This window comes from Xenopus laevis, chromosome 5S (assembly GCF_017654675.1).
Source record: "Xenopus laevis strain J_2021 chromosome 5S, Xenopus_laevis_v10.1, whole genome shotgun sequence".
Lineage (NCBI taxonomy): Eukaryota > Metazoa > Chordata > Amphibia > Anura > Pipidae > Xenopus > Xenopus laevis.
In genome coordinates, this window is record NC_054380.1 from 143,050,869 (window position 1) to 143,174,353 (window position 123,485).

The window sequence follows — 123,485 nt, forward strand, 5'->3', positions numbered from 1 at the left end:
AAAATAGGATTTGGGAATATTTATTTTGGGTGATGGATCCCCTTTATGGGGTCGCCGACCACCCCCTCCCAGAGCTGCTTTAGAAGGTGAGAAATGAGACTTTACACTTCAATATTAGAAAAACTGGTCAGAAATAGAAAATCATTGGGAAAGTGTTTATTTCTGTGGAAGTGTCTGACACCAACTGAACTGAAACAACCCCTTTAATCCCACACAGGCTTTACTTAAAGGGCTGCTTCACATTTAACTTACATTTTAGTACAATATTAAATGGCCAATTCTAAGCAACTTTTCAATTGGTCTTCATTTTTTCTTTTTTAGTTTTATAATTATTTGCCACCTTTTTCTGACACTTTCCAGCTTTCAAAAGAGGGTCACTGACCCCGTCTAAAAACAAATGCTCTGTAAGGCTACAAATGTATTGTTATTGTTACTTTTTATTCCTCATCTTTCTATTCAGGCCTCTCCTATTCATATTCCAGTCTCTTATTCAAATCAGTGCATGGTTGCTAGGGGAATTTGGACCCTAGCAACCAGAGTGATGAAATGACAAACTGGAGAGATGCTGAATAAAAAGCTAAATAAGTCAAAAACCACAAATAATAAAAAATGAAGACCAATTGCAAATTGTCTCAGAATATCCCTCTCTACATCAGACTAACAGTTAACTCAAAGATCCACAGCCCCTTTAAGACTGTACTTAACTACAATTCTCTGCAAAGCCAAGAGCTGCTCTGAGAGTTACAGTTGCACAGCACACACAGTGACAGATGCAGCAGGAGCAGGTTGGAGTTGAGAGGCCGCTGCTGCTGCAAGTGCTACAGTAGAGCAGTATTAGAAAAGGGAGCAAGAATTGCATGCTGGGTATTGTAGTTTTACAGTGGCCTTAGCAGTAGGCTAAATGTTCTACAAAGACATCATTATCCATCATGCAGTGGGAGAGGCGGGACAGAGAGCGTCACTTTCTCCTGTCCACCAATCATCTGTTAGCTGATTCAGGCCCGCCCTTTCCGGCTCCCCGTGCATAGGAGGAAGGTACCGGTTCCATTGTTATTGTACAGGGAATGAGGGAAAGACTGGACGCTACTCGCTGAGGGAATAGTGAGAGGAATATGTATGTGCTGCTCCGCCCCTGTAGCAAGTCACTCACTTCCCATCATCCCCCTCTCTGACTCAATCACTCACACTCATGGCACATCCCCATAGCCCCACTGTCTCACTCACTCTCTCTTTATATATATATAATACACTCACTCTCTCTTTATATATATATATAATACACTCTCACTCTCTCTGTCTCTCAAATGGATGGAGCAGTTCATCACAAGCAGTAGAAACATCCCATGAGTGAGACAAAGTGGGGGAGTGTGAGGCTGTGACAGGAGTAGGACACCCCTCTATTACACTTGGTCTGATCCTTTTCTAACTGACAAACTCCTGTCCCTACTGTACATCTGTGTCTGGGGCTGATTCTGCTCTAGCATTTACCCTCCCTGCTATACCCTCCTCCCTACTACTATAGCCTCTACTATACCCCTCCCTACTACTATACCCTCCTCCCTACTACTATAGCCTCTACTATACCCCTCCCTACTACTATACCCCTCTACTATACCCTCCCTACTACTATACCCTCTACTATACCCTCCTCCCTACTACTATACCCTCCCTACTACTATACCCTCTACTATACCCTCCTCCCTACTACTATACCCCTCTACTATACCCTCCCTACTACTATACCCTCTACTATACCCTCCTCCCTACTACTATACCCTCCCTACTACTATACCCTCCTCCCTACTACTATACCCCTCTACTATACCCTCCCTACTACTATACCCTCTACTATACCCTCCTCCCTACTACTATACCCTCCCTACTACTATACCCCTCTCTACTACTATACCCCTCCCTACTACTATAGCCTCTACTATACCTTCCCTCCCTACTACTATACCCTCCCTACTACTATACCCCTCCCTATTATACCCTCCCTACTTCTATACCCCTCCCTACTACTATACCCCTCCCTACTACTATACCCTCTACTATACCTTCTCTCCCTGCTGTACCCCTCCTCCCTACTATACTCTCCCTACTATACCCTCCCTTACTGCTATACCCTCCTCCCTTCTATAGCTTCCCTCCCTGCTTTACCCTCCCTACTATACCCTCCCTGCCCTGCTGTACCCCTCCTCCCTGCTGTACCCTACTTCCCTGCTGTTCCCCGACTCCCTGCTATACCCTCCCTTCCTACTGTACCCTCCCTACTAAACTCTCCCTACTATACCCTCCCTCACTGTTGTACCCCTCCTCCCTACTATACCCTCCCTGCTATACCCCTCACTACTATACCCTCCTCCCTTCTATAGCTTCCCTCCCTGCTTTACCCTCCCTGCTATACCCTCCCTACTATACCCTCCCTGCCCTGCTGTACCCCTCCTCCCTGCTGTACCCCTCCCTGCTGTACCCCTCCTCCCTGCTGTACCCTCTTCCCTGCTGTACCCTCCTCCGTGCTGTACCCTCCTCCCTGCTGTACCCCTCTTCCCTGCTGTACCCCTCCTCCCTGCTGTACCCCTCCTCCCAGCTATACCCTCCTCCCTGCTGTACCCTCCTCCCTGCTATACCCTCCTCCCTGCTGTACCCTCTTCCCTGCTGTACCCTCCTCCGTGCTGTACCCTCCTCCCTGCTGTACCCCTCCTCCGTGCTGTACCCTCCTCCCTGCTGTACCCCTCTTCCCTGCTGTACCCCTCCTCCCTGCTGTACCCCTCCTCCCAGCTATACCCTCCTCCCTGCTGTACCCTCCTCCCTGCTATACCCTCCTCCCTGCTGTACCCTCTTCCCTGCTGTACCCTCCTCCGTGCTGTACCCTCCTCCCTGCTGTACCCCTCTTCCCTGCTGTACCCCTCCTCCCTGCTGTACCCCTCCTCCCAGCTATACCCTCCTCCCTGCTGTACCCTCCTCCCTGCTGTTCCCCGACTCCCTGCTGTACCCTCCCTGCTGTACCCCAACTCCCTGCTATACCCTCTTCTCTCTTAAACCTGCTGGGTACCTGTACCTTCTTCACTGCTGCCTCTTCCTGAACTTCTCTAGATCAGCTGGTTGCTATGGTCAGTAACTGTAGCAACCACCATTACACAACAGTAGTGTTATTTTCTTCATTAAGTGTTTATTCTGGCCCTGTCCCACACAGCACATAACACAAGTACTAGACTGGGGCATTGGGGAACATACAGTAATATAATAATAACACTTCTCCTTCCGTTCACCCTTTATTGTGGTTGTGCTACATTAATCATTCACTTTACATTGTGTAATAAACCAACATGAGAGCTGCGAATTCCCTGCCAGAGTCTCCATATCCGCACGTTAGGCTCCTGCATTAGGGTTGTGGACCTGCAGAATACCCACAGAATACCCGCAGAATACCCACAGAATACCCGCATAATACCCGCAGAATACCCACAGAATACCCACAGAATACCCGCAGAATACCCACAGAATACCCACAGAATACCCACATAATACCCGCAGAATACCCACAGAATACCCACATAATACCCACAGAATAACCACAGAATACCCACATAATACCCACATAATACCCACCTAATACCCACAGAATACCCACAGAATACCCACATAATACCCACAGAATACCCACATAATACCCACAGAATAACCACATAATACCCACATAATACCCGCAGAATACCCACATAATACCCGCAGAATACCCGCAGAATACCCACATAATACCCACAGAATAACCACATAATACCCACATAATACCCACAGAATAACCACATAATACCCGCAGAATACCCACATAATACCCGCAGAATACCCACATAATACCCACAGAATAACCACATAATACCCACATAATACCCACAGAATAACCACATAATACCCGCAGAATACCCACATAATACCCACAGAATAACCACATAATACCCGCAGAATACCCACATAATACCCACATAATACCCACAGAATACCCGCAGAATACCCACAGAATACCCACATAATACCCACAGAATACCCGCAGAATACCTACACAATACCCACATAATACCCACAGAATACCCGCAGAATACCCACAGAATACCCGCAGAATACCCACAGAATACCCGCATAATACCCGCAGAATACCCACAGAATACCCACAGAATACCCGCAGAATACCCACAGAATACCCACAGAATACCCACATAATACCCGCAGAATACCCACAGAATACCCACATAATACCCACAGAATAACCACAGAATACCCACATAATACCCACATAATACCCACAGAATACCCACAGAATACCCACAGAATACCCGCAGAATACCCACAGAATACCCGCATAATACCCGCAGAATACCCACAGAATACCCACAGAATACCCGCAGAATACCCACAGAATACCCACAGAATACCCACATAATACCCGCAGAATACCCACAGAATACCCACATAATACCCACAGAATAACCACAGAATACCCACATAATACCCACATAATACCCACCTAATACCCACAGAATACCCACAGAATACCCACATAATACCCACAGAATACCCACATAATACCCACAGAATAACCACATAATACCCACATAATACCCGCAGAATACCCACAGAATACCCACATAATACCCACAGAATAACCACAGAATACCCACATAATACCCACATAATACCCACATGGTGGTCGGGTTTGGGCAGGATCACATAGATGTGTGTTGGGCCAGTATGGGAGTAGACAGTTATAGGTCATGCTCAGGTCTCTACCCTGTGTTATTTCAGCTTTATGTATTTGTGCCCTGTAATATCACTGTCAGTAATTCCCTATAGAAATGTCTATTCACTGAATCTCTTCCTCCTTATTCACTTCCACAGGGACCAAATGGGAATCTCCCAGGAACCCACTGAGCCAGTGATGGGGAACCAGGATCCAGATCAGCTGCATGAGACAATCCTGACTCTCACACTGGAGATTATCTACCTGCTGACTGGAGAGGTGAGTGGGACAGTGAGACAGCCGAGTGGAGAGGTGAGTGGGGCAGTGAGACAGCGAGTGGAGAGGTGAGTGGGGCAGTGAGACAGCCGAGTGGAGAGGTGAGTGGGGCAGTGAGACAGCGAGTGGAGAGGTGAGTGGGGCAGTGAGACAGCCGAGTGGAGAGGTGAGTGGGGCAGTGAGACAGCCGAGTGGAGAGGTGAGTGGGGCAGTGAGACAGCCGAGTGGAGAGGTGAGTGGGGCAGTGAGACAGCCGAGTGGAGAGGTGAGTGGGGCAGTGAGACAGCCGAGTGGAGAGGTGATTGGGGCAGTGAGACAGCTGAGTGGAGAGGTGAGTGGGGCAGTGAGACAGTGGGGAGGGAGGGGTGACCAGTAGAGGGGTCCCTAATCATCTCCCCAATATACAGGGCTATATTGTTACAAAGAAGTCGGGTGATGACATGCCCCTCCCACAGAGCTGCACTGACTGTATGTTGGGAGGAGCCTGCAGGCACCATGTGACCAGCCCAACGGTGGCCCCTCCCCCTGGCTCCGTCATACAGAAGGAAAATGCCAAGAAGATCCTGGAACTGATGTCCAACATCATCCAGCTGCTGACTGGAGAGGTGGGTACAGCAGCCCCCCAATAATCCCTTGTTGCTTAGTAACAGTGTATGATAATCCCTTTCTCTGGCTGGGGGTGACTGTGCCATTGTGTGTGCCAGGTTGCCATAAGGTGTGAGGACGTCTCCCTCTATTTCTCCTTGGAGGAGTGGCAGTATTTAAAGGGGAACAAGAGCCGTTACAGGGAAGTGATAAGAGGAAGTGTGCAGCAGACAGGTGAGTACTGGTGGTTAGAGAGTTAATATAGTACAGGTCACTATAAAGGAAACTTGATTCTATTGGATTCAGCCATTGGTGATGGACAACCAGACAAAAAGCACCAAACTTCACCTCACTCAGCAGTGGCACCTTTTTATATGTCACATGATAAGTGATAAACCCATATACCATGCCCTTACTGTTACCCCAGCCAATAGGAACCTAAGTCTCATGTTGCCATGGAAACACTCATTTCCTTATTAGCTACAACTTTGCCAGCCCATGTAATAGTATTTTTGCACAAGTGTATTGGCTCAAGGGCTAAGGAATGGCACTGAAACATTACAACAATGTCGTGGGAAATAGGACTGAACATCTCTGTACAGACAAACTGACAGTCAATACACAGTAATAAAGACAAGGACACAGAACTGCTCAGACGTACAGGGTTCCCTTTTAACCCAACAGCACCTCGTACAGACTCATACAGACTGGTACAGACTCATACAGTCTCATACAGACTCATACAGACTCATACAGTCTCATACAGACTCATACAGTCTCATACAGACTCATACAGTCTCGTACAGACTCGTACAGTCTCATACAGACTGGTACAGACTCGTACAGACTCGTACAGACTCATACAGACTCATACAGTCTCATACAGACTCATACAGACTCATACAGACTCACACAGACTCACACAGACTCGTACAGACTCGTACAGACTCATACAGACTCACACAGACTCACACAGACTCGTACAGACTCGTACAGACTCGTACAGACTCGTACAGACTCATACAGACTCACACAGACTCACACAGACTCGTACAGACTCGTACAGACTCGTACAGACTCGTACAGTCACACAGACTCGTACAGTCTCGTACAGACTCGTACAGACTCGTACAGACTCGTACAGACTCATACAGACTCACACAGACTCACACAGACTCGTACAGACTCGTACAGACTCATACAGTCTCATACAGACTCGTACAGACTCACACAGACTCACACAGACTCGTACAGACTCGTACAGACTCACACAGACTCACACAGACTCGTACAGACTCGTACAGACTCGTACAGACTCATACAGACTCGTACAGTCTCACACAGACTCACACAGACTCACACAGACTCACACAGACTCATACAGACTCACACAGACTCATACAGACTCACACAGACTCACACAGACTCACACAGACTCGTACAGACTCGTACAGACTCGTACAGACTCACACAGACTCACACAGACTCGTACAGACTCGTACAGACTCATACAGACTCGTACAGACTCGTACAGACTCGTACAGACTCATACAGACTCGTACAGACTCATACAGTCTCGTACAGTCTCGTACAGACTCGTACAGACTCATACAGACTCACACAGACTCACACAGACTCACACAGACTCACACAGACTCGTACAGACTCATACAGACTCATACAGACTCGTACAGACTCGTACAGACTCATACAGACTCGTACAGACTCATACAGTCTCATACAGACTCATACAGTCTCATACAGTCTCATACAGACTCATACAGACTCCTGCCACTTGTTTCAGCACCAAAATCCATAGAAATGTCCAACTGTGGATGAATAGGAATGGGAAGAGGCTGATGTAACACTGCCAAAGATCTGGAACTTTATCAGGATCAGGGATTTAAGAACATAAAGAGTGACCATCAAGCCTGTTGCTAAATCATTTGTTTAGTTGAAGAGATGTAACCAAGTTCTGGAAGATCTGTGATGGGCTCAACAGACCCTCCAAAAGGTGGTGCCATGTTTAATTGGCTACAAATCTCTCTGCCTATGTCCGGTCAGAACTGAATGAGAAGTCAACTTCTTTGAGATGAGACAGATCAGCTCCTTCTCCAACATTAGTGTCCAGTGAGCCTTAAAGGAAAACTATACCCCCCAAACAATGTAGGTCTCTATTAAAAGATACTGAGTAAAACAGCTCATGTGTAAAACCCTGCTTCATGTAAATAAACCATTATCATAATAATATACTTTTCTAGTAGTATGTGCCATTGGGTAATCATAAATAGAAAATTGCCATTTTAAAAAATAAGGGCCGCCCCCTGGGATCGTAAGATTCACTGTGCACACATGTTAGGTCACATGAGCCAATTAACAGACAGAGTTCTGCCTTTTGCTTCCTCACTTCTTCCTGTTACAGTTAGAGCTGCAGTATTTCTGGTCAGGTGATCTCTTCCTGTTACAGTTAGAGCTGCAGTATTTCTGGTCAGGTGATCTCTTCCTGTTACAGTTAGAGCTGCAGTATTTCTGGTCAGGTGATCTCTTCCTGTTACAGTTAGAGCTGCAGTATTTCTGGTCAGGTGATCTCTTCCTGTTACAGTTAGAGCTGCAGTATTTCTGGTCAGGTGATCTCTTCCTGTTACAGTTAGAGCTGCAGTATTTCTGGTCAGGTGATCTCTTCCTGTTACAGTTAGAGCTGCAGTATTTCTGGTCAGGTGATCTCTTCCTCTTACAGTTAGTGTTGTAGTATTTCTGGTCAGGTGATCTCTGAGGCAGCACAGATAGAGTCACGAAATGGTGGTTCAAGGCAAGAGATGTAAAAGGGCAATATTTATGTAAATATATATTCCAGTTTGGTAAGATTCTTTAATATGTCAATAAATTTGATATAAACTATCTGTTGCTTAAGTATTCATTTTGGGGATATAGTTTTCCTTTAAGGCCCCTAAAAGTACTGTTTTTCATAGGGGCTATAATCTGGTAGAAACATGAATGTAATGAAACTTCTTTAGTAATTATCAGAGCCCACAAGGCTTTGGGCAGCTTTGTCCCAGAGGAGCAGGCCAGTCTAGAACGGCTGAAACCATGGCAGGATCCATATCATTTAAATAATCATTTAACTATGGAAGGAGATCTTGGACGGATGAACATAAAGGTGATTCTCCCTCAGGTTTTGGAGAACAAGCCTTCCATGATAGAGAAGGTAAGATAAGGTTTTGAAGGAAGCAGACTGGAACAAATCTCAGACAACATCATTAATGAAGTCTTGTAAGACAGCAGGTACATTACAGATAGGATAAACATATGTTTATAATGACAATTGGAGGTGGCCTTAAACTGATCCCTCCGGGCAAGTCTGTGGAGTGTCAGCCCTTCAGCGATCCAACTTAATTAAAATGTTTTGCCTCCTTAAAGGAGAAGGAAAGGCTAAAAGTAAGTAAGTTTTATCAGAAAGGTCTATATAAATACACCAGTAACCCCTCAAAGTAATGCTGCTCTGAGTCCTCTGTCAAACAGCACATTTCTTTCCTTCTATTGTGTACTCATGGGCTTCTGTATCAGACTTACTGTTTTCAGCTTAAACCTCCAGGGCTAGGGCTTGAGCATGCTCAATTTGTTCTTCTCTCCCCCTCCCTGCTGTAATCTGAGCCCAGAGCTATGAGTGAGCAGGGAGAGACTCGGTCAGGAAGTGATGTCACACCAAGCTAATATGGCAGCTGCTATCCTAAACAAACAGAGAGCTTCTAGAGCTGTTACTCAGGTATGGTAAAGCATTCTGCAGAATAAATATAGATTTATAGCTTGTACTATTGTGGCTAATCTATTGGCAATAAACTGCTGTGGTGGCTTTTCTTCTCCTTTAAGACAGAATAGTTCTTGATTGTATTTTTGTTCACATTTTTCTTTTGCATGGAGGAAAGTCCATCTCCAGCAGGAAGTCCTAAACTCCTCCCTGACAACATTTCATGGGGTTTTAGGATTCTTCTCAAGTAAAAGAGTTTACTCTGGTGGTGCACAGCAACTAAATGTGACTGTAGGGAAGGAGGTCTGCACCATAGGTTGTCTTGCATGTGAGAACTGGCACTTTTACTGTCTCATTTGTCCTGAGAATCTACAAAGTAACAACAATACCAGATATAATTGTACGTTTTTCTGGCAGATTGCTCAGAGGAAGACCAGAGAGATGTTCCAGCTGATGGAGAATCTCTATTATACTGTGACAGTAAATCCAGCAAGATTGTGGCTGAAGAACCATTTCTTCTGCAAAGACAAGCTCTCCCAAACATGCCTCCAGCCACTCCCCCACAGAGACCACCCAACTGTATCCCTCATGGGATTAAGGAGAAACTGGCTTCATGGGAAGGAGAAGAAGGTTCCCATCCATGGACAGTACAAGGCACAGACATATCTACTGACCCAAATAACACTTTCCTTTTCCATGAAATGAAAGAGGAGGAGGAGGAGGAGGATTCATGGGAAGAAGGGAAAGATTCCGAGTACAGCATAGTTACAGTCACGGAGCCGATGGAGGAAACGCTTGATATGGACTTTGACCCAAATAAGTCTTTCTCTTCAGTGACTATTTCTGAACTGGAAACCACTACACACATTGGAGATGAAAGCCAGAAGGTCCATATGATTGGTCACAAAGATCTTGTGAGGCACCACAGAACCCAGACGGGGCAGAACCTGTTTGCTTGTTCCGTATGTGGGAAATGTTTCACACAACGTGAAAAACTCATTGAGCATTTTAGGAATCACACGGGGGAGAAACCGTTCGCTTGTGACGAGTGTGGCAAACGATTCACTCATCGTGCAAAACTGATGGGCCATCAAAGGACTCACAAGGGGGAGAAACCATTCACCTGCTCACAATGTAAGAAATCCTTTGCCCGGCAGAACGAACTCAAGAGACACTTTAGGATCCACACGGGGGAGAAACCGTTCTCTTGCTCTGAATGTGGCAAGTGCTTTAAGCAGCGCTCGCACCTTGAGGTTCACTACAGGATCCACACGGGAGAGAAACCCATCTCTTGTTCTGAATGTGGCCAGTGCTTCGCCCGGCACACTGAACTCAACCGACACCTTATAACTCACACCGGCTATAAACCCTTCTCTTGTTCCATATGTGGCAAATGCTTTGGGCTTCGGAGCGGCCTCACAAGACACTTCAGAATTCACACTGGGGAGAATCAGAAATCTTGCTCAGTCTGTAACTGTCCAAACTCTGGGCCGGCTCTTATTAGCTGAGTGGCCCTTCTCCTTGTGGATCAACAGAAAAAGTTTTTTTTGCCGCACACCACTTACTTTCTTGCTGGGTGCATCCGTATCCCTGGCTGCTTCCACGCCAATTGTTACAGCGAATGTATGTCCAAAGTGGGAAGGAGCACACCAGAATAAGCAGGCAATGCCTTAAGTCATTTGCAGATTTATTGAGTACACAAGCTTTCGGGGACACAACCCCTTCCTCAGGTGCAATTGCACCTGAGGAAGGGGTTGTGTCCCCGAAAGCTTGTGTACTCAATAAATCTGCAAATGACTTAAGGCATTGCCTGCTTATTCTGGTGTGCTCCTTCCCACTTTGGACATACCTTCTCCTTGTGGAGCCACTGGATTGATAAATCTTATCCCACTCACATATATACTATATACAGTATATTCACCCTCTGCTACAGGCACTCATCAGGGGCCAATATAATTCTGCTCCACTAATCATCACTGATTGGTCATTGAGCTGTTTAGCTGTGACCCAGTCTGACCTAGTGGTCCTGTTTTGATCCGGAATTCCTACCTCTATCCCAATCTCCTGCTTATTCCATGATTCCTGCCTTGATCCAAATCTCAGGTAATTCTCTGGCCCAGTATTCTGTCCTGTGTGCTGGTTCAGCTCTCTGTTCTCACTGTTCTGACCCCTGTATTCTTTTCTCCTTGTCTCCATATTGGACTTATTTCTGCTCTAGCAACTCCCCGCTCCCTTGCAGTGGGGTGATTCAATTCATTACTGGTTCTGAGATGGATATTTCGTTGCTGCTTGTGTAAAGTGCATTTTCCCCATAGGGTGCAAATGTTAATGGAAAGTTGGGGGGGGGGGGGCTGTGCTAAAAGGCTGATAATGTGGCCTGTGCTGCCCAACCTACAGCAGGGATTTGGCTCAGTGTGAACTCCACTAAAGTAAAGACGAGGGCTAGAAATGCTGTGGTCTTTATAAGGACCACTATAAAGATCTGTGTCTCCAAAGATGCCCCAGTAGCTCCCCATCTTCTTTTCTGCTGATTCACTGATTCACATGCTCTGTGCTGCTGTCACTGATCCTTAATGATTCACTAAAGTAATTAATAATAATAATCAGCCCTGTAGCATCAGCTTCTATGACACATGTGACCTGCGTAATGCTTTGCATTTTCCCTACGTTTAGTTTCTCAGCAAAGCCCACTGAGCATGTGCAGAGCCACTGACTCACACAAGATGCCCTTATAGTATCCATGCTGGGGAGCTGCTGGGGACAACCCTGAAGTACAATGTTTACAATTGTGTTTATTGCTTTAAATTTTGTGACAAGAAAAACTGTAAGAAAAGAGGCGGAAGAGAGAAGTGAAACAGTAGAGTGAAATTGCAGTGGGGAGAGGTGGGCATTTGGGGCACCTAGACAGGAGCCCACCACAGAGACATTAACGAGTCATGGGGTTGGGGGGTATATAGTTGCAATGCATTAGTCTAGAATCAATAATAAAATTGCTGCAAATAATAAGGCCCAGTGTGGATGCTCATATGGCCAGTTGTACAGAGAAGGCACAGGCTGGAACAGAGGGTAAAGTGGTGGCCCAGAGGAGGTAAAGTGGTGGCCCAGAGGAGGTAAAGTGGTGGCCCAGAGGAGGTAAAGTGGTGGCCCAGAGGAGGTAAAGTGGTGGCCCAGAGGAGGTAAAGTGGTGGCCCAGAGGAGGTAAAGTGGTGGCCCAGAGGAGGTAAAGTGGTGGCCCAGAGGAGGTAAAGTGGCGGCCCAGAGGAGGTAAAGTGGTGGCCCAGAGGAGGTAAACGGGTGGCACAGAGGAGGGTAAAGTGGTGGCACAGAGGAGGTAAAGTGGTGGCCCAGAGGAAGTAAAGTGGTGGCCCAGAGGAGGTAAAGTGGTGGCCCAGAGGAGGTAAACGGGTGGCACAGAGGAGGTAAAGTGGTGGCCCAGAGGAGGTAAAGTGGTGGCCCAGAGGAGGGTAAAGTGGTGGCCCAGAGGAGGTAAAGTGGTGGGCCAGAGGAGGGTAAAGTGGTGGCCCAGAGGAGGGTAAAGTGGTGGCCCAGAGGAGGTAAAGTGGTGGGCCAGAGGAGGGTAAAGTGGCGGCCCAGAGGAGGGTAAGTGGTGGCCCAGAGGAGGGTAAAGTGGCGGCCCAGAGGAGGGTAAAGTGGCGGCCCAGAGGAGGGTAAAGTGGCGGCCCAGAGGAGGGTAAAGTGGCGGCCCAGAGGAGGGTAAAGTGGCGGCCCAGAGGAGGTAAAGTGGTGGGCCAGAGGAGGGTAAAGTGGCGGCCCAGAGGAGGGTAAAGTGGCGGCACAGAGGAGGGTAAAGTGGCGGCCCAGAGGGTGAAGTACCAGCACCACTGCAGCATTATTGTGCACTCCGGAATCACTGAAGAATCGCACGCTTCCAGGTAAAAAGTGGCAATCTTTATTTTAACATCTGATTCAAAATAGATAGTGTCTGAGACCTGGTGGACTGTCCTGACTCCTGAGGTCCAAACGAGGGCTCTGGGATGGGAGTCACCTGGACCAAGAGTATCTAATGGTGAGCAGCACACAGGCTTTAATGTTCCTGTGATACCAGGAGTAGCGCTGAATACACATATATATATACTATATATATACAGTATATATATATCTATATCTCATTGATAGTGCAGCATGGAGCCCCCTGCAGAAGACTTCAGTAGTGGGGTATCCCCGAGATACAGTGGGACCTGGTACATCTCAGGAAGCCAATGTGGGGTGAGATACTCCATTACAATATATATATTAGCAGGGGACAGTATATACCTATATATATATACACAGCTCTTCTCAGCAGCAGGTGAAATAGACGTAAGGCTGAAAATACATCCCACCTGTTCTTTCTCCTGAGTCCTAATTCAGGGTCTGGGGAAACCTGAGTAACAGTAGGTGGGATAACTGGATGTGAGTGATGGGAGATACTTTATATCAGGTGAGTCTCTCCTCGTGTCTCTGGGAAACCACCAATTATTTTATACTTCAGCCAAATGTCAGCGAATAGAGTAAAGGTCCATACGGGCTGCTCTCCAATCAAACCTCAGGGTTACTTGCTAATGGGTTACTTGCTTATGGGTTAGTTATTTATAGGTTAGTTGCTTATGGGTTACTTGTTTATATGGTAGTTGCTTATGGGTTACTTGTTTATAGGTTACTTGTTTATAGGTTACTTGTTTATAGGTTACTTGTTTATAGTTACTTGTTTATAGGTTACTTGTTTATAGTTAGTTGCTTATGGGTTAGTTGCTTATGGGCCACACAGCATCATTGTGGGCCATGCAATTGTCAGATTCCCCATTCTATAGCAATGTGCCAGTGCCACCCTGTGGGTACCGTGTCTGGGCCTGGGGTGCTGCCGGCTCTTCTCGGTGTAGGTGCCAAGCTTTGGGTGTGGGTGAGAGACCCAGAGTTCCTGGTGAGGAATATACACCTTGGGAATAGCACATCTCCTCCAATCACTGGGCTCAGCACAGAGACACACCCACAAACTTGTACCTTACTCTCCAAATAAACTGAGGAGTTACCCCAAATATTTGTTTGGGGGGCTGCCTATAGAAGGTGTCATACTGGAGAGTATGTATATAAAGGGCTGCCATTAGAAATCATGGGGTCCTGTAAAACATTTTTGGGGGCCCCTGGGCCAAGCCCCACCCCACAGTTAAAAGACCCCACAGACCAGCACTAAACATGGTAAACTCCCCCCACACGCGAGTTATAAAAAGCAATTGATGGGTTTGTATGGACACAGCACACTAGTCTGGCTAATGACAGTCACACACGGCTAATTGGCCCTTAGAGTGTGTGGCCCCCCCCGGGGAGGCTAATAGCCGGGCCCCTGACACTTACACACAAACCTTCAATTTGGGATTGAACTGGGACTGCTCATCACACAGCCACTAAATATCTATTGTGACAAGTTAATTACAGGCTCTGTCCCGTTACACTTAATAAAATACAACATCACACTAGGGCATGTGCAAGCTCAACCTACAGGGGTACATTGTGGCCCCCCATTACCCAGCACAGGGGTTCATGTAACCTCATCTGATTGGTCAATATCATCTGCGTCACTATCCTCTGGCTCCTCCTCCTCGTTCCCTCTCATGAGGATCAGATCCGAGGGACCGGCCACTGCTTCTTCCAATCCTGGAAAGGTCAGACGGAAGAGAGGCAGAAGGTTAGAGTGCAAGCTCTTTGTCACAAGAGATATCTGTACCAGGCTGCTACAGTACAACTCCCAGCACCCATACACACACACAAACATGCCGGTAACTGAGCCCATGTCCCTACGAAGTTGCTCCTCCTCCTGCACCCAGGAAATAATAATGTGGGTGGTGCACCCTCTGATCAGACTGATGCCTATTGTGATAGGGTGAAGTGGCATTTAGTGGGGGGCACATGGCAGGCAGGCGGGATGACTCACCTGCAGGGGGCAGCACACAGTTACTAATAAGTTACTAATAAGATAATGGTGCCACCCAACTGTCATGTCATTTACATACAGACTCTGGGCTAAGTGGCAGCACCTCCCTTCTGCTGTACATTACCCGCGGGGCAGTGTAGAACTCATGGATTGGGTCAGGTCACTGACGTACGACTTTTATTAGTCCTGCATCCATTGTACTGCAAAGCTGTGATCTATTATATGTGTCTGCAAGAGAGGAGGAGCTTAATCCTGCACCCATCCTGCTGCAAGGCTCTGATCATGTGTGTGATTATTACTGTCTGTTCAGTAGGAGCAGCTTAATCCTGCACCCAAAATACTGCTGCAAATCCCACAGGTTAGATTGGTTAATTAATTAGTAAACTGCCCCAACTGTATAGAACACTGTGCTGTGTGTGTGCTGCCAGGTTTACAGGGGGGTTAAACACCCTCAGCCCCGTATATTTGCCCCCCAATCACTTATCTTGTTCATGACAACAATAACTGGCAGTTTGGTTTTATACCTGAAAGGGAAAGAAACAGAAGATTAGTGTGAGTAGCTACTCCCCAGACTCAATGAGAAGAATGGGGGGCAGAGGCCAGTTATGTGCCCGGGAACTGACAGTTTGGGTGCCAGAGGCTGGGGGCACTTACCTGCAGGCATAGAGCATGTTAGACATGACAGGGTTGGTACTTCGGGACGTGTCCATCACATAAACCACCACTGAGGGGAAGGAGGAAGCCGGCACCAAAGACAAATGGCAATAAGCTCTTTATGTAGGAGCCATGGCTAGTGAATTGGCACCAACGCTGGCCACATATGCCAACACCCACCCACCAAATGAGCAGATCTTTTACTCAACTGGCTGCCCTGCAGGTTTCTTATGGGACTGTCAATGTCTTTGCCCCATACACTGACCAATAAGTGGCCACCTCTGTGTGTAACACTGTGTGTATGGGCGGCTTTATATACAGGCCCCGCCCCTTCCTATTCACCAACTCACCTGCGCTTCAGTCATTATTGTCCCAGAGGCCGACCAGGTGAAAACTTCAATGTGCCCCGGAGTGTCCATCACAACAAACCTGCAGCAGGAGAGGATCATGGGAATATTCTGCACTATTTACCCCATCATTGTACCCTCCCCCCATGGGTATTTCTATGTTACCTGCCCCAGTGCTACTTACCTGCACTTCTTCTGCCTCTTCTCTATCAATGTTATTTTCCTACTGCACACCTGTAGTTCACTCATTCCCCTCTCTTGGTAGGGAATCCAATAACCTGACTGTCCTTACAGTAAAGAACCCCTTCCTATGCTGATGATGAGATCTCCTTTCCTCCCCACCAATGAATCACTCATTCCCCTCTCTTGGTAGGGAATCCCATAACCTGACTGTCCTTACAGTAAAGAACCCCTTCCTATGCTGATGGTGAGATCTCCTTTCCTCCCCACCAATGAATCACTCATTCCCCTCTCTTGGTAGGGAATCCCATAACCTGACTGTCCTTACAGTAAAGAACCCCTTCCTATGCTGATGGTGAGATCTCCTTTCCTCCCCACCAATGAATCACTCATTCCCCCTCTCTTGGTAGGGAATCCCATAACCTGACTGCCCTTACAGTAAAGAACCCCTTCCTATGCTGATGGTGAGATCTCCTTTCCTCCCCACCAATGAATCACTCATTCCCCTCTCTTGGTAGGGAATCCCATAACCTGACTGTCCTTACAGTAAAGAACCCCTTCCTATGCTGATGGTGAGATCTCCTTTCCTCCCCACCAATGAATCACTCATTCCCCCTCTCTTGCTAGGGAATCCCATAACCTGACTGTCCTTACAGTAAAGAACCCCTTCCTATGCTGATGGTGAGATCTCCTTTCCTCCCCACCAATGAATCACTCATTCCCCCTCTCTTGGTAGGGAATCCCATAACCTGACTGTCCTTACAGTAAAGAACCCCTTCCTATGCTGATGGTGAGATCTCCTTTCCTCCCCACCCATGAATCACTCATTCCCCCTCTCTTGGTAGGGAATCCCATAACCTGACTGTCCTTACAGTAAAGAACCCCTTCCTATGCTGATGGTGAAATCTCCTTTCCTCCCCACCAATGAATCACTCATTCCCCCTCTCTTGGTAGGGAATCCCATAACCTGACTGTCCTTACAGTAAAGAACCCCTTCCTATGCTGATGGTGAGATCTCCTTTCCTCCCCACCCATGAATCACTCATTCCCCCTCTCTTGGTAGGGAATCCCATAACCTGACTGTCCTTACAGTAAAGAACCCCTTCCTATGCTGATGGTGAGATCTCCTTTCCTCCCCACCAATGAATCACTCATTGCCCCTCTCTTGGTAGGGAATCCCATAACCTGACTGTCCTTACAGTAAAGAACCCCTTCCTATGCTGATGGTGAGATCTCCTTTCCTCCCCACCAATGAATCACTCATTGCCCCTCTCTTGGTAGGGAATCCCATAACCTGACTGTCCTTACAGTAAAGAACCCCTTCCTATGCTGATGGTGAGATCTCCTCCCCACCAATGAATTACTCATTCTCCTCTCTTGGTAGTCCCAGTAACCATGTGCAATAACAGCAGCGGCAAGAACTACAACTCCCAGCATCCTCAGAGTAAGGAGGAATGCTGGCTGTATATCATTGGTGCATATGTGACATTTGAGGTCCTGCCCCTGTGTGCCAGCCAATAGAATTATAGAAGTTTGTTACTGATAAACCATTTAGAAGAGGCAACTGAGGATAAGTGAGACACAGGGGACACTGCTTCATGACTTGTAGTTAATGGTGTCCCTGATATCTGCAACAGAAAGGAAAGGGTTAATAATGCAGGCACAATTCCTACACTGAGTGACCACTCCCATAACTATGTCCCTCCTTCTACCTGCCAGGCCAACTGCCAGCAAGTACAATGGAGCCGGGAGGAGTAGAGAGACGGGAGGGGGCAGGGAGTAGAGAGGGGGTTACAGGGAGTAGTAGAGAGGGGTACAGGGAGTAGAGAGGGGGTTACAGGGAGTAGTAGAGAGGGGTACAGGGAGTAGAGAGGGGGTTACAGGGAGTAGTAGAGAGGGGTACAGGGAGTAGAGAGGGGGTTACAGGGAGTAGTAGAGAGGGGTACAGGGAGTAGAGAGGGGCAGGGAGTAGACAAGGGGTTGCAGGGAGTAGAGAGGTGCAGGGAGTAGAGAAGGGGTTACAGGAAGTAGAGAAGGGGTTACAGGGAGTAGAGAAGGGGTTACAGGGAGTAGAGAGGGAGGAGCGCACCTGTGTTGGCAGGGAAGGGGATCTGATACACAACAGGATCCAGGTTGGTGACATAAAGAGGAGAATTGTTGCCATGGAGATGAGGGGTCAGTGTCTGTGAGGGAAGAATCCCTTTTGCATAGGCCGTACTGTCAGGGGTTAATGTTCTCCCCTCTGGAGGCAGGACAAACAGAATGTTGTTTTTTCAGCTCCTCCTCTTCCTGCTCTCCACTTCCTCTCATCAGTTTGTTATAAAGTCTGCGAGTGCAGATTCTGATTAATCTCTAAAGCTGCCCATAGATGTAAAAGATCCGATCGTCATCGTGAGACCGAGATTATCTCAGAACGATCGTACGAATTGTCCATCAACTAAAACTTTTTAACTTCGCCGATCAATTTTCTGACAGATGTCGGTCAAAAAAATCATAAGATGTACGATCGTTCGAATCCCACTAACCGCACGATAATTTCGAAGGATTGGTCGGACTTCTCTAAAATCGGTCGTTCGGCAAGAAGAATCGTCGCGTCTATGGGGAGCTTAACGACGGTACAAAAACCCCGCAGCATCCGCACAAAACACGGAGGGACACTGCGCTGACATTACGGCCTACGCAGGAGACATTTACCTGTAAGAAAATCTCCTTTATCTCTCGGCCCTGTCACTGCAGGACGTATGGGGGTGTCCCAAAGCCGACCAAACAGGTGGGAGAAAACGTTGTACAAGTATTACTGCTTAATTATTGCTTAATTACTGCTTAATTATTGCTTAATTACTGCTTAATTATTGCTTAATTACTGCTTAATTACTGCTTAATTACTGCTTAATTATGGCTTAAACTGTTCTTTGCCAACATGTGAGTCACCTGTTTGCTGCAGGTTCAGTCTGTAAAATCTGGAAAAGTGTTCAGAGAAGTCCAAGTGGCTGATCTGCAAATATTCTCTGAGGGACGTTATTAAAGAAGGTCCAAGAAGTACCAATCTTTCTTGTGGAATGTGCTCGGGCCTTTATACTGGATCCTATACATCTAGTGCGATTGGATGTTCTTTGACCAATATTCTGCCGCTATGAAGGACAAAGAGAGCTTCTGATTTCCTCATCGATTTGGTTTTGAGAACGTAAGTTTGTAGCGCCCTGACTGGATCTATAGTCAGAAGGTTGGAGTCTTGTTCTAGTTTTCCTGGTTAAATGTCGGAATTACAATTTCTTGATTTATATGAATTGGTGAGACAACTTTGGGAAGGAAAGATGGTTCCATTCTAAGAACGGCCCTATCTGCATGGAAAACTAACCACGGAGAATTGCCACTATCTCTGACACCCTTTTTGCTGAGCAGATTGCCGACAGAAAAGCATTTTAAGACCAGATGAAGGTTGTGTGGGATCCATAACAGATGGTGCAGTCTGAGCATAGCCTGAAAGAAAAGCCTGAACTGCAGTAATATGTCCCACTGGTGATGGAATAGATCTGCTTATGTCGGGAGCTGCACCTTTAGTGAAGAAACACTGAGCTGTTTATCTGCCCCGTCTTGGAGAAAATGCAGGATCTGAGGTGAAGTACGTGACTTCCATTCAAGATTTCTTCTAGTGCACCATTGAAAGACAATGGACCAGACTCTATGGTAGGCCTTAATGGTTGTAGCCCTACAGGCCGCCATTAGTGTCCCTATGACTGACTGTGAAAACCCTTTCAGAAGCCAGGGTTGGGATTCAACAGCCATGCAGTGAGATGTCATTTGTGATTGTCCGGGAACCAAATTGGTCTTTGGATTAGCTGGTCTGGTCTGAGAGCCAATGTGAGTGGTTTGTCCACTGCCATGTTTATAATCTCTGCGAACCAACTTCGTCTCGGCCATGCCGGTGCCATGAGTATTGTGGGAACCTTTTCTGTGCGAATCTTTGATAGTAATATGGGAATCATTGGAATGGGTGGAAAAGCATAAGCTAGTCGGAAGGTCCAAGGTGTAGTCAATGCATTTACAGCCTCCGCTTGGGGATCCTGGACAATAGAGAAAAATAGTTGGCATTGTGTATTAAATCTGGATGCCATGATGTCTACACATGGGATCCCCCATCTGTTGACCAGCATTGAAATACTTCTTTGTGGAGCATCAATTCCTCCCGATCAATGGTGTTCTGATTGAGGTAATCCGCCTGCCAGTTCAGAATGCCTGGAATATAGACCGCCGAAATGTGAACCTGGTGTGCTCCCGCCCAGGATAGGATTTTTGATACTTCGGACATGGCTCTTTTGCGCTTTGTGGCCCCTTGTCTGTTGAGGTATGCCACTGCTGTTCCATTGTCCGCCTGTATACAGACATGAGAACTGTGGAGGAGATGCTGCCAAAATGTGAGGGCATTGAAAATTGCTCAGATTTCTAGAATGTTGATGTGTAGACGCCTCTCTTCTTTTGACCAGGTCCCTTGGCAAAATTGGGATTGCCAATGTGCCCCTCACCCCGACAGACTTGCATCTCTAGAAATGACCAACGGTTCTGGTGTCTGCCAGAGTTTTCATGTGGTGACATTGACGGGTTGTAACCACCAGAGAAGGCTGTGGTATGATCTGGGACAGGTCTTGGTGTTTCTTGCTCCAGTGTCTGAGGAAATGAATCTGAAGAAGGCATGTGTGAAGGCGTCCATATGGGACTGTGTCGATTCAAGACGACATGAGACCCAGAGTCTTTAAGATGCTGATGTTCTGGTTGTGGACAGTAGTTCTCGAATTGAGGCCGAAAGCCTGTGAAATTTGTTTTGATGTAAGCTTTTCTTGTGGTTCATTATCCAACCATGACTGGACAGAGTAAGAATGCAGTTCTGTGTTGTGATCTGTGTTGTTGTAGAGATGTTGCATAGATTAGTATGTCGTCTTGGTAAAGAAAAAATTTGACAACCTGTGTCTCTGATTTTGGCTATCAATGCTCCTAAAACTTTTGAGAATACTTGAGGTGCTGAAGTCAGGCCGAATGGCATTGCTTGATATTGATAATGTTGCTCTTGGATCATGAATCTTAAATACCTGTGCTGAGTTTGATGAATAGCAATATGGAGGTAAGTGTCCTGAAGATCTGTCTTGGACAAAAAGGTTCCTAGAGGGATAGAGGCTGTGATGGAGCGAATGGATTCCATTTTCAATCTTTGATATCTCACATGCCTGTTGAGAGGGTGCAGGTTGAGTACAGAATGGAAACCTCCATCTTTTTTTGAAACTAAAAAAAGATTGGAGTAGTAGCCTTGAAATTGCTGTTGATTTGGAACTGGGACTATTACTTGTTTTAATAGTAGATCTTGAATGATGTTGTGTAAGGCTGCTGCTTTGATTGGATCGGTTGACATTGAAGATGGTACGAAGCGATTTTGTGGAATTTTTGAAAAAGGGATTGTGTAGCCCGACGATATTATTTGAAGTACCCACTGATCTTGAGTTGATTGTTTCCATTTGTTCTGAAATTTTTGAAGATGACCTCCGACTGGGATGTCGTGACCGGAGTCAGGAATCGTGTGTTTTAGCTGGGCCAGACTGTTTGTTAGATCTGGGGTGAGATTTCCAAGGATTTGAATCTCTCGTTAGATGATTGAGATGTATTTGGACATTGTCGGAAGGATGATCTTTGAGAAGAATTCCAGGATCTGTGGTGGTAATTCCGCTTGTGACATTCCCATGTGTTTCTGTGGCCTTGAGATAGGAAAGCTCCTTTATCACCTGTCATTTCAGAAATAATTTTCTTGAGCTCTGAACCGAATAGGTAGGATCCTTCAAACTTCAGAGGAGCTCGCCTTGCTGTTATTGAAGAAGAAGCTTTAGCTGCGAGTTTTGCAATTTCCAGTGAAGCTTCACTAAGGAAAGAAAATGCTGTGCTGATCTTGTCCAAATCTACAGTATCTGCAGTTTTCTTTCTCAATTCTTGGTGTCACGTAAACGTGTGACGTATGACCAACTAGCACACACAGGGAAATACCACACCTTTAAGAGGGGTTTACACAGGAGTTTATTTCAGATATACAACAAGCAGTAGATCAGGAACACGGAATTAGCATGTGAACTCCCCCAAGTCCAAAACACTCCTGGTCCGAAACAAAGAGCCTCCCTTGGAGCGTCCACTCCAAGATGCACACGCCCTCCAGGCAAATCCAAACACAAAGTCAGGGAGTTCCTTTGGGCAATTTCAAAGGGGTAAGGAGCAAAGTGCCTTTGGGTGAATCCACAGAATAACCATACCTCAAGGGGATCCAGGTATAAACAGTCTTCTGGGAGGTAGGGAGATCCAAACTGTTGGAGGGAGTCTTCTTGCCTCAGCTAGGATAAACTCCAAGGAACCGCAGAGGAGGGTGACCTGCCGCAGCCAGGTTACACCCCAGACGAACAACAACAACAACTCTCTAGCCCTCCCCTCTGGTATACCTGGCCTTTTCCCCACCCCCTAGGGTTGATTGGCTGGGAGGCCGGCCTTGCTTCTGGTTAACCCCACCCAAGCAGGTCTGATTGGCAGGGGCCCTGCTGCATCATTAGGGGAGGGGGAAATGCCTTGGAGGGGTTTGTCCAGCTCTTCTGGAGGGCAATCCTGGGAGCTCCTTTGTTTAAAGCTTTTTGGCGGGAAAGTAGAACAAAGAAGCACCATCTTCGATTGTATGTGTACTAGTCAGTTAGCTATGGATAAAATGGGACCAGTAGAAGGGGATTTTGGTCACACTCAGTATTTGTCACACTTGGCACCAGTAATCAGCTTTTTTGGCCACGGAAAGTGCTGCTGACGCTGGACGCTGTAGTGTTGAGGAATCCATTTTCTTGTCCATGGGATCTTTATATGAACCAGCATCTTCAGTTGGTAATGTGGTATTTTTTGATAAACAAACAATCGTTGAGTCAACTTTGGGAGACTTGTCCAATACATTTTTGAGATCTTCAGCTACTGGAAATTTGTTAATTTTTTTTTAAGAAATAGATGCTCTTCTATCTTCAGCAATGGTTTGTGTGATACATTTGCTGGTGAGAAAAAAATCCCGATTTTTGGATTTGTTGCCCAGTACCTTATCTGCCTTGGAAATAGGAGTTTGTGTCTCCGCTATCTCTAAAGTATTACATAAGTTCTTTAGCAGGGATTTAACTTTCTCTGGTTGTTTATTTGCATCAGCCGTGCCGTTCTCTGAAGAGTAGGATTTTTTTCTTTGATTGAAAAAGGAGTGTTAGTTTGTGGTACTGAGCGAGTTTGAGCAGTCGTAGTGATAGTAGTAGTGACAGTAGTAGTGACAGTAGTAGTGAGAGTAGTAGTGATAGCAGTAGTGACAGTAGTAGTGAGAGTAGTAGTGACAGTAGTAGTGAGAGTAGTAGTGACAGTAGTAGTGACAGTAGTAGTGAGAGTAGTAGTGACAGTAGTAGTGACAGTAGTAGTGACAGTAGTAGTGACAGTAGTAGTGACAGTAGTAGTGAGAGTAGTAGTGAGAGTAGTAGTGACAGTAGTAGTGAGAGTAGTAGTGACAGTAGTAGTGACAGTAGTAGTGACAGTAGTAGTGACAGTAGTAGTGACAGTAGTAGTGACAGTAGTAGTGACAGTAGTAGGTATTGGATTAATGTCTTGGTCAGATTGCTGAATATCAGATTCAGAGTCTATGGCATGTAAATGGGATTTGATCTGGGGAAGCGGATCTTGAAAACTTTCTTTTCTTACCCCTTCTGGATTTGTGCCTTTTTTGAGTGTGCAGTAGCTCTTTCAGGTTCTAGCGTCGGTATGAGATCCCTTAAATCTTCTGGAGCTGCCATGCTGCTTAAACTGAAGATCACAACAAGTGCGCGCTGTTAGAGAAGGTGGCGGCGGAAGTGGCGTCACTTGTCTACTTCACACGTAGTGTCCCATTGGCTTATGGGAAATGAAGTCTGGAAGTAAAACGGCGCCAAGCTGTAAAGCTTCACATGCGTCTCACACCGGTAAGAAACATCTTTGGGTTCACCAGGGGGAGTGAAACGCCTGAGCCTGAAGGAAATAAGACCCTTGTTCAGATGGGACAGCTGGGCTCACGGATGGATTCGGGGGGCTACCGGAGGGACTAAAGTTGGAATAGCTGGGCTCACGTATTAGTAGAAAAACGGAGCACTCGGACTAACAGAGGGGCAAGTAGGCTACTGACCTTTACTGACAGGGCTTCAACCTGATGAATGTTCATTGTGGGCTCTACTGACACTATAGGGTCTCAACTGTGGAGCACTCTAGAGTCTATTTATTAATCTTTATTTGGTCTTCATCTGTCATTTGTGTGGAGAGGAGGAAAGTAAGTCTGCCCCTGAGCAGGACAAACAATAAACAGATCAGAGGAAGAGGAGGAGCTGAAAACAACATTCTGTTTGTCCTGCCTCCAGAGGGGAGAACATTAACCCCAGACATGCTGCACTGACAGGTAGGGCCGACCCTTCACAGCCGGCCTCCCCCAGTTGGGCAGAGAGCAGCACAGACAGGCCGGTCCTGTACAAATATAGACTTCCCGGAGGCCGCCATTGCCAGGAGACACAGGGTCCCGCTCTCCTCAGTCCTCGCCATGCCGCGCTGCTTCCGAAACGCTTCTCCTCCTGCTCAATCACCGCCGACTACAAACGAGACTAGACTAGGGAGACTAGACTCCCGAAATTAGCACAGAGATGGTTAAGCTTTCTGGAAACCGTGGCAACCAAGTACGCTCTGCGCTGGTCGGATGTTCGTTTTCCCGCCAACTGCATAAGTGACTGACACGTGACAACTCACCAAACATGTTGTATCTGTAGAACTTTACTATTCGTCTCCCCTCAGTCTCCTCACAGCCAATCACCTTACAGCTCTGTGTATGTTGCCTGTAGCCTTAACCCTGTGTGTGCTTCCCCAGCTCTGAAAGCTTAAACTTCATACGTGTATTTCTTATTAAACACCTCAACTATAATACAAACCCACTAATTATGTTACTGACAAGCTCTCTACTCCCTGCAACCCCCTCTCTACTCCCTATTCCCTCTCTACTCCCTGCAACCCCCTCTCTACTCCCTATTCCCTCTCTACTCCCTGCAACCCCCTCTCTACTCCCTGCACCCCCTCTCTACTCCCTGCAACCCCCTCTCTACTCTCTACCCCTCTCTACCCCTTGTCCCCTCTCTACTCCTGGACCCCACTCGACTCCCTATCCCCTCTCTACGCCCTGTCCCCTCTCTACTTCCTGCAACTCCCTCTCTACTCCCTGCAACTCCCTCTCTACTCCCTGCAACCCCCTCTCTACTCCCTGTCGCTCCAGAAAGAGCTCAAACACCGGTACAGAGCTAGACTTGGCCTAACGAACCCACGGGGAAGAGGAGGTCGTTGTGCAATGAGACCAGCTAACCAATCATACAAGTAGCGCGCAGACACTGCCTACTCATTGCACACAACTTGGAACTATGAGCAAGAGGGTGCGGATTCAAGAGCATCTACTGCACATGCACCAGAAAACGTTGCTGGATCCAATTGCTGCGGGCCAATTAAAAATGGATATTGGGCCACATTTGGCCGGCGAGCCGTACTTTGGACACCCCTGGTGTAGACAGACGAAAAATAACAGTTCAGAATCTCAGCTTTTTCTCTGTTCTCATCAACCAGCTGACCCTCCTCTGACATTAAGGGTCCCACCCTTCCTGCTTAATTTCCATATCAATTTTATCTTGCCTGCTTTTTTGCATGATTTGTTGGCCTCCTTGTACCTTATAAATGATTCGGCTGTACCAGCTAACTTGAAAGCCTTAAAAGCAGGTCTTTTCTTACCCACCTCAACACCAACGCTTCTATTGAACCAAAAAGGTTTTTCTTTTGTGGCGATGTTCTTTGCTTACATGGGGAATATACTGATTTATTATAAAGAAGAACCATTTTTGTTCTGTGTTTAACCCAGTGAAAATCCTTTCCCAGTTAATATGTGGGAAAATCATTCAGTAAATAGATCCCAATAGAAACATGTGACTCTATAATAACCAGTCATTCCCACTGCTGGAAAGTTCATGTAGGAGAGACTCATATCATTCAGTAAATAGATCCCAATAGAAACATGTGACTCTATAATAACCAGTCATTCCCACTGCTGGAAAGTTCATGTAGGAGACTCATATCATTCAGTAAATAGATCCCAATAGAAACATGTGACTCTATAATAACCAGTCATTCCCACTGCTGGAAAGTTCATGTAGGAGACTCATATCATTCAGTAAATAGATCCCAATAGAAACATGTGACTCTATAATAACCAGTCATTCCCACTGCTGGAAAGTTCATGTAGGAGAGACTCATATCATTCAGTAAATAGATCCCAATAGAAACATGTGACTCTATAATAACCAGTCATTCCCACTGCTGGAAAGTTCATGTAGGAGAGACTCATATCATTCAGTAAATAGATCCCAATAGAAACATGTGACTCTATAATAACCAGTCATTCCCACTGCTGGAAAGTTCATGTAGGAGAGACTCATATCATTCAGTAAATAGATCCCAATAGAAACATGTGACTCTACAACTGAGATCCCCAACCTTTTTCACCTGTGAGCCACATTGAAATGTAAGAAGGGTAGGGGAGTGACACAAGCATGAAAATAGTTCCTGAGGATGCCAACAAAGGGCTGTGATTGGCTATTTGGTAGCCCCATGTGGACTGGCAGCCTACAGGAGGCTCTGCTTGTCACTATACTTAGTTTTAATGCAATTAAAACTTGCTTCCAAGCCTGGAATTCAAAAATAATCACCTGCTTTGAGGCCACTGGGAGCAACATCCAAGTGGTTGGAGAGCAACATGTTACTCACGAGCTACTGGTTGGGGATCACTGATATACAGTCACATGTTTCTATTGGGATCTATTTACTGAATGATATGAGTCTCCTACATGAACTTTCCAGCAGTGGGAATGACTGGTTATTATAGAGTCACATGTTTCTATTGGGATCTATTTACTGAATGATATGAGTCTCCTACATGAACTTTCCAGCAGTGGGAATGACTGGTTATTATAGAGTCACATGTTTCTATTGGGATCTATTAACTGAATGATATGAGTCTCTCCTACATGAACTTTCCAGCAGTGGGAATGACTGGTTATTATAGAGTCACATGTTTCTATTGGGATCTATTTACTGAATGATATGAGTCTCTCCTACATGAACTTTCCAGCAGTGGGAATGACTGGTTATTATAGAGCAGGGGTCCCCAACCTTTTTACTTACTTGTGAGCCACATTTAAATGTAAAAAGACTTGGAGAGCAACACAAGCATGAAAAAGTCCATGGGGTGCCAACAAAGGGCTGCGATTGGCTGTTTAGAAGCCTCTATATGGACTGGCAGCTACAGGAGACTCTGTTTGGCAGTACAACTGGTGTTTATACAACTAAAACTTGTCTCCAAGTCTGGAATTGAAAAATAAGCTCCTGCTTTGAGACCACTGGGAACAACATCCAAGGGGTTGGGGAGCAACATGTTACTCACGAGCTACTGGTTGGGGATCACTGGTCTAGGGTATCAAACATGAAGTTGCCACTAAATTTATACTGCTATGTTTTATGGGGCTTTAAAAATGAAACTGGCACCTCATGTTTGCTGCTATGTGTTGTAGGGACATTAAACATGAAGTTGGCTCTGCACTTTTATGTTTCTATGGGGGAATGTAATAGGGGTCACTAGCACAAAAATCATTCGCAATTCATTCGCAATGTGAATAAATGTTCGCAAATTGAAAAATTTTGCCTTTGCGAACACTTTACCCCTTACATAACATGAAGATAGCAATTGCGAATTGTATCGTTTGCGACCATTCTCAGTGTATGTAATAAATATTTGCGTATTAAAGGTGTTAATGGTTCTCAATGAGCAATTAAGATTCACAATGTGATTAAAGCCTAATGAAGAATATTACACTGCGACAGGGAAATTTTGGCCCTGGCAAATTTTCGTTTGCAAAGTTTTGCTTTTTGTGAATTTTATTACATTTTTCCCAATGTGTTTTGGGCCTTTATACATGAAGTTTGTACCAAGTTATACAGCTATGTGTTCTGGGGCATTAAACATACATCAACTAAGTACATTTATAGATAATGGCCAGTGTTAGGCCTGTGCGCCTGCTAAGAGATCAGCTTAGCTCACCCTACGGCTGGAACAATAATTTAAATCTTTGTTTGGTTGCTATGGGTTAGTTTTAGCAAATCTTTCACCATGAGAAACCCTAAATTTATTGTATTCCAAGCATTTGTTATATAGAAACCCCCAGGTGCAGTGCAGCAGGATTGGGCAACTGGTCATTCCTATGAGCCATGAGGAAAGTCATTAGATTGGATAACGTAGAAAGTACAAGATGCACAAATACAAGTGCTCCCCCAGCTCTTTGGGAAATGGACTTATTCACTGCAATTTGGCTAGGCCCGGATTTGTGGCGAGGCCACATAGGCCCTGGCCTAGGGCGGCAAAAAATAGGGGCGGCATTCTGCCCAGCCACATTATGGGGACGTGTGCGAAGAATACCAGTCTTCCTATATATTTATCTTTATTCCCTATTAATAACATTGGGATCACTGGCCTTCCTATATATTTATCTTTATTCCCTATTAATAACATTGGGATCACTGACCTTCCTATATATTTATCTTTATTCCCTATTAATAACATTGGGATCACTGACCTTCCTATATTTTTATCTTTATTCCCTATTAATAACATTGGGATCACTGACCTTCCTATATATTTATATTTATTCCCTATTAATAACATTGGGATCACTGACCTTCCTATATATTTATCTTTATTCCCTATTAATAACATTGGGATCACTGACCTTCCTATATATTTATCTTTATTCCCTATTAATAACATTGGGATCAGGCCTCAGGCTCACACTGAACAACAAGAGCTTGCAATCTGCGGCACTGAGGCTCTGCTGGAATCAAATGTGAATGTATTGATGGAGGCACCAATCATTAACACTGAGTACATAGCGATTCTCAGGAGAGATGCAAATATGTTTTTCCTTTATCTAAATCCTCAAAGGAGCCTTTAATCTGCACACATTGTGCTGAACAAATTGCTGGGCAATTACAGGAGATAACTGGCAGGGCACAGAGGAATAGCAGTGGAATCATTCAATAGTGATGCTCCTATTGTCACATGGAAGACTCAAGGGTCCTCACAATTGGCCTCTGCGAAGGGGAAAGTAAATTGGCAACCGAAAGCTCTTTGTGCTGTGGAAGAATGAATTGGTCCTTGGGGGCATTGACATTGCAGAGAGGAATGTGACCCCCCAGCACAGAGCTGTTTATCAGGGACTCAGAGATGTCAGTGCAGGTCCCCACAGGGGAAACTCATAAAGAAGCAGCAGCCTCAGACCCCCATCCAACCACACCTGAAAGCCCCTCTGCCCAATCAGAGGCAAATAGGAGGGGCAAGAGGGGAGATAGGGATCCTTGTAGAGGAATGAAAGCCGGAGAGAGAGAGAGAGAGAGAGAAGCACTGCTACTGTTTTTCTACAAAGGGATAGTTTAGGGGAGCTGTCTGCATAACAGTCGGGGTGCTATTGGGGTAAGAAACAATATAGCAAAGATCAGTGAGATTGGGAAGGGACAGTGTCAATTGCAAGGAAGGCTGAGCTTCTGTCACTTAGTGAGGGATTTGGGGAGTGTGAGACAGTGTGTGAGACAGTTTGTGTGTGAGACAGTTTGTGTGTGAGACAGTTTGTGTGTGAGACAGTGTGTGAAATTGATAAAGGATGTAAGTATAACAGATTGAATCTCTGGGTGCACTTGGGGTGGCAGAATGATGTGCGTATTTGTATAAGGGGACAGTGACTGCTCAGCATGGCATTGTATGAGAAGGAGGCAGAGGAGGGAACAGCTTGACAGTTGGCAGAAGCTGTAAGTTTCTAGGGTGACATTGGTCCAAATGGTGAGTGTGGTTGACGTTCAATACTTTGTGTGTGTTAGTAGTTGGCATAGACAGTAAAGAGTTGATTATAGGGTGGTAGACAGCAGTGTGACAGTTGGTACAAAAGTGTATTAGAGGGTGGCATTGCTTGGCACGAGTAGCCCCGCATTAGAGGCTGCTAGAGAGTCTAAACAAAGCCGGTGGTATATAGTCAATTATAAGATAAGAAGGCTGTAAGGGTGGCACTGGTTGGCACAGTGTAACATTGGATAAGAGGACAGAAGTGGTTGGCACAGAGTAGCTGTTCTCGGGATAGAATGTCAGTGCAATAGAATGTGGCAGAGAGTGTAAGAGTGACAGTAGTTGGCACAGAGTAGCAGGGTAGGTGTAAGTTACAAGTGGTGGGAGCACATACTATCAGCAGCCAGTGTTCCTAAAATTGTCAGTATAAATAGTGTGAGATAGAGAAAAACAGTAAAAATGTTGGAGGAACCCTGGATCCGGACTATGCAGCGCCTCTTCTACCCCATCATGTCTGCCTTTGGCATGCCAGGTAAGTCTTTATACCAATCTGTCAGTTACAACATACCCAACTATGTGCCATTCTACTCACCTCTCAGTACAGAGCCATAGAGACCCTCACATATAGTATCTCATTAATCATGTCATGCTAATTATTTTCTGCTTGGTACCCAATGTCCTCAATTGAAAACGAAAGAAATGGAGGCCCCAAAACACAAAACATAGTGACTCACCAGGTGCTCAAGACCCTCAGCTTAGGGGAGCGTAGAAATATGAAAAGATGATCCACAAAAAACAGGCCATCAAAAAGAAGTGAAAAAGAAACCCTTTTATGTATAACATCAAAAGTATAGCCTTACACATTTCATGCCTGCACTTAATCATAGGCTAAATACATAACATTTAATAGAGTCTGGAGGAGAAAGCCAAGTGGAGATATGCCACTCAACACCATACTTGTATCTCTAAAAATATGGCCATTTTTGGTTACCAATTAGCAACCAGATTACCAGACAATATTTAGTTATGGAAAATATCAGAAGATATCTATTGATAATATGCTTAATGTGTGGAAATTGGGGGCTATATACAAGAACACAAAGAGGGGCTTCTCTAGATTTCCCAAATGGGACTGACATGAAGTAGTCATGGCTCTCTCAAGAGCTTTAGTAAGTGAGTGCATATTATAAATCCTTGCTAAATTTGTATCCCGAGGTTTGTACGACTCAAACATTTGAACACAGTCTCCTGAGATGTAGGAATTGGCCAATCAGGATGTTTCTAAGAAGATGTTTGGGATGGGAGCCTGTAGGATGGGGTTATTTCCATATAAAGAAGTCACACCTCTATGGCCACTGCCCACCAACTTAATAACCTAAAACATTAATACACGTGTGTTTTGTTTATGGTTTCACGAGTCTCTCAGAAATCATTTACACACCACTAAAGTATGTGAAGCTGAATTTATGGAGAAAAAGATACACATCACCTTCTTCTACAACCAAGACTGGGAGATCCCTAGTCAGTCGGCAGAGAAGCCTCAAACGTTGCACAAGGCCCTGGGCGGTACTCACCTTTACTCCACAGCCAACAAAATGGAGACCCCCAGTTTTATATACTCTAGTAAACAATGAGCTCATATCATTATCAATGCGCTTGGTCAACAAGAGATCATCACTGACCAACCTCCCAACAAGCACATCCAGAGCAAAGTCTTATCAGTTATTAGTATTTGAGTACATATTCTGCCCCCGGCTATAATAAAGGAAGTTCCCATGGGAACATGTTAGTAATAAATAGGATTCATAAACATATTAGCTCATTGACTAATTGAGTTCAATAGTTCTTTCCTTACAAAGCTTTCTTATACAAGATTTTTGGGTTACAAAGCTATCTTACATGAGATATTGGGTTCAACAGTTCTGTCTTATACAAGACATTTCTATCAAAGTATTACCCAATAACCGCTAGTTACCCAATATACTCACTCTCTCATATAGACTCATGGCAATAACTAGTAAGAGATTTTATTAGGCGAATAAATTCGCGAAATTGGCTCGAAAATTATCAGATGAATTTTCACCGGCATCAAAATTATTTTGACGCCGGTGACAATTAATAGGCTCCCATTGACTTTAATGCACGTCAGAATTGTTGCCAGCGTCAGAATTGTCGCCGGCATCAAAATTAATCGAATTTTCCAGCAAAGCGAAATTAGAGAAATTCGCCCATCACTGCCAATAACCACTAGGTGCTCAATATACTCATCCTACCATATCAACTCATACCAATAACCACTAGGTACTCAATATACTTACTTTACCAAATAGACTCATGCCAATAACCACTAGGTGCCCAATATACTCATCCTACCATATTGACTCATACCAATAACCACTAGGTGCCCAATATACTCATCCTACCATATTGACTCATACCAATAACCACTAGGTGCCCAATATACTCATCCTACCATATCAACTCATACCAATAACCACTAGGTGCCCAATATACTCATCCTACCATATCAACTCATACCAATAACCACTAGGTACTCAATATACTCATCCTACCATATCGACTCATACCAATAACCACTAGGTGCCCAATATACTCATCCTACCATACTGACTCATACCAATAACCACTAGGTGCCCAATATACTCATCCTACCATATTGACTCATACCAATAACCACTAGGTGCCCAATATACTCATCCTACCATATTGACTCATACCAATAACCACTAGGTGCCCAATATACTCATCCTACCATATCAACTCATACCAATAACCACCAGGTACTCAATATACTTACTTTACCAAATAGACTCATGCCAATAACCACTAGGTGCCCAATATACTCATCCTACCATATTGACTCATACCAATAACCACTAGGTGCCCAATATACTCATCCTACCATACTGACTCATACCAATAACCACTAGGTGCCCAATATACTCATCCTACCATATTGACTCATACCAATAACCACTAGGTGCCCAATATACTCATCCTACCATATTGACTCATACCAATAACCACTAGGTGCCCAATATACTCATCCTACCATATTGACTCATACCAATAACCACTAGGTGCCCAATATACTCATCCTACCATATCAACTCATACCAATAACCACTAGGTACTCAATATACTTACTTTACCAAATAGACTCATGCCAATAACCACTAGGTGCCCAATATACTCATCCTACCATATTGACTCATACCAATAACCACTAGGTGCCCAATATACTCATCCTACCATATTGACTCATACCAATAACCACTAGGTGCCCAATATACTCATCCTACCATATCAACTCATACCAATAACCACTAGGTACTCAATATACTCATCCTACCATATCAACTCATACCAATAACCACTAGGTGCCCAATATACTTACTTTACCATATAGACTCATGCCAATAACCACTAGTGTTTATATATTTTATATCTGGAATGGTCTATTTCCTATGACGGACGAATGGCTAGTGTCAGAGGGTCAATATCTATTACCCTCGCCCTCCATGACGCCATAACGCTATAGGGCCCAAGGCAGGATGGACTATAAGGGCTAATGGTCAACTGTGGACAATGGTCACTCATATAGCTTATACTAGGCCATACAAATAAATGATCTCCACTCTGTTATTTAGATTCCAGAGTGTCAGCAGAGTGTCAGCATGTCTCATGCCCTTTTGCAGAAGTGTTGCTCAATAGCTGTACCACAATGGCCATGTTTAGCCAACAGATGTCTACGAGGCTGTGGACAGTTGGAACCAGAAATCTCTTATGTTGCAAAACCGCACATCTTACAGGAATGTATAAATATATATGTCAGTAAGTCTCCTCACCAGACCATGTATGGTATTTCCGTGTACCCCTTGTCACAATTACTGTAAATGCCTTCTGAAAGCTATATAACGCCTGGACCAAGAGGTGGGTCTTTGGTGAGTCCTTGGGTGACATTCTGTGTGTTACTCCAACAGCTTACCCAGACAAAACTGTTATGTTGTATTATGTATAGATAAATTGCCTGACTATTACTAAAGGTTTTCCTTTACTGAGTTTTGTCTTACACGAGGTCAAAATGGTACTACAAAAAATACCATCACTAGGTGCCCAATATACTTACTCTAACATATCGACTCATACCAATAACCACTAGGTACCCAATATACTCACTCTCTCATATAGACTCATGGCAATAACTAGTGATGAGCAAATTTATTCGGCGAATAAATTCGCGAAATTGGCTCGAAAATTATCAGACGAATTTTCACCGGCGTCAAAATTATTTTGACGCCGGTGACAATTAATAGGCTCCCATTGACTTTAATGCACGTCAGAATTGTTGTCAGCGTTGGAATTGTCGCCGGCATCAAAATTCATGAATTTCGCTGGCAATTTCACTGCCAATAACCACTAGGTGCCCAATATACTTACTTTACCATATAGACTCATACCAATAACCACTAGGTGCCCAATATATTCACTCTCTCCTATAGACTCATGCCAGTTACCCGTGGTACTGAATATACTCACTAAACTATATAGAATCATGCTAATAACTACTATGTACCCAGTATACTCTATCACATAGACTTGTACCAGTTAACTGCTATGTACCCAATAAACTCCTGGAACAATGTTGTAAGCCAGATGATTAAAAAATCAGAACCAAAGAATAGACAGGGACGAGCAAACACTACTTTTAATAGCCTTTCATATATACCTTATTTAATGATTAAATGTTGGGAAGTGGCTCAGAATAACAATTTCTTTAATTATGGAAAAAAAACAGCTCAAGCATTTACTATGGAGGCACACATAGCTTTACTGTTGGCCTGTTGTCTGTCCTGGTGTCTGGTTGTTATATTAGCCTCAGGCAGGTGTCTTGTGAGTAGCTTCTCCCTAGAGCATGTCCTCATGTCACTTAGAGATTCTCTGACTGTTGTCTCTAAGCAATCGCTCAGATTTCTGAGTCCTGAATGAGAGATCTTGAGGGCAACTAAATAAAAAAAAATGCCACTAAATATTTCCCACTGAGTAGGTAGAGTTGATTCCAGGCATTAGCACTATCACCTCACTTGCATCCAAAATCTTAGTTCTGATTGGCTAGTTAGCAGTTATGTTGCTGATTGTGTTCTATTGAGTTATGGAGGCATGTATATCATCTGATACTTATTCACCATAGATATTTAATATGTGAATAGTGGCAATCTGTTATTGAAAGGTGTGACATTCACCCCTGTGGGTTCTGCTGATGGCTAAAGAAAAAAAGGGGGCTGTGGGAGACCCCCAAGACTAAGTAAGATATAGTACATAGGCCAAAGGAAAAGCAAAAAATCTGGCCAAATGAGCTAAAAAACATACAAAAGAGAGGGGAATGATCAATGCAATTCTTCTGATGGTTAACCACCTTCTCTCTTTTCTGTCAGCCAGCATTATCACCATCACCATCCTGTGGAAAGGCAACTTGGGGATGTCCAAGTCCATAATTTATTACTTAGTGGCCCTTGCTGTGGCCAACTTCCTCCTCATCCTAGTGGTGACCGTCTTCCGGGATATCTTCTACTTTTATGTGGATGTGACCTTGTGGTGGCCAGAGCCATCTTGTAGCATCAGCAACTGGATCTACTTCACTTGTGTTTATGCCCTCATCTGGCTTACTGTGGCTTTCACCTTTGATCGTTATGTCATAGTCTGTTGCATGAAACTGAAGCTGTGGTATTGCACCGCCAGGACAGCACAGATAGTAATAATTGCAATCTACGTGGCTGCTTTTGTGGTGGCCATGCCCACATATTGGATGTATGTTCCTGTCCGTACAACTCAGCCTGATGGGTCTTTGTTCCACATCTGCTCCTTGCACCGCAACCTAAGTATGATTCCATTCCTGTCTGCCTACGACCACATCCAGACAACCCTTTGGATTGTGGTTCCATTGGTCTCGCTGGTCCTGACAAATGGCCTGACTTTCTGGCACATCACGGTCACCACCAGGGTCAGACAAGGCCTGAAAAGTGTCCCATCTGGGAAAGAGTCTGAAGACCCAGAGGTGGCCCGAAGAAAGAAGTCTATGTCTCTCCTAGTGATGATCACCATTTCTTTCCTGGGTCATTGGCTTCCCAAAATGGTAATCAAAGTAGTGGAGAGACTTACCTACCCTCCTGTCAACCGCTATGATTTCTACCATGTTGTAAATGTGGTAAGGATGCTGTGTAACATGTTGATTGTCTTAAGCTCCTTCAGCAACATGTGCATCTACTCACTCACCATCAGCAAATTTCGGGGGGAGCTTTTCAGAGGAGCCAAGTATATGATCCGATTAATCTTCAGACACCCCTCTTCTTCCCTCCCACCTCCAAAGCAAGTCAAGGTATTCTCCATCTAAGGGCAGTATGTGAGGGTCAAGTGCTTGAGCTTCCAACCAACATCAATACCAAATTATTACAACTTTCCCAATGTATCTGTTCTCTACCTATCTCATACAACCAAGAAAGGGTAACAGTGATTATAAAGGTTTGTAGGGTACTGCCCCAAAGAGCCACAAGAATAAAAGATGAGATGCCCCAATATGAGCAGTATGTCATTAATATTATGTATTAGTAGTAGTGAGGGATTCCTTAAGTTTACACATGGACATTTTTATTTCCTTCAATGGACACTTTCACTTCATTCGGTGGACACTGTCACTTCCTTCAATGGACACCGTCACTACCTTCATTGGACACAGTTATGAAATTAACTGTTTCTGGCTGCCACGTCAGTTATGTAGTATGAGAGAATCACATAAATCCCATAAACATACCAAACTCTTTAAATACAAAATGTAGTCCATGTGTACCGGCCCCACAGACTTTGACACAGATGTCAGACTTACAGGCCTATAATTGCCAGGCTGAGATCATAATCCCTGCTTAAATATTATAATGATGTCATCTTTCCTCCAATCCATAGGTTCAAACCAGATAAAAGTGAGTCTGAGAAACTCAGGCCTAGCCAAAACTGAACTACTGTAAGATCTCTCAGTACCTAAAGGTGTACTCCATCTGGCCCTGATGCCTTGTTCACATTCATTTTGAGTAACCCTTATATGTACCATATCCTGAGTCAGCCACTGACTGAATGAGCTGAACCATCAGTGCCCCCATCAAGTGGGTCTTGAATCTCTGACTCCTCTAATTCATACACTGAAAGAAGGAACTAATTCAGCAGAGATACATTTCTGTCCATTTTGGAGCCATGCTCTCAACCTGAATCTTTGTACTATTAATATTCTGTTTTTATTGGAATTTTTCATGTCTTATATGAAAGGCATTCATGCAAATTCACCAAGTCTATGTGAAAGAACTACACCAATTTATCCAAAACAAAGCATTACATAGTAATTTATAGTTGACTCATGCCGACTAGGATTATCAACCTGGGATTAAAATTTGTGGTAGGTGTTTAGTAAATAGAATGCAGACTCCTGGTGGGATATCTGTTAGATGGTAATCTCTTTGGTGAATATCTTGATAATAATGTTGCGTTTCCACAAAAAATTGGGCTGTGTTTTAAAATTTACGTCATACTATAATTTTCTTAAACAAGTTTTTGGGGTTAGTCTTAGCCTCTGCCACAATCAGTTCCTCTTTTATTATCTTTGCCTCCTGAATTGCTGTTTTACACACACATACTTGTGTGATTATGATTTTATCTTCTTTCCTATTGACTTCTTTACTCCTGAACTGAGCCTACAGTGAGTCATTGACCCCTGACCAGTAGGAGAGCCCAGTTTCCTTATGGGTAAGACCACCATCAGGGGGTACAGGGAACTCTCCAGCCATGGGCCCTATGATAGAGGTGAGGCCCAAGAGAAGCAAAAGTCTGAGCTGAACTACACGGGAGCTGTAGGGGGTGTTAGATCAACAGTTCCTACAAGATGTGGTCTCATGGGTGAAAATATAACAGGATTTAAAAAATTTAATGTGTAATTGTCATGAAAGATTTGCTGTTCAGATGCACGTGGGCATCTTCATCCAACAAGATCCAATGTGATTGTCCAATCTGATCTGATCTTCATATTGGAATACATTGTACACCATCCGACTTTGTCTCATCATTTTGTAGCAGGTTTTGTAACATCCCACAAAGTTTTTGTGGATAAGATAAAGTCTGACCCATAAAATCTGCTTAAAATGTGTATTGTATCCCTAGTAAAAGTGGATACAGGTATAAGGTGGATACGGGTATAAGGTAAATACAGGTAAAAGATGGACACAGGTATAACGTGGATCATACAAGTATAAGGTGGACACAGTTATAAGATAAACACAGGTATAAAGTGGATATAGGTATAAGGTGAATACAGGGATATGGTGGATCATACAGGTCTAAAGTTGATGATACAGGTATAAGGTGGATCATACAGGTACAAGGTGGACACAGGTATATTCAGGCTCATTTGTCCCAACGCATTTCATACTTAACGGAAAAAACTGACATTGTAAACAGAAAGGACTGCGTATGTGCACAGATATAGTGAATAAAGTACCCCCTCTTGTAAAATATAAGGATATTATAAGTTACAGAGGAGTTTCATGATCATATAAAAGTACGAGGCTGAAGGCCGAGTTATACAGGTCATGGAACTCCGAGGTAACTTCTAGTATCCTCATATTTTACAACTGGGGGGACTTTATTTATTATAATACACAAGTTTTAATGAGTCATGTGACAGAAATGACATCAGAACTCACTGTTTATAACTGATGACATCAGAACTCACCATTTATAAGGATATAATTTACAAGATATTCATGGCTTTTGTGTATTATAATAAGTTATCAGCTCCTTCTCCCCTATAGGATCTGTGGCCACTGTAACAGAAATGGTCATTTGAAGGATTAACTCTTGCCAAAAAGCAAGGCTGGACTGCTGTGCTGTGAGAGAATGGAAGGAGCCTTTATGTGATTGCTCTAAATCCAAGGTTTCCATCACGAGTCCCATGGTTAGCAAACAAGTACTGGGTGGGTCCAACCAAAGGAAGGTGTCGGCCCTGTGATCAGGTCCCTTGCAGAACCAATGGGAAATGGAGCAGGACTAGTAGCCAATGGGACGTTTGCTCTGAAACAGGTCCCTGTATTGTTACCTGCTGATATTGCAGCTATGGGTGGGCTTTGTATATTGTCCCTTCATTGGCTTAAATATTGTATTTCCCTATAGACCTCCCCATGGGTGCCATTGGGATCATTTGATTGGATGCTGATATTAAAGCCACACAGAGGGGTAGAAAGCTACAGATACCCCCGGGGGGCAGTTGGGCTCATTGCACATTAGGATTTGGCTCCTCCAGGGCCCCGTGGCTTCAGAGAAATGGAGGAGCTTGTGTTAATGTCCATTGACCTGTACGTGACAGTTATTCATAAATGACAGTCACTCCACCACATCTTCACTGAATGTCAGCAGCTCCATGATGAGACGCTCCAGCTGAGCAAATGAGGGTCTCAAGGGAGACTCTCTCTTCCAACACATGTTCATAATGCAGGAGACATTCTCCGGAGAGTCTCTGGGGGGCTGCAGGGTCCCCCCACCCATTAGTTCCATGACGTACTGCTCATTGGTTTTCTCTGTGGGAAAGTAAAGGAAGAAATGAGAATTCCCAGCTACTGCATTGTCTCTGTGTGATCCCCTCTTTATTGTGTGGGTGGGGTTCAGCCCACAGTCAGGGAAATACAGAGGAAGGTGCAGGGAGTCGCTATCACTGTACATATAGTAAATATGACTTCCTCCCAAAGTATGTTCTGCACCTTCTACTCAAAAATATCCACATATTGTAGAGAAACAAATTACTAAGTAATAATAATGATTGGCCATCAGTGCTTCAGCCAATGAGCTCTCGGCACTAGCCCCAAATCACTTGTCACTGGCCCGGGGCTAGTGCCGAGAAGCAAATTGCTTTTCATTTCACTGTTCTGCACGTTCTATGCAAAACTTTATCTTATTGTTTTTATAGTTTTTAAATGATTTGCCTTTTTTCAACTTTTATATAGGGGGTCATTGACCTCAGCAGTGTAAGTTACCCTTTAGGGTCCCTGTCTGGTCTCCTTGTTGTTAATTACTCACCTGGAAAAGGCATCTTCCCATAGGTCACAATCTCCACCAGTAACACTCCGAACGACCACACATCCGATTTACTGGAATACTTCTGCTCTGAGAAAACTTCTGGTGCCATCCACTTAATAGGGATCTTAGCATCTGCCAATAGGAGCAGAGAAGGGGATGAGTGATTCATTGGTGGGGAGGAAAGGAGATCTCACCATCAGCATGGGAAGGGGTTCTTTACTGTAAGGACAGTCAGGTTATGGGATTCCCTACCAAGAGAGGGGAATGAGTGATTCATTGGTGGGGAGGAAAGGAGATCTCACCATCAGCATGGGAAGGGGTTCTTTACTGTAAGGGCAGTCAGGTTATGGGATTCCCTACCAAGAGAGGAGAATGAGTGATTCATTGGTGGGGAGGAAAGGAGATTTCACCATCAGCATAGGAAGGGGTTCTTTACTGTAAGGGCAGTCAGGTTATGGGATTCCCTACCAAGAGAGGGGAATGAGTGATTCATTGGTGGGGAGGAAAGGAGATCTCACCATCAGCATAGAAAGGGGTTCTTTACTGTAAGGGCAGTCAGGTTATGGGATTCCCTACCAAGAGAGGGGAATGAGTGATTCATTGGTGGGGAGGAAAGGAGATCTCACCATCAGCATAGGAAGGGGTTCTGTACTGTAAGGGCAGTAAGGTTATGGGATTCCCTACCAAGAGAGGGGGGAATCAGTGATTCATTGGTGGGGAGGAAAGGAGATCTCACCATCAGCATAGGAAGGGGTTCTTTACTGTAAGGACAGTCAGGTTATGGGATTCCCTACCAAGAGAGGGGGAATGATTGATTCATTGGTGGGGGGGAAAGGAGATCAAACCATCAGCATAGGAAGGGGTTCTTTACTGTAAGGACAGTCAGGTTATGGGATTCCCTACCAAGAGAGGGGGGAATGAGTGATTCATTGGTGGGGAGGAGATCTCACCATCAGCATAGGAAGGGGTTCTTTACTGTAAGGACAGTCAGGTTATGGGATTCCCTACCAAGAGAGGGGGAATGAGTGATTCATTGGTGGGGAGGAAAGGAGATCTCACCATCAGCATAGGAAGGGGTTCTTTACTGTAAGGACAGTCAGGTTATGGGATTCCCTACCAAGAGAGGGGGAATGAGTGATTCATTGGTGGGGAGGAAAGGAGATCTCACCATCAGCATAGGAAGGGGTTCTTTACTGTAAGGACAGTCAGGTTATGGGATTCCCTACCAAGAGAGGGGGAATGAGTGATTCATTGGTGGGGAGGAAAGATCTCACCATCAGCATAGGAAGGGGTTCTTTACTGTAAGGACAATCAGGTTATGGGATTCCCTACCAAGAGAGGGGGAATGAGTGATTCATTGGTGGGGAGGAAAGGAGATCTCACCATCAGTATAGGAAGGGGTTCTTTACTGTAAGGACAGTCAGGTTATGGGACTCCCTATAAAGAGAGGGGGAATGAGTGATTCATTGGTGGGGAGGAAAGGAGATCTCACCATCAGTATAGGAAGGGGTTCTTTACTGTAAGGACAGTCAGGTTATGGGATTCCCTACCAAGAGAGGGGAATGAGTGATTCATTGGTGGGGAGGAAAGGAGATCTCACCATCAGCATAGGAAGGGGTTCTTTACTGTAAGGACAGTCAGGTTATGGGATTCCCTACCAAGAGAGGGGGGAATGAGTGATTCATTGGTGGGGAGGAGATCTCACCATCAGCATAGGAAGGGGTTCTTTACTGTAAGGGCAGTCAGGTTATGGGATTCCCTACCAAGAGAGGGGGAATGAGTGATTCATTGGTGGGGAGGAAAGGAGATCTCACCATCAGTATAGGAAGGGGTTCTTTACTGTAAGGACAGTCAGGTTATGGGATTCCCTACCAAGAGAGGGGGAATGAGTGATTCATTGGTGGGGAGGAAAGGAGATCTCACCATCAGCATAGGAAGGGGTTCTTTACTGTAAGGACAGTCAGGTTATGGGATTCCCTACCAAGAGAGGGGGAATCAGTGATTCATTGGTGGGGAGGAAAGGAGATTTCACCATCAGCATAGGAAGGGGTTCTTTACTGTAAGGGCAGTCAGGTTATGGGATTCCCTAGCAAGAGAGGGGAATGAGTGATTCATTGGTGGGGAGGAAAGGAGATCTCACCATCAGCATAGGAAGGGGTTCTTTACTGTAAGGGCAGTCAGGTTATGGGATTCCCTACCAAGAGAGGGGGAATGAGTGATTCATTGGTGGGGAGGAAAGGAGATCTCACCATCAGCATAGGAAGGGGTTCTTTACAGTAAGGACAGTCAGGTTATGGGAATCCTAACCAAGAGAGGGGGAATGAGTGATTCATTGGTGGGGAGGAAAGGAGATCTCACCATCAGCATAGGAAGGGGTTCTTTACTGTAAGGGCAGTCAGGTTATGGGATTCCCTACCAAGAGAGGGGGAATGAGTGATTCATTGGTGGGGAGGAAAGGAGATCTCACCATGAGCATAGGAAGGGGTTCTTTACTGTAAGGACAGTCAGGTTATGGGATTCCCTACCAAGAGAGGGGAATGAGTGATTCATTGGTGGGGAGGAAAGGAGATCTCACCATCAGTATAGGAAGGGGTTCTTTACTGTAAGGACAGTCAGGTTATGGGATTCCCTACCAAGAGAGGGGGGAATGAGTGATTCATTGGTGGAGAGGAAAGGAGATCTCACCATCAGTATAGGAAGGGGTTCTTTACTGTAAGGACAGTCAGGTTATGGGATTCCCTACCAAGAGAGGGGGAATGAGTGATTCATTGGTGGGGAGGAAAGGAGATCTCACCATCAGCATAGGAAGGGGTTCTTTACTGTAAGGACAGTCAGGTTATGGGATTCCCTACCAAGAGAGGGGGGAATGAGTGATTCATTGGTGGGGAGGAGATCTCACCATCAGCATAGGAAGGGGTTCTTTACTGTAAGGGCAGTCAGGTTATGGGATTCCCTACCAAGAGAGGGGGAATGAGTGATTCATTGGTGGGGAGGAAAGGAGATCTCACCATCAGCATAGGAAGGGGGTTCTTTACTGTAAGGACAGTCAGGTTATGGGATTCCCTACCAAGAGAGGGGGAATGAGTGATTCATTGGTGGGGAGGAAAGGAGATCTCACCATCAGCATAGGAAGGGGTTCTTTACTGTAAGGGCAGTCAGGTTATGGGATTCCCTACCAAGAGAGGGGGAATGAGTGATTCATTGGTGGGGAGGAAAGGAGATCTCACCATCAGCATAGGAAGGGGTTCTTTACTGTAAGGACAGTCAGGTTATGGGAATCCTACCAAGAGAGGGGAATGAGAGATTCATTGGTGGGGAGGAAAGGAGATCTCACCATCAGCATAGGAAGGGGTTCTTTACTGTAAGGACAGTCAGGTTATGGGATTCCCTACCAAGAGAGGGGGAATGAGTGATTCATTGGTGGGGAGGAAAGGAGATCTCACCATCAGCATAGGAAGGGGTTCTTTACTGTAAGGACAGTCAGGTTATGGGATTCCCTACCAAGAGAGGGGGAATGAGTGATTCATTGGTGGGGAGGAAAGGAGATCTCACCATCAGCATAGGAAGGGGTTCTTTACTGTAAGGACAGTCAGGTTATGGGAATCCTAACCAAGAGAGGGGGAATGAGAGATTCATTGGTGGGGAGGAAAGGAGATCTCACCATCAGCATAGGAAGGGGTTCTTTACTGTAAGGGCAGTCAGGTTATGGGATTCCCTACCAAGAGAGGGGGAATGAGTGATTCATTGGTGGGGAGGAAAGGAGATCTCACCATCAGCATAGGAAGGGGTTCTTTACTGTAAGGACAGTCAGGTTATGGGATTCCCTACCAAGAGAGGGGGAATGAGTGATTCATTGGTGGGGAGGAAAGGAGATCTCACCATCAGCATAGGAAGGGGTTCTTTACTGTAAGGGCAGTCAGGTTATGGGATTCCCTACCAAGAGAGGGGGAATGAGTGATTCATTGGTGGGGAGGAAAGGAGATCTCACCATCAGCATAGGAAGGGGTTCTTTACTGTAAGGACAGTCAGGTTATGGGATTCCCTACCAAGAGAGGGGGAATGAGTGATTCATTGGTGGGGAGGAAAGGAGATCTCACCATCAGCATAGGAAGGGGTTCTTTACTGTAAGGGCAGTCAGGTTATGGGATTCCCTACCAAGAGAGGGGGAATGAGTGATTCATTGGTGGGGAGGAAAGGAGATCTCACCATCAGCATAGGAAGGGGTTCTTTACAGTAAGGACAGTCAGGTTATGGGAATCCCTACCAAGAGAGGGGAATGAGAGATTCATTGGTGGGGAGGAAAGGAGATCTCACCATCAGCATAGGAAGGGGTTCTTTACTGTAAGGACAGTCAGGTTATGGGATTCCCTACCAAGAGAGGGGAATGAGAGATTCATTGGTGGGGAGGAAAGGAGATCTCACCATCAGCATAGGAAGGGGTTCTTTACTGTAAGGACAGTCAGGTTATGGGATTCCCTACCAAGAGAGGGGAATGAGAGATTCATTGGTGGGGAGGAAAGGAGATCTCACCATCAGCATAGGAAGGGGTTCTTTACTGTAAGGGCAGTCAGGTTATGGGATTCCCTACCAAGAGAGGGGGAATGAGTGATTCATTGGTGGGGAGGAAAGGAGATCTCACCATCAGCATAGGAAGGGGTTCTTTACTGTAAGGACAGTCAGGTTATGGGATTCCCTACCAAGAGAGGGGAATGAGAGATTCATTGGTGGGGAGGAAAGGAGATCTCACCATCAGCATAGGAAGGGGTTCTTTACTGTAAGGGCAGTCAGGTTATGGGATTCCCTACCAAGAGAGGGGGAATGAGTGATTCATTGGTGGGGAGGAAAGGAGATCTCACCATCAGCATAGGAAGGGGTTCTTTACTGTAAGGACAGTCAGGTTATGGGATTCCCTACCAAGAGAGGGGGAATGAGTGATTCATTGGTGGGGAGGAAAGGAGATCTCACCATCAGCATAGGAAGGGGTTCTTTACTGTAAGGGCAGTCAGGTTATGGGATTCCCTACCAAGAGAGGGGGAATGAGTGATTCATTGGTGGGGAGGAAAGGAGATCTCACCATCAGCATAGGAAGGGGTTCTTTACTGTAAGGACAGTCAGGTTATGGGATTCCCTACCAAGAGAGGGGGAATGAGTGATTCATTGGTGGGGAGGAAAGGAGATCTCACCATCAGCATAGGAAGGGGTTCTTTACTGTAAGGACAGTCAGGTTATGGGAATCCTAACCAAGAGAGGGGGAATGAGAGATTCATTGGTGGGGAGGAAAGGAGATCTCACCATCAGCATAGGAAGGGGTTCTTTACTGTAAGGGCAGTCAGGTTATGGGATTCCCTACCAAGAGAGGGGGAATGAGTGATTCATTGGTGGGGAGGAAAAGAGATCTCACCATCAGCATAGGAAGGGGTTCTTTACTGTAAGGACAGTCAGGTTATGGGATTCCCTACCAAGAGAGGGGGAATGAGTGATTCATTGGTGGGGAGGAAAGGAGATCTCACCATCAGCATAGGAAGGGGTTCTTTACTGTAAGGGCAGTCAGGTTATGGGATTCCCTACCAAGAGAGGGGGAATGAGTGATTCATTGGTGGGGAGGAAAGGAGATCTCACCATCAGCATAGGAAGGGGTTCTTTACTGTAAGGACAGTCAGGTTATGGGATTCCCTACCAAGAGAGGGGGAATGAGTGATTCATTGGTGGGGAGGAAAGGAGATCTCACCATCAGCATAGGAAGGGGTTCTTTACTGTAAGGACAGTCAGGTTATGGGATTCCCTACCAAGAGAGGGGAATGAGAGATTCATTGGTGGGGAGGAAAGGAGATCTCACCATCAGCATAGGAAGGGGTTCTTTACTGTAAGGACAGTCAGGTTATGGGATTCCCTACCAAGAGAGGGGAATGAGAGATTCATTGGTGGGGAGGAAAGGAGATCTCACCATCAGCATAGGAAGGGGTTCTTTACTGTAAGGGCAGTCAGGTTATGGGATTCCCTACCAAGAGAGGGGGAATGAGTGATTCATTGGTGGGGAGGAAAGGAGATCTCACCATCAGCATAGGAAGGGGTTCTTTACTGTAAGGACAGTCAGGTTATGGGATTCCCTACCAAGAGAGGGGAATGAGAGATTCATTGGTGGGGAGGAAAGGAGATCTCACCATCAGCATAGGAAGGGGTTCTTTACTGTAAGGGCAGTCAGGTTATGGGATTCCCTACCAAGAGAGGGGGAATGAGTGATTCATTGGTGGGGAGGAAAGGAGATCTCACCATCAGCATAGGAAGGGGTTCTTTACTGTAAGGACAGTCAGGTTATGGGATTCCCTACCAAGAGAGGGGGAATGAGTGATTCATTGGTGGGGAGGAAAGGAGATCTCACCATCAGCATAGGAAGGGGTTCTTTACTGTAAGGGCAGTCAGGTTATGGGATTCCCTACCAAGAGAGGGGGAATGAGTGATTCATTGGTGGGGAGGAAAGGAGATCTCACCATCAGCATAGGAAGGGGTTATTTACTGTAAGGACAGTCAGGTTATGGGATTCCCTACCAAGAGAGGGGGAATGAGTGATTCATTGGTGGGGAGGAAAGGAGATCTCACCATCAGCATAGGAAGGGGTTCTTTACTGTAAGGACAGTCAGGTTATGGGATTCCCTACCAAGAGAGGGGGAATGAGTGATTCATTGGTGGGGAGGAAAGGAGATGTGAAGGGGCAGCAAACTGGAAAATGAGGTTCAATGTTGATAAATGCAGGTTATGCACTTTGGCAAAAATAATATAAATGCAAGTTATACACTAAATGGCAGTGTGTTGGGAGTTTCCTTAAATGAGAAGGATCTTGGGGTCTTTGTAGATAACACGTTGTCTAATTTTGGGCAGTGTCATTCTGTGGCTACTAAAGCAAATAAAGTTCTTGTATAAAAAAGGGCATTAACTCAAGGGATGAAACCTAATTGTGTCTCTTTATAGGTCCCTGGTGAGGCCTCATCTGGAGTATGGGGGCAGTTTTGGACTCCAGTCCTTAAGAGGGATATAAATGAGCTGGAGAGAGTGCAGAGACTAAGTGCAACTAAACTGGTTAGAGGGAGGGAAGAGTTAAATTATGAGGGGAGACTGACAAGGTTGGGGTTGTTTTCTCTGGGGGAAAAAAGGCGCTTGTGAGGGGACATGATTAGACTTTACAAGTACATTAGAGGACATTATAGACAAATAGCAGGGGACCTTTTTACCCATAAAGAGAATCACGTACCAGAGGCCTCCCCTTCAGACTAGAGGAAAAGAAGTTTCATTTAAAGGAACAGAGTAGGGGGTTCATCACAGTGAGGACAGTGAGGTTGGGGAATGCACTGCCGGGTGATGATTCAGTTAATGACTATAAGAGGGACTTGGATGATTTCTTGGACAGACATAATACAAAGGCTATTGTGATACTAAGCTCTATAGTTAGTATAGATATGGGGATATATCATTTATGTGAAAGTAGGGAGGGGTGTGTGTATGGGGCTGGGTTTTCATTTGGAGGGGTTGGACTTGATGGACTTTGTCTTTTTTCAGCCCAATTTAACTATGTAACTATGTAACTACATGTGTATCCGTGTGTGTATATATGTGTGTATATATGTGTGTATATATGTGTGTATATATGTGTATATATATGTGTGTATATATGTGTATATATGTGTATATATGTGTGTGTGTGGCGGAGGAAGTGGGGGTGAGCTGGGCAACTGGATTTTCTCGGGTGCCCGGCCTCTGGCTGGTTTGGGGCTCATTCCAGGGATGGAGATACAGTGGATATATAGGGAATATAGGGAATCACCTGCGGATATGGCAATAGATGAGCTGTTCATAAAACGAGCCAATCCAAAGTCTCCAATTTTACAGGACAACATGGCGGAAAGCAGAATATTCTCAGTTCTCAGGTCTCGGTGAACACAAAGATTCTTCTCCATGTAATCCATCCCCTGGCAAATCTGCACCCCAGAAATACAAGAAACTGCACTTATTAACTGTAACTGATGAACCAGCCACACCTTATTCTCACTGGTCATTTGTACCCCAAATTTATATGACTCTGAATAGGAACATCCTCTGTATATATACATTCCTGCAGTCTTGTGCCTTTATATGGTCACAGAACAACCCCTCAGTGACTTCTAATATCCTTATCATTTACAGTAGGGGGTACATTATCCCTTATAATACATGAGTGATACTCAGAGTTCCCTGTATAACTCAGCCTGCAGCCTTGTGTCTTTATATGGTCACAGAACAACCCCTCAGTGACTTCTAATATCCTTATCATTTACAGTAGGGGGTACATTATCCCTTATAATACATGAGTGATAGTCAGAGTTCCCTGTATAACTCAGCCTGCAGCCTTGTGCCTTTATATGGTCACAGAACAACCCCTCAGTGACCTCTAATATCCTTATCATTTACAGTAGGGGGTACATTATCCCTTATAATACATGAGTGATACTCAGAGTTCCCTGTATAACTCAGCCTGCAGCCTTGTGCCTTTATATGGTCACAGAAGCCCTCAGTGACTTCTAATATCCTTATCATTTACAGTAGGGGGTACATTATCCCTTATAATACATGAGTGATACTCAGAGTTCCCTGTATAACTCAGCCTGCAGCCTTGTGCCTTTATATGGTCACAGAACAACCCCTCAGTGACTTCTAATATCCTTATCATTTACAGTAGGGGGTACATTATCCCTTATAATACATGAGTGATACTCAGAGTTCCCTGTATAACTCAGCCTGCAGCCTTGTGCCTTTATATGGTCACAGAACAACCCCTCAGTGACTTCTAATATCCTTATCATTTACAGTAGGGGGTACATTATCCCTTATAATACATGAGTGATACTTAGAGTTCCCTGTATAACTCAGCCTGCAGCCTTGTGCCTTTATATGGTCACAGAACAACCCCTCAGTGACTTCTAATATCCTTATCAGTTACAGTAGGGGGTACATTATCCCTTATAATACATGAGTGATACTCAGAGTTCCCTGTATAACTCAGCCTGCAGCCTTGTGTCTTTATATGGTCACAGAACAACCCCTCAGTGACTTCTAATATCCTTATCATTTACAGTAGGGGGTACATTATCCCTTATAATACATGAGTGATACTCAGAGTTCCCTGTATAACTCAGCCTGCAGCCTTGTGCCTTTATATGGTCACAGAACAACCCCGCAGTGACTTCTAATATCCTTATCATTTACAGTAGGGGGTACATTATCCCTTATAATACATGAGTGATACTCAGAGTTCCCTGTATAACTCAGCCTGCAGCCTTGTGCCTTTATATGGTCACAGAACAACCCCTCAGTGACTTCTAATATCCTTATCATTTACAGTAGGGGGTACATTATCCCTTATAATACATGAGTGATACTTAGAGTTCCCTGTATAACTCAGCCTGCAGCCTTGTGCCTTTATATGGTCACAGAACAACCCCTCAGTGACTTCTAATATCCTTATCAGTTACAGTAGGGGGTACATTATCCCTTATAATACATGAGTGATACTCAGAGTTCCCTGTTTAACTCAGCCTGCAGCCTTGTGTCTTTATATGGTCACAGAACAACCCCTCAGTGACTTCTAATATCCTTATCATTTACAGTAGGGGTACATTATCCCTTATAATACATGAGTGATACTCATAGAAGCAGTAGAACCCAGTAGAACATGTAGAAGCAGTAGATTCAGTAGAAGCAGCAGAACCCAGTAGAAGTGGTAGATCCAGTAGAACCAGTACAAGCTGTAAAACCCAGTAGAAACAGTAGATCTAGTAGAAGTAGTAGCAGCAGTAGATCCAGTAGAATCAGTATATCCAGTAGAAGCAGTAGAACCAATAGAAGCAATAGATCCAGTAGAACCCAGTAGAAGCAGTAGACCCAGTTGCAACAGTAGATCCAGTAGATCCAGTAGAACCAGTAGAAACAGTAGATACAGTAGAACCAGTAGATCCAGTACAACCAGTAGAAACAGTAGATCCAGTAGAAGCAGTTAGTCCAGTAGAAGTAGTAGCCACATTAGAAACAGCAGAACCCAGTAGATCCAGTAGAAGCAGTAGATCCAGTAGAAGCAGTATAACGCAGTAGAAGCATTAGAAGCAGTAGAAGCATTAGAAGCAGTACAACCATTAGAAGCAGTACAACCATTAGAAGCAGTAGAACCCAGTAGAAACAGTACAACCCAGTAGAAGCAGTAGAAGCAGTAGATCCTGGAGAAGCAGTACACCACAGTAGAAGCAGTAGATCCATTAGAACTAGTAGAACCAGTAGAACCCAGTAGAAGCAGTACAACGCAGTAGAAGCAGTAGAGGCAGTAGGACCCAGAAGAAGCAGTAGAAGCAGTAGGACCCAGTAGAAGCAGTAGATCCAGTAGGACCCAGTAGAAGCAGTATAAATAGTAGCAGAAGTATAAGCAGTAGAATGGGGCAGGGACTGACCTGTACAGAGAAATCCATCAGCTGCTGCAGCTCCAGGTCCCGGTTCTGCTGATGAGCTGAGAGAGAACAGACTGTGTATGAAATGCCTGGGAAATAGGAATATTCCTGGGTTTGGTGCAATGACAGTGTCTGTGCTGGGTCAGAACTTTTATTCCTCAGCCTGGGACTCTTCTTTTTTGTCACTTGTTTCTTTAAAGGGGATGTTCAACCTTCACATTTTTTAATTTTTTTACAGTTGAATGTTGGTGTGAGTGTGAGTGTGAGTGGAGCAGCTGAGTGATCCAGGTGCAGATTCTGTTCCATTAGTTGCTCCATTTCTCAGTAGGATCTATGGGGAATGTAAGTGTAACTAATGTATCAAGTTGCCTGGAGTGTTGGAAGATGAACTTCCCCTTTAATATGCTCCCATGTTCAGATATACAGTATATACAGTATATATATATATGTAGACATAATGACATATGTGCTGACACTTGCTAATGACTAATAGAACACTGTGCTTGTACAACTATAGTACAATACAGGTTCCTATATGTACTGGAATCAAGCTGAATTGAATTGATTGTTACTTTATACACGTTGCTCTGCACTACTCTATAGTGTTGCTGTAATAAGTCTTGTATGTTGTGCAGCAGCTCCCGGGAGTTGTTGAAGTTGTGTCTCATTGGACAGTGAAATGCAACGTTGGGGCACAACTGACAGTTGCCATTAGGGGGCAGTAGACACCACAGGTCTCACCTCTGAGATATCGTTTCAGGGTCCCCTTCTCCATATACTCAGTGACAATAAACACGGGGTTAGTCTGGAGACACACGGCATATAACTTCAGTAGCCTCTCATGACTCAACTTCCACATTGTGTCTGCTTCTCCATATAGAGACTGTTGTAACGACTGTGCTGTGACTGCAACGGAATCAACACTGTCATGCACCCCAACTCTATTGTATATTTATATATAGTTACATAGTTACATAGTTATATAGTTACATAGTTAAATTGGGTTGAAAAAAGCCAAAGTCCATCAAGTCCAACCCCTCCAAATGAAAACCCAGCCCCATACACACACCCCTCCCTACTGTCACATAAATGATATATCCCCATATCTATACTAACTATAGAGTTTAGTATCACAATAGCCTTTGTATTCTGTCTGTCCAAGAAATCATCCAAGTCCCTCTTATAGTCATTAACTGAATCATCACCCGGCAGTGCATTCCCCAACCTCACTGTTCTCACCCTGATGAAGATTCCTGTGCGGAATTGAAACGTTGGTCCACCAATAAACCTTTCAAAGATTTAATGTGTTGCTCAGTTTGATTGATTATGGAGTGCTGTCTACGATGGAGATGTCTGTAAAAGTTTACGGCCTGGCACCCAGCATTTGGACTACTCTTTTTGTTGTGCGTTCCTAATTCAGTTGGATTCCCTTATATATTTATATCTAGTGATCATATCCCCTTATATATTTATATATAGTGATCATATCCCCTTATATATTTATATCTAGTGATCATATCCCCTTATATATTTATATATAGTGATCATATCCCCCTTATTATTATCTATGATCATATCCCCTTATATATTTATATATAGTGATCATATCCCCCTTATATATTTATATCTATATTTATATATAGTGATCATATCCCCTTATATATTTATATCTAGGATCATATCCCCTTATATATTTATATATAGTGATCATATCCCTTATATATTTATATATAGTGATCATATCCCCCTTATATAGTTATATATAGTGATCATATCCCCTTATATATTTATATATAGTGATCATATCCCCTTATATATTTATATATAGTGATCATATCCCCTTATATATTTATATATAGTGATCATATCCCCTTATATATTTATATATAGTGATCATATCCCCTTATATATTTATATATAGTGATCATATCCCCTTATATATTTATATTTAGTGATCATATCCCCTTATATATTTATATATAGTGATCATATCCAATTATATATTTATATATAGTGATCATATCCCCTTATATATTTATATATAGTGATCATATCCAATTATATATTTATATATAGTGATCATATCCCTTATATATTTATATATAGTGATCATATCCCCTTATATATTTATATATAGTGATCATATCCCCTTATATATTTATATATAGTGATCATATCCCCTTATATATTTATATATAGTGATCATATCCCCCTTATATATTTATATATAGTGATCATATCCCCCTTATATATTTATATATAGTGATCATATCCCCCTTATATATTTATATATAGTGATCATATCCCCCTTATATATTTATATATAGTGATCATATCCCTTATATATTTATATATAGTGATCATATCCCCTTATATATTTATATATAGTGATCATATCCCCTTATATATTTAATTATAGTGATCATATCCCCTTATATATTTATATATAGTGATCATATCCCCTTTTATATTTGTATATAGTGATCATATCCCCTTATATATTTATATATAGTGATCATATCCCCTTATATATTTATACATAGTGATCATATCCCCCTTATATATTTATATATAGTGATCATATCCCCTTATATATTTATATATAGTGATCATATCCCCTTATATATTTATATATAGTGATCATATCCCTTATATATTTATTATAGTGATCATATCCCCCTTATATATTTATATATAGTGATCATATCCCTTATATATTTATATATAGTGATCATGTCCCCTTATATATTTATATATAGTGATCATGTCCCCTTATATATTTATATATAGTGATCATATCCCCCTTATATATTTATATATAGTGATCATATCCCCTTATATATTTATATATAGTGATCATGTCCCCTTATATATTTATATATAGTGATCATATCCCCTTATATATTTATATATAGTGATCATATCCCCCTATATATTTATATATGGTGATCATATCCCCCTTATATATTTATATATAGTGATCATGTCCCCTTATATATTTATATATAGTGATCATATCCCCTTATATATTTATATATAGTGATCATATCCCCCTTATATATTTATATATAGTGATCATATCCCCTTATATATTTATATATAGTGATCATATCCCCTTATATATTTATATATAGTGATCATGTCCCCTTATATATTTATATATAGTGATCATATCCCCCTTATATATTTATATATAGTGATCATATCCCCTTATATATTTATATATAGTGATCATGTCCCCTTATATATTTATATATAGTGATCATATCCCCTTATATATTTATATATAGTGATCATATCCCCTTATATATTTATATATAGTGATCATATCCCCCTTATATATTTATATATAGTGATCATGTCCCCTTATATATTTATATATAGTGATCATATCCCCCTTATATATTTATATATAGTGATCATATCCCCTTATATATTTATACAGTATATAATAATAATTGGAGATGGTAGAAAGAAGGACAGATAAGGTAGTTAAGGGGAATCTCTGCACTGCCCTTTCTGTCCTTCTTTGTACAGACTCCAGTAATATCCCATTCCAGCACTGGGACCCACAACTCTATGACGTATTATAGATGGGGCATTACCAGTGCTGAGCAAAGTGGACGACTCTCTCTCCTGTGAATCTATAGAACTTCCAACAAAGAACAAGATGGGTTAAGTAATGGGGTACAGGTGTAAGTGGGGTTAAGTAATGGGGTACAGGGGTAAGTGGGGTTAAGTAATGGGGTACAGGAGTAAGTGGGGTTAAGTAATGGGGTACAGGGGTAACTGGGGTTAAGTAATGGGGTACAGGGGTAACTGGGGTTAAGTAATGGGGTACAGGGGTAAGTGGGGTTAAGTAATGGGGTACAGGGGTAAGTGTAGTTAAGTAATGGGGTACAGGAGTAAGTGGGGTTAAGTAATGGGGTACAGGGGTAACTGGGGTTAAGTAATGGGGTACAGGGGTAAATGGGGTTAAGTAATGGGGTACAGGGGTAACTGGGGTTAAGTAATGGTTTACAGGTGTAAGTGGGGTTAAGTAATGGGGTACAGGGGTAAGTGGGGTTAAGTAATGGGGTACAGGGGTAAGTGGGGTTAAGTAATGGGGTACAGGTGTAAGTGGGGTTAAGTAATGGGGTACAGGGGTAAGTGGGGTTAAGTAATGGGGATATAATTGGGATTACCTTGTAGTTCCTTAACTGCCACTTTGGTGGTGCCGTTCCATTTCCCAAGCCAAACGAGGCCGAAGCTTCCTCTGCCCAATTGTTTGATCCTCTCGATGGAGTTGGGGCTGATTTCCAGTTTATCGACAGTCGAGTGGGAGAGACTGGGCATACTGGGCTCGTCCAACTGCAGGAACAGAACACTCTCATTCTTATTGGATCTAGTGGGGGATTTGGACTTTTTTTGGTATTATTGTTCATCAAGTTACACAATGTACAAATATTACCTGATCACCCATTTGGTCTTCCAAGAATATATAATGGGGTGTCTGCCCCAAAGCTCACCCTAATGCCCTCTGTCTGGACCTCTGAACTCTCCATATAGGGCCAGTATTACAGCCAATGAGAAGCTCCTGCTGTGTTTGTGATGGGTGGCAAAATTAAATAGGAGGGAGGTGCCATACAGCAGATCCCACAGCATGGGGAGAAGCCTCAGTACAATGAGCTGCTCTTTATCTCACAGCCCAACAGGCTGCAGCTGGGGGAAGGGTAGGGATTATTTATACATAGGAGTGGACTTATTGATTTATTCGGATTGTGATCGTAAGAGGGGAGATACTGTCCCTTTAATGATCAGCACAAGTCTATTCAGTGGAAATGGCCATATGAGTTTTTCAGCCCCTCTGTTTCACAATCCTACCAGAACCCCCAAACCTAGACAGTATTTAACCCTTTCTTACCCGCACACAGGGTTTGTCCAGTCGAGTGCACAGCCCATCGCTCTGCTGCTGATAATAGTCCACCAGACTCCGCAGGGTCTGAAATGCCGCCCGGTCCACCAGGTAAAATGCCAACTTGGACTGAGAGATCCTGTAATGTCGCACTGTCACATCCACACGCACTGCAAACACAGGGTTAATGTCAGCAGCACTGCAAACACAGGGTTAATATCAGCAGCACTGCAAACACAGGGTTAATATCAGCGGCACTGCAAACAAAGGGTTAATATCAGCGGCACTGCAAACAAAGGGTTAATATCAGCGGCACTGCAGAATGGAACATTAAAGGTAAACTATACCCCCAAAATGAACACTTAAGCAACAGATAGTTCATATCATATTAAGTGGCATATTAAAGAATCTTACCAAACTGAAATATATATGTAAGTAAATATTGTCCTTTTACATCTCTTGTCTTGAGCCACCATTTTGTGATGGTCTGTGTGCTGCCTCAAAGATCACCTGACCAGAAATACTGCAGCTCTAACTGTAACAGAAAGAGATCACCTGACCAGAAATACTGCAGCTCTAACTGTAACAGGAAGAGATCACCTGACCAGAAATACTGCAGCTCTAACTGTAACAGGAAGAGATCACCTGACCAGAAATACTGCAGCTCTAACTGTAACAGGAAGAGATCACCTGACCAGAAATACTGCAGCTCTAACTGTAACAGGAAGAGATCACCTGACCAGAAATACTGCAGCTCTAAATGTAACAGGAAGAGATCACCTGACCAGAAATACTGCAGCTCTAAATGTAACAGGAAGAGATCACCTGACCAGAAATACTGCAGCTCTAACTGTAACAGGAAGAGATCACCTGACCAGAAATACTGCAGCTCTAACTGTAACAGGAAGAGGTCACCTGACCAGAAATACTGCAGCTCACTCTAACAGGAAGAGATCACCTGACCAGAAATACTGCAGCTCTCACTGTAACAGGAAGAGATCACCTGATCAGAAATACTGCAGCTCTCACTGTAACAGGAAGAGATCACCTGACCAGAAATACTGCAGCTCTCACTGTAACAGGAAGAGATCACCTGACCAGAAATACTGCAGCTCTCACTGTAACAGGAAGAGATCACCTGACCAGAAATACTGCAGCTCTCACTGTAACAGGAAGAGATCACCTGACCAGAAATACTGCAGCTCTAACTGTAACAGGAAGAGATCACCTGACCAGAAATACTGCAGCTCTCACTGTAACAGGAAGAGATCACCTGATCAGAAATACTGCAGCTCTAACTGTAACAGGAAGAGATCATCTGATCAGAAATACTGCAGCTCTAACTGTAACAGGAAGAGATCAGCTGACCAGAAATACTGCAGCTCTAACTGTAGCAGGAAGAGATCACCTGACCAGAAATACTGCAGCTCTAACTGTAACAGGAAGAGATCACCTGACCAGAAATACTGCAGCTCTAACTGTAACAGGAAGAGCTCACCTGACCAGAAATACTGCAGCTCTAACTGTAACAGGAAGAGATCACCTGACCAGAAATACTGCAGCTCTAACTGTAACAGGAAGAGATCACCTGACCAGAAATACTGCAGCTCTAACTGTAACAGGAAGAGATCACCTGACCAGAAATACTGCAGCTCTAACTGTAACAGGAAGAGATCACCTGACCAGAAATACTGCAGCTCTAAATGTAACAGGAAGAGATCACCTGACCAGAAATACTGCAGCTCTAACTGTAACAGGAAGAGATCACCTGACCAGAAATACTGCAGCTCTAACTGTAACAGGAAGAGGTCACCTGACCAGAAATACTGCAGCTCACTCTAACAGGAAGAGATCACCTGACTAGAAATACTGCAGCTCTCACTGTAACAGGAAGAGATCACCTGATCAGAAATACTGCAGCTCTCACTGTAACAGGAAGAGATCACCTGACCAGAAATACTGCAGCTCTCACTGTAACAGGAAGAGATCACCTGACCAGAAATACTGCAGCTCTCACTGTAACATACCTCCCAACATTTTGGAAGTAAAAAGAGGGACAAAAATGTTTTTTCCGCATGTAGCGCAGCAATTTTTTGACCACACCCCTTTCTGTGGCCACACCCCATAATTACCATGTTTGTTTTACAAAATTTGGCAGGTTATGAAAGTTTGAAAATATTTCTCCTTATCTAAAATGTTTTTGTGTCTCAAAATTGTTACAAAGTATCTTATTTGCACCTGTGGCTGTTCTGGGCTCTCTGCTAAAAGCCAATTAAGTGAGAAACATTGTTTCTTTTTCTGGCTGTTCAGTGCAGAGAAAAGAGGGACTTTCCAGTACAAATGAGGGACTGCGGGTTGAGCTATCAAAAGAGGGACTGTCCCTCCGAAAAAGGGACAGTTGGGAGGTATGCTGTAACAGGAAGAGATCACCTGACCAGAAATACTGCAGCTCTAACTGTAACAGGAAGAGATCACCTGACCAGAAATACTGCAGCTCTCACTGTAACAGGAAGAGATCACCTGACCAGAAATACCGCAGCTCTAACTGTAACAGGAAGAGATCATCTGATCAGAAATACTGCAGCTCTAACTGTAACAGGAAGAGGTCACCTGATCAGAAATACTGCAGCTCTAACTGTAACAGGAAGAGATCAGCTGACCAGAAATACTGCAGCTCTCCTGTAACAGGAAGCGATCACCTGACCAGAAATACTGCAGCTCTCACTGTAACGGGAAGAGATCACCTGACCAGAAATACTGCAGCTCTCACTGTAACAGGAAGAGATCACCTGACCAGAAATACTGCAGCTCTCACTGTAACAGGAAGAGATCACCTGACCAGAAATACCGCAGCTCTAACTGTAACAGGAAGAGATCACCTGACCAGAAATACTGCAGCTCTAACTGTAACAGGAAGAGATCAGCTGACCAGAAATACTGCAGCTCTCCTGTAACAGGAAGCGATCACCTGACCAGAAATACTGCAGCCCTCACTGTAACGGGAAGAGATCACCTGACCAGAAATACTGCAGCTCTCACTGTAACAGGAAGAGATCACCTGACCAGAAATACTGCAGCTCTCACTGTAACAGGAAGAGATCACCTGACCAGAAATACCGCAGCTCTAACTGTAACAGGAAGAGATCACCAGACCAGAAATACTGCAGGTCTAACTGTAACAGGAAGAGATCACCTGACCAGAAATACTGCAGCTCTAACTGTAACAGGAAGAGGTCACCTGACCAGAAATACTGCAACTCTAACTGTAACAGGAAGAGATCACCTGACCAGAAATACTGCAGCTCTAACTGTAACAGGAAGAGATCACCTGACCAGAAATACTACAGCTCTAACTGTAACAGGAAGAGATCACCTGACCAGAAATACTGCAGCTCTAACTGTAACAGGAAGAGATCACCTGACCAGAAATACTGCAGCTCTCACTGTAACAGGAAGAGATCACCTGACCAGAAATACTGCAGCTCTCACTGTAACAGGAAGAGATCACCTGACCAGAAATACTGCAGCTCTCACTGTAACAGGAAGAGATCACCTGACCAGAAATACCGCAGCTCTAACTGTAACAGGAAGAGATCACCAGACCAGAAATACTGCAGGTCTAACTGTAACAGGAAGAGATCACCTGACCAGAAATACTGCAGCTCTAACTGTAACAGGAAGAGGTCACCTGACCAGAAATACTGCAACTCTAACTGTAACAGGAAGAGATCACCTGACCAGAAATACTGCAGCTCTAACTGTAACAGGAAGAGATCACCTGACCAGAAATACTACAGCTCTAACTGTAACAGGAAGAGATCACCTGACCAGAAATACTGCAGCTCTAACTGTAACAGGAAGAGATCACCTGACCAGAAATACTGCAGCTCTCACTGTAACAGGAAGAGATCACCTGACCAGAAATACTGCAGCTCTCACTGTAACAGGAAGAGATCACCTGACCAGAAATACTGCAGCTCTCACTGTAACAGGAAGAGATCACCTGACCAGAAATACCGCAGCTCTAACTGTAACAGGAAGAGATCACCAGACCAGAAATACTGCAGGTCTAACTGTAACAGGAAGAGATCACCTGACCAGAAATACTGCAGCTCTAACTGTAACAGGAAGAGGTCACCTGACCAGAAATACTGCAACTCTAACTGTAACAGGAAGAGATCACCTGACCAGAAATACTGCAGCTCTAACTGTAACAGGAAGAGATCACCTGACCAGAAATACTACAGCTCTAACTGTAACAGGAAGAGATCACCTGACCAGAAATACTGCAGCTCTAACTGTAACAGGAAGAGATCACCTGACCAGAAATACTGCAGCTCTCACTGTAACAGGAAGAGATCACCTGACCAGAAATACTGCAGCTCTCACTGTAACAGGAAGAGATCACCTGACCAGAAATACTGCAGCTCTCACTGTAACAGGAAGAGATCACCTGACCAGAAATACCGCAGCTCTAACTGTAACAGGAAGAGATCACCAGACCAGAAATACTGCAGGTCTAACTGTAACAGGAAGAGATCACCTGACCAGAAATACTGCAGCTCTAACTGTAACAGGAAGAGGTCACCTGACCAGAAATACTGCAACTCTAACTGTAACAGGAAGAGATCACCTGACCAGAAATACTGCAGCTCTAACTGTAACAGGAAGAGATCACCTGACCAGAAATACTACAGCTCTAACTGTAACAGGAAGAGATCACCTGACCAGAAATACTGCAGCTCTAACTGTAACAGGAAGAGATCACCTGACCAGAAATACTGCAGCTCTCACTGTAACAGGAAGAGATCACCTGACCAGAAATACTGCAGCTCTCACTGTAACAGGAAGAGATCACCTGACCAGAAATACTGCAGCTCTCACTGTAACAGGAAGAAGTGTGGAATCAAAAGACATTGGCTCATGTGACCCAACGTGTTTGGTTTGTTTTTGTGCACAGTGAATCCTACGATCCCAGGGGGTGGCCCTTATTTTTTAAAATGGCACATACTAATAGACAAGTATATTATTATGAAAATGGTTTATTTACATGAAGCAGGGTTTTACACATGAGCTGTTTTATGCAATATCTTTTTATAGAGACCTACATTGTTTGGGGGTATAGTTTTCCTTTAAAGGGATACTGCCATTGGGAAAAATCTTTTTTTTTAAAACACAGGTGACCCTCAGGTGCCTCCAGTCATGTGACTTGTGCTCTGATAAACTTCAGTCTTTACTGCTGTACTGCAAGTTGGACCAATATCACCCCCAGCAGCCAAACAACAGAACAATGGGAAGGTAACCAGATAGCAGCTCCCTAACACAAGATAACAGCTGCCTGGTAGATCTAAGAACAACACTCAATAGTAAAATCTAGGTCCCACTGAGACACATTCAGTTACATTGAGTAGGAGAAACAACAGGCTGCCAGAAAGCAGTTCCATCCTAAAGTGCTGGCTCTTTCTGAAATCACATGACCAGGCAAAATGACCTGAGATGCACCTACACACCAATATTACAACTAAATACACTTGCTGCTTCAGGAATGACATTTTATATTGTACAGTCAATTATTTGCAGTGTAAACAGTGTCATTTAGAAATAAAAACTACACTATAGAATCATGATGAATCCCTTTAAAGAGAATATTGTAGCCAGTGAAATGAGAGTTAACTCTCCTGTGTCAGCAGTATGGCAGCTCCCACGTACCAGACAGATAATAACAGGCAGAGTCTTCATTGTTCCAGACCAGGAATGAGCCGGAGCTGTTTGGTTCCTGCAGGAGGTACCGCTTGGCATCCATTTTCTTTATGCACCCGAAGTACCAGCTGCAGATACCAGAGAATCACTCATTAACCCACTGCTCCCAACATAGACTGGCACAGACATCTCTTATACAATTCTACTGCCAGTCTGTCCTATTCCTACTGTCACCCTCTTCTCTCTCACTGCCAGTCTGTCTCATTCCTACTGTCACCTCCTTCTCTCTCACTGTCAGTCTGTCTCATTCCTACTGTCACCCCTTCTCTCTCACTGTCAGTCTCTCCTATTCCTACTGTCACCCCTTCTCTCTCACTGTCAGTCTGTCTCATTCCTACTGTCACCCCTTCTCTCTCACTGTCAGTCTGTCCTATTCCTACTGTCACCTCCTTCTCTCTCACTGTCAGTCTGTCTCATTCCTACTGTCACCCCTTCTCTCTCACTGCCAGTCTGTCTCATTCCTACTGTCACCTCCTTCTCTCTCACTGTCAGTCTGTCTCATTCCTACTGTCACCCCTTCTCTCTCACTGTCAGTCTCTCCTATTCCTACTGTCACCTCCTTCTCTCTCACTGTCAGTCTGTCTCATTCCTACTGTCACCCCTTCTCTCTCACTGCCAGTCTGTCTCATTCCTACTGTCACCTCCTTCTCTCTCACTGTCAGTCTGTCTCATTCCTACTGTCACCCCTTCTCTCTCACTGTCAGTCTGTCTCATTCCTACTGTCACCTCCTTCTCTCTCACTGTCAGTCTGTCTCATTCCTACTGTCACCCCTTCTCTCTCACTGTCAGTCTGTCTCATTCCTACTGTCACCTCCTTCTCTCTCACTGTCAGTCTGTCTCATTCCTACTGTCACCCCTTCTCTCTCACTGTCAGTCTGTCTCATTCCTACTGTCACCCCTTCTCTCTCACTGTCAGTCTCTCCTATTCCTACTGTCACCCCTTCTCTCTCACTGTCAGTCTGTCCTATTCCTACTGTCACCTCCTTCTCTCTCACTGTCAGTCTCTCCTATTCCTACTGTCACCTCCTTCTCTCTCACTGTCAGTCTGTCTCATTCCTACTGTCACCTCCTTCTCTCTCACTGTCAGTCTGTCTCATTCCTACTGTCACCCCTTCTCTCTCACTGTCAGTCTGTCCTATTCCTACTGTCACCTCCTTCTCTCTCACTGTCAGTCTGTCTCATTCCTACTGTCACCTCCTTCTCTCTCACTGCCAGTCTGTCTCATTCCTACTGTCACCCCTTCTCTCTCACTGTCAGTCTGTCCTATTCCTACTGTCACCTCCTTCTCTCTCACTGTCAGTCTGTCTCATTCCTACTGTCACCTCCTTCTCTCTCACTGCCAGTCTGTCTCATTCCTACTGTCACCCCTTCTCTCTCACTGTCAGTCTCTCCTATTCCTACTGTCACCCCTTCTCTCTCACTGTCAGTCTGTCCTATTCCTACTGTCACCTCCTTCTCTCTCACTGTCAGTCTGTCTCATTCCTACTGTCACCCCTTCTCTCTCACTGTCAGTCTCTCCTATTCCTACTGTCACCGCGTTCTCTCTCACTGTCAGTCTGTCCCATTCCTACTGTCACCCTGTTCTCTCTCACTGTCAGTCTGTCCCATTCCTACTGTCACCCCGTTCTCTCTCACTGCCAGTCTGTCCCATTCCTACTGTCACCCTCTGCTCTCTCGCTGCCAGTCTGTCCCATTCCTACTGTCACCCCGTTCTCTCTCACTGTCAGTCTGTCCCATTCCTACTGTCACCTCCTTCTCTCTCACTGTCAGTCTGTCCCATTCCTACTGTCACCTCCTTCTCTCTCACTGTCAGTCTATCCCATTCCTACTGTCACCCCCTTCTCTCTCACTGTCAGTTTGTCCCATTCGTACCCTGTATGTTCAGTTTCCATGGACCCCCCTGTAGTTTGGGGCAACTTACTCCTCAGCTTCCAGACTCCCTGTGTCGGCCAGGAAACTCTTGGGGATGTATCCAGTTTGGGTCAGGCCCCTCTCATTCATCCTCTGTACAAAGGCCCAGTCCCCCTTGGTGTGAATGACCTTGAGGTGGTCCCCTCTCTGCACCTTCATGTCCCCCACTGAGCTATTAGTGTAGCTGTAGATGGAGACCTTGTCGGCCCTACTCCACTGCAGGGATGGTGCTGCCATACTGGAATTGACTCTGCCCTGGGCACTTGGTTCCTCAGGAGATGGATTTTGGGGCACATGTATAATGTGGGGCTCAATCTTTATACCATTGTTTGTTGTGTCTTGGGGGTCAAAGCCTGCGTTATCCTTCCCTTGCCCCCTGTATGCCGAGTTGTGCCCCTCTGTGCCCCTATGATTCCTCCAGACCAGACGAGTCTCTGTTGTGCCTTTACCTGTCGCCTCCTTCCTCTGTGCCCCCTGCCCCTTCTCACCTGTGTCTGGCACTGGGGGTGGGAGATGCCCAGGGTGGCCCCGGTAGAACTTGGATGAGGGGCCCTGGGGCCGGGCTGCTGATTCAGACTCCTGACAGGGGGCGCAGGGGCAGCAGGGGCAGATTCTCTTGCAGATTTGTAGCCCCATAATGTCCCGGGCTGATGTGACACGAGGAAGTCCTGGGAAACTTCTCCCCAACAGGAGGGTGTGTCTGTGTCTCACCTTCATACCTGCATGGCCCCGCCCCCTCCTGGCACCTCCCACTCCTACTGGAGCTCTGATTTCCTCAGCTATTGGCCCCTGTGGCCCCTGGGAGCAGTAATAGCCAACACAAGCCCAGGAGGGGCCCCATGGTACTGCCAGTGTGTTCCTGCTTTATATACTCACAACTATACAGTATATAGAGAATAGGAATTGCTCCTCCCCCAACCCTTTCTGCTCTGTCTCTCTGGATAAGAGAATCCTGCAGGGGTCCCACAGTGAAATCATTCCAGGGCCCCAATCCCTCATCTATAAATCCTCTCTTGGATCAGTCAGGGCTTTACCCTTGTGGGGCTGAGGAATTTGGGGGCTCCTTTCAAAAGCTGGATCCCCTCCCCCAGACTGTTTTGTCTCTACATTGACCCAAAGTGGGTTCCCTCTGTCTCTATCTGAGAATCTTCCCCTGGCAGAACCTGCTGAACTGGATCTGTGACATGCGAGAGTTAACTTGCCCTTAACTGTCAAGTGCCTGGACCAGTGCCCTAGAAGAAAGGGAGTGGGCGTGGCCTTGATATTTAGGGGGCGGTAGAGCGAGACCGGGTTCTGACTGTCAGGCACATAAAGGGCAACTTAACCGATACAAAGCTGCATCAGAATAAGAGAAAATGTCAGTCTCAGGTGTGGCTGGAAACAATGAAACAATGTAGCAGAGATCAGTTCTCCTCCACGTAAGTTACTCGGCTGGCTTTGCAATGTTGTTTCAGGAGTCAGAAGCAGCAGTGCAGAGAAAGGGACAGACACAATGACAGTTACACAGAACTATAAACCCAGTGAGAATGAGGAATGAATGGATATTGGGAAGTTGTATCAGGAGTCAGAAGCAGCAGTGCAGAGAAGAGAAAGGGACAGACACAATGACAGTTACACAGAACTATAAACCCAGTGAGAATGAGGAATGAATGGATATTGGGAAGTTGTATCAGGAGTCAGAAGCAGCAGTGCAGAGAAAGGGACAGACACAATGACAGTTACACAGAACTATAAACCCAGTGAGAATGAGGAATGAATGGATATTGGGAAGTTGTATCAGGAGTCAGAAGCAGCAGTGCAGAGAAGAGAAAGGGACAGACACAATGACAGTTACACAGAACTATAAACCCAGTGAGAATGAGGAATGAATGGATATTGGGAAGTTGTATCAGGAGTCAGAGGCAGCAGTGCAGAGAAAGGGACAGACACAATGACAGTTACACAGAACTATAAACCAGTGAGAATGAGGAATGAATGGATATTGGGAAGTTGTATCAGGAGTCAGAAGCAGCAGTGCAGAGAAAGGGACAGACACAATGACAGTTACACAGAACTATAAACCCAGTGAGAATGAGGAATGAATGGATATTGGGAAGTTGTATCAGGAGTCAGAGGCAGCAGTGCAGAGAAAGGGACAGACACAATGACAGTTACACAGAACTATAAACCCAGTGAGAATGAGGAATGAATGGATATTGGGAAGTTGTATCAGGAGTGAGAAGCAGCAGTGCAGAGAAAGGGACAGACACAATGACAGTTACACAGAACTATAAACCCAGTGAGAATGAGGAATGAATGGATATTGGGAAGTTGTATCAGGAGTCAGAAGCAGCAGTGCAGAGAAGAGAAAGGGACAGACACAATGACAGTTACACAGAACTATAAACCCAGTGAGAATGAGGAATGAATGGATATTGGGAAGTTGTATCAGGAGTCAGGAAGCAGCAGTGCAGAGAAAGGGACAGACACAATGACAGTTACACAGAACTATAAACCCAGTGAGAATGAGGAATGAATGGATATTGGGAAGTTGTATCAGGAGTGAGAAGCAGCAGTGCAGAGAAAGGGACAGACACAATGACAGTTACACAGAACTATAAACCCAGTGAGAATGAGGAATGAATGGATATTGGGAAGTTGTATCAGGAGTCAGAGGCAGCAGTGCAGAGAAGAGAAAGGGGACAGACACAATGACAGTTACACAGAACTATAAACCCAGTGAGAATGAGGAATGAATGGATATTGGGAAGTTGTATCAGGAGTCAGAAGCAGCAGTGCAGAGAAGAGAAAGGGACAGACACAATGACAGTTACACAGAACTATAAACCCAGTGAGAATGAGGAATGAATGGATATTGGGGAAGTTGTATCAGGAGTCAGAAGCAGCAGTGCAGAGAAGAGAAAGGGACAGACACAATGACAGTTACACAGAACTATAAACCCAGTGAGAATGAGGAATGAATGGATATTGGGAAGTTGTATCAGGAGTCAGAAGCAGCAGTGGCAGAGAAGAGAAAGGGACAGACACAATGACAGTTACACAGAACTATAAACCCAGTGAGAATGAGGAATGAATGGATATTGGGAAGTTGTATCAGGAGTCAGAAGCAGCAGTGCAGAGAAGAGAATGAGGAATGAATGGATATTGGGAAGTTGTATCAGGAGTCAGAAGCAGCAGTGCAGAAGAAGAGAATGAGGAATGAATGGGATATTGGGGAAGTTGTATCAGGAGTCAGAAGCAGCAGTGCAGAGAAAGGGACAGACACAATGACAGTTACACAGAACTAAACCCAGTGAGAATGAGGAATGAATGGATATTGGAAGTTGTATCAGGAGTCAGAAGCAGCAGTGCAGAGAAAGGGACAGACACAATGACAGTTACACAGAACTATAAACCCAGTGAGAATGAGGAATGAATGGATATTGGGAAGTTGTATCAGGAGTCAGAGGCAGCAGTGCAGAGAAAGGGACAGACACAATGACAGTTACACAGAACTATAAACCCAGTGAGAATGAGGAAATGAATGGATATTGGGAAGTTGTATCAGGAGTCAGAAGCAGCAGTGCAGAGAAAGGGACAGACACAATGACAGTTACACAGAACTATAAACCCAGTGAGAATGAGGAATGAATGGATATTGGGAAGTTGTATCAGGAGTCAGAAGCAGCAGTGCAGAGAAGAGAAAGGGACAGACACAATGACAGTTACACAGAACTATAAACCCAGTGAGAATGAGGAATGAATGGATATTGGGAAGTTGTATCAGGAGTCAGAAGCAGCAGTGCAGAGAAGAGAAAGGGACAGACACAATGACAGTTACACAGAACTATAAACCCAGTGAGAATGAGGAATGAATGGATATTGGGAAGTTGTATCAGGAGTCAGAAGCAGCAGTGCAGAGAGAAAGGGACAGACACAATGACAGTTACACAGAACTATAAACCCAGTGAGAATGAGGAATGAATGGATATTGGGAAGTTGTATCAGGAGTCAGAGGCAGCAGTGCAGAGAAAGGACAGACACAATGACAGTTACACAGAACTATAAACCCAGTGAGAATGAGGAATGAATGGATATTGGGAAGTTGTATCAGGAGTCAGAAGCCAGCAGTGCAGGAGAAGAAGGGACAGACAACAGATGACAGTTTCACAGAACCTATAAACCCAGTGAGAATGAGGAACTGAATGGATATCTGGGAAGTTGTATCAGGAGTCAGAGCAGCAGTGCAGGAAGAGAAAGGACAGGGACACAATGACAGTTACACAGAACTTATAAACACCAGTGAGAAATGAGGAATGAATGAATGGGAAGTTGTCATTCAGGAGTCAGAAGCAGCAGTGCCAGAGAAAGGACAGACACAAATGACAGTTACACAGAACTATAAACCAGTGAGGAATGCAGGAAAGAATGACATATTGCGGAAGTTGTATCAGGAGTCAGAAGCAGCAGTGCAGAGAAGGAAGGGACAGACACAATGACAGTTACACAGAAACTATAAACCCAGTGAGAATGCAGGAATGAATGGATATTGGGATGTTGGTATCAGGAGTCAGAAGCAGCAGTGCAGAGAAGAGAAAGGGACAGACACAATGACAGTTACACAGAACTATAAACCCAGTGAGAATGAGGAATGAATGGATATTGGGAAGTTGTATCAGGAGTCAGAAGCAGCAGTGCAGAGAAGAGAATGAAATGAGGAATGAATGGATATTGGGAAGTTGTATCAGGAGTCAGAAGCAGCAGTGCAGAGAAAGGGACAGACACAATGACAGTTACACAGAACTATAAACCCAGTGAGAATGAGGAATGAATGGATATTGGGAAGTTGTATCAGGAGTCAGAAGCAGCAGTGCAGAGAAGGGACAGACACAATGACAGTTACACAGAACTATAAACCCAGTGAGAATGAGGAATGAATGGATATTGGGAAGTTGTATCAGGAGTCAGAAAGCAGCAGTGCAGAGAAGAGAAAGGGACAGACACAATGACAGTTACACAGAACTATAAACCCAGTGAGAATGAGGAATGAATGGATATTGGGAAGTTGTATCAGGAGTCAGAAGCAGCAGTGCAGGAGAAAGGGACAGACACAATGGACAGTTAACAGAACTATAAAACCCAGTGAGAATGAGGAATGAATCGGATATTGTGCGAAGTTGTTATCAGGAGTCAGAAGCAGGCAGTGCAGAGAAGAGAAAGGGACAGACACCAATGACAGTTACACAGAAACTATAGAACCCAGTGAGAAATGAGGAATGAATGGGATATTGGGGAAGTTGCTATCAGGAGTCAGAAGGCAGCAGCTGCAGAGAAAGGGACAGACACAATGACAGTTACACAGAACTATAAACCCAGTGAGAATGAGGAATGAATGGATATTGGGAAGTTGTATCAGGAGTCAGAGCAGCAGTGCAGAGAAGGGACAGACACAATGACAGTTACACAGAACTATAAACCCAGTGAGAATGAGGAATGAATGGATATTGGGAAGTTGTATCAGGAGTCAGAAGGCAGCAGTGCAGAAAGAAAGGGACAGACACAATGACAGTTACACAGAACTATAAACCCAGTGAGAATGAGGAATGAATGGATATTGGGAAGTTGTATCAGGAGTCAGAAGCAGCAGTGCAGAGAAAGGGACAGGACACAATGACAGTTACACAGAACTATAAAACCCAGTGAGAATGAGGAATGAATGGATATTGGGAAGTTGTATCAGGAGTCAGAAGCAGCAGTGCAGAGAAGAGAAAGGGACAGACACAATGACAGTTACACAGAACTATAAACCCAGTGAGAATGAGGAATGAATGGATATTGGGAAGTTGTATCAGGAGTCAGAGCAGCAGTGCAGAGAGAAAGGGACAGACACAATGACAGTTACACAGAACTATAAACCCAGTGAGAATGAGGAATGAATGGATATTGGGAAGTTGTATCAGGAGTCAGAAGCAGCAGTGCAGAAGAAAGGGACAGACACAATGACAGTTACACAGAACTATAAACCCAGTGAGAATGAGGAATGAATGGATATTGGGAAGTTGTATCAGGAGTCAGAAGCAGCAGTGCAGAGAGAGAAAGGGACAGACACAATGACAGTTACACAGAACTATAAACCCAGTGAGAATGAGGAATGAATGGATATTGGGAAGTTGTATCAGGAGTCAGAGCAGCAGTGCAGAAGAAAGGGACAGACACAATGACAGTTACACAGAACTATAAACCCAGTGAGAATGAGGAATGAATGGATATTGGGAAGTTGTATCAGGAGTCAGAAGCAGCAGTGCAGAAGAAAGGGACAGACACAATGACAGTTACACAGAACTATAAACCAGTGAGAATGAGGAATGAATGGATATTGGGAAGTTGTATCAGGAGTCAGAAGCAGCAGTGCAGAGAAGAGAAAGGGACAGACACAATGACAGTTACACAGAACTATAAACCCAGTGAGAATGAGGAATGAATGGATATTGGGGAAGTTGTATCAGGAGTCAGAAGCAGCAGTGCAGAGAAAGGGACAGACACAATGACAGTTACACAGAAACTATAAACCCAGTGAGAATGAGGAATGAATGGATATTGGGAAGTTGTATCAGGAGTCAGAAGCAGCAGTGCAGAGAAGAAAGGGACAGACACAATGACAGTTACACAGAACTATAAACCCAGTGAGAATGAGGAATGAATGCGATATTGGGAAGTTGTATCAGGAGTCAGAAGCAGCAGTGCAGAGAAAGGGACAGACACAATGACAGTTACACAGAACTATAAACCCAGTGAGAATGAGGAATGAATGGATATTGGGAAGTTGTATCAGGAGTCAGAAGCAGCAGTGCAGAGAAAGGGACAGACACAATGACAGTTACACAGAACTATAAACCCCAGTGAGAATGAGGACATGAATGGATATTGGGAAGTTGTATCAGGAGTCAGAAGGCAGCAGTGCAGAGAGAAAGGGACAGACACAATGACAGTTACACAGAACTATAACCAGTGAGAATGAGGAATGAATGGATATTGGGAAGTTGTATCAGGAGTCAGAGCAGCAGTGCAGAGAAAGGGAAGACACAATGACAGTTACACAGAACTATAAACCCAGTGAGAATGAGGAATGAATGGATATTGGGAAGTTGTATCAGGAGTCAGAAGCAGCAGTGCAGAGAAAGGGACAGACACAATGACAGTTACACAGAACTATAAACCCAGTGAGAATGAGGAATGAATGGATATTGGGAAGTTGTATCAGGAGTCAGAAGCAGCAGTGCAGAGAAGAGAAGGGACAGACACAATGACAGTTACACAGAACTATAAACCCAGTGAGAATGAGGAATGAATGGATATTGGGAAGTTGTATCAGGAGTCAGAAGCAGCAGTGCAGAGAAGAAAGGGACAGACACAATGACAGTTACACAGAACTATAAACCCAGTGAGAATGAGGAATGAATGGATATTGGGAAGTTGTATCAGGAGTCAGAGGCAGCAGTGCAGAGAAAGGGACAGACACAATGACAGTTACACAGAACTATAAACCCAGTGAGAATGAGGAATGAATGGATATTGGGAAGTTGTATCAGGAGTCAGAGGCAGCAGTGCAGAGAAGAGAAAGGACAGACACAATGACAGTTACACAGAACTATAAACCCAGTGAGAATGAGGAATGAATGGATATTGGGAAGTTGTATCAGGAGTCAGAAGCAGCAGTGCAGAGAAAGGGACAGACACAATGACAGTTACACAGAACTATAAACCCAGTGAGAATGAGGAATGAATGGATATTGGGAAGTTGTATCAGGAGTCAGAAGCAGCAGTGCAGAGAAAGGGACAGACACAATGACAGTTACACAGAACTATAAACCCAGTGAGAATGAGGAATGAATGGATATTGGGAAGTTGTATCAGGAGTCAGAAGCAGCAGTGCAGAGAAAGGGACAGACACAATGACAGTTACACAGAACTATAAACCCAGTGAGAATGAGGAATGAATGGATATTGGGAAGTTGTATCAGGAGTCAGAAGCAGCAGTGCAGAGAAGAAAGGGACAGACACAATGACAGTTACACAGAACTATAAACCCAGTGAGAATGAGGAATGAATGGATATTGGGAAGTTGTATCAGGAGTCAGAAGCAGCAGTGCAGAGAGAAAGGGACAGACACAATGACAGTTACACAGAACTATAAACCCAGTGAGAATGAGGAATGAATGGATATTGGGAAGTTGTATCAGGAGTCAGAAGCAGCAGTGCAGAGAAAGGGACAGACACAATGACAGTTACACAGAACTATAAACCCAGTGAGAATGAGGAATGAATGGATATTGGGAAGTTGTATCAGGAGTCAGAAGCAGCAGTGCAGAGAAAGGGACAGACACAATGACAGTTACACAGAACTATAAACCCAGTGAGAATGAGGAATGAATGGATATTGGGAAGTTGTATCAGGAGTCAGAAGCAGCAGTGCAGAGAAGAGAAAGGGACAGACACAATGACAGTTACACAGAACTATAAACCCAGTGAGAATGAGGAATGAATGGATATTGGGAAGTTGTATCAGGAGTCAGAAGCAGCAGTGCAGAGAAGAAAGGGACAGACACAATGACAGTTACACAGAACTATAAACCCAGTGAGAATGAGGAATGAATGGATATTGGGAAGTTGTATCAGGAGTCAGAGGCAGCAGTGCAGAGAAAGGGACAGACACAATGACAGTTACACAGAACTATAAACCCAGTGAGAATGAGGAATGAATGGATATTGGGAAGTTGTATCAGGAGTCAGAAGCAGCAGTGCAGAGAAAGGGACAGACACAATGACAGTTACACAGAACTATAAACCCAGTGAGAATGAGGAATGAATGGATATTGGGAAGTTGTATCAGGAGTCAGAGGCAGCAGTGCAGAGAAGAAAGGGACAGACACAATGACAGTTACACAGAACTATAAACCCAGTGAGAATGAGGAATGAATGGATATTGGGAAGTTGTATCAGGAGTCAGAAGCAGCAGTGCAGAGAAGAGAAAGGGACAGACACAATGACAGTTACACAGAACTATAAACCCAGTGAGAATGAGGAATGAATGGATATTGGGAAGTTGTATCAGGAGTCAGAAGCAGCAGTGCAGAGAGAGAAGGGACAGACACAATGACAGTTACACAGAACTATAAACCCAGTGAGAATGAGGAATGAATGGATATTGGGAAGTTGTATCAGGAGTCAGAAGCAGCAGTGCAGAGAAAGGGACAGACACAATGACAGTTACACAGAACTATAAACCCAGTGAGAATGAGGAATGAATGGATATTGGGAAGTTGTATCAGGAGTCAGAAGCAGCAGTGCAGAGAGAGAAAGGGACAGACACAATGACAGTTACACAGAACTATAAACCCAGTGAGAATGAGGAATGAATGGATATTGGGAAGTTGTATCAGGAGTCAGAAGCAGCAGTGCAGAGAAGAGAAAGGGACAGACACAATGACAGTTACACAGAACTATAAACCCAGTGAGAATGAGGAATGAATGGATATTGGGAAGTTGTATCAGGAGTCAGAAGCAGCAGTGCAGAGAAGAGAAAGGGACAGACACAATGACAGTTACACAGAACTATAAACCCAGTGAGAATGAGGAATGAATGGATATTGGGAAGTTGTATCAGGAGTCAGAAGCAGCAGTGCAGAGAGAGAAAGGGACAGACACAATGACAGTTACACAGAACTATAAACCCAGTGAGAATGAGGAATGAATGGATATTGGGAAGTTGTATCAGGAGTCAGAAGGCAGCAGTGCAGAGAAGAGAAAGGGACAGACACAATGACAGTTACACAGAACTATAAACCCAGTGAGAATGAGGAATGAATGGATATTGGGAAGTTGTATCAGGAGTCAGAGGCAGCAGTGCAGAGAAAGGGACAGACACAATGACAGTTACACAGAACTATAAACCCAGTGAGAATGAGGAATGAATGGATATTGGGAAGTTGTATCAGGAGTCAGAAGCAGCAGTGCAGAGAAAGGGACAGACACAATGACAGTTACACAGAACTATAAACCCAGTGAGAATGAGGAATGAATGGATATTGGGAAGTTGTATCAGGAGTCAGAAGCAGCAGTGCAGAGAAAGGGACAGACACAATGACAGTTACACAGAACTATAAACCCAGTGAGAATGAGGAATGAATGGATATTGGGAAGTTGTATCAGGAGTCAGAGGCAGCAGTGCAGAGAAGAGAAAGGGACAGACACAATGACAGTTACACAGAACTATAAACCCAGTGAGAATGAGGAATGAATGGATATTGGGAAGTTGTATCAGGAGTCAGAGGCAGCAGTGCAGAGAAAGGGACAGACACAATGACAGTTACACAGAACTATAAACCCAGTGAGAATGAGGAATGAATGGATATTGGGAAGTTGTATCAGGAGTCAGAAGCAGCAGTGCAGAGAAAGGGACAGACACAATGACAGTTACACAGAACTATAAACCCAGTGAGAATGAGGAATGAATGGATATTGGGAAGTTGTATCAGGAGTCAGAGGCAGCAGTGCAGAGAAGAGAAGGGACAGACACAATGACAGTTACACAGAACTATAAACCCAGTGAGAATGAGGAATGAATGGATATTTGGGAAGTTGTATCAGGAGTCAGAAGCAGCAGTGCAGAGAAAGGAAAGGACAGACAACAATGACAGTTACACAGAACTATAAACCCAGTGAGAATGAGGAATGAATGGATATTGGGAAGTTGTATCAGGAGTCAGAAGCAGCAGTGCAGAGAAGAGAAAGGGACAGACACAATGACAGTTACACAAGAACTATAAACCCAGTGAGAATGAGGAATGAATGGATATTGGGAAGTTGTATCAGGCAGTCAGAAGCAGCAGTGCAGAGAAGAGAAAGGGACAGACACAATGACAGTTACACAGAACTATAAACCCAGTGAGATGAGGAATGAATGGATATTGGGAAGTTGTATCAGGAGTCAGAGCAGCAGTGCAGAGAGAAAGGGACAGACACAATGACAGTTACACAGAACTATAAACCCAGTGAGAATGAGGAATGAATGGATATTGGAAGTTGTATCAGGAGTCAGAAGCAGCAGTGCAGAGAAAGGGACAGACACAATGACAGTTAACAGAACTATAAACCCAGTGAGAATGAGGAATGAATGGATATTGGGAAGTTGTATCAGGAGTCAGAAGCAGCAGTGCAGAGAAAGGACAGACACAATGACAGTTACACAGAACTATAACCCAGTGAGAATGAGGAATGAATGGATATTGGGAAGTTGTATCAGGAGTCAGAAGCAGCAGTGCAGAGAGAGAAAGGGACAGACACAATGACAGTTACACAGAACTATAAACCCAGTGAGAATGAGGAATGAATGGATATTGGGAAGTTGTATCAGGAGTCAGAGGCAGCAGTGCAGAGAAAGGGACAGACACAATGACAGTTACACAGAACTATAAACCCAGTGAGAATGAGGAATGAATGGATATTGGGAAGTTGTATCAGGAGTCAGAAGCAGCAGTGCAGAGAGAGAAAGGGACAGACACAATGACAGTTACACAGAACTATAAACCCAGTGAGAATGAGGAATGAATGGATATTGGGAAGTTGTATCAGGAGTCAGAGCAGCAGTGCAGAGAAGAAAGGGACAGACACAATGACAGTTACACAGAACTATAAACCCAGTGAGAATGAGGAATGAATGGATATTGGGAAGTTGTATCAGGAGTCAGAAGCAGCAGTGCAGAGAAGAGAAAGGGACAGACACAATGACAGTTACACAGAACTATAAACCCAGTGAGAATGAGGAATGAATGGATATTGGGAAGTTGTATCAGGAGTCAGAAGCAGCAGTGCAGAGAAGAGAAAGGGACAGACACAATGACAGTTACACAGAACTATAAACCCAGTGAGAATGAGGAATGAATGGATATTGGGAAGTTGAATCAGGAGTCAGAAGCAGCAGTGCAGAGAAAGGGACAGACACAATGACAGTTACACAGAACTATAAACCCAGTGAGAATGAGGAATGAATGGATATTGGGAAGTTGTATCAGGAGTTCAGAAGCAGCAGTGCAGAGAAAGGGACAGACACAATGACAGTTACACAGAACTATAAACCCAGTGAGAATGAGGAATGAATGGATATTGGGAAGTTGTATCAGGAGTCAGAAGCAGCAGTGCAGAGAAGAGAAAGGGACAGACACAATGACAGTTACACAGAACTATAAACCCAGTGAGAATGAGGAATGAATGGATATTGGGAAGTTGTATCAGGAGTCAGAAGCAGCAGTGCAGAGAAAGGGACAGACACAATGACAGAATTACTATCAGACAAGTTGGTACTATACAGACTATTTATTAACATTTTCTTTCACTTTAGGGAACTTTGGGTATTTTAGTTTGCCCAGGAAAATAATATTTAATAATTTTTTCAGGACAACCCAAACTTTCAAAACATGTTAGAATGTTGGTGTAATTAGACTTCTGTATAAAGAAATAGGCTTCTGTCCCATAATACAAACGCATCAGAAATGTATTTTATGTACAAGAAAAAAATCCGATTTGGAAAGTTTCCAGAACGCGCCAATTTCAAATCGATATCGTTTTATGGAGATTTCTCAATTACAGGACTAGCAAATTTCCAAAGCTCCGCTCCACAAAAGGGAATAATTCTGATTTCAAGGCCAAATATTCCACTAGCAGGAGGTTCACCCTGGAAAACTGCACATTATTGGGAAGAAAAGATTCTGATGAATCCAAAATGGGTAAATATATCTGTAAATAGCAAGTTGCAATTCTTTCCTAAAGTTCTAATTTGTTATAACAATTTGTGATTTTTATAAAAAAATGACCTCAAAGCTTCTAGTCTACAACATCACATCTGCCACATATTAGGTACCAACGTCAAACACCCGGAGTCCACTGAACAGTTTGATGCCCAATATGTATCAATTTACCTGAACATGTGGCCTATAGGGGACCACAATGGGACACCCCATTTAAACGATCAGTTCTGTAATTCCATATGCTGCAAAATCAACACATTCACAGCATTTTTTGAGGACAAAGCTGCAAAAAAATAAGTTCACCCCAGAAAACCAAATATGTTTTCAGAAAGTGCACATTCCCCTGAACCCTAATTGGGTATGGATTTATTTCTACTCCAAAGCACCAAGCTACAAACCTTTCCTAAATTTGGCAATTTTAGTGACAGTGACATTTTTGAAAATCACTTTAAAACTTCAACCTGGAAACATGTTATGTCCCAAATACTAATAAGTACCAAGATAAAACTAAATATAAAAGCCTGGGGTCCGCTCAACAGTTTGATGCCCAATGTGCATTGGTTTATTGAAGTATTTAGCATGTAAAGAGCCCAAAATCGACCTTGCGTTTACTTATTTCAAACACTGCCAGTTTTATGTGGGCTAAAAGCTACAAGAAATTATGGTGACCCCTGAAAAACATACATTTTTGGAAAGTGCACATTCTGATGATTCCAAAATGAGTAATTATGTCTTTCAAAACTACCCGACTACAGAGCTACGCTAAAGGCAGCGGTTCTTTTATTTTTGAAAATCGCCTAAAAATATTGCAATTTGCCCCATTTATCTCACCCAATTTCTTACATACAATGGTAAAACACCCTAAATATAAATTCCAAGGGTCAACTGAACAGTTTGATGCCCAATATGCACAGATTTACCAAAGTATGTGACGTGTATGGAGCCCAAATAAAAGACGTGCAGAGGAATTTTCTCTTCCGCCAATTCCGCTTTTGCAATCTGAGCCCCCTGACTGCGTATTATGTACTGTAAGACCCCCTAACTGTACCAAGACCCCCATAAACCCATATATATTTGGAAAGTACACACTCGACGACAAATTCAACAAGTGAAAAGACCAAAGTACCAAACTGCAAATTTATGCTAAAAAAACACATAAGGAACAATAATGGAGGGATAAAATTGCAATAAAACTACAAATAAAACTACAAATAAAACTACACAAAGTGCCCAAACCAATGAAACAACCACATAACTGAACCAACAACTTGATTAGTGGTGAAAAGAGCAGATCCAAAACAAACAGTTAGAGAGAGAGATGTGTGTGAATAAGTGTGTAAAAGGGAGCAGAGTGTGCAAAATAAAAAAATTAGAAATAAAAGATGGCAATCTTTAATAAAATATGTGTGTAAAACTGTATACAAGTGTATGTAAGTGTGCGCAAACATGGAATTACTGGTTTTTGCAGGATAGTTGTTGGATGGGATCTAGTGTTGCCACCCGGCCGGTATTTTACTGGCCTAGCCGGTAAAACACCGGCCAAGGCCGGGGCCGGTATTACAAATTTACCGGCAATGTAGCTGCTGGTAAATTTGTAATACACTTAAAAAAAGCCCGTGGCCTGCCCCCAGCCTGCTCCAAACTTACCTTTTTTCCTGGGCTTCTTGGCAAATTCAGGCGTTTGGCTCCGCCCCCTTTGACGTCACGATCCGGCCAGCCAATAGCGCGCCCTGTCCCCTTTATCATCACGGCCCGCCCCTATAACACCGCCCCTCCACCTGCCGGTAAAGGTTATTTTAAAGGGTGGCAACCCTAATGGGATCCTGGAGGTCCTGGGCTTCCCTTGGAGCAGAACATTGCGCAGCAGGAGGAGAAGGAAGTCAGGAGAACAGTGGACACACAATCCAATAGAGTCTGCTGCTTGGAGCTTGGCCCCCGATTACTTTGCAGGACCGACATGAGAGCCCCCCAGCCTTCTTGCCCCGGGGGGCTGTAATTCCTCCCGACTCTCTGTGGAGGAGGCAAAAGCCACCGATGCAGAGAGAACAGTTCAATTCCAGCAGAACTTACAATGTACATCCTTGGCAGATCATCATCATCATCAATTATTTATATAGCGCCGACAAGATACTCAGTGCTTTACCTTAGTTATAACAAACAGTGAATAACAAACAAGGGTTACAGATACAATAGGATTAGAGGGACCTACAAATTAGAGTTTACAAAGTAAAGGTTAGTGTACAATTGAGACATTAGGATTTTAGAAACAAATTTGTCAGTTTTGATACAGCAATGATTAATAAGGTACATTGAATAAGCCTCTTTATACAGGTGGGTCTTTAAGGAGCGCTTGAAAGTTTGGAAAGAAGGAGAAAGTCTGACAGCTTGTGGCAGAGAGTTCCAGAGAAAAGCAGAAGCCTGAGAGAAGTCTTGTAGATGAGAATGGGCAGAAGTGATGAGAGAGAAGTCTTGTAGGTGAGAATGGGCAGAAGTGATGAGAGAGAAGTCTTGTAGATGAGAATGGGCAGAAGTGATGAGAGAGAAGTCTTTTAGGTGAGAATGGGCAGAAGTGAAGAGAGAGAAGTCTTGTAGGTGACAATGGGCAGAAGTGATGAGAGAGAAGTATTGTAGACGAGAATGGGCAGAAGTGATGAGAGAGAAGTCTTGTAGGTGAGAATGGGCAGAAGTGATGAGAGAGAAGTCTTGTAGAGGAGAATGGGCAGAAGTGATGAGAGGAGAAGTCTTGTAGACGAGAATGGGCAGAAGTGATGAGAGAGAAGTCTTGTAGGTGAGAATGGGCAGAAGTGATGAGAGAGAAGTCTTGTAGGTGAGAATGGGCAGAAGTGATGAGAGAGAAGTCTTGTAGCTGAGAATGGGCAGAAGTGATGAGAGAGAAGTCTTGTAGGTGAGAATGGGCAGAAGTGATGAGAGAGAAGTCTTGTAGGTGAGAATGGGCAGAAGTGATGAGAGAGAAGTCTTGTAGGTGACAATGGGCAGAAGTGATGAGAGAGAAGTATTGTAGACGAGAATGGGCAGAAGTGATGAGAGAGAAGTCTTGTAGGTGAGAATGGGCAGAAGTGATGAGAGAGAAGTCTTGTAGATGAGAATGGGCAGAAGTGATGAGAGAGAAGTCTTGTAGGTGAGAATGGGCAGAAGTGATGAGAGAGAAGTCTTGTAGATGAGAATGGGCAGAAGTGATGAGAGAGAAGTCTTGTAGGTGAGAATGGGCAGAAGTGATGAGAGGAGAAGTCTTGTAGATGAGAATGGGCAGAAGTGATGAGAGAGAAGTCTTGTAGGTGAGAATGGGCAGAAGTGATGAGAGAGAAGTCTTGTAGATGAGAATGGGCAGAAGTGATGAGAGAGAAGTCTTGTAGATGAGAATGGGCAGAAGTGATGAGAGGAGAAGTCTTGTAGATGAGAATGGGCAGAAGTGATGAGAGAGAAGTCTTGTAGATGAGAATGGGCAGAAGTGATGAGAGAGAAGTCTTGTAGGTGAGAATGGGCAGAAGTGATGAGAGAGAAGTCTTGTAGAGGAGAATGGGTAGAAGTGATCAGAGGAGAAGTGAGGGAAGATCAGAAGCAGAGCATAGGTTTCGTGAAGGAGAGTATTTGGAGATTAGAGATGAAATATAGGGAGGGGTTTCATTATTAATTGCCTTGAATGTGAGTGTAAGTAATTTGAATTTGATTCTAGAGGAGATTGGGAGCCAGTGAAGGGACATACATATGGGAGCAGCTGATGTTGAGCGGTGAGATAGATGAATGAGTCTAACGGCCGCGTTTAGATCAGATTGGAGTTGTGAAAGGTGACTTGTTGGAATACCTGTGAGGAGTAAGTTGCAGTAATCAAGGCGGGAGATGATGAGAGACTGAATCAGTGTTTTAGTTGATTCTGAACTGAGATAGGGTCGTATTCGAGCAATGTTGCGCAGTTGAATACGGCAAGATTTTGCAAGTGTTTGAATGTGTGGTGAAAAAGACAGATGAGAGTCTAAGATGACTCCTAGGCAGCCTGTGTGGTGGAATGAAAGGTGGTGTTGTTTACGGTGAGTGATATCTGAGGGACAGGGGAAGATCTTGGAGGAAATATAATGAGTTCTGTTTTAGAAAGATTCAGTTTCAGGTGGCGCTGAGACATCCAGGAGGAGACAGCAGAGAGACAGTCTGTGACTTGGGAAAGGACAGAATTAGAAAGATCAGGAGTAGACAAGTAGAGTTGGGTGTCATCAGCATAAAGGTGATACTGAAGTCCAAATGACTGAATGAGTTTTCCTAGTGAAGTTGTATAGAGCGAGATTAAGCCTTTGCCTGTCAGCATATATGGAATGCTTGGGAGACAAAGGGTTAATAGTTTTGTTCTGAATCTGCCAAAAAACACATTGACTGAAGAGAAATGGAAATAGTTTGTGGACTGAAGAAAAGAAGATTGTTCTTTTTGGGTGTAGGAGCCGTCAGACGCCCCCCAAACACTGAATTGAAGCCCCAGTACAGAGTGAAGCACAAGCATCATGATATGTGGGAGTTTCTCATACTCTGGTGTTGGGCCTATTTATCCCTTTATACCAGGGATCATGGATCAGTTTCACTCCAAATACTTGTCATGTTCCCTTATGCCCAACAGCAAATGCCCTTGAAATGGGGGGACACTGAGCCCAAACACCCCAGTAACTGAGCAACATCTTGGTTCCACCCCAACAAGATTGTCATTATGCCCCCCCCCAATCCAATAGAAAACTTGAGAAAAAGCAAGAAATGCATTTGGAATTGTGGAAGAGGTTGTTAGAAGTTGGTGGAGTCCATACAACACACAAACACTGTTACACAACTCAATATTAGTTCCCTCATTCAACACAAACATCTTTCACTTGATCCAGTCAGTGAGTTGGGAAAGAACAATGATATTCCCTAATATTCCCTTCACTTTCTCTAAAGGAATAACACAAGTTTCTTCATGATTTGGAGTAGAATGCGCAGTGTTCCCAGTGCCTGGATGGGAATAAAACTTATTATAAGGATTTGGAGCTTTATTCTCTTTATAAGACACACTATTATTCACTGTTATAAGTGTTAGCCTTGTGCCCAGAAACAAGTGGCACCAACTTATGTGCTAGTGTCTCCTGCCAATTGTGTCACAGTTTTACTGGTGAATGACTGTGGGGCCCCTGGGAAACCATAAGCTAAAGGAGGGGCCCCTGGAAATTGCTATGGACAATTGAAATGAATGTTCGAGGCTGAACTGCACCACCGCAGAACACGCCAACTGTGCCAGGGGTCACTAATATATCGTGTGGCACCAGAGACAATGGGTCGAGGAGGGACCAAAGACTGGTCACATGACTCATGACACCAGGAACCCCTGCTAGTTATTGGGGGCACCCCTTAAATCATGTGCAACCCCACAACTGTGCTACAAAACCCCAGATGAACCCTATTAGCAGCTGCTGACTGAGAACCTGCACCTTGGGGGTGGGGGAAGAAGAAGCCCCTCCCCTGAGGACTGGCCCTACCTTGTACCCCTTTGTGACCCTCTGAAACCACGGTACCCACTTATGACTGGTCGGCAGTAGGGGTGTCCCAACAGATTTGGTAAATAGACTGTATGCAACACCCTTGTACCAAGTAACACTCCCAGCATGCCCTGGGGTGCCGGCTAATGTGCCGTGACAAGAACTGGCCCCTCTCCAGAGAAACAATAGAACAATTGCTACTTTGTAATTGGTGACTCCTGCCCTTTCCCTGCGTCATGTGATCCCATGTCACTCGCTGGCACCTCTTTGTATAGAGAACCATCTCATTGTTCCACAGACTGGTCCATTCTGGCCTGGGGGTAAACTCAATAAGGTGCTGGGTAAATATATTTATATATATACAACATAGCAAAGTTTTCTGATAAAATTATTTTCTTGTTTCATACAATTCAGAAGTCTGAACTTTTTTGTTTAATATGTGATTTGTCCACCAATCTGAAGTCTCTCCAATTTGCCTCAGAGGGGAAAATTTCTTCCTGACTCCAAAATGCAATGGGACCAGTCCCTGGATCAACTTGTACTATGAGCTATCTCCCATATCCCTGTATTCCCTCACTTGCTAAACACCATCCAACCCCTTCTTATACCTATCTAATGTATCAGCCTGTACCCCTGATTCACTTCCCAGCTCTCCCTGTAACACCCCTTTCCCTCCTCTAATCTCATTGGCTCCCTCCTGTCTGCTGGGAGGAGCTACTGGTGAATAAAGCATCCGACCCTTCCTTGTACCTATCTAATGTATCAGCCTGTACCCCTGATTCACTTCCCAGCTCTCCCTGTAACACCCCTTTCCCTCCTCTAATCTAATTGACTCCCTCCTGTCTGCTGGGAGGAGCTACTGGTGAATAAAGCATCCGACCCTTCCTTGTACCTATCTAATGTATCAGCCTGTACCCCTGATTCACTTCCCAGCTCTCCCTGTAACACCCCTTTCCCTCCTCTAATCTCATTGGCTCCCTCCTATCTGCTGGGAGGAGCTACTGTTGAATAAAGCATCCGACCCTTCCTTGTACCTATCTAATGTATCAGCCTGTACCCCTGATTCACTTCCCAGCTCTCCCTGTAACACCCCTTTCCCTCCTCTAATCTCATTGGCTCCCTCCTGTCTGCTGGGAGGAGCTACTGGTGAATAAAGCATCTGACCCTTCCTTGTACCTATCTAATGTATCAGCCTGTACCCCTGATTCACTTCCCAGCTCTCCCTGTAACACCCCTTTCCCTCCTCTAATCTCATTGGCTCCTTCTGTCTGCTGGGAGGAGCTACTGGTGAATAAAGCATCCGACCCTTCCTTGTACCTATCTAATGTATCAGCCTGTACCCCTGATTCACTTCCCAGCTCTCCCTGTAACACCCCTTTCCCTCCTCTAATCTCATTGGCTCCCTCCTGTCTGCTGGGAGGAGCTACTGGTGAATAAAGCATCCGACCCTTCCTTGTACCTATCTAAGAACCTTACTCCAAGTAGAGAATGTCCCATTAACAACCACCCTCTGTACCCGATCCTGTAGCCAGTTTCCTATCCATGTGCAAACGACTTCATTAAGCCCAACAGACCTTAGTTTAGAAAGCAGTCGTTTGTGGGGCACGGTATCAAACGCTTTGGCAAAATCCAAATAGATCTACTGCCCCAACCCTGTCCAGAATCTTACTTACCTCATCATAAAAAGCAATCAAATTAGTATGACATGACCTATCCTTCATAAAGCCATGCTGATTGCTGCTCATAATGACATTCACTTGAATGTGATCCCTTAACAAGCCTTCAAATAATTTGCCCACCACAGATGTCAGACTTACTGGTCCATAATTGCCTGACTGAGATCGTAATCCCTTTTTAAATATTGGAATAACATCAGCTTTTCTCCAATCCATAGGCACCATACCAGATGACAGTGAATCTGAGAAAATCAGAAATAAGGGCTGGTCTAAAACTGAACTAAGCTCTCTTAGAACCCGGGGGTGTATGCCATCAGGCCCTGGAGCCTTGTTTACATTAATTTGTATTAAAGCTTTATGAATCATATCCTGAGTCAGCCACTGACTAGATTGAGCTGAGCCATTAGTGCAGATATAAAGTGAGCCTGGGAACTCACACTCCTCTATTGTATACACTGAAGAAAAGAACTGATTTAACACATTTGCCTTTTCTGTATCTGTTACAACCATACTGGTACTATTATTTAATGGAGCAACACTCTCAACCTGCATCTTTTTACTATTAATGTACTTAAAAAAATTTTTGGGGTTAGTTTTAGCCTCTGTCACAATTAACTCCTCATTTCTTTTCTTTGCCTTCCGGATTGCTGATTTACAACATTTATTACAGTGTTTATATTCATTAAATGCAGCTTCTGTCCCTACAGATTTGTAGTTATTAAATGCCTTTCTCTTCTTTCCTATTAACTTCTTTCCTTCTGTATTAAGCCACACAGGATGATTCTTAGAGCTTCTACATTTACTTCTTAAAGGGGTTCTTCACCTTTGAGAAAACTGTTAGTATGATGTAAAAAGTGATATTCTGAGACAATTTGCAATTGGTTTTAATTTTTTAAGTTATTTAGCTTTTTATCCAGTAGCTCTCCAGTTTGCATTTTAAGCAATAGATCACCCACATATGAAAGCCTGGGGTCCTCTGAACAGTGTTATGTCCAATACGTATAGTTGTACCCAAGCACGTGGCAAAACGAAGTCCCCCCATATGGTTTGTCATTTCAGTTACTGAGTCAACACATTTACATCATTTTACCGAATCCAAATTGGGTAGGTATGTCTTTCTACTCCAAAGCACCAAGCTACAAACCTTTCCTAAATTTGGTAATAAAGGCAGTGGCCCCTCTATACTCCTGCACCCCCAAACCTTGGGATAATGATCTGTATCTCACACATATATTGATATTGTACATCAGTCAGAAACCCCACTGTCCCTCTATACTCCTGCACCCCCAAACCTTGGGATAATGATCTGTATCTCACACATATATTGATATTGTACATCAGTCAGGAACCCCACTGACCCCTCTATACTCCTGCACCCCCAAACCTTGGGATAATTATCTGTATCTCACACATATATTGATATTGTACATCAGTCAGGAACCCCACTGTCCCCTCTATACTCCTGCACCCCCAAACCTTGGTATAATGATCTGTATCTCACACATATATTGATATTGTACATCAGTCAGGAACCCCACTGTCCCTCTATACTCCTGCACCCCCAAACCTTGGGATAATGATCTGTATCTCACACATATATTGATATTGTACATCAGTCAGAAACCCCACTGTCCCTCTATACTCCTGCACCCCCAAACCTTGGGATAATGATCTGTATCTCACACATATATTGATATTGTACATCAGTCAGGAACCCCACTGACCCCTCTATACTCCTGCACCCCCAAACCTTGGGATAATTATCTGTATCTCACACATATATTGATATTGTACATCAGTCAGGAACCCCACTGTCCCCTCTATACTCCTGCACCCCCAAACCTTGGTATAATGATCTGTATCTCACACATATATTGATATTGTACATCAGTCAGGAACCCCACTGTCCCTCTATACTCCTGCACCCCCAAACCTTGGGATAATGATCTGTATCTCACACATATATTGATATTGTACATCAGTCAGGAACCCCACTGTCCCTCTTATACTCCTGCACCCCCAAACCTTGGGATAATGATCTGTATCTCACACATATATTGATATTGTACATCAGTCAGGAACCCCACTGACCCCTCTATACTCCTGCACCCCCAAACCTTGGGATAATGATCTGTATGTCACACATATATTGATATTGTACATCAGTCAGGAACCCCACTGTCCCTCTATACTCCTGTACCCCCAAACCTTGGGATAATGATCTGTATCTCACACATATATTGATATTGTACATCAGTCAGGAACCCCACTGACCCCTCTATACTCCTGCACCCCCAAACCTTGGGATAATGATCTGTATGTCACACATATATTGATATTGTACATCAGTCAGGAACCCCACTGTCCCTCTATACTCCTGTACCCCCAAACCTTGGGATAATGATCTGTATCTCACACATATATTGATATTGTACATCAGTCAGGAACCCCACTGTCCTCTCTATACTCCTGCACCCCAAACCTTGGGGATAATGATCTGTATCTCACACATATATTGATATTGTACATCAGTCAGGAACCCCACTGTCCCCTCTATACTCCTGTACCCCCAAACCTTGGGATAATGATCTGTATCTCACACATATATTGATATTGTACATCAGTCAGGAACCCCACTGTCCCTCTATACTCCTGTACCCCCAAACCTTGGGATAATGATCTGTATCTCACACATATATTGATATTGTACATCAGTCAGGAACCCCACTGTCCTCTCTATACTCCTGCACCCCAAACCTTGGGGATAATGATCTGTATCTCACACATATATTGATATTGTACATCAGTCAGGAACCCCACTGTCCTCTCTTTACTCCTGCACCCCAAACCTTGGGGATAATGATCTGTATCTCACACATATATTGATATTGTACATCAGTCAGGAACCCCACTGTCCCCTCTATACTCCTGTACCCCCAAACCTTGGGGATAATGATCTGTATCTCACACATATATTGATATTGTACATCAGTCAGGAACCCCACTGTCCCTCTATACTCCTGCACCCCCAAACCTTGGGATAATGATCTGTATCTCACACATATATTGATATTGTACATCAGTCAGGAACCCCACTGTCTCTCTATACTCCTGCACCCCCAAACCTTGGGATAATGATCTGTATCTCACACATATATTGACATTGTACATCAGTCAGGAACCCCACTGTCCCTCTATACTCCTGCACCCCCAAACCTTGGGATAATGATCTGTATCTCACACATATATTGATATTGTACATCAGTCAGGAACCCCACTGTCCCTCTATACTCCTGCACCCCCAAACCTTGGGATAATGATCTGTATCTCACACATATATTGATATTGTACATCAGTCAGGAACCCCACTGTCCCTCTATACTCCTGCACCCCCAAACCTTGGGATAATGATCTGTATCTCACACATATATTGATATTGTACATCAGTCAGGAACCCCATTGGGCCCTGTATATTGAGTGTTAGGGTAGTGCTATTTCGTACTTATCCACTTGGCACCTGCATTGAATGGGAAGATTATTTGCAGGACAGTAACTGGTGTATCTCGGTGTAGGAGCGACACTCTGGGATTTATACACCTGCCAAATCCTAATTTCAGAAGTGCCTCGGCCTGTTCATTATGGCTGTGACTTATGTCTCAACGATACCTCTCATGAAACCACCCACCGACCCTTGATATTGTATTTTTTTTTTGTGGTTTTAGTAATTAAATTAAAATTATTTATTTATGAAAAAATATATATATTTATTTATATATATCTAAGTAAATGGACCCGCACTCCTTCATTTTGGTGAAATAAATCGATGTGCTTTATTCACGATTTCATCTCCAACGTTTGGGTCCTGTCTGGGACCTTTTCCAAGGATAAATGACGTGTGTGCAAAATGAAGGAGTGCGGGTCCATTTACTAAGATGTATTATCAAATTTTGACCAACGCACCACCCTCTATATTCTAAAATCCAGAAAGAGTGCGCTCGCTGTACTGACATTATATTTATATATATAAAGTTCAAAGTGGACCAACACTCCAACTGTTTTTCAGATGGTTTTATTCGAGCATCAGTCGTGTTTCCAACGTTTCTCTCATTGGGGCTTTTATGAAGGATAAAGTGCAAGTGACAAAGATGTGGTTTATAGACACAATTTCCTTTCAAAAAAGGCGCCAAAATGACGTCATCGACAACTTAACGTCGCTATTGGTGCAAATATTTCAGTTAATTATATAGGAAAAGAGATTTTGTGGTTCCTCCACTAGATGTCACACTAACACATGACAATAAACTTGGAGTGTAAAAGATAAAAGGCAGAAGTGTTAAACACAATTTGGATACAAAGTGATATATTTGTGTGAAAAACGAATGGACACTAAATACAGACTAAAATGTAGATAAAAAGTGTGAGACTTTGATACAGAAAAAAATCCTCAGTTCCCAAGAGGCAACAGATCCTCAATGTAATTCCCTAGAATGAACCAAAGGTCTCCATTTACCTTTCATACACATTATTTGTAAATACAATGAAACAAACTCACAGCCATGTTTTTAGGTTCCGATTAATGAAGCGACTACAGGAACTAAGGGGAAATCTCATTCAAGTCAGAAAGCAGTTCAACAGCAATTGTCCATTTAACCCCCTGGGCGCTGCACAATCCAAGTCGTGTATCCAGAACGTCTGTCTCATTAGTCGCATTTACTTGCCCTTATCTCCCCCTGTAGATCTTTTGGCCATTTATTTGCTGGACAAACACCGGGATGAAGCCGGACTGTGTTTGGCCTCTGCCCAATGATTTGCCACAACTTGTTGGGAAATGTCTTTTATTTTTACTCTTTTCTACTCTTTCCGGGTCGAAAACTAAACCGATATATTGCTATTGGCTCTTTTACTTGTCTGATGGGCGTCCCACTGTATAGAAGAGCACACGGGTATTTTATATTGTATATTACCATGGAGGTCTCGCATGTCCTTCTCTGATGTTCTATCATTTACCTGTATGTGAGTGTATAAAATAAGTGGCCTATATATATATATATATGTCCCACACATAACACAACCCCCACATTTAGAGAAGTTCCCCTAATGGCATACCAACGGGGTAGAAATCTGAGAGATGTGGTCATAAAAGCAGATGTGGGACCCACAAAGAAAGGAATACAAAGGTTTTTGGGAACTCCTAGAATGGGAACTTTCCCTTGCCTGAATTGTGCTAATTGTAATAACATTACAAAAGGAACAACTTTTACACATCCCCACACGGGAAAGGCGATTAAAGTTAACAACTTTTATACATGTGATTCAACATATGTCATATATTTAATTAAGTGCCCATGTGGATTGGCATATGTGGGAGAAAGAACACAAAAAGTCAAAGACAGAATTGAGCAACATAAGTCTAATATTAGATGCCAATATACACATTTGCCTATCCCGGCACATTTCGTGGAAGCCCGACATACAGTGAGCCAATTAAGATACCAAGTGATTGATAGTGTGGACAGGGCCGCCATTAGAAATCACGGGGCCCCGTACAACAAAATTTTTGGGGCCCCCTGGGCCCCGCCCACACTGACGACCAAGCTCCGCCCCATATCCCACCCACATCGCAGTTAAAAGACCACACAGACATCAGCGCTAAAAAAGTAACCCCCCCCCACACAAGTTGTAAAAAGCTATTGATGGTCAGGGCCCCCTTATAAAAAAAATTGGGGCCCCAAAAAAAAAAAATTAAAATTTTTTTTTTTTTTAAAAACATTGGTGGCAGGGGCCCCCTGTTAAAAAAAACTTGGGGCCCCAACAAAAAAAAATGTAAAAAAAACTAAAAAATAAACAAACATTGGTGGCAGGGGCCCCCTTCTAAGTTAAAAACAAATTGGGGCCCCAAAAAAAAATTTGAAAAAAAATAATTTTTTTTTGAAAAAAAAAAAAAACATTGGCGGCAGGGGCCCCCTTATAAGTTAAAAACAAATTGGGGCCCCAAAAAAAAATTTGGAGAAAAAAAATTTTTTTTGAAAAAAAAAAAATGGTGGCAGGGGCCCCCTTACAAGTTAAAAACAAATTGGGGCCCCAAAAAAATTTAAAAAAAAAATAATTTTTTTTGAAAAAAAAAAAAAAACTGGTGGCAGGGGCCCCCTTACAAGTTAAAAAAATTTGGGGCCACCAAAAAGAAAATTAATTTTTTTTTAAAAAAAAAAACCCAAAAAAAAACAATGGTGGCAAGGGGCCCCTTACGAGTTAAAAAAAAAATTGGGGCCCCAAAAAAAAAGTTTTAAAAAAAAGATTGGTGGCAGGGGCCTATAGAATATTAAAATAATACATTGGTGGCCAGGGGATTAAAAAAAAAAAAACACAAACTGGTGTTCAGTAGAATTGAACTCATGGCTTCAGTACTTCAACTTCGCCTCCTTTCGTGACTTCGGGTCTTTTCACCGCTTCAGGACTTCGGCTTCGGCTGTTTTCGTGACTTCGGGTCTTTTCGGCGCTTCGTGACTTCGTGACTTCGGCTTTTTCCGTGACTTCGGGTCTTTTCGTCGCATCGGCTTCGGCTTTTCGGCACTTCCGCATTCGGCACTGAAGAGGCAAGACGTACGGCTCGGGCGCTCGTAAGGGGGGCCCGGATCTTCAAAAAAATGCAGCGCTGCCGGGCCCCCCTTCATGCCCGGGCCCGGTACGCTTGTCCCCCCTGTCCCCCCCTGATGGCGGCCCTGAGTGTGGACTCTCTGAGACGTGGGGGTAATAGAGTGCAACTGTTAAAGAAAATGGAAATGAAATGGATATTAAGATTGGGTACGTTGACCCCTGGGGGATTAAATAGAGAATATACTCCCGAACTATTCATTTGAGATGGTATTTTTTGTATCGTGCTTTTAGTGTAACAAAATGTATTTTTATTATGTATACAATGTTTCTTAATGTATTAGACAATGTTTCAATTATTAAGCAACTTTCATTAGCTTTGAATTGCTCATACTCATGTATTTTCACTTTTCTTATATTTTAGAAGTATATTGCTCCTATCCTGGGAATTGCTGGTGTCCTGACAAACGTACACATCCAGAACTCCAGTGACAGAGCAAATATGTGAGTCACACGAGATTTTAAAACGTATCACTACGGATTATAATGTTACAGTAACACATTGTGTTTCACAAAAAGGTTTTTTAAAATGTTCACAGTACACGTGATTTTTATTACAATTTTTAACTTTTATATAATTCTGAATGATTATTAACACAAGGGATCGTTTTATTATTAATGTATTGAGCTATTTTGCACAAATTTTCATGGACACTTTACAGAGACTGCTGGGAATTGAGTCTCTTAATTGGGAGGTGGTGATTGATTGTTAGATCCTCCCACTAAGCACCTGGTAATCACCTTTAAAAACACGTTTGTTACACGTTTTGTTTGGCTTGATAAAGGACTGGAATAGTCCGAAACGTTGCCGTTGTTGCACGAATAAAAAGTTTTTTTCACATATCGGAGGCTGCTGCAATTGTTTATCCACGTGTAGAGAACCTGTGCAGAGAGGAGTCCAGCGTGCCCTGAGACTACAAACAGTTGTGTGAGTGCGGCACTTTACCTGTGACTTTGCACAAACCCCACATTGTACAACCCTGGTCTCTCTCACAACTAGTTTTGTACTTTAGGTTTGAGATATTTCCCCACTGGATCTGATGGGCTTCAAATCTCTCTTAAATTCTCTCCTCTTTTATAACTGAACTTACGTTTTCATAGTTATTGTTTGGAAATTACGTCCTCAGTGTTTACAATGGGCCAATGTTTAATGTCACTGCCTTTATCTAACATGCTATTTGGGCCTTACTGGCTGATATAATAAAGATCCTTTCTTTCATATTTATTTTTCTCTCTCTCTTTCTTTCTTTGTTCACTCGGTACTTCATCTCGTTTAAGTGTAAGTGGCCAATTCATAACATCCAACAATAATATATCCGGGTACCTGTCAGGGGGTCTAGTGGCTCCCAAAGGAACTAGTCCAGACCAAGGAGGAAGCCAAGAGTCCAAGGTCGTGGTATCGGAGGGGTTAAAGAAGAGATTAGTCAGGTCACAGGCAAAGTTCAGAAGCAGTAAGTAATTCAGTCAGGGATCAAGATCAGGAAAACAACAGGAACAACACACTCAGATTCTATAGCACAAGAAACATATAATTGGGCAGCGTCTCAGCATCCAGGGCACCTTTTATGATGAATTTGGTGGCAACCGGTGACATCATTGTGTCGGCGTCATTGCGCAGGCGTATTCGTCATCATCGTCGCACCGGTGTTGTCGTGCTGGCGTCCTAGCACCCATGTGACCTGCATGGGCGCCGCCATCTTGGTTCTTCCGCCGCCGCTAAGTACTCCCGTCAGCCTTGACAGTAACCCCCTGCCAGAGATTTCATCTGCTCATTAGTCAGACCCTCTTGTCTCTTTGTGATGTCACTATGTCTACTAATCACCCTCAGTATCTGTGACACAATAGAACATCCGTCAGAGAAGGACATGCGAGACCTCCATGGTAATATACAATATAAAATACCCGTGTGCTCTTCTATACAGTGGGACGCCCATCAGACAAGTAAAAGAGCCAATAGAAATACATCGGTTTAGTATTCGAGCAGCTTTGGACCCGGAAAGAGTAGAAAAGAGTAAAAATAAAAGACATTTCCCAACAAGTTGTGGCAAATCATTGGGCAGAGGCCAAACACAGTCCGGCTTCATCCCGGTGTTTGTCCAGCAAATAAATGGCCAAAAGATCTAGAGGGGGAGATAAGGGCAAGTAAATGCGACTAATGAGACAGACGTTCTGGATACACGACTTGGATTGTGCAGCGCTCAGGGGGTTAAATGGACAATTGAGATTTTCCCTTAGTTCCTGTAGTCGCTTCATTAATCGGAACCTAAAAACATGGCTGTGAGTTTGTTTCATTGTATTTACAAATAATGTCTATGAAAGGTAAATGGAGACCTTTGGTTCATTCTAGGGAATTACATTGAGGATCTGTTGCCTCTTGGGAACTGAGGATTTTTTTCTGTATCAAAGTCTCACACTTTTTATCTACAATTTAGTCTCTATTTAGGGGCCGATTCACTAACTTCGAGTGAAGGATTCGAAGTTAAAAAACTTCTAATTTTGAAGTATTTTTTGGGCTACTTCGACCATCAAATGGGCTACTTCGACCTTCAACTACGACTACGACTTCGAATCGAAGGATTCGAACTAAAAATCTTCGACTATTCGACCATTCGATAGTCGAAGTACTGTCTCTTTAAAAAAAACTTTGCCCTCCTAGTTCGCCATCTAAAAGCTACCGAAGTCAATGTTAGTATATGGGGAAGGTCCCAATAGGCTTGGCTACGTTTTTTTGATCGAAGGATATTCCTTCGATCGTTGGATTTAAATCCTTCGAATCGTTCAATTCAAAGGATTTAATCGTTCGATCAAAGGAATAATCCTTCAATCGTTCGATCGCACTATTTGCGCTAAATCCTTCAGCTTCGATATTCGAAGTCGAAGGATTTTAATTCCTAGTCGAATATCGAGGGTTAATTAACCCTCGATATTCGACCCTTAGTGAATCGGCCCCTTAGTGTCCATTCATTTTTCACACAAATATATCACTTTGTATCCAAATTGTGTTTAACACTTCTGCCTTTTATCTTTTACACTCCAAGTTTATTGTCATGTGTTAGTGTGACATCTAGTGGAGGAACCACAACATCTCTTTTCCTATATAATTAATTGAAATATTTGCACCAATAGCGACGTTAAGTTGTCGATGACGTCATTTTGGCGCCTTTTTTGAAAGGAAATTGTGTCTATAAACCACATCTTTGTCACTTGCACTTTATCCTTCATAAAAGCCCCAATGAGGGGAGAGACGTTGGAAACACGACTGATGCTTCAATAAAACCATTGGGGGCACATTTACTTAGCTCGAGTGAAGGATTAGAATAAAAAATACTTTCGAATTTCAAAGTATTTTTTTGGCTACTTTAAAAAAAAAATAAAAAAAAAAACATTTGTGGCAAGGGGCCCCAAAAAAAATTTTTTAAAAAAAAAATTAAAAAAAAAAACATTGGTGGCAAGGGGCCCCTTACAAGTTAAAAAAAAATTGGGGCCCCAAAAAAATGTTTTACAAAAAAGATTGGTGACAGGGGCCTATAGAATATTAAAATAATACATTGGTGGCCAGGGGATTAAAAAAAAAAAAAAACACAAACTGGTGTTCAGTAGAATTGAACTCATGGCTTCAGTACTTCAACTTCGCCTCCTTTCGTGACTTCGGGTCTTTTCGGCGCTTTGGGACTTTGGCTTTTTCCGTGACTTCGGGTCTTTTCAGCGCATCGGCTTCGGGTCTGACCCAGATACTCAGCACTACAGTTCTTGTTGGCCCAGCAAATCAGCTGAATAGTGAGAGGCAGGAGTAGAAATGACGTCTGTTTCACTTTGCCAGGGAAATATCATTACGTTTGCCCCAAAAACCTGTAAAATGCCCCAACCACGTCAGTGCCACGGAGACCAGGACTGCGCATACAAAGGCCACAAATGCTGCTGCTCTGAATTCGTCAAACCAGAGAAAGGTAAGTGGGGGCGCATCTCCGGGTGGGGGCGCATATATAATACAGTCAGTACAGAAGATGCCCCTCCCCCAGCCGCCCCCAGTCACAGACCCCCGGAAATGGGAGGAAAAGAAAGAATAGTCAGTGTATAAAATAGACATTTTTATTGGACAATTTTCTCTGGGCCTTTTTGGTGTTTTCTTCTCTCTGTTCCCCAAAGACACAAGCAAAGGACACTGAGCTTCTCCTGAAGTGTATGGCATATAAATGGTTAATGAGGGCTCTCTCAGCGCAACACCTCCCCAGCTCTTCTGGATCAGGACCTGTCACTACATTTCATTTATGGACTGGTCCCTCCCAGGTGATGTCAGAGATGGGCACATTTGGGCATCACTAGTTCAGTGCCAGTCCCTTTGCTGCTACTAATGAGCTCCATCAGCCCCTCTGCTCCCCCCTCATTGCTTTACCCCCATCTCAGGTCTGAATGTATAACATGGACTTTCTGTTTCAGTGAAACCGGGCCGCTGCCCCCCATTGATGAGTGTGTGGTGCCCCCCTCCCAAAGCCAAAGTGTCAGACAGACAGTGACTGCCGGGGGCCAAAAGAAATGCTGCTCCCTCTGTGCGAATGTCTGTGAGATTCCCGTGAAAGATAAATGGGCTCCTGCACCCACATTTACACCTCAGTTCTGGGGCCACAGGGGACATTTGCAGCCGGGGGTTATGGGAAGCGCCATGGCAACTATTTATAATTTACTTGCGATGTTGATGAGGGGCCCCTGGCAATACAGGAGGGTGTTACCCAAATCCAGTCTACAACTCCCAGCATGGAGGGGTATGTCTGTATGTTAGGCAGGATTTAAATCTAATATAAAGGAGGAGGTTATGTTAGAAAATGAGGGGGCAGAAGTCTTATGGGTGGAGTTCTTCACCAATTGTAAAGAGTCCAGCAAATTAATTGTAGGAGTCGCTATAGACCCCCTAATGTAAGTGACGAGGATAAGCTCCTGATGCAAATAGAAAAGGCTGCTAGTTTGGGTAAAGTAATGATAATGGGGGATTTAATTAGCCAGATATTGACTGGAGCAACAGTACTGCCAGATCAGTTAATGGGAACAAGTTTATAAACTGTTACATGACAATTTTATGGCACAGGTTGTTGAGGAGCCTACCAGAAAAAATGCTATTGTGGATCTAGTGATCTCTAATGAGCCAGAACTTATAGCAAATGTGCAAGTCATTGAACCCCTGGGTAATAGTGACCATAATGTTATATCATTTAATGTCTGGTGCAAAAAACAAATATATACTGGGGCAACAAAAACCAGGAATTTTGGAAAAGCTAATTTTAGTGCCTTGAGGGCTGCCCTACAGAGTATTGATTGGGGCATTAGGTTTTCAGCTAAAAACACAGAACAGAAATGGTTGTCCTTTAAACTGATATTAAATCATTACTGTTCTCACTTTATTCCCTTAAGAAGTAAACGTAGAAGCTCTAAGAATCATCCTGTGTGGCTTAATACAGAGGTAAAGAAGTTAATAGGAAAGAAGAGAAACACCATAACAAATACTGTAAAACACTAATCCGGAAATCATCTTGAATCAGCAATCAACGGTTTCTCTGGGATTATCATGTGATAAATCTCTTTAGATCATTTCACAGAGCAATACGAGACTGTGTCTTCCATATAAAATCACAATTTGTTGGTATCCATTAAAATCAGTGTGTGTAGAAACAAGTAGATGAATTACTTATTGTGCAAGCGTGTTGTAATTATTCTACGTGTTTCTACACATATTGATTTTAATGGATGCCAATAAATTGGGATTTTATATGGAAGACACAGTCTCGTGCTGCCCTGTGAGATTATTAAGAGAGAGATAAACAGAGAGGGAGGCCGGGATTCCACAATAAATCCACCACTAACTGCAAATTAGAAAGGGGAAAATGCTTTTCTTGCTGGAAAAATCAATAATTTGTACTAAAACCCATCATTAAGCCTTCAGCCGTCAGTCGGCACCTTTAGACTCCCCAAATAATATCCCCCCTCCACCTGTGGATCCATCACAGTAACCACTACCCCTTAGCCACGAGGGTCTTAGGTACAATGACAATTGGAGAACACTATAAATAAAAATGTACTAAAAAACAACGGAAGTGCTACTGATCTGAAAAGAAGAAAAATGAATCAATGCACATTCCCTGGTCCCCTGTCATATCAGTAATCTATGCAGATACGTGTATTTACAAAGAAAGGGGTTTTTTAGTTACAAAATTATGATCCAGAGCTGGGCCAATCCGGCCAGGTGCCCTAGGCATGGCGCCAGCTCGATGTGCGTGAACCTGCGCATGCGCGAAATTAGGCTCCAGCGCGCATGCCCGAAATGGTGTTTGCGCATGCGCAGAGGCGCATTTTCATTAAAGTTACACTAGGCAGTCTGGGAGAGACGGGACCGGACACGGGGTAGGCAACAGAGCAGGTACATGCCTGGCGCCCCCCAGCTTTGCGCCCTAGGCACGTGCCTAGTCTGCCTACCCCTAGTTCCGGCCCTGGTATGATCATAAGGTTGATAAGCCACCAGGTTTTACCTTGACGTGGTATGGTGGTTTATCAATCTTATGATCATAATTTTGTAACCAAAAAACCCCTGTCTTTGTTAATACATAGATCTGCATAGATTACTGATATGACAGGGGACATTGGACATTGATCAATTTTTCTTCTTTTCAGATCAGTAGCACTTCCGTTGTTTTTTAGTACATTTTTATTTAGCCATGGAGTGCTCCTAAAACTTTTCCTTTTTGCATCTTTTAACCCTGAACCATCTTCTACTGGTATGAGAGTTCTTTTGGACAGCCTTGCTATTGCCACATCCATCTATGGCGGACCTTCCCAAGACTTAAATTCCTCCTCCTGGATTGGAAACAATAGTTTATGCCATTTTGTGCTTTTTCCAGACATTTCCATTCTCTAACCATCAGATCTTTCATGACGGAATCTCCAGGAAATGTTTTAGAATTCTTATTATCGGATGATGACTGACCCTCATCTCCATCCAAAATATTCCTAGTATATGTAACCCTTTTGGCTAATTTAGGGGTAACTTCAGTAGGAAAAAGTGCCAGAGTCTCTTCAGAAGAAGGTGAGGAATCTTCCCCTGAATTCTCACATGTAATGCTGCCAGATAGATTCTGGTAATTGACGGTCTCAGACACCTGATGTGCAGGACTAGACTGAAGTTCAACCAGCATCTCCTTCATAGAGGCCCTTATGGACTCTTTAATCCAGCCGGTAGTTGCTGGAGGCTGATTGGTGTCCTTCTGTACCAAATATTCCATGCAACAATTGTAGAATCTCTTGTCATAATAATCTTGAAGCATCTCCTCACAAGCTCTGCAAACTAGATGCTTTGTTTTTCTCTGCTTCTTAGCAGGTGGATCCTCAGGAATAGAGGTGGACATTCTGTAAATCCATCACAGAGTTGTTAGTATCATGGCTAATACTATGACATACTCAGGACAAAGGTGAGCTGCCATACCTATAAGTCTACTCAAGAGGCTGCAACCAAGGTAGAAATCGGTAGCTAGTATCTCCAACACAGACTGCATTTGATTTTTTTGCATCAGTCGCAAAGGATGTACCTTATATACATCATCAGAATAAATAACGTTACCTCACACAAAAAAACGAGATCTCCCGTGCGGAAAAACGTGAGAAATCTCACACGCATCACAAACATCCTCCACAGGTGCATCAGTCTAAAGATGGTCTGAGATTAAACACATCTGCACACCACTCGCAGGTACTCCAGCTCTCAGACTCGGCCATCTTGGATAAGGGCAAACTCTTGGTTTACGCTCCATCAAATATAAATGACCTAAGGGAGATACCTTGGTCCCCCTAAATGAACCTACCCCTAGGGTAGTCAGTTCTGCGGTCATCGAGCTGCATAGGAACCCGGACAGAACCTATAAGAAAAAGAAAAAAGACATTAATAGAACAACCACTTGCCTACAGCAGGTAGGACACAAAACCACTAGTGAGCATAGCAAGTTACTCCTACTTGTAGGTGGGGTTAGAGGCTATTAACATTTTAACTCTTTATCCACTTGTGCTACAAGGCAGGAAGGCCAGAGTAGATCTGACGGTGCTGCCATATGGGACATAAGGGAATATATGTTTCTTATTATTTACAAAAAAAACACAGGCAAAACCACATCTTCAGCAAATAAGATTTTGTTTGAATATGACCTGCTTTTACTAATTGCTAATTAATATCAGTGGATGAATCTGGAGTGCGCCGGAGCTATACACTGATATTAATTAGCAATTAGTAAAAGCTGCAGCAGGTCATATTCAAACAACATCTGTTTTCCTTATTTGCTGATGATGCTGAGGGTTTGCTCACATTATACTGAATGGGAACAGATACACTAAGTAAGTAATAGTTTTGGTGATTTTGTAATGTTGGGTAAAATGTGAAGAACATCGTTTATTACTTTGTCTGCGGAGGAGAAAAATAAATGTGTTGTGAGCAATAGAGAAAGGGAACCACGTGTATCACATACAGACAATCAGATGAAATAAATCCCTGTAACACAAGGCTGTTATATGTCAGTAATACACACAGACTGGTATCACCATCTTTATTTCACACATAGGGGCAAATTCACTAAGCGCCGAAGCGCCGAACGCTAGCGTTAATTCACTAGCGTTTGGCATTTTCGTTACTGCGCAAATTCACTAACGAACGCTGGCGTAGATTCGCTAGTGTTACTTCGCAACCTTACGCCACGCGAATCTTCGCTAGCGACGTAACTACGCAAATTCACTAACGCGCGCAGTGTACTGAACGCTACCTTTTACGCTACACTTCCTTCGCCACCTCAGACCAGGCGAAGCGCAATTTTTTCTAAGTCCCAAAAAAACGCTGGCGTGTTTTCTACATTATGGCTGATAGGCTGAAAAAGATTGAAAATTTTTGGGGCTCCCCTTCCTCCCCCCTACATTTCCTGACTCATGGCAACTTACCTATACAGTGGGCACATGTGTAGGGCAAAATAACATTTTTATTTGCAGATTTGAAGGTTTTCTTGGCATTTGTAGTGCAGATACGTGTTCCTCCATTGAAATTTGAATTTGGCGCCGTCTGCAAATTAGCCTTCGCTAGCACAACTTCGCTTTATATAGCGAATCAACGCTAGTGCAACTTCACAACCTTACGCTACCCCTGAGCGCAACTTCGGATTTTAGTGAATTTGCGGAGCCCTGGCAAAACTACGCCTGGCGCAACTTTGCATCTTAGTGAATTTGCCCCATAGAGACACCAGCTTCCCAGTCTCCTCTGACTATTCCTGCAACAGTCTCACATCCTTCAATGGTAATTAACTGTATAAGAATTAACTCATCTTATGCCAATACACAACAAAGGGGAGACAGAAGTGGCATAATTGGCAGTTGTTGGACATACAGCCCCCCCCACTGTCTCTACACAAAGGGGGGAGCAATGGCAAAACTGGCAGCTGATTGGGGGGTCCTGGACTGAGGGATCTGCCTCATTATAATCCACCCCCCCCTTCTCCTCCTTCAACTTCGTCTCCTGCTTCAAATGAGCCCGTGGGGAGCTTGACTGGGGGGCGACATTAAGGGGCAAGTTGTCCACATTTACATTATTGCAGGGGGGCTGAGTCGTTTCACATTACATTACTAATATGGACTTAGATCATATGATCCACTCGGGCAGAATGGAATGTAAAAGTAGCATAAGAGTGTAAGCTCACTGGGGCAGGGACTAAATGTATATATATGGTGGCACACCACTTCAGTCCCCCACCCGGGTACATGGTAAAGTATCATATAAAGACCAGCAACACCGGACACACTGTAACAGCTCACATCAATACAAACTTCATTTTGCACTAAAATCCCGGTGTTGCTGGTCTTTAGAAATATTATATATATATACATATACATACATACATACACATATATATATATAGCATCATCATATAAGAGCAAGAAGGTGCCAGAAGAAGTATAATTTGCCCAGAGTTCAGGTTGTGTAGTTTGTGTGGGTGACACAGTGGGCAGAGCAGTAATTAGGGCAGTCATGTGCCAATACAGAGAGTATATACTGTGTATAGGTAAATATATATATATATACTGTGTATAGGTAAATATATATATATATATACTGTTTATAGGTAAATATATATACTGTGTATAGGTAAATATATATATATATACTGTGTATAGGTAAATATATATACTGTGTATAGGTAAATATATATATATATACTGTGTATAGGTAAATATATATATATACTGTGTATAGGTAAATATATATATATATACTGTGTATAGGTAAATATATATATATATACTGTGTATAGGTAAATATATATATATATATATACTGTTTATAGGTAAATATATATATATGCTGTGTATAGGTAAATATATATATATACTGTATATAGGTAAATATATATATATATATATACTGTGTATAGGTAAATATATATACTGTGTATAGGTAAATATATATATATATACTGTGTATAGGTAAATATATATACTGTGTATAGGTAAATATATATATATATACTGTGTATAGGTAAATATATATATATACTGTGTATAGGTAAATATATATATATATACTGTGTATAGGTAAATATATATATATATACTGTGTATAGGTAAATATATATATATATATTGTGTATAGGTAAATATATATATATATACTGTGTGTAGGTAAATATATATACTGTGTATAGGTAAATATATATATATACTGTGTATAGGTAAATATATATATATATATTGTGTATAGGTAAATATATATATATATACTGTGTATAGGTAAATATATATATATATACTGTGTATAGGTAAATATATATATATATACTGTGTGTAGGTAAATATATATACTGTGTATAGGTAAATATATATATATATATACTGTGTATAGGTAAATATATATATATACTGTGTATAGGTAAATATATATATATATATATTGTGTATAGGTAAATATATATATATATACTGTGTATAGGTAAATATATATATATATACTGTGTGTAGGTAAATATATATATATATATACTGTGTATAGGTAAATATATATATATATACTGTGTAGGTACAACATGTGTCTGTAGGGGGATGGGCCCCGCCCTGGGTGTCTCAATACCTGGCAGTTTGCCTCAGTTTGGGAATAAAAGTCACAAAACAAACCTGTATTTATTTCTATTACTATTGAGCAATGAGCAGTAACTGTATAAACAACCCCCACCCCCGGAGGATCCCTCTCATCAGCATTAATTACTGCCTCCAGTCGACACCACCCCGACTTATTGAAAGATGAGCCCCGATTTCTCATCATCAGTAAATACTAAATCAGACGCCACCAGATCTGCTCCCTATAAGATCCACTCAGTCGCCCCCAGAACATGAATGAGCCAATACATGTTGTTAAACACCAACCCCCCAACCTCAGCAACGCCCCCCCCCATAACCAATGGGGAATTACAGCTGCCGCTGATAACAGGGGGGCACTATGGATCCACTTCAGTGTAGTGAGCAGGGGGACTCCCCAAATATGCTGATTGTGGGCTCTGTTGCTCCCCTGCAGGTCCCTACGACTCATTCAATGGACTCTGACCCCCTGTGCCATTTGTCCAACTTCTGCCAAACTGACATCCACTAGTGTAGTTCAACTACACCCCCAGCACAGACACAGACAGCACAGAATTACTATATCAGGTCTGAGTACGGCTATCGGATTGACTAGTGGGGCTACTAAATTCACTTTAGCAGCTGCCCCCTCTTGGCCCCTTTGGAGGGGCTCTTGGCAGCTGCTACTTGAGACTATGTAGGTGCCAATTACCCAGCCTGGTGCCAACACTCTGCCATACGCAGGGACGCAGCCGAGAGTGACACTGAGTATCCCCAGCTTTGCCCAATTTACACTTCTCTGGATCAAATGTGGGGCAGACTGGGCACCTCTGGGGAAGAACAAGCTCCTGCCATTAATCTTCTGGCTTTTCACCCCCAGGTTACATCCATGTGGACCCCCAAAGCAGTTACTCTGTCAGACAGAAAAGCTAAACAAACTCAAATACCAATGAACTTTGCCAGAATTGCCTTTTTTCTCCATTGGGGGTTGAAAGGAGTGTCAGCTGTGGGAACAGCTTCATAGCCAGTTTGTTGTGCTTCGCCTGCAGTACCAGTTTCTACCTATAGCAGGAGGAACGTTCAATCTATAGACACAACTGCAACAGCGCCCCCATTTATAGAGAGGCAACTGTGTGTATGAGCATCTCCCCCCTTGTATCTGCCCATCTCCTCTGAGCCCACCTGTGTCCCAACTACTCACCTTATCCTTTGCCCAGACCCCCATGAGCAGAGGGATGTGGAGACTGTGACCTGCAAGAGAAAACTGTCAGCTCTGTTCCTGCCGCATTTATAGCCAGTCTGGGGGGGCAGCCAGGAATTAGTGAGGCTTCTGGGCAGTGACTCGGGCACTGAAACTGCTCTCAAAACCCAATTAGAATGTGTCCAATTAATTGTCCCCAGAACTCATTAACCCCATCTCTCCTGCAACCAGGACCTGATTGACCCATCCCTCCTACACCCAGAATTGAATTAACCCCATCCCTCCTACACCCAGAATTTAATTAACCCCATCCCTCCTACACCCAGAATTGAATTAACCCCATCCCTCCTACACCCAGAATTGAATTAACTCCATCCCTCCTACACCCAGAATTTAATTAACCCCATCCCTCCTACACCCAGAATTGAATTAACTCCATCCCTCCTACACCCAGAATTAAATTAACTCCATCCCTCCTACACCCAGAATTGAATTAACTCCATCCCTCCTACACCCAGAATTGAATTAACTCCATCCCTCCTGCACCCAGGACCAAATTAACCCTATCACTCCATTATCTATACATGGGAACCGTGGTGCCCCCCTGTTATCAGCGGCAGCTGTAATTCCCCATTGGTTATTGGGGGGGGGCGTTGCTGAGGTTGGGGGGTTGGTGTTTAACCAACCCCCCAACTTCTTTGGCTCATTCATGTTCTGGGGGCTACTGAGTGGATCTTATAGGGAGCAGATCTGGTGGCTTCCTATGAAGGGCCCAACTGATTCCTCAGAGGGGGGAAATTCCATCCAAACCCCCAGGGGGTAATTGGACCAGTCCCTGGATCAACTGTCAGTACCCTATGGGTCTGGGCTGAAACTATTGTGAGAGTTATAGTTTGAGTGTTCCTGGGCCTGGCCAGTGCTCTCAGTATGGCAAATGCAGGTGCCACTCGGTAGCACTTACCTTAGGTTCAAGCTGCCATTGGCACTGGCTGTTGTGAGTAGGACGTGTCCCTGCTTCAGACAATTATCCAGACATTGACTGGGGTAATGGGGTTGCTAAGACAGAAAAAGCTAGTAGGTTTGTAAATATGCTGAATGATAACTTTTTATTCCAGCTCGTTCAAGAACCAACTAGGAATAACTCCCTTTTGTACCTGTAATAACTAATAATACTGAACTCATCTCTAACATTTGTGTGGGTGAGGGGCATTTAGGGAATAGTGATCATAACATGGTCTCCTTCTGTTTTTTTTTTGCAGAAGCAATTCTATAAGGGACCAACTAAAACACTACATTTCAGACAATTGCAAACTGTGACAGTATAAGGGCATCTCTGTGACATATTAAGTGGGAAATGCTTTTCACAGGGTTAAACACAGAACAAAAATGGGAAGTCTTTAAAATAAATCTACTTGTCAGTATATTCCACTTGTAAGCAAGGAACGTCGTTGCAAAGCAAAACCTTTTTGGTTCAATAGAAGCGTTGGTGTTGAGGTGGGTAAGAAAAGACCTGCTTTTAAGGCTTTCAAGTTATCTGGTACAGCCGAAACATTTATAAGGTACAAGGAGGCCAATAAATCATGCAAAGAAGCTATAAGGCAAGCTAAAATTGCTATAGAAAAGGATATTGCAGCAAGCAGTAAGAAAAATCCCAAATTATTTTTTAAATATGTTAATAGTAAAAAAATGAAGCAGGAAGGGGTGGGACCCTTACTATCAGAGGGGGGTCAGCTGGTTGATGAAAACAAAATAAAAGCGCAGATTCTGAACTCATATTTTTCATCTGTCTACACAAATGAGGAACCAGTAAGTGAAGGTTTCCTTCTTAATAGTCCCAATTCTAGTAATACAACTAATGATGCATGGTTCACACATGAAGACACAAGGTCCAGTATTTTTAGCCATATTTCTTTTTTAGGCTTTTAAAATAGGGAACATTATTCAGGCTTATCATACCTGGATATTATTCACACAGCAGGATCTGTAAGTCTGCCCCAAGGGATCTCACACCCTACAGTAATCACATGATCATCTACAGATCTCAGCAGTTAATAGAGCTGGAGTCAACAAACTGGTGCAGCTACATGTCCCAGTGATTTATGCCCAACATCTTTATTGCCTTGTTTTATTCTTTGCTACCTTTCATGTAGGCTTTTCAGGGACAATGTAATCTCATGTTTTGAATGATTTTCTCAGAACAACCTTTTTGGGCTATTTGGCCATCAGACTGAGGAGTGGTGGTGACATGGTTGGTTGTACAATTGGCTCGTTGGTCTAAATAATGTTCACTGTTAACATTACTGTATAGTTTCAATTATACACCATAATAGCCTACCCACCAGAGTTAGTTACCCCAAACTACTAACTAACCCTGTCTCACATGCATGGAGGGAGCTAGGACAATAATTGTCCTGTCACTTGCACCCTCATTCATGGACTCCCTCCCCCGATCCACATCCCAAGGATCCAGGCTTTTACTTTCTAAGACCACCTGCCTGATGCTCCCCAACAGCATTAACCCCCCCCCCCACCAAGTGGAATCCAGTAGAAAAGAACTAATGTACTGTATATAGTCTCGTCTATAGACTAGGTGGGGTTGTGGAGCCCAGCCTTAGATAATCAGTTATACTTTGATTAATATCAAATGCATGCAAAGTGTGCATTAGGCATTTCCATTTTTACTGGGATTTTCCAACTCTTCATCTTTAAAGTTCAAATTAATAGATCTCTTGCAAGAGTTAGGCGACAATATTTCTCAAAACCTGCTGGCAATTTTCTGTGATTCAATGTGTGAACCAGCTGTTGTGTGTGCCCAAGATCTTTAACCATTTGCATTACCATTTGATTCTCTGTGTGCAAAATTGTCACATTCAGCACCCTATATCCAGAACCCAAGCTCAGCTCCCTGGTCTCGGCTCTCACTTCTGCCTTTAACCGCCGCCTTTCAGCTCGGGCTAATCGGATGCCGCCAGGTCTTAACAGAGAGAGGAGCAAAGCTAACGGTTCTGGATGAGCAAACGATTGTCTCACCAGGATCTTGGAAGGAAGAACCACCAGGAACAGGCCGGGCAACACAAGCAGATAGAATGGTCAGACAGGCCGGAATTGGATTAGAGAATGTAGAATAGTCGCAGAACAGGCAACGGATCAGGATTGGAGAGATCAATGTAGTTGTAGACAGGCAAGGTCAGGATTGGAGAGGTCAGAGTAGTAAGCAGGCAGGCAAGGGTCAAACACAGTTGATCAAACAGGAATCACCAGCAATAAACACCCAGGAACAAGCTAATTGAACCTAACAACGGGCAATAAGCTGAATACTGAATTCCCCTTTTAACCGTTTGAATTTGGCACCATTGCGCGTCGACGTCACACGCCAGCGTCACTGCGCCTTTGAGAAACAGACGTGCGCGCCTTAGAGGTAGCCGGCACCAGGAAGTAAAAAGGAGCTGCGCAGCGGGCGTCCATGCCGAAGGAGCGACGGTGGACCCTGCTGCCCACTAGACCACCAGGGTAAGTTCTGACAAATATAGCAGCTTTCCTTTTTCTTTTTCTGGGGAAACCAGAGATGACTTGATACCAGGCAGGTTTGACACCTATAAACAGGATCTGAAATAAAGGTAGAAGGGATAGGTAAGTTTCTGGACAGCAGAGTAGTAGTAGATGTGATCTATTTGGATTTAGCCAAAGCGTTTGATACTGTGCCCCACAAACGACTGCTTTCTAAACTAAGGTCTGTTGGGCTTAATGAAGTCGTTTGCACATGGATAGGAAACTGGCTACAGGATCGGGTACAGAGGGTGGTTGTTAATGGGACATTCTCTACTTGGAGTAAGGTTCTTAGTGGGGTCCCCCAGGGCTCAGTATTGGGGCCACTTTTATTTAACTTGTTCATTAATGACTTAGGGGAGGGGATTGTAAGTAATGTATCAGTGTTTGCAGATGACACAAAACTATCAGCCCAATTAATTCCATCCAGGATGTGAATTCCCTTCTAACATTAAAAACTTTGCATAAATTGTAGCAAAGAGTTTTTCCTGTTTTTTTATCATAACATAAGTGCTCGCTAGAGATGTAACAGGTAATTGATTTTTTTCACTTTCTATTCTTACAAAAAACAACAACACACAAAGAAAAACAATAAACCAGAGTATCTTCAAGGTGACACTTGTTAGTTAGAAGTCAACAGCAACTTATTTGCAAATTTACCCGCAATTTCTCAAACATTTTCCAGACTTTGAGAAAGACTCCAGGAGATCATGGAGACTCATTAATTCACACAGAGATATTGATCAAAGCACAATGGGCCCCAATATATCACTTTAGGAGGGCTAAACCCTGATAGCAGGACATGTACAGTTAATAACACACATCTGCTTATGTAAGTTCTGTTGCAATTTCTGTTCTCTGTCATCTTTACATTTACATTTTGTTTATGTCCCTTGTGTGACCACGTAAGTAAATTTAAAGTAAAGTCTGTATGGAGGAGCACCAAAAAACTATATCTAACTATATCAGCTGTGTGGGTAAGCACTTTCACTTGGAAGCGTAGGACGGGCTGCTGAGAAATCAATATGCCAGACACAGTAGGGATGACTTATAAAATACACCCAAGTGCCAGAGAACAGAGAACCCAAATTGACACTAAATTGTTGCCCCCAAAAACTGTTCCTGCATCATTGCCACCATATTTATCTACCTCTTTCGATGAATGGTGAGCAACTGTAGACTAAGTGACACTGGGAAACCTTGGTGCTACCACCAACCATGACCTGGAGCTTCAGGGTTCCCATAGTGGGTTTCATCAATAGGTGCACCAGTGCCCAGGGAAAAGGATACAAACACTATTCTCAATGGACACGACGTAAATGAAGCAACACCCACTTTCAAAATTCTAAATTCAACTTGCACCTGATTTGTGTCAGAATATAAGCACAGTTCTCTCCATTTTAAAGCATCAGACACAATGGCAGCAGATGCAACAGCTATAATTAAACTGGAATATGGATTCTTGGTAAAAAAAAAAACATGCACTTTGTGGGATTGATTTATGTGAATTTCCCTTGTTTTCCTAGTAATTCTGCAAAACAGGGGTATTTATGATCATACAGTTAATAGTTTACAATGCCACATCAAGGTTAATCCTACACTGAGGTCTATTTATGTCTGGCTGTTTAATCAATAGTTTGACATCTAACTGCTTGGCTTCTCTATGCTTTTTGTTATATTTTAAATAAACACCAATTCGCCCTGGAGTCCGTCCATAACTTAGTACTTTTCTCTTTTAGTAGTCATTCTTTGGGAAATCCAAACTTCCATGTGGGTGTAGCTCCCTCAACTATACCCTCCAAGGGTGGTCTTGTGTCTTTGGAGATAGTTGTTAGTCTTGGAGATGTTTTTCCATCACTAGACTGGGGGAGGATCAGCCTTTGTAACAAATGCTTTGCAACTGGGCAGAGTGAATGAAAGAATAAATAACTAGTAACATATTTAGCCAGGAAATGAGTCCTCTATTAAACTTCTCTGGTGGCTTCTCCTTAAATAAAAAGGATGGATTTAAAGTAGCAGTCAATGATATTTTACACAAGCCCGAAGCTGCATTCAGTCAGTAAAATCTTTATGGAAGTTATTGAGTGTAAAGCAGAGGGAGAAAAAATGAAAAGTTATGGGACCTGTTATGCAGAATGCTCAGGACCTGGGGTTTTCCGGGTTAACGGATCTTTCTGAAATTTGTATCTTCTAGTCTACTAGAAAATCATGTAAACATTAAATAAACCCAATAGACTGGTTTTGCTTCCAATAAGGATTCATTATACCAAGTACAAGCTACTGTTTTATTATTACAGAGAACATGGAAATCATTTTTAAAAATTTGGATTATATGGATAAAATTGCCTTCAGAAGTCCGAAATAATAAAAATTGTAAAAAACTTTAGCGACTTTTCTTTTTTTTTTAAAGCGGGATTGCCTTTCAAAGTCCAAACTTTTAAGATTTTTGTGTGAACATTTGAGGGACATCCCACATATATTTTAGGGTGGGCTCATGTCCAGGGCAGTAGAGAAGCTTTTATATCTTTATTTTGCTTCCTTGGACATGTGTAATAATAAGTGGCCACTTTAAGCATTTCCACCAACATCTCTAAAGAAGACGTGTATACGACTTTTATGCACCCCCCCCATTCAAATTGACCTAAGCGCAAGGCTACTAGTGAAGTTTTACTAGGCACAAATTAACACTAGTGAATATTCACTATGAAATGTTTGCACTAGTATACTGTAGCTAGCGAAAAATCACCAAGAAGTAACTTCACATTTTAGTTACTTTGCGTAGTGGTAACGAATTTGTGCATGGCAAGTTACGTGAAGTGTGACCAAGCAGTCGCCGTTAGAAATTTGCCCCCGTGGGAGAAGGCCTTCCCGTAATTCGGAGTTTTCTGGATAATAGGTTTCCAAATAACAGATCCCATACCTTGTACATGATTTCACTGGCACAGTTATAATTAATGAGCACAGGGTCAGTGATTTCAATGACCTGGTCATTTAAAATAAAGAATTTCCTTGCACATAAGAAGCCTTTAACTTACCAGTAGACCTGCTCTGCTTTTGCGTAGGTAAAAGTCGCTCCCAAACGAGTTTCTTTTCACTGGTTTCGTGAAATATTCTACACAATAAAAACACACAATGTTGAGTCAATTCAAAGTGGTGTCCATTGAAACAAAAAATAACAGCAGCAATATTAGCAAACATTAAAAATATTGATATCTGGGAACATTTGTTGTTTTTTTTACTCAAGATATTCCTAATGATTATATGTAACGTTCAGTTATGAAGATATTAACATTTCTTCTGTAATGGGTTAAAAGTGAGCTTCAGTTAAGAAATGTACATCAAGCAATGTGAGACTACAACAGTCTTATAGACCCACTGTGTCTAATGTGGATTTATATTTTAAACATAGAAATGCATCAGATCATTTTAGCTCATAGAGTAGAAAAGCAACCGCCAGTGAGCGAAAATAAATGCTAATATTGCTGCTGTTATTTTATGTTTCAATGGACACCACTTTGACTTTTAGATAATGACTCATCAATATCTATTATCCATTTGGGATGTTGGGTGGTCAGAGAATTATATATATATATAATACACAAAAGCCATGAATATCCTGTAAATTATATCCTTATAAACGGTGAGTAGTGATGTCATCAGTTATAAACGGTGAGTAGTGATGTCATTTCTGTCACATGACTCACTAAAATTTGTGTATTATAATAAATAAAGTTCCCCCAGTTGTAAAATATGAGGATATTAGAAGTTACCTCGGAGTTCCATGACCTGTATAACTCAGCCTTCGGCCTCGTACTTTTATATGGTCATGAAACTCCTCGGTAACTTATAATATCCTTATATTTTACAAGAGGGGGTATTTTATTCACTATATATAGATATTGATGAGTCAATGAACACATTCTTTCCGCGTGGAAGTTGAAAGATTATGGGCATGAACAAACAAAGTGCACATTTCGGTATCCCAAAGTGTCCGTTAGTTTACACACTGGCCTTGATATCTTCATAGAGTCAATATTAGGGCAGTGGCAAATGGTAAAACACCGCTACTCATCAAAACCTAAAGAACAGGCCAAATAGGTACGGATGGAAAGAATCCATAGGTGCTGCTGCCTCAATGTGTGACAGTTGTTCAACCAGAACAGGCTAAATAGGTGGCACAAATTAGAAGAAATCACATACCAACAAGCCCAGCTTGTGTGAGGAAGGCAACGTTTCGGATATGGAGGTGAAATAACTGTACAGTCCATCATAGGAAAGCAGCAAGCAGGATTGTAGCATAGAAAGCAAACGGTAGACATGCTGCAAGTGTTTCTCTTTTATCACAAAGCTTTTACCCTAAATTGGGAAACAGAGGCATGAAGCAAGAATGAAAGCAAAGAGGACACAGAGCAGTACAAGATGGTGCCCTACTTACCCCACAGCATTACTCTTTGGCCAGTTAAAGACATAGGTACAATGAGACTTGCTGGGGTTCAGGAGGAGGGAGAGAGTTAGTGGGGGGCTTGGGGTTGTCTGTAAGCTTTTCTTTTCATTTAAACTTCCACTCACAGAACTGTTTTTACCCTCTGGAAGGTTCAAATACAAATTCATGTTTGTTACTTACTGCTGCCAATTTCTTTTTGAAGTTTTTGCCAAAAATGACACTTTCCAACGTCGGTATTTTAGTCCTTGTCCACCGGCTGGGAAGAAATCTTTGGAACAGTTAGTTTTTCTTGGAAAAGCTATAAAAACAACAAATACAGATGTATGTATTATCTTGAAATTGATATTATTTCTTAAAGTAACAGTAAAAAATGTCATGATCTATATCTGACAGTAACAATTTGATAAGAAATTGCAGGTTGATCCTATTTACCTGAATTTAATTTTTTTTTTTAATTTTAAAATTTATATGTAGTGTCCCTTTAAGAAACATGTTTAGATAACTATTCGTTATCTAAAATCTGCCAAATTGGTGTTTTAGGCTATGGGGGACCTCCTACAATCAATTTGGAGTAATTTGGTGGACTTTTAGGGGGAAAAAAACATTTTTTTTTGGTCTGAAAAACTCAATTCGAATTCGATAAGAATTTGCAGGCTGATTCTATTTATCCGAATTTAAAAAAAAAATTGAATTTTGAAATTTATTACTATACTCTAATAATCAATCTAATAATCACTCTAATAATCAATCTAATAATCACTCTAATAATCAATCTAATAATCACTCTAGTAATCACTCTAATAATCACCCTAATAATCACTCTAATAATCACTCTAGTAATCACTCTAATAATCAATCTAATAATCACTCTAATAATCAATCTAATAATCACTCTAATAATCACTCTAATAATCAATCTAATAATCACTCTAATAATCACTCTAGTAATCACTCTAATAATCACTCTAATAATCACTCTAATAATCAATCTAATAATCACTCTAATAATCAATCTAATAATCAATCTAATAATCACTCTAATAATCACTCTAATAATCACTCTAATAATCAATCTAATAATCACTCTAATAATCACTCTAATAATCACTCTAGTAATCACTCTAATAATCACTCTAATAATCACTCTAATAATCACTCTAGTATTCACTCTAATAATCACTCTAATAATCAATCTAATAATCACTCTAATAATCAATCTAATAATCAATCTAATAATCACTCTAATAATCACTCTAATAATCACTCTAATAATCACTCTAGTAATCACTCTAATAATCAATCTAATAATCACTCTAATAATCACTCTAGTAATCACTCTAATAATCAATCTAATAATCACTCTAATAAATAATCTAATAATCACTCTAATAATCACTCTAATAATCACTCTAGTAATCACTCTAGTAATCACTCTAATAATCAATCTAATAATCACTCTAATAATCACTCTAGTATTCACTCTAATAATCACTCTAATAATCACTCTAATAATCAATCTAATAATCACTGTAGTAATCACTCTAGTAATCACTCTAATAATCACTCTAATAATCACTCTAGTAATCACTCTAGTAATCACTCTAATAATCACTCTAATAATCACTCTAATAATCACTCTAGTAATCACCCTAATAATCACCCTAATAATCACTCTAATAATCACTCTAGTAATCACTCTAATAATCAATCTAATAATCACTCTAATAAATAATCTAATAATCACTCTATTAATCACTCTAGTAATCACTCTAATAATCACCCTAATAATCACTCTAATAATCACTCTAGTAATCACTCTAATAATCAATCTAATAATCACTCTAATAATCAATCTAATAATCACTCTAATAATCACTCTAGTAATCACTCTAATAATCACTCTAATAATCAATCTAATAATCACTCTAATAATCAATCTAATAATCAATCTAATAATCACTCTAATAATCACTCTAATAATCACTCTAATAATCACTCTAGTAATCACTCTAATAATCACTCTAATAATCAATCTAATAATCACTCTAATAATCACTCTAATAATCACTCTAGTAATCACTCTAATAATCACTCTAATAATCACTCTAATAATCACTCTAATAATCACTCTAGTAATCACTCTAGTAATCACTCTAATAATCAATCTAATAATCACTCTAATAATCACTCTAGTATTCACTCTAATAATCACTCTAATAATCACTCTAATAATCACTCTAATAATCAATCTAATAATCACTGTAGTAATCACTCTAGTAATCACTCTAATAATCACTCTAATAATCACTCTAGTAATCACTCTAGTAATCACTCTAATAATCACTCTAATAATCACTCTAATAATCACTCTAGTAATCACCCTAATAATCACCCTAATAATCACTCTAATAATCACTCTAGTAATCACTCTAATAATCAATCTAATAATCACTCTAATAAATAATCTAATAATCACTCTATTAATCACTCTAGTAATCACTCTAATAATCACCCTAATAATCACTCTAATAATCACTCTAGTAATCACTCTAATAATCAATCTAATAATCACTCTAATAATCAATCTAATAATCACTCTAATAATCACTCTAGTAATCACTCTAATAATCACTCTAATAATCAATCTAATAATCACTCTAATAATCAATCTAATAATCACTCTAATAATCACTCTAATAATCACTCTAATAATCACTCTAATAATCACTCTAGTAATCACTCTAATAATCACTCTAATAATCAATCTAATAATCACTCTAATAATCACTCTAATAATCACTCTAGTAATCACTCTAATAATCACTCTAATAATCACTCTAATAATCACTCTAGTATTCACTCTAATAATCACTCTAATAATCACTCTAATAATCAATCTAATAATCACTCTAATAATCAATCTAATAATCAATCTAATAATCACTCTAATAATCACTCTAATAATCACTCTAATAATCAATCTAATAATCACTCTAATAATCAATCTAATAATCACTCTAATAATCAATCTAATAATCAATCTAATAATCAATCTAATAATCACTCTAATAATCACTCTAATAATCACTCTAATAATCACTCTAGTAATCACTCTAATAATCACTCTAATAATCACTCTAATAATCACTCTAGTAATCACTCTAATAATCACTCTAATAATCACTCTAATAATCACTCTAATAATCACTCTAGTATTCACTCTAATAATCACTCTAATAATCACTCTAATAATCACTCTAATAATCAATCTAATAATCACTCTAATAATCACTCTAATAATCACTCTAGTAATCACTCTAATAATCAATCTAATAATCACTCTAATAATCACTCTAGTAATCACTCTAGTAATCAATCTAATAATCACTCTAATAATCACTCTAATAATCACTCTAATAATCACTCTAGTAATCACTCTAATAATCACTCTAATAATCACTCTAATAATCACTCTAATAATCACTCTAGTATTCACTCTAATAATCACTCTAATAATCACTCTAATAATCACTCTAATAATCAATCTAATAATCACTCTAATAATCACTCTAATAATCACTCTAGTAATCACTCTAATAATCAATCTAATAATCACTCTAATAATCACTCTAGTAATCACTCTAGTAATCAATCTAATAATCACTCTAATAATCACTCTAATAATCACTCTAGTCTGGGCCTAAAAGCAATGGGTCTCTATAGTGTCTCTGGGTATAAGAGGAGGGAACCTGGAAACAAGTCTCCTATCCAGGGAGAGTGAATGGATATTTATAATAAATGCAATGGGCTAAATGAAAGCATCACTAGGAATACTTTTATTTAAGAGCCTGATACTTGCCAATAATAATCAGTTGTAACAATGTAATAGTTTATGAAATATTATGCGCTATAACTATATACTCGCTTACTAGTATCAACTTGTAATATTCAGAGGATGTAAGTTATTTATTAGCAACAAGTACCAAAATGTGGGGATTTTTAACACGTTATACAATATATCGATCCAACTGGTGAATTGCAATAGAGATGTTTGAGTGTCACATATCTTGCCATCCAGCGGATCACAACATACGATAGGCAGGTTTTCCCACCTTTGATGGGGGACTGTATTAGCGCATAGTTTTCAATGGGAAGCGTGAGACGCATAAACGGATGGTAAGCTTAATGCTCATCACAATGTTAGAGTAATACCGGCAGGTTTCTACTATGTGATGTCTCTCGTGTAGATTGGTCCAGTCAAACTACTATCGTCGGTCCCACACTTATAAATAAATGTGTACGACTGGCTCCCACATGCCTTTGACAAAGCCCGCAATTGGCAGGTGAAACGCGTGTCAGGTGCACTTTTATTAGCCGGTTATGCAGGACTACTGATAGGGACAAAGAAGGGCAAGTTTTACTCACGGATCGGGAGGGAACTCGCTGTGGGTGAAGGGGTTGGAGGCTCTTTGGGATCCGAGGGCCAGCATTAGCAGTAACATTATGGCTTTGGCACACTGTATTTTCAAGAACATTGTGGTGCAATCACGGTTTTGGTTGACCAGCATCAACTATACGAGTGCACTCATCTTACCACTCCATGGGAGGGATCTCTAAGTGGGTGAAGGGGTTGGCACTGGGAGTGGAATCCTCAAGTTGATTTTGCCGGCGACTATATCCTATCACTAGGGCATATTGAATATGCCAAACGTTAACTTTTGGCTAGTAGTACTAGTATTTTCCTAGTACTAATGGCTGCATGAACCTGCTAATAAAGCACTGTTATACTCTACACATCCTTGCTAGCAAAACACAACAAATTGGTGACGAGAAGTCTCTTCTACCTCTCCAGCAGCCTGCAGCTTTTCTTCCAAACCCTGGTGAGCCTACCATACCTTTTACTGCTTGGATCCGTATGTTTGAAAATTTCATTATTGCTGCTGACCAAGGGGAGATTTCTGCTGCTAGAAAGCTTTACTTATTCACTGCCTGGGAGCTGAGGGACAGCGTATATTCTATACATTACCATTACCTGATGAGACTGCTCTTACTGCTATAAAGAACTAAGAGTAAATGTGGTTGCTGACAGGCATGGACTGAGAATAAAAAAGGTCCCTGGCATTTCAGGCACACAGAGGCCCAAACAGCCCCCACCAGACCACTAAATACTGACTTTCTATTAGGGATGCACCAAATCCAGGATTCGGTTCGGGATTCGGCCAGGATTCTGCCTTTTTCAGCAGACTGGCCGAACCGAATCCAATTCCTAATCTGCATATGCAAATTAGGGGTGGGACAGAAATCGCGTGACTTTTCATCACAAAACAAGGAAGTAAAAAAAGATTCAGTATTTGGCCGAATCATTCACAAAGGATTCGGGGTTCGGCCGAATCCAAAATAGTGGATTTGGTGCATCCCTACTTTCTATGGCACCTTATAGCAGCCCCTCTGGCATTTGCCAGAACCCACAGATTGCCAATCCAGGCCTGGTTGCTGAAAGATATAAATTCCACCAACGTGGACAACATAATGGCGAATCCACAGAACAATTTGTAGCAGCTTTGAGAGAGCTGGTTGTTACCTGTGACTTTGGGAATCTAACAGATGAAATGCTAAGAGACCAAATAGTGGAAAAAACAAACTCACCTCGCATTAGAGAGAGACTGGTCCTAGAGCAGGATTTAACCCTTGCAAAGGCTATTACAGTTGCTAGCCAAATTGAAACAGCAGTGGCAGAGGCTAAAACTCGTTCTAAAACTCTCAGTCAGGGAACTGCTGGGAATGTACAGACTGTGAATTCAGCACTGGGGCCTAATAATGCACAGTCACAGGCAAAATACAGTGCTAAGGAAAGAAATTCACTGCAAAACAATACAGCAAATACAAATAAAAAAGCTTTTGGGACAACTCCATCCACTATCCAATTTTTCCAATTGAACGAACTTTTAAGTAATCATTATTTATCGCACTATCACTTTACTCACTTATGAACTGCACCATAATAATTAATTGTGATTAATTGGAGTTAAAGTATATTCACCAATTGTTAGAACAATAAAGAAAACTGGTGGTATTTGATTGTGTGTTGATCACCGTGAACCTAATAAAGCAGTTGTTATGGATAATCATGCCTTGCCACACATAGAGGAAATATTTGGAGAACTCAAGGGGCAAAATTCTTTTCTACTCTGGATCTTCGGAGTGCTTATCATCAAGTATTACTGCAGTAGAGACCTCACTGCATTTATCACCCATGATGGTTTGTTTCGGTTCAAGCATGTACCTTATGGACTGGCTTCAGCACCGAGTTGTTTTCAAAGACTGATGTCTTCTGTACTCCATGGCATACCTGGTGTAGAATGCTACTTGGATGATATAATTGTCTACTCTCCAACTATGGATCTTCATGACAAGTACCTAAAAAAATGTTCTGAAATGCATTGATTCTGCAGGACTGAAACTGAACCTTTCCAAATGCCACTTCAGACAAACTCAGCTGTCATTTCTGGGTCATATAATTTCACAAGATGGATTACTGCCTGACCCTGACCACGTCAACGATGTTACACAAGAACCTCCTCCATCTGATTTCCAGACCTTACGAGCTTTCTTAGGTCTTACTTCATGGTATTCTAAGTTTATTCCCAACTATGCTTCAGTTGTGGAGCCACTTAGAGCACTACTACGTGGAACTTTAAGTCTGGTGTGGTCAGAGTCTGCTCAACATAGCTTTGAAACAGTTAATTGTGAACAGTCCAGCGCTAGCTTTATTTGATCCTGCTCTACCCACTATGGTTACTACAGATGCTTCAGACTATGGCGTTGGTGCAGTTCTCACATAGATCCATGCTGATCATACAGAGAAAACTGTTGCATTTGCATCCAGAACCCTTACAGAGACAGAGCGTAAGTATTCCACTGTTGGAAAAGAAGCTCTAGCATGTGTTTGTGCAACAGAAAAATGGAGAACCTACCTATGGGGTAGAGAATTTACCTTATGCACTGATCATAACCCTTTAACTACACTGCTTACAACAAAAGGACTAGCAAGAGCTGGAATGTGTATAGCTAGATGGTCAGCAAGGCTACTGAATTTCAATTACAAAAAGCAATACAAGCCAGGTTTGAAAAATGTTACTGCTGATTGTTTGTCACGTTTACCTTTACCTGCAGCTTCTGATACACTGGATGAGGACATAGAAGTTGTAGAATTGACTGATTTACTATCATCTACAGTTACAGCTGCTGATTTTAAGTAAGCTTGTCTCACATGTCCAACTCAAGTACAACTACAGGACATCTTACAAAGCAAATGGCCAAATGCTGAGAAGAAACTCAGTCCTGATCTTACTGCAGGATTAGACACAAACTGTCCTTAGCAGATGGCTATGTTGTCCATGGAGCTCATTGCTTACTGGTACCAGAGACCTTGCGAGAAAAGCTCATACAACTTGCACATCAGAGTCATCAAGGAATTGTACGTACAAAACAAAGACTACGAGAACTATCCTGGTGGCCAGCAATGGATGCTGATGTGGTAACTGCCATTCATTCTTGTGTTACTTGTCAGAATCATGACAAAACAGCTCTCACACATACACCACCACTTCAGCCATTACCATTCTCTGATTCAGCATGGGATAAACTTGCTATTGATATTGTGGGTCCTTTTGGAGATGCTCCTATAGACTGTAGATTTGCTATAACCTTGATAGACTATTAAAGTACATTGCCTGAAATTGCATTTGTTTCTCATATAACATCAGCTACAGTAATAAAATTTCGGTCTACAGTCTTCAGCAGAGAAGGTAATCCAAAGGAGTTAGTATCAGACAACGGACCACAGTTTGTCTCATATGAGTTTGAATCCTTTCTGAGAGAGAGGAATATTGTGCATAGGAAATCTTCAATGTATTACCCACAAGCAAATGGAGAAATCGAGTGATTCAACAGAAGTCTGAAAGAAGCACTACAGACAGCAAATCTTACTGGGAAATCTTGGAAAGTATTTACAACAGAGTTCCTACATAACTACAGAGCAACGTGCCATGCAACAACCAAATCATCTCCAGATGAATTATTACATGACAGACAGATGCGCACTAAGTTACATGTTACAGACATGAAACTTCCACAAAATACTGTGCCTACAAAATAGTCTACTGTTGACATTGTGAAACATCACCAAGCCAAATGCAAAGCTTATACTGACAGAAAACGTGGTGCCAGAGTAGTACACTTTCAGCCTAGATCTTAAGTCCGAATTAAGAAACCAGGAATACTGAAACAAGGACAATCTAAATTTACTACACCACTTGAAGTGAGACGCCAGCGAAGACCATACACATATGATTTGTCTGATGGACGCATATGGAATGCAAGTCGTCTTGCTCCTGTTAGATATGACTTTGGAGAAGCTCCATTTCATGAAGGACATTTTCCTACTCCTGATGTCAACTGCAATGTGCCTGAAGAAAGTGAACCTATAAGGTGTACTGAGAGAATCAGAAAACTACCTGAATGGACCACGGACTATGTGATGTGAAGAATGTATATTATTGTTTTAAGATGCATTGTTGTTTATTACATTTGCCAAAAAATGCTTTCCTACTATAGGGGGAATATGTGATGTTTATACAAATGGCCTGTAGATGAAACTGTGCACATGAGTTGTGCTGTGCATGCACAGTACTTTCTATACTGCTTGGGGTGTTAGAGAAAAGCTACCGTTGATGTGTAATGAATGCATGAACCTGCTAATAAAGCACTATTATACTCTACTCATCCTCGGGTACCAAAAAACAAAATATTACACATGAGCCTCAGATGTTGTGGATTGGAGTGTGCAATTGTATGGGTCAGCTCTTTCTTTGTCCACTTCTGATATATCATTACAGGGAAAGTATCCCCTTGTGCAACATGAGTGCAATGAATAGGCTTGTGCTGATCATTAAAGGGACAGTATCCCCCTTGTGCAACACAAGTACAATGAATAGGCTTGTGCTGATCATTAAAGGGACAGTACCCCCTTGTGCAACACTAGTGCAATGAATAGGCTTGTGCTGATCATTAAAGGGACAGTATCCCCCTTGTGCAATGTGAGTGCAATGAATAGGTTTGTACTGATCATTAAAGGGACTGTATCCCCCTTTTGCAACATGAGTGCAATGAATAGGCTTCTGCTGATCATTAAAGGGACAGTATCCCCCTTGTGCAATGTGAGTGCAATGAATAGGTTTGTACTGATCATTAAAGGGACTGTATCCCCCTTTTGCAACATGAGTGCAATGAATAGGCTTCTGCTGATCATTAAAGGGACAGTATCCCCCTTGTGCAACATGAGTGCAATGAATAGGCTTGTGCTGATCATTAAAGGGACAGTATCTCCCCTTGTACAACATGAGTGCAATGAATAGGCTTGTGCTGATCATTAAAGGGACAGTATCCCCCTTGTGCAATGTGAGTGCAATGAATAGGTTTGTACTGATCATTAAAGGGACTGTATCCCCCTTTTGCAACATGAGTGCAATGAATAGGCTTCTGCTGATCATTAAAGGGACAGTATCGCCCTTGTGCAACATGAGTGCAATGAATAGGCTTGTGCTGATCATTAAAGGGACAGTATCTCCCCTTGTACAACATGAGTGCAATGAAAAGGCTTGTGCTGATCATTAAAGGGACAGTATCCCCCTTGTGCAACACTAGTGCAATGAATAGGCTTCTGCTGATCATTAAAGGGACAGTATCCCCCTTGTGCAACATGAGTGCAATGAATAGGTTGTACTGATCATTAAAGGGACAGTATCTCCCCTTGTGCAACACTAGTGCAATGAATAGGCTTCTGCTGATCATTAAAGGGACAGTATCCCCCTTGTGCAACATGAGTGCAATGAATAGGCTTGTGCTGATCATTAAAGGGACAGTATCTCCCCTTGTACAACATGAGTGCAATGAAAAGGCTTGTGCTGATCATTAAAGGGACAGTATCCCCCTTGTGCAACACTAGTGCAATGAATAGGCTTCTGCTGATCATTAAAGGGACAGTATCCCCCTTGTACAACATGAGTGCAATGAATAGGCTTGTGCTGATCATTAAAGGGACAGTATCCCCCTTGTGCAATGTGAGTGCAATGAATAGGTTTGTACTGATCATTAAAGGGACTGTATCCCCCTTTTGCAACATGAGTGCAATGAATAGGCTTCTGCTGATCATTAAAGGGACAGTATCCCCCTTGTGCAACATGAGTGCAATGAATAGGCTTGTGCTGATCATTAAAGGGACAGTATCCCCCTTGTGCAACATGAGTGCAATGAATAGGTTGTGCTGATCATTAAAGGGACAGTATCTCCCCTTGTACAACACTAGTGCAATTAATAGGCTTGTGCTGATCATTAAAGGGACAGTATCCCCCTTGTGCAATATGAGTGCAATGAAAAGGCTTGTGCTGATCATTAAAGGGACAGTATCCCCCTTGTGCAACATGAGCGCAATGAATAGGCTTGTGCTGATCATTATTGTTTTGTCAGGAAATCAGGAAACAGGTATCTCCTTTTGTTGTTTCTTGAGCTAAACAGGACAAATAAAAAGTCTGAAGCTCCTGTTGGTCCTTATGAGGCAGATACTTGGATTTCCAGTGTTTATAACCTGCACAGAGAGATATAGGGTGACATTGTGGGCGTTGTATTAAGCTACAGGAGACATAACAAGTTGTATTGCTCAGTAATTAGGGGTACAGTATGACCTAGTTACTGTTCCCTGTATGAGCAGGTAGAAGCCCCAGGCCTGTATCAGTAGGAGCGGCATGACTATTGCCCAACATAATCACATGTAAATCTAAGTAATAAAGCTGAAGAGTCGCTGCACACGCTGGAACTTGTCCCAGATCATTTGCATTGGACAGGGAGGAAACCCCATTGGTGGGGGTCTGTGAGGGTTCCAGTGTAGGCAGAGTTATACATTTACCTGGGCAGGGTCGGACTGGGCTGCACCCTTACCTACACCCCAATCACAGCTGCATGAGATACAATAAGGTGATGGCAATCGGTGATGACTATGGGGGTCCCTGTACGGTGAGTAACAAGAGAAGGAAGAAGAAGACTGTGCAGTACATTAGCAGCCATGTTCTGTGTATTAGAGGAAAGGTTAAGTAACACAAAAAGCTCTGGGGGTGCTCTTCTCTAAACAAATCAGGAATCATATCCAAGCATCTGCTCCCCATCGCACATGAAGGAACAAGGCCCTTATTCATGTAGTCACCCCTCTCTTTAGGGTGGGCTTCTCTGACTTCCCCTGCATCACCCCTGGGTTTGTGTGGGTTCAACCTAAGCTATGTGACTCTTGTTTCAGTCTTAATGCCCAAACCACAAACAACTCAGTGGCTGATGAACTAAGTACCTGTGTCTCGTGTCATCTGACCTGCACCTAGGGGAGCTACCTGCTCACTAGAACTTATATTTGATCCCAATGTTATTAATAGGGAAGAAATATATATATAGTAAGGCAGTTATCTGCCTGCACCTCATACCCCCTGACCTGCACATCATACCTCCTGACCTGCACCTCATACCTCCTGACCTGCACCTCATACCTCCTGACCTGCACCTCATACCTTCTGACCTGCATCTCATACCTCCTGACCTCTACCTCATACCCCCTGACCTGCACCTCATACCTCCTGACCTGCACCTCATACCCCCTGACCTGCACCTCATACCTCCTGACCTGCACCTCATACCCCCTGACCTGCACCTCATACCTCCTGACCTCCACCTCATACCTCCTGACCTCCACCTCATACCTCCTGACCTCCACCTCATACCTCCTGACCTCCACCTCATACCTCCTGGCCTCCACCTCATACCCTCTGACCTGCACCTCATACCTCCTGACCTCCACCTCATACCTCCTGACCTCACCCTCATACCTCCTGACCTGCACCTCATACCTCCTGACCTCCACCTCATACCTCCTGACCTGCACCTCATACCTCCTGACCTGCACCTCATACCTCCTGACCTGCACCTCATACCTCCTGACCTGCACTTCATACCTCCTGACCTGCACCTCATACCTCCTGACCTGCACCTCATACCTTCTGACCTGCACCTCATACCACCTGAACTAGACCTCATATCTCCTGACCTGCACCTCATACCTTCTGACCTGCACCTCATACCACCTGAACTAGACCTCATATCTCCTGACCTGCACCTCATACCTTCTGACATGCACCTCATACCACCTGACCTGCACCTCATACCTCCTGACCTGCACCTCATACCTTCTGACCTGCACCTCATACCTCCTGACCTTCACCTCATACCACCTGACTTGCACCTCATACCCCCTGACCTGCACCTCATACCTCCTGACCTGCACCTCATACCTCCTGACCTGCACCTTATACCCCCTGACCTGCACCTCATACCTCCTGACCTGCACCTCATACCCCCTGACCTGCACCTCATACCTCCTGACCTCCACCTCATACCTTCTGACCTGCATCTCATACCTCCTGACCTCCACCTCATACCTCCTGGCCTCCACCTCATACCTTCTGACCTGCACCTCATACCTCCTGACCTCCACCTCATACCTCCTGACCTGCACCTCATACCTCCTGACCTGCACCTCATACCTCCTGACCTCCACCTCATACCTCCTGACCTGCACTTCATACCTCCTGACCTGCACCTCATACCTCCTGACCTGCACCTCATACCTTCTGACCTGCACCTCATACCACCTGACTTGCACCTCATACCCCCTGACCTGCACCTCATACCTCCTGACCTGCACCTCATACCTCCTGACCTGCACCTCATACCTCCTGACCTTCACCTCATACCACCTGACTTGCACCTCATACCCCCTGACCTGCACCTCATACCTCCTGACCTGCACCTCATACCTCCTGACCTGCACCTCATACCTCCTGACCTGCACCTTATACCCCCTGACCTACACCTCATACCTCCTGACCTTCACCT

General features: G+C 43.0%; 4 protein-coding genes across 7 annotated transcripts in view; 3 read left to right on the top strand and 1 right to left on the bottom strand.

Moving 5' to 3' along the window:
- Window positions 1-941: 941 nt before the first annotated feature.
- Window positions 942-11,071, top strand: zfp1.S (ZFP1 zinc finger protein S homeolog). Of its 4 annotated transcripts, none has more exons than XM_041565166.1 (5): window positions 942-1,035; window positions 4,897-5,017; window positions 5,422-5,619; window positions 5,719-5,833; window positions 9,762-11,067. In XM_041565166.1, the coding sequence occupies exons 2-5, from the start codon at window positions 4,904-4,906 to the stop codon at window positions 10,850-10,852; spliced, it is 1,518 nt and encodes a 505-aa protein (XP_041421100.1). In that variant the 5' UTR covers window positions 942-1,035; window positions 4,897-4,903; the 3' UTR covers window positions 10,853-11,067. The 4 variants fall into 4 exon arrangements, with proteins under 4 accessions (XP_041421100.1, XP_041421101.1, XP_041421099.1 ...); XM_041565167.1 differs by having other exon boundaries at window positions 1,029-1,114; window positions 5,470-5,619; window positions 9,762-11,069; XM_041565165.1 differs by having other exon boundaries at window positions 1,029-1,114.
- An 18,327-nt stretch (window positions 11,072-29,398) lies between these two features.
- LOC108717525 (probable G-protein coupled receptor 139) lies at window positions 29,399-38,975 on the top strand. The gene is made up of 2 exons (XM_018264758.2): window positions 29,399-30,949; window positions 35,874-38,975. The coding sequence occupies exons 1-2, from the start codon at window positions 30,877-30,879 to the stop codon at window positions 36,827-36,829; spliced, it is 1,029 nt and encodes a 342-aa protein (XP_018120247.1). The 5' UTR covers window positions 29,399-30,876; the 3' UTR covers window positions 36,830-38,975.
- A 212-nt stretch (window positions 38,976-39,187) lies between these two features.
- On the bottom strand, window positions 39,188-64,498 carry LOC108717526 (tyrosine-protein kinase SRK2-like). Its single transcript, XM_041565161.1, has 9 exons — window positions 63,584-64,498; window positions 61,612-61,730; window positions 55,912-56,072; window positions 55,193-55,358; window positions 51,750-51,914; window positions 51,012-51,067; window positions 48,362-48,515; window positions 40,546-40,677; window positions 39,188-40,049 (listed from the first exon to the last, which is right to left on the bottom strand). Exons 1-9 carry the CDS (start codon window positions 64,288-64,290, stop codon window positions 39,856-39,858), a joined length of 1,854 nt encoding a protein of 617 aa, XP_041421095.1. The 5' UTR covers window positions 64,291-64,498; the 3' UTR covers window positions 39,188-39,855.
- A 57,016-nt stretch (window positions 64,499-121,514) lies between these two features.
- Window positions 121,515-123,485, top strand: part of LOC108718345 (whey acidic protein) — a 12,094-nt gene continuing 10,123 nt past the window's right edge. Inside the window, exon 1 of the mRNA XM_018266107.2 lies at window positions 121,515-121,565. Coding sequence (XP_018121596.2) covers window positions 121,530-121,565 — 36 coding nt within the window. The 5' untranslated portion in view covers window positions 121,515-121,529. The remainder of the gene's footprint in view (window positions 121,566-123,485) is intronic.

What these genes read in the sequence shown, in the direction of transcription:
- zfp1.S (XM_041565165.1), top strand. An exon ending in TCTACCTGCTGACTGGAGAG is followed by an intron (nt 5,018 to 5,421) that starts GTGAGTGGGACA and finishes CCCAATATACAG; the next exon opens with GGCTATATTGTTACAAAGAA. An exon ending in AGGAAGTGTGCAGCAGACAG is followed by an intron (nt 5,834 to 9,761) that starts GTGAGTACTGGT and finishes TTTTTCTGGCAG; the next exon opens with ATTGCTCAGAGGAAGACCAG.
- LOC108717525 (XM_018264758.2), top strand. Translation starts at nt 30,877, where the DNA reads ATGTTGGAGGAACCCTGGATCCGGACTATGCAGCGCCTCTTCTACCCC. An exon ending in GTCTGCCTTTGGCATGCCAG is followed by an intron (nt 30,950 to 35,873) that starts GTAAGTCTTTAT and finishes CTTTTCTGTCAG; the next exon opens with CCAGCATTATCACCATCACC.
- LOC108717526 (XM_041565161.1), bottom strand. Translation starts at nt 64,290, where the DNA reads ATGAAGGTGAGACACAGACACACCCTCCTGTTGGGGAGAAGTTTCCCA. An exon ending in TGCCTGTTATTATCTGTCTG is followed by an intron (nt 56,073 to 61,611) that starts GTACGTGGGAGC and finishes CTGTGTTTGCAG; the next exon opens with TGCGTGTGGATGTGACAGTG. An exon ending in ATCTATTGCCATATCCGCAG is followed by an intron (nt 40,678 to 48,361) that starts GTGATTCCCTAT and finishes TCCTATTGGCAG; the next exon opens with ATGCTAAGATCCCTATTAAG.